This window comes from Xenopus laevis, chromosome 3S (assembly GCF_017654675.1).
Source record: "Xenopus laevis strain J_2021 chromosome 3S, Xenopus_laevis_v10.1, whole genome shotgun sequence".
Classification (NCBI taxonomy): domain Eukaryota; kingdom Metazoa; phylum Chordata; class Amphibia; order Anura; family Pipidae; genus Xenopus; species Xenopus laevis.
Window position 1 is genome coordinate 54,332,338 of NC_054376.1, and position 144,179 is coordinate 54,476,516.

General features: G+C 38.4%; 1 protein-coding gene across 2 annotated transcripts; it reads left to right on the top strand.

Moving 5' to 3' along the window:
• The first annotated feature begins 214 nt into the window (after positions 1-214).
• On the top strand, positions 215-73,597 carry LOC108712935 (myocardial zonula adherens protein). 2 transcript variants are annotated; one of them, XM_018255475.2, is made up of 16 exons: positions 264-756; positions 20,876-20,965; positions 33,995-34,081; positions 36,819-36,980; positions 37,100-37,192; positions 38,505-38,618; positions 39,665-39,817; positions 41,410-41,535; positions 42,136-42,264; positions 42,954-43,042; positions 44,601-44,706; positions 45,396-45,479; positions 46,206-46,306; positions 68,410-68,961; positions 71,110-71,320; positions 72,534-73,597. In XM_018255475.2, the coding sequence occupies exons 1-16, from the start codon at positions 694-696 to the stop codon at positions 72,660-72,662; spliced, it is 2,289 nt and encodes a 762-aa protein (XP_018110964.1). In that variant the 5' UTR covers positions 264-693; the 3' UTR covers positions 72,663-73,597. The 2 variants fall into 2 exon arrangements, with proteins under 2 accessions (XP_018110963.1, XP_018110964.1); XM_018255474.2 differs by lacking the exons at positions 68,410-68,961; positions 71,110-71,320; positions 72,534-73,597 and adding exons at positions 52,244-52,282; positions 53,468-53,786 and having other exon boundaries at positions 215-756.
• Positions 73,598-144,179: the final 70,582 nt, after the last annotated feature.

The following is a 144,179-nucleotide window of genomic DNA, read 5'->3' on the forward strand; positions in this document are numbered from 1 at the left end:
GGAAGCGATCAGGGCGCTGTTATGAGCTGTCAATCGCTCCACTATTGTATCCTTGTCATTAGCAGAGATCCTGAGGGAGAAACAACCCCCTCACCCCCACGTGAAGTGAATACTCAGGAAACCATGAGTGCTGAATATCTGCTACATTATATAGTGATATATCTATAAAACAAATAATATACAGGGCATATAGGGAGTCCATGGCGTGAGTGACAGGGTTAAGCGGAGAAGGAGTGACAGTGCAGGCCCCACCCCGGCACTAGGGAGTAGTCAGACGGCTGCAACATGCGTTAGTCCAGGTAAGCAGCAGGCGCAAGGGAAACATGAATGCTGTCTGACAAGTCAGGTAGGAATTGACTTGGGGAAGAGAACCCCTGGCTGTCTCCTAGTAACAAGCGAACAGGTGCAGAGAGCGCTCTGTGCTACACAACTCGGCCTGTCACTCACTGTCCCGGGTACAGGGCAGGCGAAGGGATTTACCTACTCGGGGCACAACAAGCGGCAGTGAGTGTGGGTGGAGAATAACCACACGGATAAACCCTCTTCCAGGCTGACTGGGGAATCCCCTGGCATAAATGTGCGCTCTGCTGCTCCCAGCACGTTGTTCACCAGTCACACATCCTCCTTCTGAAGGAGCAACAGGGATAAAGGAATAACAGGACTTGTGCCCACTCTGTGTCTCCCTGACAGAAAATGATGCGGTACAACTCCGCCGCCACTCTCACTACCTCACACTCCGGCTCTGCCCACAAACCCGTGAGTACTTTCTGCTAATCACCATAGTGTACTCAATGATTGCTTTTCATTTCTATTCTCATCTACAACCTCTGCTCCCAAACTATTTCCATGACACTTTGCTACTGTAACCATGAGCATTGTGGCTTTATATTGATATCCATTCTCTAACGGACTTTCTTTATCAGTCCATATAGCTCATATGTAATAATTCATATCTTGTGTGTATATATATAGGGCGAAGTGTCTAATGCTGGTGAAGATTCGCCAGCGTTACCATTTTCAGGGACTTCGCCGATTTACTAACGGACACAGGCTCGCTAGTGAAGGACATAGATGCTAGTGGTGATTCACACTCTATTGCCAGGCGTATTTTTGCTCTGGCGAATGGACGTTATTCCGCAAATTTACAAAGATGCGTTTTTTACTGAACGTTACTTCTTTTGCCAAAATTGCCTTTGCCACCTCAGACCAGGCGAAGTGCACTGGAGTGCATAGATCTTCCTTATTCTTCTGTTACTTACATCATATTTTTAGTGGAAAAAGTTTCCGAAAAATGCTGGCGTCTTTTCCTTTTTTCAGAGTGATAGCCTGCAAAAGTCCTTAAATTTTGTTTGGGTAACAAGGTTCCCCCATACATTTTCTAACATATGGAACATAAACTATACAGTGGGGTCATGTGTAGAGCATTATAACAACTCTATTTTATTTTATTAAGGTTCCCTGGGCTTGTGTATTGTAATGTATTTACTGCAACATATACATCCATTCAACTTTAAATTTCTCGCCATATGCAAATTAGCCTGAGCGAAGACCCCTAACAAAGTTGCGGTAGGCAGAATTGAACGCTAACGCATCTTCACTATGATTTGCTTGCATTGCCGAGGTAATGCTAGCAAAAATTCGTCAGCGTTCAGGGTCCTGGACGCAATTTTGCATTTTAGTAAATTAGCGTTTCCTGAGCAAATTTTCGTCTGGTGAAGTGTTGCGATGGCTGCAAACCCGTCGCTGGCAAATTTTCACTGCTTAGTAAATTTACCCCCTAGCCTCTGCCTCAGTTGTATGAAACACCAGCATAGATGAGTAGTACACAAAAGTGCCTATAGGCAGAGGTGGGTGCAGCGGGTGGAGACTGTGAGCACTGGATAGAGATATTGGGCATTCTAATGGCATGCTATCATTCAGAATAAAATGCAGCAGGAATAATGCCCACAATCTGTATGTGTGCAATTGCCCTCAAAGTATTGCAGAATTCATGTTAATATCTAGCCCAAATTGTAATACATACTGTAAGCAATTTCAATAAAGAAACCAGCATAAAAAGTGATCCAAGAACACGTGATTTTACACTTTGTGATTAGAAAATATGGGACCCCCCAAGCCATGCATTGGTGAGTACTTGTGATCTATGAATTTAAAACAAACAGTTTTATCCACGTGTAAGATACAGTATTCTGTGCCCCCCTACCCCTGTAAATTATAAAGATAATGAGGAGTTATTGAGGAATTCCGTGAATAAATAAAGGCACAAGGCTTATGAACTCCCCACTGACTTCTAACATCATTATATTGTACAGCAGGTTACATTGTTTCCTTAATTTTGATTAATGCTGCACGCATAAGAATATTATTGTAAGTCTCAGGTGTATGTGCCACTATTAACTGGCACAAAAAGATAAGGCAGTAATTTTAGATAGCACATTGGTTCAGTGTGTTTCACAATAGAGTATCCAGATTATTAGGATAGAGGTAAATGTAATACTTATGATGGTAACATAATGAGATGAAGCAATTATACACACAAACTGGGATCATGTGCAAACAAATGTCTACTACCTAGATCACCTCTGACCTTTGCATTTGTCAATATAGAGCTCTTGGACTATGGCACACAAGCTGTTCCTCAAGCTCATAGTAGAGATAAAAACACCAGGGTTTCCTAAGTGTTGCACATACATGTATTAAGAGGAGGCAGCCACGGAACAAGTATTACTTATGGTACTAACCAGTACAGTTACTAGGATGTGACAGTTTTTGATCCTTGGTATTTTGAGACCACGCACACATAAATGGTAGTGGTATCGGACACCAGTGTATGTACTGTATATGCTAGCCATTAGGATGAAGAAACACATAGATACTAGTTGCAGATACTTGTTGTGGCCACTTGAAGCCCAAAAAAACACCCTGCCATAGGCAATATTGAGAATTATTATGCTGTAAATAACTAAATTTGCTGAAAAAACTATGTATAAAAAGCTGTGGAAAATGAATAGCGAGTTTATTAAAGTGTGTGTAATTTTACTCCATGCAAACTCCAGATTTTATGCCAATTATATTACATTGCTTCCAGCAGAAGTCAATCTAAGAAAAAACTGTTTTTTTCATGGCAAAACCTGGCGATGTGTAGTGTATTATCCCTCTGTTTTTTACACAGCATAATAAATATGCCCACTATTGTCTATTTTGTAGCCATAACATGTAGCTGCTACCTGTAGTTGCCTCCCTTAGTTGCACCAAGAGCTTGGTACAGGTATGGGACCTATTATCCAGAATGCTAGGGACCTGGTATTTTCTGTGGATAGTGGATCTTTCCATAATTTGGATCTACTAGAAAATCATGTAAACAGTACTTAAATCCAATAGGCTGGGGTTTCTCCCAATAAAGATTAATTATATCTTAGTTTGGATCAAGTACAATGTACTGTTTTATTATTAGAGAGAAAAATGAAATCATTTTGAAAAATTCAAATTTTTTTTATTATAATGGAGTCTATGGGAGACAGCCTTTCCGTAATTTGGAACTTTCTGGATAACTGGTTTCCAGATAACAGATCCCATACCTATACTGTATTCCATTATCCTGGAAAAGTACTGAAATTAATTATTCCTCAAAGCATTTCTTATGGAAATGTCTGATTCATCTCTGTGAGATCCTAGGGGAGCCTGTGCTTGGTGCTGCAGAGCCTCACATTATACATATATAGCATGATGTCACTTGAAGTCACTCACTTGCATATGACATTTATCACACCAATAATTACTTTATTAATAGCACACAGTATTTTAATATGCATATAAATTGTATAATCACATAGATGACAAGATGTGCACTTTAAAAGGATGATTCTCTATATGTGCATTAAAAAGCATGTTTGCTACTTGTGGTGACTAAAATGAGCGTTGTTCACCAAAAAATGCTTCCCACTGGCAGAGACGAGCCCTCATGCAGGTCACTTTATACAAATAATTATCAGCTATGCAGGTTGACCTCAAAACATCCCATTCATGATAGTGGGAAACAGACAAACACATACTATGTGTCATTGCCCTGAGCCACAATTGGCTCAGGTACAGGTAGGTTGTTATGTTGCCAAGTATTATGTGAAACGACAAGTTTAACCACAAGAATGCTTGGAGGGAAATCATTATATGAAGTACTTCAAGACTAAAATTGATAAATAGTCATGCCTTTTTGTTTTTTTTACAAAAGTATATATTTTTTTGCACTTAACTGGATTTATCGTTGAAGTTGGTGCTTGTGTGTCTCTTTTTAGCCTCAACTAATAGGTTACTATGGAAGCACATTGGGTTGCGGCTTATACAGTGTTATCAAAATAACGGTGGGTCAGCAGATACCTTTAGCCTGTCTGAATGGAATATTCATTGAGACTCAGCAAAAAAAAAAGAATTAAAAGTATTTTTTATAGGGTTCTAAAGGCTGTGCATATTTTATTATATTTGTTTGCCAGTAATACTTTTCTTTGATGTTTAATATGGTATATTTTTGGCTTCCTTACCCAGAAGGTAAATAACTGCAGAGATGCTAATACACAGATACAGTTATGTGATTATTCCAGAAATGCTTTCCATATCCTTGTCTGATAAAATTCAAGGGAGCAATACAAGCAATCCTTTGTTTTGCTTCATGGATTCCTATAATTTTACTTGGCTACAAGGACAAGGTCAGATAATGTGCATTAGTAGAGAAATTTGAAAGAAGATTTTAATTTGAAGGGGAACATCACCTAGGTATAAAAAATAAAAACACGCTAAATGTTTGTTTTAACTTCTTTCTTGACATTCAGTATGTATGCTAGACATATTAACTTAAATGTCAAACCTCTTTTAGCAGAATAATCAACCCTTATCTTATGGAGATGGATGTTCTGTGTATTGATAGCCTTAAAAGAGTTGTTCAGTGTAAAAATAAAAACTGGGTAAATAGATAGGCTGTGCAAAATAAAAATGTAATGTATAAAGGCTGGAGTGACTGGATGCCTAATATAATAGCCAGAACACTACTTACTGCTTTTCAGCTCTCTTGGTTTACACTGACTGGTTACCAGCAGAGCCGGATTAAGACTAAACAGGGCCCTAGGCAAGGTAGTGCTTCTGGGGCCCCCCCATCTCGAACCACCTAAAGTTACAGTTACAAAAGAAGCACTGCTATACTAGCGCACCTTTATTATGACAGTTCTTTTAAAAGTTCAGTAGTAACACTGTTGGCAATCTGACAGAAGGTATTCCTTCTGTTCATTGTCTTAAGAATACACTCTGCATTAACCTATTTCTTCAGAAAAGACATCAATTGATTGTTGTTTATCCATTCCTATTCTTTAATAGAGTGCTACTCAAATAAAATAATAAGGTTGTAATAGACAAACCTACACAGCATTTACTTCTTCATACTCAAAGTCAGACCAAGGGTTAATTTATAAATTTAATTAGCTAACAAAAAGCAGCATGTCCAGTACTGAACACAAAAAGTATGCCCATAAAATAAATATGAAATACTGCCATTATTATTGCAGAAATAGCAGCAATATGATGAAAATATAGCCACAGTTACAAAAACACTTGAGCCACAGATAATAAGAAACATTGTAAAACAGGGTAAGCTTCCCAAATATAATAACCAATAATAAATTATTAGTTAGCTTTTAATGACTTTGTGAACTTAGATTAATGAATTCTAACAAGAATTATGTCAGGAATTGGGAATCAGTTGCATTAAAGACTTGTTCCACATTTGCATAAAAATTAATCTGCAGCCAGATGAGACAACTAGACTATTAGAAATGTTGCAGCTAATTGGGAAGACTAGAGTATTAGTATTAGAAGTGTTTTGCAGCCAGATGAAGAGATGAGAATATTAGAATTGTTTTGCAGCCAGATGAGAAGACTAGGGTAAAATAATTCTTTTGTAGCTAGATGAGAAGATTAGGATATTAGAATTGTTTTGCAGTCAGATGAGACTAGGATATTAGAATTATTCTGCAGTCGGATGAGAAGAGTAGAATATTAGAATTGTTTTGCAGCTAGATGAGACACTAGGGTATTAGAATTTTTCTGCAGCCAGATAAGAAGACTAGAGTATTAGACTTCTTTTGCAGTCAGATGAGAAGACTTGAGTATAAGAATTATTTTGCAGCCAGATGAGATGATTAGAGTTTTAGAATCATTTTCATTAGCTCTATGAACTCCTCTACTATGGAAGATGACGTAGTTGCTTACCCCTCAGTCTTACTCACCATACGTCTTTTATATGCTGCTCAAGAAATGGATCATTTTTAGCATGAAGCTCTGGTACTCACTGAAATCTCCCATTCTGTGGTGATCCAAATAGCTTATCAGTTCCCCTGAATGGTAGCCTAAGGAACTTTACAACACTGACAATCCAAGCAGATTTCTTTTCATGAGCTAGTTGTTCAAAGAAGAGCATGGTTTTGCAGTCAGGTGAGAAGACTAGGGTAAAATATTTCTTTTGTAGCGAGATGAAAAGATTAGGGTATTAGAATTAGACTTTGTGCACTTAGATTAATGAACTCTAAGAATTATGTCAGGAATTGGGAATCAGTTGCATTAAAGACTTGTTCCAAATTTGCATAAAAATTAATCTGCAGCCAGATGAGACAACTAGACTATTAGAAATGTTGCAGCTAATTGGGAAGACTAGAGTATTAGTATTAGAAGTCTTTTGCAGCCAGATGAAAAGATGAGAATATTAGAATTGTTTTGCAGTCAGATGAGAAGACGAGAATATTAGAATTGTTTTGCAGTCAGATGAGAAGACGAGAATATTAGAATTGTTTTGCAGACAGATTTCTTTTCATGAACTGGTTGTTCAAAAAAGAGCATGGTCTATTCATCATTATTTATTTTCCTTAGTTCTTTAGTCATATAACTTGTAATATCAGTATATGATTGTTTTACATACAAATACATATTTTGAACTAGATTTGTAAAACAATATTCACACACATTTTAAAACAGGGTAAGTCTCCCCAATATAATAACAAATTATGATGTAGCTTTTAATGATTTAAAATAATTCTTACAGCCAGATGAGTAGACTAGGGTACATTTTTTTGCAGCCATATCAGGTGAGTAGGGTTTTAGAAATATTTTGCAGCCATATGAGACAATGAATTAGAATTTCAACATTTAGAAATAAAGAAGCTGGTGAAGGGATTTCATGACTTGTGTACCAAGCCTTGTACTGTTTGCTGAGCAGCTAACAATTACAAATTAACTTTACGTACTTTTTGCTTAGCAAAAGAATCCACAATGTCATCAAAGTCAAGTTGTCTGACTAAAGCGGATTCCACAGCTAGCAAAGAAAGGGCTGATAACCTTTCTTGGCCCATGGTAGTTCTTCTTTCATTTTTTATCCTTTTCAAACAGGAAAATGATCTTTCTCCACTGGCATTGGTTACAGACATGCATAAAAACATACGTAGCAAGGTTTCAGTATTTGGAAATGTTTTTTGCAAGTCCCTGGCAATTATATATTGCCTCATTGCCATTGGGCACACCATGGATTCCTGGGGTATCAATGCAGAAAATTGTAAAAATTCTTCTGTAAAACAGTCTTCGAGATCCTCTGGGTAGTTTTTTTTGCAATTTGTCTGCAGAGCTGCGTAAATCTGATATTGGCAAGTTTGTATTAAAAATATCAAAACGGTTATTCAAGCATTCATAGCACTGATTCCTTCTTTTAAGCTCTGCAATAAGAGAATCTGTTAATACATAGAATGTTTCAGTGATAAATTTGTTTCTTGCTGACATATGTTGGTTAACATCATCAAATGGTGATTCATCAGCAAATGTTTTGCGTTTTTTAAGCCGTTTTCCTTCTCCTGCATATGTATGGTCTCTAGTTAGCTTTTTAGCTTCTAGTTCATATGTGTCAAATGAATCCCTAATTATTTGCACATATGCAATCAATGAGTTATAAAGTATGACTACTTCTGAAAGACAGATTTTGGTGTTTTGTAAAGTTTTACTAGTCGCATTTAGCCTTTCTAAGATGTTTCCCCACACCACAAGAAGAATGGCGGTTTCAAAGTGGTTGAGTTTTCCCAATAAGGACTTTGCCTCATGTTGGACTCTTACTTGGTGATCAGACGACTCTAATTCTCTGAGAGCATTTTTCACATACTGAAAACCGATTCTCAGTGCTTTAGTAGCATCAGAACGAGCAGCCCATCTTGTGCCAGACAGACCTTTTACAGAAAGATTTCCAGGAGCTTTGCAAAGCTCATTTTTAAGAATGTTCCATCGATGAGTGGATGAAGAAAAAAAAACATAGATGCACTCCAATAGATTAAAAAATGTAGCTGCTTTAAGACAGGATTCTGCAGCACATGTTCCAACCAAATTCAGTGAATGTGCAGAACAAGGCACATAATATGCCAACTGATTGATTGCACGAATTCTAGCTTGCAATCCATTGTATCTGCCAGACATATTGCTAGCGTTATCGTAGCTTTGGCCTCTGCAATCCTGAATATTAATTTTCAATACAGCCAGGAATGACAACACAGTATTTTCAAGATGTTCTCCTGTATGAGAATAGATTGGAACAAACCCCAGTAACCGTTCCACAGGCCCATCTTTGTTAACATAACGTAGTACAATTGCTAGCTGATCAACATGACTGAGATCTGGTGTGGAATCTACAATTAAAGAAAAATATTTGGCAGTGTATAGCTCTTGCACTATTACTTGAGCAACTTTATTTCCCATTAACTCGATGAACTCCTCTACTATGGTAGATGACATGTAGTTGCTTACCCCTCTGCCTGACCCACCATACTTCTTTATATGCTGCTCAAGAAATGGGTCATATTTAGCAATAAGCTCTAGTATTCCCAGAAATGCCCCATTCTGTGGGGATCCAAATAGCTCATCAGTTCCCCTGAATGGTAAGCCACGTTCACCAAGGAACTTTACAACATCGACAACCCTTCTTAAAACTTCCCGCCAGTACTTCTGTTCATGAACTTCTTGTTCAATAAGAGCGCGGTCTATTCGGCATTCAGGGTTTGCCCTGTCTGTGAATATGAAAACACACTTGCGATGATCAGGTGAATTCTCATGCTCCCTTAATCTTGCAGCAGCATTTTTCCAGTCATTAAAGCCCGATGTTGCAAGGGCATGAGACAAACTACTATAAAGTTTACACGGCACACAGAATATAGTTCCTGTTGAGGGTGAGTAGATCATCCAATCACGAGTAATACATTCAGCATTATTTCTTTTCCGTATGAATAGTTCTTTAGTCAGATACCTTGTAATATCAGTATATGTTCTTTTAGATGCAGAGTAGTCCACATACTTATTTTGAATTTGATTCTTAGAAAAATATTCACGCAAATCTTCAGAAATGTTACTTCCCCACTCAGCAGGATCATTAGAGTAACTCTTAATGATATTTTTGATAGCATTTGAAGTTGTTGTAATTTCTGGTATAGCAGATATGGACTGCTGGGATTGGGAAACTGGGGCATAATCTCCAGTTTCTTCATAGTCCATGGTCAATGGGCTTTGCACCATAGTAGCTACTTCTGTATCTCTAGTGCTTTTGGTGATTATAGTACAAACAGCATGACTGGATGACTGGATGACGACTTCATCATCATCATTAGGATGTAATGCACGGCTTACTATAGTTTGATCAGTGTCAGCAACTTGACTTATGGAGCAACTTGTTCCTTGTTCATCAGGCTGAGGTGTATTAGAATCTACACGGCTTTTGCTGGATTTATGATGAGCAGAAGGAATTACTCCTTGCTCCAAATTGGAGATAGAGACAGCATATGTATTTGTAGCATTAGGATGCGCTGCAGTACTATCTATACTTGTGGTGAAACTTGTTCCTTGTTCATCACCATCAGGCTGAACAAGCTGATGCTTTGGTACTAAAAAAGATTGCATATACGTCTTTTGTTTTACTGTCTCTTTTTGCTCTTTATTTTTCTTTCTCCTTTTAGCAGCCCCTGAGGCATGCCTATACAGATTCTTCGACATACCTTCTATTGTCTTTTTACAACCCTGTTTATAACTGGAAACCCTAGACAACCCTTAGAATTCTTCTGCAGCCAGATGAGATGAGTATTAGAACTATTTTGCAGCCACCAACCAGATTAGACTAGAATATTAGAACTGTTTTGCAACCAGACGAGAAGACTAGAACTGTTTTTCAGCCAGACGAGGCTAGAATATTAAAACTGTTTTGCAACCAGACGAGAAGACTAGGTTATTAGAACTGTTTTGCAGCAACCAGCCAGATTAGGCTAGAATATTAGAACTGTTTTGCAGCCAGATGAGACTAGAATATTAGAACTGTTTTGCAACCAGACAAGAAAACTAGGGTATTAGAACTGTTTTGCAGCCACCAGCCAGATTAGGCTAGAACTAGAATATTAGAACTGTTTTGTAGCCAGATGAGACTAGAATATTAGAACTGTTTTGCAACCAGACAAGGAAACTAGGGTATTAGAACTGTTTTGCAGCCACCAGCCAGATTAGGCTAGAATATTAGAACTGTTTTGCAACCAGACTATGGTGTTAGAACTGTTTTGCAGCCAGATGAGACTAGAATATTAGAACTGTTTTGCAACCAGACAAGAAAACTAGGGTATTAGAACTGTTTTGCAGCCACCAGCCAGATTAGGCTAGAACTAGAATATTAGAACTGTTTTGTAGCCAGATGAGACTAGAATATTAGAACTGTTTTGCAACCAGACAAGGAAACTAGGGTATTAGAACTGTTTTGCAGCCACCAGCCAGATTAGGCTAGAATATTAGAACTGTTTTGCAACCAGACTATGGTATTAGAACTGTTTTGCAGCCAGATGAGACTAGAATATTCTACCCGTTTTGCAACCAAATGAGAAGACTAGAATATTATAACTGTCTTGGAGCTAGATGAGGAGACTAGATGATTTTATACCAGAATAGAATTATTAATTTGCACTCAGCTCAGTTGTAGCTTTGGTTGGTCTTGCAACCTGCATGGCTGCCGGGTCCCCTCCCTCACTCCTTTCAGAGCCAGTCAGACAGTCCCACTTTCAGAGACCCTTCTCAAATTATTTTACACACCGATATTTTGTATTTTTGTTTTTTAAAAAAAAATTTCGTTTTTTTCTGTAGTTTTTAGTTTTTTTCTAGGTTTTTTTTCTCAGTTCTGATTGCCCCCTCACTCACTGCAGAATCAGTTGAACAGTTCCACCACTGCCCCACAGACCCTTTTGAATTATTTTTACCCCCAGATCACACTGTTACTTCCAAATGGCTGCAGCACAGCCTGCCCCTCCTCCACCCCACAAGCCAGTCACAGCCCCACTCCCACAGACTCTTTACAAATTATTTTGCCCCCCAATTTTTTTTTGTATTTTTGTTTTGTAGTTTTTTTGGTGTTTTTTGTAGTTTTTATTTTTTTTTAGTTTTTTTCTAGTTTTTTTTTCTCAGTTCTGTCTGCCCCCTCACTCACTGCAGAATCAGTTGAACAGTTCCACTGCCCCACAGACACTTTTGAAATATTTTGACCCCCAGATCACAGTCACACTGTTAGTTTCAAATTGCTGCAGCACAGCCTGCCCCCTCCTCCCCCTCACAAGCCAGTCACAGCCCCTTTACAAATTATTTTGCCCCCAAATTTTTTTTTGTATTTTTGTTTTGTAGTTTTTTTTGGTGTTTTTTTGTAGTTTTTATTTTTTTTGTTTTTTTCTAGGTTTTTTTTCTCAGTTCTGTCTCTGCCCCCTCACTCACTGCAGAATCAGTTGAACAGTTCCACTTTCAATTTCCCCCCTAGCGCCAGAAGCCAGATGCCCAGCCCAAGATCACGTTCAAATGGCTAGAAATTAGAAAACAGCCTGCCAGCCTGGCCTAGTAACTGCCCCCTTCCTCTTCCCTCCCTCCCTCACAAGCCAAGCCAGCAGACAGTCGGACAGTCCCAGACCAGTAGTCTTCAAAAATATATTAGGCAAGCCGCAATTTAAAAAAAACAATTCGGGCTGCAGGCAGCCAGCAGGCACTGTTTGCTGCACAGGCAGACGGACCAGCAGATAAACAATTAGTTAGGCCGCAACCTGCAAGGATTTGTGGCAAATCAGTCACACAGTGTGTAAGAGAGCTCCTCCAGTCTAAACTTTTAGGCGCCAACTGAACGCTCACTGCGCACAACCGAGCTTTTATAATGTGCGCCATGATGTCAGCGCGCAGGCGCGCCGTGACGTCAGCGCGCAGGCGCGCCGTGACTTCAGCGCGCAGGCGCGCCGTGACGTCTGGGCGCAGGCGCGCCGTGACGGCAGCGCGCACGCCGAGATCAGCGGCGACAGACTGACAGGTGACTGACAACAGCACAACTGTGGGGGGCCCGGACCCGGAAGTTTTTAGAGGTATTTTTTTCCCGGCCCGGGCCCCCTAGAGCTAGGCGGGCCCTAGGCAGCCGCCTAGGGCGCCTAGTGGGTAATCCGGCCCTGGTTACCAGGCAGTAACCAATCAGGGACTTGAGGGGACACAAGTCATAACTGTTGCTTTTGAATCTGAGCTGCATGCAAAGGATCAATTGCAAACTCACTGAACAGTTATGTCTCATGTGGCCCCCCTTCCAGTCGCTGACTAACTCAAGAGTTAGAGAGCTGAAAATCAGCAAGTTGTGTTCTGTTATGTTAGACATCCAGTTACTCCAGCCTTTCTACATTAAATCTTTGGCTAACTAACTATATTAGAAACATGTTTTTATATTGTACAGCCTATCTACTTACCCAGTTTTTATTTTTACGCTGGACTGTTCCTTTTAAGGGGGTTGTTTACCTTACAAACACTTTTTTCAGTTGAGTTATTTTCAGATTGTTCACCATAAACAAAGACTTTTTTCAATTGTTTTCCATCTTTCATTTTTTACTGTTTTCCCACAACTTAAGTTTTAAGTTTAATGTTGTGTCTGTGGGGTTTCAGTCTGTCAGCTCAGTGATCCAGGAGCATCTGAACTGTTACATTTTGCCACATTTAGTTGCTACAGTATATGTGGAATATTAGCAACTATCGTATCAAGTCTAACAGCTGCCTTTAATGAAACTCAGGGATCCTGCACAGCAGGGACAAAGATAACAAATGTATCAATTTAAAACAGTTACACAGCTGCTTTAGGGTCTGGCCACACGGTCCTATTAGTAGCCAGGCGACAAATCTCCTCTTCTTCGCGGCGACTAATCTCCCCGATGCCTTCCCATGCTTTTCGCCAGCCAAAATGTAAATCGCCTGGGGCGCACGGATCGATTCGTGTTCCAAAGTCGCCAGGCGATTTTCATTTTATCCGGCAGAAGGCAGGGGAAGGCAGATGGGGAGATTAGTCGCCACGAAGAAGAGGAGATTTGTCGCCTGGCGACTAATCTCCCCGAATCTACCCATGTGGCCAGACCCTTAGAAGGCGAGAAATTAAACTTTACACTTCAATATTAGAAAAACAGTCACAAATAGAAAATAATAAGTAATTGGAAAAAGTCTTTATTTCTGGTGAACTGTCTAAAACAAACTGAACTGAAAAAAGTGTTTGAAGGTGAACAACCCCTTTAAGAGTGACTTGTGGCCAAAATTCTATGCCCATTGTTGGAGCTCAGCAATTTCCAACTATTCTCAGAATGTAATGTAATGTTACTTACTGTTCTCAACAAAATGCAAAATAAATATAATTGAAAAATGAGCAGCTAGGCCATTGAAAAAGTTGAGAGGTGTTATCAGGACGTAATGTTTGCTAAAAAGTATTGTGCAGCCAGATACTGCCAGTCACACATTTGTAAGTGTAGCTCATGCAGAACCTTCCTGGGAACTTCCTGTTACGCTTGCCTTTGTTTTTTTTTTATCTTTTATGCTCTAAGAGATATATTTTCAGAGTTAAAAAAATGCCTGCCTGATTCATTTTGATTCCTTCTGTATCCCAGCTTAGGTAAACAAAGCCATCTGGCTAATGTTCCTGCCCTTATATGTCTGTAATGTATAGATCTCTAAGGTTACAGGAATGCTAACGCTGGTGCTTTTACTTCCAGCTCTCAGCTTACATCACAGGATGGGCTTGTATTTATAAATATTTATATATATATATATATATATATATATATATATATATATATATATATATATATATATATATATATATATATAGTCTTTTTGGACCATGCTTTATATATATATATATATATAGTCTTTTTGGACCATGCTTTTTGGACCATGCTTTTTGGACCATGCTTTTTGGACCATGCTTTTTGGACCATGCTTTTAATGGATCCACACGCATGCAGATAAATAAATTGTTATTCTTTGTGTAAGGGATTATTGTAGAATTTCCTGTAGTAACATTTTTATATTAGCATATTAGTTTAGAAAAATATAAAATATTTTAATACACTTTTTCCAACATTCTACTCGAGGCTACCACTGCTAAAAGTGAAAAAAACAACAACTTTAAAGCACTTTTTGTATCTATATATGCCATTCTATAATTGCTGAGAAAGAATGCAACAATGGAGCCTCAAAATTAACACATGCCAAAAGGAGATGTTACTGTACATGTGCTACCCAATACTTCTGCCTTGTACTTAAATGCCTGTAGGACTTGCTTTCCTTACAAGGGGTGCACTAAGGTAGCTGTAGAATTAGCATGTACCCTAAGGAGGTGTTACTTCTAGAGCACAATTTGTTTGTTGCAACAGCAAACTGCACATACAGCTGTCTTGCACCTAATGAATCAAACACTAATATTTAAAGTACTATAATCATTTCTGTAATTACCACCATGCCTGAACTATACCCACAGTAAAACCAACAAAATACAGACAAAATGTCTGTGTTGTAATGTGCATACAATTGGGTAAACAATGCATAAAGTGATGTGCTTTTGGGTGCCAGCAATACTGTTAGAGTCATGGGTAAAAACCATGGTAATTTGCATGCATTTCTGAACTTTGCATATTGCACATGCAGTAGATTGCTCATGGTGTAGGGAAGCAGAGAAGCCAACCTGGTTAGTGTAAGACAGGCTAAAAGGTACAAAAAAGCCTTCACAATGCAAGACATGCCTAGTGTAAGACTTCTGAAAACAGAAGGTATCTACATGCCTCATGCTACACATAGGGTTACCACCTGTTCTGGAAAAAAATACCGGCCTTCCTATATATTTTTCTTTTTTCCCTATTTATAATATTGGGATCAAACATAATTTTAACTGTCAGGCTGGTAAAATACCTGCCAGGTGGCAACCCTAGCTACACACAAAGCATTGCCTTAATACCAAAAATTAGATTTTAACTCTCACCTAAGGCTTTATGGGTGGAGACATGCAAATCATTCCTTTATGTCTTTATGCATCCAGAACTGCGGGTTTTATAGCACAGATAAAGTTCAGAGCCATATATCCAAATTTAGATCTCATCAGTGCTTTTTGACCCATTTTAGCCCATCTCACCCTCTGCTTCACTACTCCTACCTACTCAGAATCCATGTTCCAGTGGCTTGCATTGATGAGATCTGACATGAAAGAAACAGGCTGTCTGCATGTTTGGATATTTAGCTCTGTTACAGGGCAACCCCTTTTGAAATAAAAAAATAACAAAAGTGGTATAAAGGTGATACCTTTATTGGCTAACTAATATAATCATAGCAAGCTTTCAGAACATTTTAGCTCCTTTTTCAAGCTGATATTTGGCTCTGAACTATTAGGCTGTATCTGTGCTATAAAACCAGAGGTTCTGAATGCATGGCTGTCCACAAGGACATAAAGGAGTGATTTGCATGTTTCCACCCATAATGCCTCATATGAGAGTTAAAATATAATTTTTGGTATTAAAGGGGTTCCAAACACTTTTTTTTCAGTTCAGTTGTTTTAAGATTGTTCACCATAAACAAAGACTTTTTTCAAATGCTTTCCAACTTTTATTTTTTACCATTTTCCCAAAATGTAAATTTAAAGTTCCTGTCTCTAGTGTCTCAGTCTGGCAGCTCAGTGATCCACGAGCATCTGAACTGTTACAATTTGCCCCATTTAGTTGATACAATTAGTTGATATATTTTTTAGCAGTGGAATATTGGCAACTATTGTATCAATTTTAACAGTTGCCTTTAATGAAACTCAGCAGGGACAACTGTTTCAACTTAATGTATCAATTTAAAACAGTTAAAGAGTCGACGACCCTCCCCTCCCAGAGCTGCTTTAAAAGGTAAAACTTTATACTTCAATTATAAAATGGTCACAAATAGAAAGTAATTGGGAAAAAGTCTTTATGACCCCTTTAAGGTAGTGAAGCATGAGGCATGTAAATACCTACATGCTGTAGGCCAGTGATGCCTATAAGCAACATGTTGTTCACCAACCACTTGGACTTTGCTCTCAGTGGACACAAAGCAGATTCTAATCCTTGGATTCCTGGTTTGGAGCCAAGCTTTAGATTTATATAAACAGGAGTACTGCCAGACAGAGCCTTCTGTAGGCTGCCAGTCCACATACCAAATAGTTAATCACACCCCTTATTTGGCACCCCAGGAACATTTTTCATGCTTGTGTTGCTCCCCAACTCGTTTTACATTTGAATGTGGCTCATGGGTAAAAAAGGTTGGGGATCCCTGCTGCAGGCAAACAGATTATATTGCATGGAAACTGGCCTATATGTGACAAGCCGGTAGAACCGTGGCTTTGTAAATCCTGAGCAGTCATGCAGTGATACTAAGATTTAAAATGTGTTTAGCATATTGCTTACGTAAAATACATGCTTTGCAGGCTCTAAAACACCCATGCCTCTTATGTGGGAAGAGTTAATGGCCCGTGTTCACTAGGGAATTCCATTAAGATTATCAATAGACACGACATAATTCTGCATCATCCAATGAGTAGGTAAAAATACAATAAGATGGAAATGTGCATATGTTACTATGTTGGCCACAATTTATACAAAAGTCACAGTTTTGTAACTACATCTTGAAAATATTTTGGAAGTATCTCTGATAACAGTACAATGTATTTGTTGTGTGAATTAAAGGGGAATTCTGTTTTCTCATAGCTGTATGAAAACATTCCATGATTCAACTTCCTTCTTCCTTACTTGGCAAGGTCTGAGTTTTACATAATTTATGAGCAGCTAGACAACTTTTTATTGAGAATGTACATAGGACTTTCTGGTGCAGGATTTATAGCAGGTCATCAGAATGAAAAATCCCTGATGTAGCTTACCATACACTAGATTTACAGCAGGGCAGCCAAGTTCATCATATTGCTGTAAAAGGTCTGATTTTGCATTTTTATTTCACTATACATAACATTACTAATCATATCAAAACAATACATAAAATCTGGATGAGGCGTTGCATTTATGTTTATTACCCACTGCCATGTCACTCTGAAAATAAATATAGCATAAAACATATAACATAAAATCTGATACTGCTGAAAAGAGGAAGCCTGTGGTATATGACTACTTTATAGCCTTTTATTTGTTATATATCTAGTTCTGATCTGTATTTTGATTATTTGTTGTGGTGACATTTATAATCAGGCATACAATCAGAATTGCTTATTAGCTGGACAAAGTATCTTATGAGAATAAATACATTTCAACTTTATGTGTCAATATTACTCTTTACTAGAAAAAAAAATACTATAATATGTGTACTTTAAAGGAAAACTATACCCCTGAACATAGTAGGTCTCTATACAAACATATTGCATAAAAATGCTCATAAGGTTAAACCCTGCTTCATGTAAATAAACCATTTTCATAATAATTTACTATTATTTGTAGTATGTGTCATTGGGTAATCCTAAATAGAAAATTGCCATTTTCAGAAATAAGGGCAGCGCCCTGGCATCCTACAATTCATGGGGCACACAAACAAACCATACTTGTTAGGTTACATGACCCAATTAATGGACAAAATTTTGTCTTTTACTTCCACACTTCTTCATGTTACAGTTAGAGCTGCAGTTTTTCTGGTCAGGTGATCTCAGCACAGATACTGTCATGAACTGGTGGTTCAAGGCAAGAGATATAAAAGGGCAATATTAACTTGAAGATTCTTTAATATGCCACTTAATAATGATATAAACTATGTGTTGCTTAAGTATTCATTTTGGGAGTATAGATGTCCTTTAACCACTGAAGCAATATATTAAAAAAAAGTCTTTATTACATTATTATATCACATGGCTTTTTATCTGGAAAGGTGCAGCGTTTGAGCTTGACAAAAGGCAGCACCTTTCCAGATAAAAAGCCATGTGATGCTAATAAAGGCTTTTTAATATTTTCCTTTGGTGCTGTCTTTCACCAACAATATATATTGCTATGAACAATTTTAGGTCCAGTATACACAGATTTCTAAAAACGAAAAGGTATATTTGACTGGTCTCTCTTAGAATGCATAATGGATGATTACTAATATAGGTGTTTAATTTTGCCAGTGCAGTTGTCCATAGTAATCAATTAGCAAGTAATAATGATATTATCTGCTATGATTTAAGACAGGGCTTACTGGAGGCCCACAGACTGGCTGTGGCCCTCCAAGATATTTATGTGGCCCTCATGTAGCTGTGTGTGACAACATCATTTTAAAATAATCTGACCTACAAACATGTCAATTAAAAGGGCCAATACTTGGATAAAAAATTGGACAGGGCTTAGATATGTTTGGTTGCTATGGCCAACTGCACTGGTTTAATTTAACACCTATGCTAGTATATCAGACCCAGCAAGTTCTAATCTGGTTAAAGGTTTTATCATAGGGATGGGATGACGTTACATTACACAGTGTAGTGTACTATGTCTTTTTCTATTCTAAGATCTGTCACTGGATTGTCACTAAGAACAAATCCTTGACAATTTTAGCATCTATGTGCAACACAGTCACTGACTAATAATCCCAAGAGTATCCAGGTAATATTACATTCCTGAGCATGCATGTTGTGATTATATAACTATCATAACAACAATAATAATCATCCTCGACATGCTGCTCTTGCAACATCAAGGGATTCCTTTGAACTTACGTAACCATATTATGTACTTAACAAAACAAAATTCACACATAGCAGGCATTTATTTTCTTGTGTCTGGAAGCTAGGGCCAGGTTTAAACACAGTATCATAAGTGTGTGTCACATTAGGCTTGTTTCTGTTCTTATTAAATGTTTGTAAGCAGATTTTTTTTATTAGTATAATTATCATTGTCATTATGTCCTAACAAGCTACAAAGAGTTGTTCATTATAACAACCTAGACATGTCACCAAAAAAGTCTGAGGAAAGGGCCCTGCTTATATGAGCGTACAAAATGTTTATACCTGGGCAATTCTCAAAAGATCACTCACTATGGAGCAATGATACATGTCTCAATCTTTACCTTGGACAGATATATTCTAGTTGATACTTCTGTGTGTGTGTGTGTATAGTGTATGGATTTCAGGTAGCGGGATGTTGGTCTCCTGGGGCAGACCAGAATGTACTCTTGCTCAGACACCCACAAAATGACACAAGTCCCAAAATAGGGTACAACTGACTCGCAGGCAGTTTTATTAAAGAAAAGAAAAACAGAAAATAACAAAACCTAGGCGAACTTGGCAATATCTAATACAGAAAATAACTCTCTGTATAAAGGGTGAGGCCTAGTGCCTGGCCCCTACAAACAAAACATAGTTTTTAGAAAAAATTCACACTGTTCCCAACAGGTTCTCTGACTTGTTTGCAGCTCCTACTTCCCCAGGCATAGACAATCAGACTCTCCAACTGAAGTCCTATTTACCAGGGATCAGCCTCTTTTGCACAACTGCATGCTAATTAAGCTTAACTGCAAACTCAGGTCTGAATATAGAATGGAGGGCCGTCCTACTCTCCCTCCAGTCGCTCCATTGACCCATTATCCAGCTCTCTAAAGCCAGCAAACAAAATGTTGCATTTACCTGCTATAATAACCATACCACCCAACTGTCCTGTTTTTTCGCGGGACAGTCCTGATTTTGACAGCTCAACCCGCAGTCCCGGGTTTGTTACCAACTTTCTCTTTGATCTCCTGCACTGAAAAGTCAGGAAAAAATACAAAGTTTCTACTTAATAGGCTTTTGGCAGAGAGCTTTTGTAACAATGTAAAATAAGCAAAGAAACAATTGTAATAATCTAAGATAAGTAGGTCTCTTGGGAGAATTTAGAGAAAGATGAATTATAGGGCAATTTATCTTTATTAGCAAAACTGTAATAACACATAAAAACCACAGAAATGTGTTCAAACTTTCATAACCTGGCAAATTTTGTAAAATGGACATGGTAATTAGGGGGTGTGACCACCAAATGGGCAGGGTTAAAAATGGCATTGTTGGGAGGTATACAATAACACACATTTCCCCTGGAGCTAGTGCCTTTGATGTTTCATCATTGGTGAAATATACGCACCATCAACTATCTGCCCAGCACTTCTCTTACAATATATATATGTGTGTATATATATATATATATATATATATATATATATATATATATATATATATATATATATATATATATATATATATATATATAGTCATATGGTACACCGGCACTCACCCTCACTGGATCAAATCCCGGGTGCTCCTCAAAAGGAAATAGATAAATGTAGTCAGGAGCACTCACGGGTATAGTGATTAAGAAGTATCTTTTTATTAGAGTATTACAAACTCTCCCACATCAACGCGTTTCGGTTCTCTCTGAACCGTCGTCAGGATATATATATATATACACACACAATTCACTAAACTCCCGGTTATTGATATATAAATTCATTAAAGCATTACTACAAATATGATAACATTGTACTGAGTATTTATTGTTTTTGCTTTTCACAGGGAGGAGTTTGCCGGTTGCGTCTCACCTTGCCTTCAGAAGCAAGCTTGCAGCCAAAGCAGGATGAAATTAAGAAAAGCACTTCTATAAATGTAAGGAAAACTCATGGTATTTCTTGTGTTAAGATAAAGCACTTTCTTAAAATTGCTCTGAAAATACTGGTTGTATAAGATTTAAATAAGCATCAAGAATGCCATAATTTTCTCTTCCATTAGCATATAGTTTCAGTAGAATCTGCCCTTTAAATCCTCCTATTGGGAGAGTTTTGAACTGGTAATTCAATAAAAACCTAAATCAGTTCCGTACAAAAGCATATTAATATAAGTATATTTCTCTAATGTTGTTGGAAACTTTAGGTCAGTGGATGCACTTACGGTATATGACCACCAAGCCCTCTTGCATTCAGGGTGGGTCACTGTTGGATCTTAAAAAATGTTAGCAGAGATTATTTTTATGCTATCTACAGACAGACTTGTTTTCACATCTGATTTCAGGTCCAAGCTTGTACATAAGCCCTTGCTGGCAGGCAGTTCATATTGATCAATGCACTCTATAGGGTAAATGATGGGATTCTGTGTGTTTAAAATAGGTAAAAACTTAGATATTGAAAAAACAGGTACAGGTAGAGATTTTCCGTAGCATTGCATTTAAACATGGTGATATTTTGAAAATCTACAGCACAGCTGCAAAATTACCCAAACATCAGATAGAACACTGTAACATACAGGGACTGATCGTCCCTATTAATTCCTTTTTAATCATTGCCTATGCAGGCATCTTTTAAAAATGCCTGGATATGCAACAATTTTATTTGCCTTATTCAGGTATTTCTCTCCTTTGTTCTTTGGACTTTGGATTGCACAGCTTCCCATTTCCCCCAGAGCAAACCTCTGTGAAATGAGCACTTTTAGTACCAGGCTGGGCACACACAATCTTTTGTTTTATGTTGGCATCAAACTAAATATTTACATTTCTTTTGTGTTTTCATCCTGCTAAATATTTTGTTTTATGGAATTATTTATGATTGTTGGCATGTAGTATTGTTTGTGTAGCGATTACACAGACTTTGTAGGTAAACACAGATTTCCTTACGTGAAAAGTAAAGTAAATAACATTGTATAATACACAAAAGCTATGAATATCTTGTAAATTATATCCTTATAAACGGTGAGTTCTGATGTCATCAGTTATAAACGGTGAGTTCTGATGTCATTTCTGTCACATGACTCACTGAAATTTGTGTATTATAATAAATAAAGTACCCCCAGTTGTAAAATATGAGGATATTATAAGTTACCTCGGAGTTCCATGACCTGTATAAAAACACTCGGCCTTCGGCCTCGTTTTTATATGGTCATGAAACTCCTCTGTAACTTATAATATCCTTATATTTTACAAGAGGGGGTACTTTATTCACTATATTATATGAACATCTGTATTAGATTTGTCAGGTTTAAACTGAAATGTGCCCCTGAAGTTAAAAGGAGCCAGTGTTTTCCAGGGCTTGTGCTTGGATGTGCACTGCTTCAGTCTGCTAATTACCCGTTTATATTTGAATGTAGCACAATATTTATCCAGCACAGTGGGGTGTGTAAGAGTTATGAGATTTGTGTGATTTATGATAGCAGTTGCCATGATTTCCACCCACTGATGACTGTTAAACAGGCCTGATTTTGAGCAAAGGCCAAGTAGAACTAGATTTAGAGAGGCAACCCCTTTGGGGGTAGAAAGCGAACGCTGCTGTAAAAAAATTATATTACTGTCTGTTATCTGTTTTGTTATCTTATGTTTTCCTGTACAAAGCTAAAGTAATAATTTGTGTGTGTGTATATGCAAAAGCTTAAAACCTTTTTGCTTTACATATTTGTCTCTTGGCATCCAGGTCACATACTCTGTTTGTGGAGTGCACCTATATATATATATATACACAGTGACATTCCGATTTTAAGTATCCAGATTTTCAGTTTTCCCACATTTTTTTTGTTTGTGACCCCACCAATTTATAATACTTTACCATGGGTGCATTTTAAGTAATGTTTTCCTGGCGCTTACTTTTCTGAGCACCGGAGTGGGGCGCATCACTAGCGCAGAGAGTGCAATTGAAAATTAATTAAAAATCAATTAAAAATCTGAATTTAAGTTACCACTTATTTCTGACAGAGACAGAGACCTTGCACATGCCCCACACAGTGTAACATTAATGCTGCACTGATAAACTCCTGTTATTAACCCAGTACATGTTGTATTTCAGTAAAACAGACTTTAACAAATTTCCCTGATTTAAAATTTTGTCAGAATTTACATAATTTTTTCCTGGTCCCCTGAAAAACATAAAATGGGGGTTCTCCTGCATATGTGTATGTAGAGAGAGAGAGAGGCATAGTCCACGTATGACTAATTGTCCATAGAAAATACAAAAAAAAGCTGCAATTTCCAGTTATTGAGAGAGAGGTTTAAATCCCTTTTATAGCTTCAGCATGTTCAGTGTAGACTAAAAAGGCAAGGCTACATACATGTGGGTGATTTTAAGCACTTGAAATATACATTTACAATTCATTGCGTTTGGCAACCATTGAATGCACTCCCCAGTGACCAGTGTTGGACTCGCCCATCGGGATACCAGGAAAACTCCCGGTGGGCCCAGGGGTCAGTGGGTCTCTTCCTTCTAACCATTTGGACTATTTCATGGTCATTCCCTATTTCTTTATGAGAACAAAGAGGCTTAATAATGGAAGAATAGAGTATAGTATGTAGAGAAAAGAGACTAGGAGAATAAAGAGGTTGAGTGAGGAGAGGAGGTATAGTGGTTAGGAATGTAAGGTTTTCTGGTGGGCCCCTGGCATCCCAGTCCAACACTGGCAGTGACAGCATATATTTAATGCAGGGAATGGATTTTGGACTCGAGAAAAGATACGGCACTTGTATGAGACAGATTTGGACACAAAATGCAATGCGATTACAATTCATGTGACATATGTTGCCCATGTATTCTGCGTTTCACTGGCTGATTGGTATACTGGTTCATTCTATCCCACTTTCATGTTCATTCTGATAACTATTCATTTGAAACGTATTAATTAAATTACTAATTCACACTTATTATGAATTATTAAGCAATATTTATTAATGAGTTCATATAATTACTAACATACTAACACATTCTATTTACCTTTGCACAGCAGACAGCCATGCTTTCCTTCGAAATACCCCGTTTGACTTCATGTTTTTCTTTCTTTCCCATTCTATCATTACAATTTTTACTCATGTACAATAACAGAGAACTTCTTCTTCATCCTTTCTACCTTACGATACAGAACACACTGTATTTTATTCTAATGGTTCTAGCAGATGGATCTATCTGAAGCTTTCTGATATTGAAATACATATTGTTTGTGAAATTGTCTAGTTTCTAATCTCCTTAATCACATTTTTGTGTACTGTTGATTGGTGCCTTTTTAGGATAGTGGCCGACGGGGAGATTTGTTGCTCAGGATTATTTATGGGTGACTGTGGGTGACACATATCTCCCAAAAATGCCTCTCCATTGGAAATAACTGAAATTGCCGGAAGTAAAACTGACTGATCACTTAGTCGCCTGAAGTTTCTTCCAGAGGCAACTACAGGTGAATTTGGAATAACTTAGTGATGCGTTGATTTCACCACTGGTAATTTCAATTATTTCTAATGGAGAGGCATTTTTAGGAGATTTGTCGCTGTCATGCATTGTTATCTCAGGCGCCAAATCTGCCTGTCGACCATTGCCCTTAATGTGAGCCTAAGGTAAACTCTGTTTGCTCTTCTGCTATTATGCACAGATTCTAGCAATCAAGTGGATCCTTATAGTCCCTCTATTACAGAGTATTCCTCTTAGTAATCATTTGCAAACACTCTGCTCATTAAATATTTTTTAGGATCTCCTTTTCAGCCCTTTGCCACTAATGTGGAACACTTGTTTTATGTTTTATTCAAGCCCCCTACTTTCTCATTTGAGATCACTCCCTGGATCTTTCTGATTCCCTTAGTTATGAAAATGGGGACTAAGTGATGAAATAGAAGGAATGCCATCAAAGATTCTATTAGATTGGACTGGATTTCTAACAACAGAACAGAACACTACTTCTTGCTCTGCAGCTGGATTCCACTGATTGGTTATCAGACAGCAACCAATCAGTAACTTGAGGGGGGCTCATGGGTAATAACTGTTTGCTCATGATTCTGAGCTGCATGCTAAATTGCAAACACATTGAACAGGTATGTCCCACGTGGCCATACACAGGCAGATTAAAACTGCCAATAACGGTCTTTTAGACCAATTCAACATTTTATCTGCCAGTGTATGGGGGCTTCTGACAGGTTTCTCCAAACAATATCTGTCTGCGCCCAGTCTCTTTGTTGTAATCCATTCGTTCAGCCCTAGGGCCGAACGTTCGGATTAACCCAATATTGCCCTGCCGTTGGCGGGCATATCGGACACAGATCCGCTCATTTGGCGGCCTCGCCAAACGAGCGGATCTTATTGTTTATGGCCACCTTAACTCAGAGAAAGCGGAAAAGCAGGAAGTTATGATCTGTTATGTTAGATATCCGCTCACTCCAGCCGTTTTACATTACATTTTTGGCTAATTAACTATATTATTAACATATTTTATTTTGCACAGCCTAGCTATTTACCCAGTTTTTTATTTTTACACTGAACTGTTCTTTTAACATTCAGCTGCTGTTTCACATAACATCTTCATTATGACCTATCACTTGAGGGCAGACTCACATGATATTGTGATGATACTAAATGACTTGTGAAAATTGTTTTCTTCAGAAACTGGATTGAGGCAGTTGCTGACCATATTAAAGATTAGAGAAATCCTGAACTCATGCTCATCTGCCAGTGTAACTTGAATTTGGACCAGCTTGTTGAACCAGTGGCATCAGAGCCCTTCATTTAATTTATTATTGAATCGTATTATTGGATATATCTGAGATTGTTGGGTTCCAATTCAACTATTATGCCTTGGTTTACAAACAAATACATTGGTAAACTGCATGTTCCCATATGGCTGTGGTCCACAAAATTTGTCACCCTCTTCTTGAACAAGGGTAGAGAGAAATCAGCATTAATACATGTATAGAAGCATTCATGGAGTTATTAAATTAGTGGAGCCACCAGCTAAAAGGGGGAAAATGTTTGCACGGGAATAAGTATAGGGGAATCTTATGGGAAAGCTCTTTTTGTTGCATATGTCCTTCCTATGTCAAGAGTTACATATCTACCAAAGTTCCAGATTTGAGCTTTTAACTATTTTATGGACCTAAAGTTCCATTTAAGTTTTGAGAATCACAAAATGTTTAGCATATCGGGTTTATCTTTATACCAAACATGCAGGATCTGTATTGTAAAGTGTAAAAACCCAGGTAAATCTGTCAAAATGATATATCCCCTCAAAGCCCTTCCCTTGTATGGGTGGGGTGGTCACAGTTGACCGCTGCTGTTTTAGGATATTCCGGTTGCATGGGTTATTGCTCTAGTGAAAATTGTCCCACTAAATGGGTTGCACACCTGAACTCACTTGTACACCAGTAACAATGAGTCATAATGTTAGCAGCAGTTTTCTTATAGTTTATGGCCAATGTTATAAAAACAAAATTCAGATCACAGTGGTTTAAGATCCTATTTGAACCCCCTTATTAACCGTAGAATACTTTAGACTACGTTTTTTGGACTATAGCATGTTTGATCAACACTAAATATGACAATGCATTTTTAGAGGGAATCTTCTGTGCAGCTTGCCCATAGCAATTCTTGTTCGAATAAATCACAAGTGATCTAGCAAGCATTTTCTCTGTGGCTCCTGGTAAAGATGGTTCAATTTCCCAAAATGCCATCTCCTTAAGAGTCAAATCAAGAGTGAGTTTATCGTCATTTCATCTATATACGTTTGTACAGTACACAGTGAAACAAAACAACATCCCTCTAGGTCCATGGTGCTACATAGAACATAGATGTACCGGACAACAGACAAAGTGCAAGTGCAAAAATATGCAACTCCTGCAAGACACGACAGCACAGTACAGGGACAGGACAATACAGTGCACACTCAGCAGATGTAATATGTTAAGTAAATAATGCTGAACGTCAGACATGATGGGTGTATCATTGTGATATGACAGTTGCAAGAACATGATAAAGAACATGATGAAGTGCAGATGTGCTCATAGAGAACAATTGTATCGAATGGCTACTTATTTATACAATGGTGTACAGTGGCTGTGTAACGTTGTGGTATATAGTAAGGTCAGATGGAGTGTGTGTGAGAGAGATCTGTCCGGTCCCTGAGTATTCAGGAGCCTTATGGCTTGGAGGAAGAAACTGTTACACAGTCTTTTAGTGAGGGCCCTAATGCTCCGGTACCTTTTTCCAAATGGCAGGAGTGTGAACAGTGAGTGTGAGGGGTGTGTTGGATCAGCCACAATGCTGGTGGCTTTACGGATGCAGCGAGTGGTGTAAATGTCCATGATGGACATGATGAGACACCTATGATCTTCTCTGCTGTATTCACTATCCTCTGTAGGGTCTTGCGCTCCATGACAGTGCAGTTCCCAGCCCAAGCAGTGATATAGCTGCTCAGGATAGTCTAGAATAGAGAGTTAATGAGAGTTTAACTCTCGTTAAACAGGAGAGGAAACAACTTCTTAGCAAGTATAAATATGTAATTTCATGAAAACTGGATATTTTTTGTAACAGACAATTGCCCAGCACTAATCAAATATAATTAAGACAATGAAAGGGAATATATAGGAAACAAAAATACTACACTAGAAGAAACATTCTTCCTTTTTAAAGAATAGAATCAAGTATTACAAACAGGCTTAATACAATATTGCCATTACTTTTCATGTTGGTCGTTGTAATGTATCAAGGTTGAGGACATGTAAGGTTGGCTAAAGGTGGAGATGGAATTATTTATGCCCGATTCTTATCAGGAGTTTCAGTAACCTTAACACCCACATCAAAGAGGAAGCTGTAGATATTTCAACATACAGTATGCCATCTGTTTTACAGTAATTACTCCTTAACAATCCACAAATATAAGATTGGTTATGACCGAAAGGGGCGTCTGAACAGGGCTATGATTTGGGGCCCCATTCTATTCCACTATTAATACAGTTTCTTTCTGAGAGGTGGATAGGTTTTGCCTCACAAATGCACTACTGCTCAGTTGTAAGCTGTAACGGTGTGGCCCACCCTGCTACTTCTGTTTTTCCTAACACTGCTGGGGCCTTGGCTCTGCATGACACTTGTACGTAAATATGCTTTGCACCAAATCACAAAGTTAAAATATGCTGTCATGTATGTTGGGAGTTGTAGCTCTTGGTTTCACAAAATACTTCTTTTTTGTGAAAAGTGATTTAAAAGTATACTTTAACAACAAAATAATGTTGCTTGAAAGTGACAGCTTAAAGGGGTGGTTCACCTTTAAGTTAACTTTTAGTGTGTTATAGAGTTGCTAATTCTAAGCATTTTTTTATTTGGTCATCATTTTTTAATTTTTTTATAGCACTGACCCCATCTAAAAAACAAATGGCTACAAATTATCTATCTATCTATCTATCTATCTATCTATCTATCTATCTATCTATCTATCTATCTATCTATCTATCTCTATCAATTCTTTAGCTATACATTTGGGCAGCCCTGCTGTGTTTTGAAGTGGTGCCACAAGAGTGCCAAATGAAGTGCTGAGAAATGTTACATTCGTATCATTTAAAAAGCAGATTGTTAGGGTTAGGAACTTGAAATCTAAGTGGGAGTCATTTATAAACACTCAGCAAATTTGCCCATGAGCAGTTACCTGCAGCTGCCTGAATAAAGCCAAGCATTGATTGGTTGTTATGGATTAGTGCTGCACCTAGGGGCACATTTATCAAAAAGACCCACCGAAATTAAGTCGAAGTTTTTTTTTTGGCGGAATAGGTCCATTTTCGATCTAACAGATCCGTATTCGGCCAAATTCGAATCGTTCGGATCGAAGGAATAGCGCATTTGATCGAATCCGATTCAAAGTTTTTCCCAAAAAACTGCGATTTTTCAAAGTCCACCAATTGACTTCAAATAGATTCTAGGAAGTCCCCCCATAGATTAAAACAGCAATTCAGGCAGATTTTAGATGGCAAATGATTGAAGTCAAATTTTTAAAGAGACAATAGATGATATTGAACCGAATTTGGACTATTCCCCAGTTGAAGTACACACAAAATTCACCTCGACCTTTGATAAATCTGCCCCCTAGTATTGATAAATGAGCCCCACTGGCTTATGACATGACTGCTACTGCAGATTGTGAGTCTGGTTCTTTATGCACCATAGCTGGGAAAGGGCATCTCAGCAAATGCAGAAATAAATACATTGCGTATATCTGCTCCATAGCAGGATACAAATATCTCCAATGTGGATAAGAATTAAATCCTACTAAAGACAGTATTTATGAACAGTCTGCATTTCAACAAACATTAAAAAATGGCTGAATGAGATGGATTGTGCTGTATCTCAATTTATATTACATAAGAGCATGACATGATTTTCATACCTATACAAGCAGCTGACTGACAGTCTCATGCCTTCATACAGTCACAGAACTAACTAAACAGACTAACATCTAAATTAACAGTAGTTTGTGTGTTATCCCTTTTACATTTTAAGAAGATCATTTGCACTTCAAGGAAATTTAGCTAATGTTGTTCTGTACCCAATAAACCGTGATGAATTAGAGTAATCCCTTCGTTTGGGGTCTGGGATGCATGGAGGTATGTACAGAGTTATTTTTTGTTGTTGTTTTTCTTTACTAATGAAGTTTTACTATTATTGCATTCTTTTACAGCCCCATAACTTTATAGCATTCAGTTTGCAATTGAAACACAAAAACAGCCAGCTTTTTGTATACAAAGAATACACCAAATTCAGGATTTAGTGTGAGATTAGGCTGAATCCCAGCATTTATTCCAGGATTCAGATTTCGCCAATTTGCAAATAAAGGGTCTGATTCAGTTTGGTATTCAGTAAAATCTTGTAGTGTGTACTGTAGGGTTTTTATCGGAATCCAAATACTATGAATTTAGATTCCTTTGTGTGGTGATGCTCAATATTGAAAAGTACAGTATTACAGTTCTTGAGATATAAAAATAATGATCGAATCTACGTGTATATTTAATTTTTAGTAAAGAAATGTATCTTCGTGACATCAGTAAGTGTAGCCCCAGGAGACAAAATTAAAATATACAATATAGAACTGTGTTCTATGCTGAAGGAGTAACCCTATATCGACCATGCCAACGCCTTAGACTAACTGTGTATAAATAATAAACAAGTCAGATGTATAGTAATCATCTAAAGAATAGAATACTCAACAGTTATATTGTGGAACCATCTGTTGCCTTTTTAACATGCTTAAAGATATATATATATATATATATATATATATATATATATATATATATATATATATATATATATATATATATATATTCCTGTTTTTTCCGTATACTCAAATATTTATGAACTTGCACATGCAATTCTATATTTTTTCATATTATGCTGTCAGCAGGTAACCTTTGTCTAACAGGTGTATTATAAGAATTTTAATGGGGTTAGTCCAGATTATTAGTCTCTTAACATCTGAACAAATACTATTTATTCTTAACAAATTCCATTATATTTAAAGAGGACTCATTTATGAAGCCAGTGCTAAGTGCAAATGTGGATGACACATTGGTGCAATTTAAATTTAACAGACAGTTGCCTTCATTCAACCCAAATTAGCTGTAACTATGTGAACACAATCTTAACAGTACCTGTAAGAAACCAAGTACATTAAGCAGGTTCTTCAGCCTTGGTTATGCCTGCTGCTAGGGTTATCATACCATGTCAAAAGAGCTTTCATGACCACCAATGAGCTAATGAAAGGCTAGCTTTTGAATTACACTTGCCACAGTTAGCCCTCTCCTGTAATTTCCTGCAGGGTTTTACCATAACTGCAAGTTGCAGTGTTTACAAAAACCCCTCATTCCGTGGACAAAGTGGCAGTATGTTAAAGGGGTGGTTCACCTTTAAGTAAACTTTTAGTATGTAATAGAATGACCAATTATAACCATTGGTTTTCTTTATTTATTTTTAATAGTTTTATAATTATTTGCCTTTTTCTTCTGAATCTTTCCAGCTTTCAGATGGGCTTCGCTGACCCCATCTAAAAAGCAAATGCTCTGTAAGGCTACACCCTTATTATTACTGCTACTTTTTTTGCTCATCTTTCTAGTAAGTTCCTCTCCTATTCATATTCCAGTCTCTTGTTCAAATCAATGCATGGTTGCTAAGGTAATTTGGACCCTAGCTACCAGATTTTCATGTAATAAACGGTGAGAACTTTTTTTCTCACTGAATTGAATCTGTACCACAGTGTCAAAAATTTGCTGCACACTTTTTTTAAGTTAAATTTGCATGTTAATTATCACTTCTGGCATGAAGCATTAATAATTGCATTAGCAGATCCACTTACCACAAGTCAGCTATGGCTATGGACACAGCCACTAAAAGAACCCTGAGTCTGGCATAAATTGTCATGTCCAGAATGCACGTAATCCCAGGTGTTATGTTTTGGGTAGCCGAGGATGAGTTGATTATAACAGTGCTATATTAGCAGGCTCATGCAGCCATTACCGGGGCCGGAACTAGGGGTAGGCAGAGAAGGCACGTGCCTAGAGCGCTGCGGGGGCGCCAGGCACGTACCTGCTCTGTCGCCTACCCCGTATCCGGTCCCGTCTCTCCCCGACGTTCGGTGTCATCTCTCATGTAAATTGCGTGATGAATCCAACTTTCGTGCATGCGCGATGAATCCAACTTTCGCGCATGCGCGCTGGAGGCAAGTTTCGCGCATGCGCAGTACTGAGCCGGCGCCGTGGCCCGACAGGTTGCCTAGGGCGCCTGGCTGGGTTGGCCCGGCTCTGGCCATTACACAACAGTAACTTTCACGCTGTCAGGAAGTATGCACAGTATAAGTCTGGGCACAGTGACATCTACAGGCCATTTGTATAAACACCACACAAGGGTTTCATTGTACCCACATATGCAATTCATCAGAAAGGCTAGGACGAGTTGCAACGGAGCATGTTTGACACAAGTACCTTTATTCATAGCTTCAGTGCATTCTCAGTTTTGCAGTCATTTTTGCACTTGGGTTTGCTTTAATAATGAGCCCTTTGGGGCTATAGTACATATGGAAATCAACAGTCTTATGAGAAAATATTATTATATAAGCCATGAGAAAATGTTCCAGCAAACTTTTTAGGTTCTAGTAGATATTTAAGCTGCATTGGATGTTATTTTCTCATAATGAGAGCACTGTATGACTATACAGGTATGGGATATTTTTTCTGGAAACCTGTTATCCAGAAAGCTCTGAATTAGGGAAAGGATGTTTCCCATAGAATCCTTTTTATCTAAATAATCCAAATTTTAAAAAATGATTTCCTTTTTCTCTGAAATAATGAAACATTACCTTGTGCATAATACAAACTCAGATATACTTAATCCTTATTGAAAGCAAAACCAGCCTATTTGATTTATTTAATTTTTACATGATTTTCAGGTAGACTTAAGGTATGAAGATCCAAATTATGTAAAGATCACACACCTGTACCTTTTTTCTCCCCAAAGAGTTACAATGTAAAATGAGAATAGATCAGCAGGCAGTATATAGCGAGTGTTTATAGGGTTAATGACTTTCAGTGACTTGCCCATAATACTGTGTTTCTTCCAGGTGATAATATTTATTTCGGAAGTGAAACAGTCTCTTTGTGTCTTTTGTCAGTGTCAGTGAAAGAATTGAAAGAAAAACTAAAACACACCTTGCATTTCGCACTGGTTTAAGTCACTTCTGACTCGCAGATTTGCCTCTTTTGGTATTGCCTTTGGACCGTGATGGATTTTTTTTAGTGGGATTATCAGTTATGGTGAGCAACTATCTAGACATTTTAGCCTGGCTAGATGTTATTTGCATGCATCAGTGTGTAACAGCGAGACATAAAACGGAGCAAAGACTGTGTGATGTGATCACTGATTTACATTTCTTTTCATACGATCTATCACATCATTCTCTTTGCAGATGTCTCATGACATGATTAGTTTGCTGAAAGCAATGCACATGTAATAACAGTAGAACCCCCATTTTACGTTTTTCAGGGGACCATAAAAAAAATGGTCTAAAATCTCGAAAAATGTAAAATCAGGGAAATGTATTATATACAATGTATAGGTGAGACCACAAAAGAATGATGTACAATGAGGGAACACTAAAAACCAGGGGATATAAAATTTAGTTTTTTACATGCTCTTGTGTTCTTAATGTATGATCTAGGCCTTATTATAGCTGTATGATTAAAATTGTATGATCTAGGCCATATTGTAGCTGAACCAGAACATAGTCTTTATATAACACTGTATATTGTAAAATGTAAAGTATATAACAGTTTGGTACTGTGAATATGTGATATGTGCTGATTGATTTCCAGCAGGCTGCACTTACTCCTTTTGGTGATAAGACTGCATATTTGTATTATCAAGACACAGAGTGGGAATATCAAGGACAGCAACAAGTGGAAACTATGGCAAATATTTCAAACCCAAGCCCTCTTAAAAGCAGAATGTGACACATTGCACCATACGTTTTATAATAAATTATATACAAATATAAGGTTAATTCCACATTCAGTGATTTAATTTTGTCTCAGTGAGGTAAAACAGATAAAACACCAAAAATAGATACTGGGTGCCCCAAGCAGGTTTATTGCAGTCCCCTTCTAACTCCTGAAATAATATATTATTCATACATTAGAACTGCTTATCACTCTATCCCTCCTACCCACCCCCCACCCCTTTATCACTTTGTGCCTCCATCTACACCTCTATACCTCCAGCAGTGTCAGGGTCTGTTTCCTCTATAGTTACACCCCTGAATGGTGAAGTATGCTGTATATTTTTATTAGTATTTGTTTGTTGACATTTTTTGGAAATGCACATACTGTGCTAATTTGGGTTTCCAAAATAAAAATATATTTTACTTATCTTTCTCTTTAAGGCTGATCCTAGAAGTAAAGCAGAAAGGAGGAAAAAGAGAAATGGATATGTCTTGTCTGAAAAGAACACATCTGAGCCACCAACCCTAGTAAGACTATATTTATCTGTGAAATATGCATTTAAAAAAAATCCACTTTCTAACAGTATTCTAGAAATGGATATTTTATAGAATGGATTTTATAGAGACCTACATTGTTTGGGGCTATAGTTTTCCTTTAAAAGAATTTAAATATTGTAAAGCTAATCTGACTAGGCAGACCAAAAAGTGGTTAATTTCCAGCTAGTTGTGGGACCATGGGTTACATGCGACTCAAAACACTTCAGGCTAGGGCATTCGCTACATGGAAGATTTCACAGGAGGAGTAAAATAGTAGTTAGAGGAGGGCACTCATAGAAGCAGATACTGCTAAAACATTTTATTATTGACTACAAATCACACGACATGTTTCGGGCATGGCCCTTTCTCAAGTGTCACTTGAGAAAGGGCCATGCCTGAAACATGATGTGTGATTTATAATAATAATATGTTTTAGCAGTATCTGCTTCTATGAGTGCTCTCCTCTAACTACTATATTATGGACTAATATGGGATTGCGGTAACCCTTTATGGAGGATTGAGGCACCGGCAAATCTATTCTAGCATCGGCAGAGCAAAGGAACAATCTCCCTGTTGTTCACAGGAGGAGTAATATAACTACAACTCTCACACTACTTTGCTACACCAAAAAGAAATAATGGGCACCAGGAGATTCTTGTGATGAACCAAATGAATAACTGTTTATTTGTACCAGACAAATGAGCCCAGGGTTTACTTGCAGAGGTACAAGGCATACACAATGCGACACAGCAGGCTGAAACAGGTTACATTACACAGCAAAGAACAGTGACTTACATGGGGCAAGGTAATCAGGTAGTACATCCAGTTTCTTCTGCAATATACCTCAAAGTGGTCCAGCTTCCACCCAGTGGAGTGGTCAGGGAGAACACCTTTCTAATCCTGACACCCTATCCACTGTGGCCCCTTCACTCTAGGCAATTCAAAAGCCTTGGGAAGCTACTTCCTGCTACAATCCTCGATGGAGCTCCAACTGCTCTTACTATCTGTCCTCTCTACCTTACTCTCCTAGAGAGTCTATGACAGAACTAACCCTGTTTAGCTAACCTCATTCACGGGGTTCCCTGCTCCCTGACTTAGACACTAGAGGACCCGGTCACTCTCGGCACATGGCTTCTCTGGGCCTTGCAGTACCCAGACTCCCCTGGGCACACCCAGCGGATCAGCATCCAGCAACCACCCCTTCTCACTCACTATACCAGAGTGTGAAAGGACGTGGTCACAGCGCCTCCTGGCCAATAGCATATCTATGCAAATTACATCTAGCTACATGAGCATCTGCCCAGCAACTAGGTAGATCAGTATAGGGAATTAAAGCCATAGGGGCACATTAACCCCATGGGTCCCTGCAATATTTAAACATAAATCTTGCATCTAAAGAAAAAATCTGATAAATACATTTTACATCTATGATTGGTTAAGCATATTAAACCCTCTTTATAATGGATAGTGACAGTGTTTTTATTTTCTATAATGATCAGTACCATTTCTTCAGATTAATTGTCCCCAAGTCCTTTCTTGTAAAGATCACCTAGTTCTTGGCATGTAAGATGATACAATTTTTTTTCTGTGCCAACTTCAGGACCTAATATCCTAAAGATGACCCTTTTTAATTTCAAGTTTTCATATTTGCTGGCACAGCAGCCAAGATTACTAGTCTGTCTATAAAGTGCTATAGGTAGTTGGTGTGGAAAAAAGTGAGCAACATTAACTGCTCCACATACCTTAATGAAGAAGGAAGGCTACTGAGGCAGTTCATTGCCAATAGATTAGCCACAATAGTGCAAGCTAGAATGCTATATTGATTATGTGGAATGTTTTACCATACCTGAGTAGAGCTCTAGAAGCTCTCTCTGTTTAGAGTAGCAGCTGCTATTTTTGTATGGTGTGACTTCCTGTCTAAGTCTTTTCCTGGTCAATCATAGCTCTGGGCTCAGACAATAGCAGGGAAGGGAGGGTGGAGAGAGGGGAGAACACTGAGCATGCTCAAGCCCGTGCCCTGGAGGTTTAAGCTGAAAGAAGGAAGTCAAACTCAGAAGCCAATGTGTATACCATAGAAGGAAAGGAATACAGTATTCCTTACTGGTCTGTTTACATAGACCTTGCTGATAAAGCTTACTTAGTTTTAACCTTTCCTTCAAAATATGTTTTTTTCAATTAAAAAAGGCATCCCTAGGAAATTGTATTGGTTTTTCAATAAAATAGCAGAACTGGTGAGGGGACTTTATACATATATACATACAGTATATGTATATACATATGTATATAAACATATACACATAGATATATACATATACATACGATTGGTTTAACCTGAAAAATGTCTGGAACACAACTAAATATCAGTTATAATTAAACCTTGATACTTCCTATTAGATACCTCATGTGGCTCATTGGAACTGTACATTTGTCTATGTGGTTTGGTTTGTGGGCACCAGCGAGGTTTGGTCTGTGGCGCAGTATGGTTGGTGGCCACAATGCTTGGCCATGTCGCATGTAGTGCCAGGCTCCCTGGGCATAACCAGTAAAACGCCATGTGGTTATTATAGATTAATGTGGTTAAACATGGATTTTTAAATGCCCCCTCCCCATCTATGAGGCAAGCAGGGGGCTTGTGGTTAAAATCCATGTGGGGGTGTTTAATTTCTTAAGTAGCATGGCTAGATTGGGCTACTGCTGTGTACTTTACTGTATTTCTCCTTGTTTTTAGCATCTCTACACCATTCCGAAAAACAATTCACCAGCTGCAGTGGCTTCCCATGGAGTGGTATATGGTGTTGTGCAGAGAGCTGAAAACAACCATCAGAACGAGGTTGTTGTCTATGAGTGGTCTACTAACCAGATTAAGGAAGAGATGAACTACATCAAAGATGTAAGCAAATAATAAGATGTTCTTAATATTACTATTATGCAATTGTAACAGTGAAAATATGAAATTCCTTTGTGCTCTACCCATGGCAAAAAATAAATATGCACCTTATTATATTTCAGGTGAGAGGGACTTTGGAAAAAATCAGAGAGAAAATGTTTGGAGAGTATGATGAAATGAAACAAAAAGTTAAACAGCTCACTCATGAAATGAAGGTGTGTATACAATAACAGTTCTTATTTACTGCATAGTTATCATTTTAGTATTATTATTTTTAAACCAATATACCATTAGTAGCCCTTTATTTATTGTTATCTTTTTCCAAAGAAAAAATATGAGCAATGTCCTTCCTTCCTGTCACCCTCTGTGTCTGCCATATGCCGATGATTTCCCACGATTTGTTATAGGAAGTGGCGATAGGTGATTTCTGGCGTTTTGAGTCCCGTAGTGGTCAAAACACCCCATGTGCCATAGGCCTAAAGCAATTACCTAAAAACATCTGAATTCATTTTAATTGGACATATGAGAAGTTCCTGAAAGTGCTAGTTCAGATACTTCTCAGATCTTTTTTTGTTTCAATGGAACATTCAATTTAGTCAATTTATATGATTTATAGAATATTTTCAATTCTTGCTTTGACCTTGAGCTGTTCATGAAATTGCTGTGTCTTATGGCTTATGGCTGTGTCTTATTCTTACAGTCAATGGATATGTTAGAAGTAGGCCATATATTAGTTGTTATTGCATTTGGGAAAGATTGAGGAAGACATTTGCTAGCATTTTGCAATATGTTAGTAAGTGGTCTTTACTAACATATTTTGTTTGGCCTACTAAAATGCAGCAAAACACCTGAAATTTTGGTTTGTAGATGAAGTGTAGGTTTTGTCAATTCGACACTTACTACAAGGTATGCGTGTGACGTGTGGGTAAATCTATAAAAATGGTCCTAGAATTAGTTTAAATCTGCAAGCTCATTAACTTTTATTATTGTAAGGACTGATTTGTTGGCCACAATTGCATAGGGAACATGTATCGTGTTGATGACTCTCATGCTAAATTGTGCCCTTTTAACAATGACAATACCCAAGAAATTGTGGTATGCCTTTAAGTTAATTTTTAGTATTCAGGCCACTTCTATTTATATTCCAGTCTCTTATTTAAATCAGTGCATGGTTACTAGAGTAATTTGGACCCTAGCAACCAGACTGCTGAAACTGCAAACTGGAAAGCTGCTGAAAAAAAAGATACATAACTCCAAAAATCACAAATGATAAAAAATTAAAACCAATTGCAAATGGTCTCAGGATAACACTCTTTACATCATACTTAACTCAAAAGGTTAACTCAAAGGTGAACAACCCCTTAAGTTAAAAGCTATTTAAAATGTGAACAGGTCTCTCTTTTCTAAGTTAAGGTTCTAAAATACAATAGAATAAGTGGTCATTAAGAGCAATATTTTCCTCTGAAAAATGAACGCTCAAAACAACAGCTGTTTTCTTAATTATTGATGTCTTTGCCATGTGTTCAGGTTTCTTCAATACAAAAGGAGTTTTTGGAGAGCCACTCCCAGGTGCAATCTGCAGCACTGGACACCTTTGGAACAATCAACAGTTCCTTGAATGCAGCTTCCATAGAAATGCAGGTATGCTAGAAATATTGCTCTCATTTAGAGATATGATGAGTGGGGAGTTCATTCTTCCCTATTCCTACAAGCAATGGCATAACTAGGGTGCACCAGGCCCCTGTGCAAAAAAATTTTCAGAGGAGCCTGGCGCACTCCGATCCCCATCCTCCCGCCCACTTCCTGACCAACCCAAGTCCAACCTCTACCCTGCCTACTCCCTGCAGGGTAGAGGTGGGATATGGGTTTTTTTTATTAGCTATAGAGGAAGCAGACCCCAGAGTCCAGACCCCCCTGTTCCCCAGGCCCCCCTGCAAATGTGGGGTCTGCTTTCTCTATAGTTACACCACTGCCTACAAGGAATACACAGAACATCTGTCAAATCTGGACAAAGTGTAATGACACATACACTGTAAAGGAATTTCTATAAAACTATAATACTGGATATGCAACACGACATATGAAATTACTTTCCTTATATAGCAAAAACCATTAAGATAGTTTAAATGTCGTTACAGCAGAAAAAAAATCACCCACCTAGAAAACATTAATTGTCATACAGTTTATATCTGTATGGAATTTGTTTGTATTACAATGTGCTGGAATGTTTCATCGTAATGTGTTGGCTACTTGCTTGTGTACTTTCTGCTGTAACGACGTTTAAACTTACCCTGTTTAAGGTATTACAGATGATTTGACTTCTAGATTGTATGGAAGACACTTAACCCAAACATTCATCTCCATGAGACTGCGGGAGTGTTTTACATTGACTTTACAGTAACATTTGGAGAATGACATTTTTAATAAACAAGAGCCCCTTGGCACTACATGTAAAAAAAAAACATTAACGCTAACTACATGTTAGTAATAATAGTTTATATGTAGAAGTAAAAACACTTAGCTGCAACTTTTAAGAAAAGGCTTTCACAAATCAGTAGCCTAGCCCTAATACCATGGCTTTCTTAGCTTTCTTTCAGGGTAGCAGGTAGTAGATGTATTTTTAGTATGAAATGAAGGTGGCAATCCTTCTAGCAAAATTGTATTTGTATCATTTCTTTGTCTTTCAGAAAACTCTGGTGGATATGACCTTGGAAAGCAGCAACATTAAGGATGAAATGAAGAATTTAAAACATTCTTATGAAGAATCCTTGGACAAACTGAAAGAAAAGCAGCAGTTGTTGGAAGCTGCCCAAAATGAAAACCAGTTGTTAAAAGTCAAGGTAAACATTTCCTGAAACTCTTGGCAGCTGTGTGGTTTGTAATAAACATTGATCTACAGGAGAGACTATTGCGTACTATATTTACCAGACATCGACAATTATATTATTTTACATAATAGCTGGCAGTAAACTTTATTACTGAATATATAGAATAATATAGTATTGATCAGATTTTTTTGCACTGCAGTTACATAATTAATCACTTAATTACATTTTGAAACAGAAATGTGTATAACAGGGTTATTTCTTCTCTGTGATGTGGCATACACCTGCTGTAATACACTGCTTGGATGATTCATTCTAAAGAAGGTAATAACTGATGGGAAAATAGGAAAAGTCCTTGTAGCTATAGTTGTCCTATCCTCTGAAATAATGGCACAGTACTTACTGTATTATTATTAGTAAAAATTGGCAACATATCCCTTAGTATTGTTAACCAGAAGTGTGTATACACACACAAGACACAAGTTACTGTACATACACATTCTGATTGAAACAGGAGGTAAAGATGATTCTGCCCATTAGAGTCTAAAAGGGGAAGGTACCATAAGAGTGAAGTGTACTGTTGGGCCAAATCCGCAAAGTGAGAGATGTGGAAATAGGCATTCCACACACTAAGGGGGTTATTTATCAATGTCCGCATTTATCTCAATATCGGCTGCTACAAACTCCGATCTAACCCGCTCGGGTTTTTTAGGCTTATTTATTATTACATTTTCCCGAAAATTACCTTTGCGGGAAAAGCTCAGATTTTCAAGATTTTTTGTGAATTTTCTCAGAATCTTTTGGAGTTTTCACACGAAAGCTCCGGAAACATTGTGAAATTGCCCGAAACCCCCGACACAACCAAAAATCAATGGGATGCCGTGTTTTTATATTCTGGCTTTTTAGCCCTCGGGGTTTATTAAATTCCGAAAAATACGTGATTTTTTTTAAGCCTATTATAACACAAAAAATCACAAATTTTTCGGATTTCTGAGAATTTCGGGTATTCGGAGCTTGGTAAATAACCCCCTAAGTGACAATTTCTTGTAGTGAATCATATCATATCTTAAAGGAAAGCTAAGCTAATTGAGAATAACCTTCTCTGAATGAATATGTATAATATTTATATAAACTGAGATGGGTGACAGTCTGATAGAGCATGAGAGGTAATTCCAAAGAATGTGTGCACCGATAGCAAAGTACTGAATCTATTTATGTGAAGTGTTACTTAGCAAGGAATTTAGGAGCAGATTGTTAGTAGAGCATAATGATTTATTTGGGGGATACTTGCATCAGGGATACAGGAACAATTATCCATGTGAGGTTTAAAAAAGTTATCTGATGTGACTTTGCTGGTTGATGTGCTGCAAAGAAAAGCTACATGGGCCACTTTTCTAAAGGTCAACATGTCTCAAGACTCAACACGTCTTCCTTTTATATAAACATGTTCTGAAAGGGTAAATATTAAAAGGCTCACAAAAAAGACCAAAAAGAGGGGAACCAATGGCTCACAAACACCATCAATAATGAGTTGGAAGTGAAGCTATACTTGGCCACAAAATATGGGATAATACTTTGATTTTTGGTAAATTTTCCTGTGTATATAGATTGAGTCCTCCCAGGAAGCTAATGCTGAGGTCATGAGAGAAATGACACGAAAGCTGTACAGTCAATATGAAGAAAAGCTTCAGCAAGAGGAAATGAAATACACTGCAGAAAAAGAAGCGCTTGTGGTAAGTATAAATGATCACATTGCTGTTAAGAAACGCTTGAACATTTTCTCTGTGATTAAAGACGTGTGTAGGTGTGTACAACGTTTATAGATGCAATAGGGCAAAAACGAGTTCAACTGCATTGTTCTCAAATGGATTCAAAATTGTGTTTGCTATTAATCCATTCACAGAGGTGTTCCCTAAGCCTGCGTTTAGTGCCTGTTCAACCTTATGATCTCTACTAGGCGCAACACATGCAAGGGATCCCGAGGAGTTACACCAGCTTTTTGATCTGTGCCCAGTGAATCACATACTAATGTCATTAGCAATGCCTTGCACCAGCATGATGCTATTCAGACACAAATGCAGTAAGAGAAACATTCACTGCGAAATGCTCAAGATTAGCCAAAACATGGGTACTAATTTGTATATGCATTATGAAAGTAAGCAGATGTAGCAGAACATACATTTTAGCAGGATCCTGGAATGGCTATAGAATCTGATAAAAAAAAAAACACTGCCTTGTGGTACAAAACTTTTATTTGTGTCAGCATTTACACTTTACAGTGCCTTACTATATGTTCTGTAGTAAATGTTATTAGCTTTTTTGTTTTTTCAAAGGATCAGACAAGACACTACCTGAAAGCTATTGAAGATGCTAGTGAGAAGGTTCGCATTGCTGAGATTAAAATTGAAGAAAGAGATGCAAAAATTTCAGAACTTGACAGATTAGTGCATCGCATGGAACAGGTACATTTTCTCATGGTTATTATTCCTTCTGATTATGAAATAGAGCACAACTAAAAGAAGACTGGAAGCTAGTTTATGTGTATATACTGTATGTCAATACATTTGAGATTAAAGAAAAGCAAAGACCAGTGAAAAGCTGATACTGTATACATAGTTTGTGTATTCTTTCTGGTGTACACCATTCTTTGCAGTGTCAGTACCATTGCTCATCCCTTATGCTCTGCTTCAACGAAGTGAACCCCCTTTTCCATGTTGATTAAAGTTAGCCAGGGTTTATGGTGTGCACCTGCAAAAATAGATTTTTTTTACCATCTGCTTACTTACACCTTCAACCCTGACTGGCCCGGTGCAGCAGTTTGCAAGAATGTTATTATGGGTGAAGGACATACCACATACAGGGTGCTTTCTGCTGAGAGCACTGTTATTGCATAAAGCTGTGTGGGAATCATAGGAGGGGATCCACGGTTCTATAAAGGGAGTATTTATGTGAGAAGCAGACATACTGTATACCCCCATATTTAATAAAAGGCACTATGTTTGCCCTGTAGCAGCAGCCAATAAGATGTTTGACTGATAAATGCTACCTGCTGATTGGTTGCTATAGATTACTGGTCCTGGGCAAAATTAGTACCTTTATTGCATAACCCCAATAGACTTCAAAATGTCATAATTATATGTGTATACTTTAGGAACGAGAGCAGCTGCAAGAACAATTGACGAGACATGAAGAACGAATACAAAATCTTGATAACAGGATGCAGATGCATTCACCAGACAGGTAATTAAAAAACTAAAATGTAAATGCCATATTGTGTATACTGAACTTAAAGGAGAAGTAAAGGCTTTGTGCACTTGGGGGTGCCAAATGTTAGGCACCCCCAAGTGATTGTAGTTACTAACCTGAAACCCCGGGCCGGTGCTCCTATCAGCAGAATACTGCACCAGCCCGGGGTTATACCAGTGAGCACCACGGAGCGATCCTGTTCCGTCGTCCTCTTTCCTTTGCACGGCTGCACAGGCACAGTAGAACGAAAAGCTGAACTTTAACTAAAAAGTCGGCTATTTCATTCAACTGCGCATGCGTCTGACCCAGAAATTTGAAGAAAGAAGAAGCTGGAAGAACTTTATTGTTCTCCGAATCAATTGAATGGGTGGCAGCAGCATCGATTTTGGGTGATTTTTTGCTGGCTGAAATATGCTGATAGAAATAAACCCCAAGTTAAATAGCCTTGATGTTATCAATTTTAAGTACAGTGTATGCTGTGTCATATTTAGTGAATATGTTTTTAAGACACTTAAAGGGATACTGTTACAGGAAAACATGTTTTTTTCAAAATGCATCAGTTAATAGTGCTGCTCCAGCAAACTTTTGTACTGAAATCTGTAGATTTTTTTTTAACATTTAATTTTGAAATCTGACATGCGGCTAGTCAGTTTTCCAGGTGCCTCCAGTCATGTGACTTGTGCTCTGATAGACTTCAGTCTCTCTTTACTGCTGCACTGCAAGTTGGAGTGATATCTCCCCTCCCTTCCCTCCCCCAGCAGCCCATCAACAGAACAATGGGAAGGTAACCAGATAACAGCTCCCTAATACAAGATTACAGCTGCCTGGTAGATATAAGAACAGCACTCAATAGTAAAAATCCATGTCCCACTGCGACTCCTTCAGTTACATTGAGTAGGAGAAACAATATCATGCCAGAAAGCACATGCCTAGGCAAAATGACCTGAGATGGCTGCCTATACCCCAATATTACAACTAAAAAAATACACTTGTTGGGTTAGGAATGAAATTTTACATGGTAGAGTAAATTATTTCTAGTGTGAGCAGTGTAATTTCGAACAAAAACTAAACCATAAAAATCACGTCAGAATCCCTTTAAGGGCTACACTACACAGGAGAATTTGTAGAAAGGTATCAGATTTCATCCTATAAATTGGTGGATGTAGTTGCATATGTCAGATGCCAACACTGTATGCTATGTCTTCATCTGACAAAATAAAATCTGATGGTGTCTGACAGACTCATTGAAATACATTGATCAAAATCTCCTGTGTAGTTTAGCCCTTAAACATAGTAATTACAACGTAGTCGAAGGAGCCCATTCCTTCAGGTCTGCACAGGCAGACAGTTACCTGTCAAGGGCAGGTGGAACAGGGCAATTTTCTGTAGATCATTAAATTGCTATAACATTAATATAGATTGTTAAGTGCACTGTGGGGCAGGAAGCTAAATATTAAAGAAAAAAGGTTACAAAATAAATATAATTTAGGATGAATACAAATCTGAATGACATATTATAGAATCATGCAGTTTGCTTGGTTTGTTTCTTCAGGAACCAACGTTTAGAGGAAGTTGCAACAAGTTTAAGAGAGCGCATTAAGCACCTGGATGACATGGTTCATTGTCAACAAAAGAAGGTTAAACATATGATTGAAGAGGTGAGATTCATAACTAAAAATTAAATAATGATTATGGTTCCCTTTCATTTCATTCATTTTACAGAATAACAGTAACAAATAACTTTGTACATAGAAATTTCCCTGTTCCTCATGTGGGCCACTTCTGGGGCCATAACCAACTAAACAGGGAAGGCAGTGGTACTCTCTATTCAAGGGACAACTGCCTAGTTACTAGAAAACAAAAATCTGACCACTGGCCCTTTCATGTCTATTTAGGCTTCTAGATTGGGGGTGGAGTGAAAAGCATAAATATAAATGAGGGAATTGGTGAAATTAACAGAGATGCATTATTTGAAGTTACAGGAAACTGAATACATCTCATGCAACTTCCTTTTGGGACTTTACTTTCCCTCCTTTATACTCCGTGAGGATCAGGACAAACATAAAACACAGTGACATATTAAATATATATATATATATATATATATATATATATATATATATATATATATATATATATATATATATATATATATATATATATATGGAAACATGATTTAGCAATCATGCATTCAGTATGTAGAGTGATAGCTTCCCATCACACACAAAATTTGATAAAAATGCCAAAATACTTTGAATCAGGGTGATGGGTGATAGCAAGGTACTTCATGACCTGATTATATTCTTAATTAAAGCAGATATTTTGCTGAAAATTTAATTTTTTACAGATTGAATTGCTTAAGAAAAAGGTTCACTACAAAGACTTACTCATCCAGCAGCTGCTAGAAAGGATTTCGTTTCTGGAAGGAGAGGTAAGATGAAAATTTAAATGGCATTGGTATATTGATTAATATTGCCTATGGTGCAGCATAAACTAAGTTCCCCAGGATCCTTAGGAAGTCAATGTAGCAAAAACACCTTTTCATGCATCTGGGGACTCAGCTCAGATAAACTCAGGGCTGGGCCAAGGTAGTTCAGCACCCTAGGCAAGGGTTTTCAATCAGCGCCCCCCCGCCCTATATTAGCATTGCCCAAGCGCCGCCATTGCCACTATTCGCCATCTAAAACTGCCTGAATTGCTGTTTAAGTCAACAGAGACGTCCAGGGATAAATTTGGAGTTGTTTGACATTCGAGTTTTATTTATTTTTTTCGATTCGAGTTTTCAGGTCGATCCTATTCACTTGAGTTTAAAAATGTAAAATTTCGAGTTCATGGGAGTTTAAAAAACATAAATTCGAAATTCGACCCTTGATAAGTGTGCCTCTAAATGTTCACTAAAGCTGCAGTGTTCATTAAATATGCAGGTTTAAAACCTGCAGTTAATCTCTTTCCTAAAGTAGGGTTGGGCATTTAAACTCGAGCCCAGTTAAGTTTTATTCTCCAAGTAGCTCTTCAGACCTCGCCAAATGTCATAAATTTATCCCACATTTAGTAAGGAATGTCACAGTACTGCCTTGCACAGCTGAAGCGACCCAGTAGTTTATAGTTAAACATAAACCTGCAAATCCACAATAACTTGTTCAACTTCCCTTCACAGAACACAGAGCTACAAGATAAAGTGGACTACTTGATGGCAAACCAAACAAAAACTGACAAAGAAACCAAAGATATTGGAACATCATGTGATCTTCCAGAAAGGTATTTAACATGGAGATTCAAATAATCTTCTTGCAGTTCAAATGTTATAGAATCTTTAGGGCCCAGTCAGACAAGGGGATTTGCTGAAGAAGAAATGGATCCACAGGATCATAGAAATTAGATTTAAAGAATATTTTATTTGTACAAAGTTAAAAGTATATAAATCTGCATCTCCATCCACCCTACACGTTTCGCACCCATTCAGGGCGCTTAATCATCTGGTCCTGTGGATCCGTTGAGTGCCGGTTGGCCCTGCTGGCTTCTTTCTTCGTCATTTACAATTTATTCTGGAGACCCTTGTCCTTTCCTAACTAACAAAAGGGGATTTGTAGCCCATGGTAAATTTGCACTACTGGGGGCTAACAAATCTCCCAAAAGATTTTTACTTACATTTGAATCACCACATATAAAATACTCTACATGCAGCAATCTGGCGTTATTACTGAATATGCATTCATTCCCATTTTTTCAGCAATAAAGCTGGCTTGCTGCATGTAAGGGTAAGGGCACATGGGCAGATTGGGGGAGATTAGTTGCCCCGGCAAGCAATCTCCTCTTTTTAGGGGCGATGATCTCCCCGAATTGCCTTCACTTTGGCTACAATGAAAAATCGCCACCGGGATGGAACTTGCGGCGCTTCATTTTCCGAAGTTGCACAACTCCGGGAAACAAAGCACCGCGATTGCCATCCCGCTGGGGATTTTTCATTCTAGCCGGCGGCAGTTCGGGGAGATTGTCACCCCAAAAAAGAGGAGATTTGTCACTGGAGCGACTTATCTCCACGAATCTGCCCGTGTGTCCCTACCCTAAAGGGTTTACATGTGATGATTCAAATGTAAGTAAAGGGAAAGGCATTTTGAGGATTTGTCACCCAGGAGTAGCACAGATTTTCTGCTGTGTGCCATACCCTTAAAGGGGAACTATTGCACTATGAAAATTTTCTTTAAGCTTTATCTCACTAAAATAATATATTTTATAAATATAACCAATTAGAAATTATGTGCAGTTTCTGAAATACTCTTCACTAGCTTCCTCTCAGCATCTGTTTCTCTTCATTCTCTTTTCATACAGGAGCCAAATTTTGATTGACAGTTAGATCTAATACATTCTGTGTGGGGGCTCACTTTGCCTATAAATTGTATTAAAACTTGTTCTTTTAAAATATCCAGAAATACTGTCTCTCTCTACAATCACTATTTGTGCTGGAGTCGATTACTTGAGTTAGCTCTAAGATATCTGCTAGGAAAGGGCCCCCCAACCCATAAAGATGTTTTAGACCTGTCAATCAAAATCTGGCCCCTACTTATGCACAAAGAGAATGAAGAGATAGATATTTCTGAGGGGGGGGATAGTGAAGATTAACATTATTTTAGAAATGGGACAAAATGCATAATTGATTATATTATAAATATTATAAATATAAAAACTCTGCTTTAATATGAAGCAAGTGATTAGTGTATGTACCAAACAACTGCTGTTCAGAAACAATTCTCCTTTTACTGTTCCAACTACTGCTTCAGCAGCTACTTTCTGTGATAGAGGAGTCTGCCCGTCACTTGCTGTATGGGATGGTGCTGATAGTAAGCTGGTTCCGTTGACAGTCACAGAGTGGCCCATTCACTGTAGTGGAGGCAACAGTTCACGTAGCTATGGGTGATTCCTTTGTGCATAAGGACAACTATGTAAGGTTATCTTTAAATGCAGCTCATGTTAGCTAATTTGTCTCCTCACCAAAGTGAAGCAGAACAACATTTTTTTTCAAGGAGATTATAGATATGGAATAAATGCAGCAAGCACTGATTTAGGAGAAGCGTTAAAAAAAGCTTAGGCAGTGATCACCTTAAAGTGGGTTTTCCCTTAGTCTTGTTTGTAGTGGCTTCTGCACAATATAATCCCCCCTGAAAACAAAAATGGTTTGATGTAAGGTGAAACATCTACTGCAGGAATTTTAAAACTGGCCATACTTGTTTTTGTGTTCTTGTGACAGTTTATAGTCATATTACATTCCTTTCCAAGCTAGAATTTCAGTTTGTTTGTTTTTTTGCCATTACTAAACAGTTATATAGTGTGTCAAAAGTACATCTTTGTTTTAAAGGGCAAGTCAACCCTTAAATAAAAATCTGCCAAAGAAAAGAAAGCATAATTCTAAGCAGCTTTCCAATATATATTTATTAAAATATTCCAATGATTTTAAAGCTATTTGTTAAAATGATTGCTAGTGAAAGGAGCACTGCTTGTTACTTTTTAAACCATGTTCCAAAAGTCTTAGTTCCCCAGCAAAAACAGGTCTGTTAATCAGTGGCCTTGTCTTAGATTGTTTCAACAGTCTGAGCCACCAGGGCAGAGAATAGAAATGGACAGATACGGTTTTCTATAGCAACACATACAGTATACAAATAACTTAAAAACCATAAAAAAATTATAATGAATGTATATTGCAAAGTTACTTAGAATTATGTTTTCTTTTATTAGGCAAAAAATATTTTTTTGGGTTGATATTCCTTTTAAAGGAGAACTAAGCCATAAAAATGTAAATGGCTAAAAATGCCATATTTTATATACTGAACTTATTGCACCAGCCTAAAGTTTCAGCTTCTTAATAGCAGCAATAATCCAGGACTTCAAACTTGTCACAGGGGGTCACCATCTTGGAAAGTGTCTGTGACACTCACATGCTCAGTGGGCTCTGAGCAGCTGTTGTGAAACTAAGCTTAGGGGTCGTCACTAATTATCAAGCAGAAAATGAGGTTGGCCTGTAATATAAGCTGATGCTACAAAGCTGATTATTAAATTCTGATGCTAATTACACTGGTTTCTGAACTGCCATGTAGTAATTATCTATATTAATTACTAATCAGCCTTATATTGTGAGTGGGACCCTAAGCTCAGTAAGTGACAGCAGCACAGAGCATGTGCAGTGAATCAGCAGAAAAGAAGATGGGGAGCTACTGGGGCATCTTTGGAGGCAGAGATCTTTACTGCTAAAGGGCTGTGGTTGCCTTGGGCTGGCACAAAAGCACAAAACATAATGTACAACATTTCTAGTTACTTCTTTAGTTAGGCTTTAGTTCTCCTTTAATAGGGACGAAAATAAGTACCCTACTAGTGAATCCAAGACAGTGCTCCTTTTAGGTAAAAATTTTTTAATTTTCAATGCATATTGCATACAGTTTTCTACTAACCAAAGCATAAATAACTGATCTCCATTATAAAAACAATGGAGAGCAGTTATTATTTTGATAACCTAAAGCAGATAAATTGCTCAGTATGATCCCTGTGCAATGTATAATCTTTCTCCAAGTGGGTGCGTAGATGTATATATGTATATAATACACAAAAGCCATGAATATCTTGTAAATTATATCCTTATAAACGGTGAGTTCTGATGTCATCAGTTATAAACGGTGAGTTCTGATGTCATTTCTGTCACATGACTCACTAAAATTTGTGTATTATAATAAATAAAGTACCCCCAGTTGCAAAATATGAGGATATTAGAAGTTACCTAGGAGTTCCATGACCTGTATAAAAACACTCTGCCTTCGGCCTCGTGTTTTTATATGGTCATGAAACTCCTCGGTAACTTATAATATCCTTATATTTTACAATAGGGGGTACTTTATTCACTATATAAATCATCAGTTATAGTTGGTGTGTAGTGATGTAATATCTATTACATGACTGATGTTATGAGAATATTTAAGTCACCTCAGTTATGAGAATATTTAAGTCACCTCAGAGTTAAATGACCTGTTTAAAAGAACTCGGCCTCCGGCCTCCTGCTTTTATATGGTCATGGAACTCCTCAATATCTTTAAAACCCAAATTTTGGGGCATGTGTACATAACTTCTGCTGAGTTTTACCCACATTATCTGGACCATTTTCTTTGGTTGGATTACTTTGTAAGGACTGTAGGACAAGGACCTGCTCATCTAGGTCTCATTTGTTACATGCCACTTAAACTGTGTTGCAACTGAATGTTTTTTTTACTCACTTGCACTTCATACCTTGTCAATATAACACTTACAAAATGTTCAGCACTGCATACTTAGTACAATATAGGTAAAAATATACATTCTTTCATTATGTACAGCTCTGCATACTTGCTTGGATGCATTCTTGTATTTGTGATATGGCATACAGAAATCAATATTTTACACTGTAAGAAAAAGTAAACAATACATTGCAATGGAAAATAAAATATATTAGCGTTGAGTCATTTTAGTCACCTAACCTTTAGGCTGACAATGCCTATCCTAGTACAGCACGCTTGATTGAAAACTGTCAGGCATGGAAATGCACATGAATAGTCATTTTCTTTGTATTTCTGTGTTTAAACCTTACAGGAGATATGCAATATGCAGACACATTTCCGTCATTATAAGAATGATGATTAATTTAAAAACAACATGGCTTTTGTTAATAATAAAACAAGGGCACTCCTATTCTATGAAATATATTTTGCCAAATGGTGACTGCAAGTTACTGTGGCAACTCCAACACATTTGAACTGTTTAATAAACTTTAAAAAAGAAACTTGCTTGAATTCTTCACATATACTTATTGCTAGTATAGAAACTTGGCAGCTTTTAGTTGAAGTTTTTCATTCTAATCTTTTTAAATACTTTGTTTGATAAATGTTTTAAAAATGTAATATGTTTGTTTTTTTTTTAAATGATTCTTTTGAATCACAGCAAATTTGTAATCTTGAATACTTATAAATCTGACCCTAGCATTTTGGAATGGGGCCAATAACTTTTAGTGGCATTCATTAAGGTTTTGTGCATAAAGAATAAATAAGGTTTTCTATATGCATCACCTTAGGAAATCCTTCTTAAAACTAAACACATATCACAATCTATAAAATCATTGTAATAGGGGCTGTACCGTCCTGTATACCAAAGCAATTCAACAACTTCAGAATGTATATAAGTTATTGGAAGACTGTCAAATACTGATGGGAAAGGAACTATTCATGCTCCTCGAAATGCATTCCCATAGGAAAACATTATAAAAGGAAAAAGGCCAAATCCCATAATGGCAATGCCCCAGCACATTTTGCTTGTACATAGCTACAGTACATCGAGCCAAAATACTATAACGACCCTGTCATAGTAACGACACATGAAAAGCCAGGACCCACCCAACACTCCTTTACTCACAAAATAAGTCCACAGTGATACTTTATCTTCTTGTTCCCTCTAGTGACTACAAGTTGTCTTAACTGTAAATCCTAAATGAGTGGTGCATTGGTTTCTAATACATCCTTTAGTGTTGAGAGGGCACTGAAATGCTTACATAGAAAACTCTAGTTGTCAGCAGCACTGACGGTAAGTCAAGTAGTTATACAAACATTTTGTAGTTTCTCTTTTATAACAGATGTAACCATATTTGGGGGCACGTTTACTAACAGAGATAAATATCTCCACAAATTTCTGGAGATTTTGCCCATGGCAATCAATCCGCAATTTAAACAATTTCTACAAGTTAGAAAACAAAAGCAAAGATCTGATTGGTTGCTATGGGCAACATCTCTGGAAATTTGTGGAGAATCTCCAATGTTAGTAAACATGCCCCCAAGTAACTCAATTCATGCACCTAATATTGACACTTTTTACAAATAATTTTGTTAACACAGTGGCCCCAGCAATGTATCACCTAGGGCCTAAGCATTATATGACACACTTGACCCAACATTCAAAAGAATCTTTGTAAAGGATTGTAAAGGCATCATTATTCATTATTATTGATCTTTGTTAGCATCTGTTACATCAGTACTGTGCAGCATAATTTGTAATGACCCTGACATCATATCTGTGCATGGATTGCATGTTCTTCTATTGTACAGATACATTTAAAATGTTTTATAAAAATACTGCTTCCAAAGCTATAACTTGCTAAATGCTAAGCATTTTAAATTGTCTTATTCTTTACAGCACATCAGTTGATGGCGCTACAACACAATCCACTTCAGTGTAAGTACCTGCATGTATTCATCCACTGCTTTGTAACTCACTCATTTGTAAAAGTGAAAGTAGGAAAAATCTGTACTAACAATACTTTATACTAGATTTTACTTACTATACACAGTTATGCCAAAGTGTAGCACATGAAATAGCTGTACAGGTATTAAGTAATGTATCTGAGACGTAGTTCAGGAACAGACAGCATTCACTGGCAAGTTATAAATGCATATACTGTATCCTATGATGTGTAAATGAATAACTAAAAAGAAGTAACATACAGTCTTGGGGGTGTTATTGGTGAGCCTGGGCTAGAAAAGAATGAACATAGTCCAAAGCAGATGTGAGCTGAATGCACACCCATGCCAAAGTTACCAAGGTTAACCAAAGGGTCTAAGGGTGACAGAACGAGCCAATAGACAAAAACATTGGGAATTATGCAGCCAGTCTATTGATCTTCCCAATGAAATACTTCAGAACAACTGAAAGCAAGCAAGAACATTTACAGTATTGTTATTTCAGGTGTTATTATATCAATCACAGTCTGTAAGATAAGAATTAAAGCATCTTAAGAATTTTTGCCTCATATCTAAATAATAGTATTATATATGATGCCAACTTGACTTCTAAATTAAAGAGGATTCATGCATAGCATATGTGTAGCATATACAATTGTGTTTAAAAAAAGTGAATAAAGTTCAAAATCCTTATAATAGCTTTTATTTCCATACACACAAATGCACTGGGAACATTGCAAATTCCAAATCAAAAGTTATCAAATCTGTGCAGTGTCTGCATTTTTCTTCACAAACTCAAACATTCACTTTATAAACTGAAAAACGTTTCAAGATTTAATTTTTCCTTTGAATGAATCACTGAACTAATATTAAGTTGTATAACCACTATTTCTGAGAACTGCTGCACATCTCTGTTGCATGGAGTCGACCAAATTCTGGCACCTGTTACATTCCACAATTCTTCTGCATTTCTTGGTTGTGCCTCAGAAACAGCATTTTTGATGTCACCACACAAGTTTTCTATTGGATTAAGGTCCGGGCTGACCACTCCATAACGTAATATCTTCTCATTTGCTTGTGGATCTGTGAGTGCCTGCTGCAATAGTTTAGTATTACTTTTGTTGACCCCACAAGTAAACTATAAATTAGCTTCTTGATGCTTAGTTCTTTCTCTTAACAGAATTAATGAAGACATCACTGATGGATACAGCAGAGAAAAACATTCCAGAACTCCTGTCAAGCGATCTTACACTCCTTACATGAGAGTTCTACAAATGAGCATGAGTCACAAGGTCTCCTAAATACGGGTTCATCAACACAAGAAAATGACTGACAACTCAGCAAACAAACCAGTCCTTATATTATAATGCCATGAAAAGATTATCTCCTTGAACTCTAGCTGCAACATTTTGTTTACTGCTTCCCATTGTAAAGTGGCTACTGAAGCTACACTCGGGTTCAATCGTATTGCTTTCGTCAGGATAAAAAACCCTCAACCCTCTTCATTTCCATGCTAACAAAAAGTAAGCCATATAGGAGGTCTTTGTAAAATGAAGATTTGAGATAATCTTTATAGTAGTTTAACCGATATTTAATGTCACCTTCAATGTAACTGACATGTCCAGTATCTATTGTTCTATGCATTTAATATAGGCTAACATCTGTGGTTGTTGAGCGGATATTTAAAAGCACTGCTGGCCTCTAGCCATCCTATCAGCATCTTCTTTGTGAACAATAGGTCTCTGTGAGATAGGGGTTCTATATATATATATATATATATATATATATATATATATATATATATATATATATATATATATATATATATATATATATATATATATATATATATATATATATATATACACACACACATATATTTGCATCAGGGAATACGTATGTACTGTACTGTTTTAAATTCTTCTAAACTCAGATTACTAAACACACCCTCCAGTCTAAAAGCAATGAAGCATTGATGGTTCCTATTTAAATTCTGCTCTAGCTGTGTGATCCTATTTTTTTTCTCTGGACCATAGCAGTGCTCAACCCCAGCAGAACTTTTTATCACAGTATATTGTGCCTGTGTAAACCTTCATTCTGCATTGCATGAACTTTACAGCATACGTGTCCTGTTATCGACGTCAATGTTACTGATGATGTGTCAGAAGGAAAATGGCAGCCGGGTGAAAACTGCTATTTTTTTTAGAAAAATTTGATGGTGCTGGCAAATGGAGGGGTATATGCAGTGCAAATGATGTGGCTTGGGTGAGGAAGATATGCCCAAATTACACACATGTTAGAAAAATGTAGGCTTTACATGTCCTTTAAGTGTTCCTGTCCAAGTACCAGTTTATCACCATATACCAAAATAACTCAAATCTAAAGTTTCCTATAACCACAGATGTACAACAAATGAGAAACAATATCATGGTTTAAATTTCCTGGATTCATGGAAAATAACTACAAGAAAGACACAAAAGATGACAATTATTTAGCTAAACTGCCTTTAAATGGAAAATCACTCATGAGCTACAGAGAACTGTGATTTTAGACTGCCTAAGCCCTTTTCTACAGTCTATTTTATTGAACTGTGTTTCAGAGGATTACATGATATTCATCAATGCATGGCAATACAGTATGTACAAGCTATTAGTAATGTAACTACAGGGCGTGAGGCCTGGGTGCAGGCCATGCCCCCTACTGCCCTCCGGAATAGATCTTTTTGGCGGATTTGCGTTTGTGTGAACCACTGCTGTACCTAAGGGGGTGTTCCGCACCCCTGGTAGCTCCACCACTGTAAGCTATATTGTTTAATCTCATCTTCTATTATTTCACCCTTGCCATTGTTTTAACATAAAACTGTCACATATATCCGTTATTAACTATACACAAAATAATCAACAGGCTGCATACAGTCCTTGCAATTATCTTACCAAAGTTATATTTCTTCTGACTTTAAGTCACTACAGGTTCTTTTATTACTGAAACTGGCACTGTTAAAGGCCTTAATGACAGCTGATGTGTGGCATAACTGGGGCTGGAGAATGTGCTATGTCCTGAAAGGATATGGCGTTTACAGTATAGGCCAAAACAGACGTTCGCATGTGTGTGAGAGATCTGTACAGGCTAAAATATTCTGTAGGTGCGTCTGTGTGCATGTGTTTGTAAATACACAAAATCTTTAATTTCTCTTTATGGATTTACCAATGTCTTGGGTGCATGTATTCTTTAAGATTGTGCTTTGATTGCAATATATTTATTTGTATAAACTTTAAACCATGTGGTTTGTGTGAGAGATAGTTATATAACAGTAACAGATAAAATAATATAATTCTAATTACCATTTAAGTGCCTGGATCTAGAACCCAGAAACGGAACTAGAGGGGGGCAGGCCCTGGCGCAGGACGCGCAGCCGGGCCCCCCGACCCCCTCCGTAAATCCGGAACTGGCCGCCATATGCACGGCGAGGACTGCCGGGGGGCCCTGAGGGGGTGCGGGCCCTAGCCCGCTCGCACTCCCTGCTCCCCCGGTAGTTCCGCCCCTGCTAGAATCTACTGTACTGGCTCTCAATGGCCATAGTGGCAGCCATGTTTATATGCAGCATGGGGTCCTACCAAAATGTTAACCTGCATTTTATAGCTCATGAATACTTCTGTATTTACATAATTAAATGCCTTCACAGTGTACTTACAGGTTCATGAGCAGGGGCTATCAATGGCTGACTAGGTTAGACCACATCCATTAAGGGCAGGTTGGATTGCATTCGTATTGCATATTTTAATGGAGGACACAGTAAACAGTTCAAATAAACATAATTTTATTGGGGTTATGCCCTCTTTATAAATTGCCTTTGAAGTACCACCATGTGCCTTAATGTGTAATATGCCTTTATTTTCTTACTGTGTAGTTCTTCTGGTTATGTTTTATTACAGTGTTATATACAATTATGAAGCCAGTAAGCAAAATATAAAAGCTGTTTTGGTAGGAGACAGTACATTGTTAAAAACATGTAACATCTGTACATTTTGTAAGTGACTACTAATTGCTCAGGGCGGGCTAACAACATATACATTTCTATTTAGCAAGGATTCCATACAATTAAAGTACTTTGTGTATTACTGAGCTGTGATTTTTTTTTTTGTAAGCTTTAAAAATCAACAAGGTAATAATATCATTCTAAACAGTGTCAGACTGGCCCGGCGGGACACCGGGAAAAAACCCGGTGGGCCCCGACCCTTAATGGGCCCCTGCCGGGCCAGTCTCCTCTCAAGATCAGATTCGGGGGGGAAAAGTTTTTTCAGGCACCGCGCAGCGCCATCTGCGCTACGCGTGGCACCTATTTATTTAGGAGCACGAGTGCTGCCTTCATGCAGGCGCGCCGAGCAGCGCCTTCATCCAAGCGTGCTTGGCGCGTCATAGTAGGAGGGCAGGGGTCAGCGGGGGCCCTGAATATTAGTCCCGGTGGGCCCTGGGCCCCCCAGTCCGACCCTGATTCTAAATCATTAATCTAAGCCCCTGTTATTGGAAAAGAAACTTTATATGAGAAACTCTGTGGTTGATTTATTTTGAGCACAACCAATTCGTACCACCTGTATTAAGGGGTATATGTAACATTAGAGACAGACATCACCATAGCAACCAATCAGATCTTTGCTTTTGTTTTCTAACTTGTAGGTGACTGTTCAAATCTAATTGCTGATTGGTTGCTATGGGAAACATCACATGTGATGTTTGTCTCCAATGTTAATAAATATGCCGCTTTATGTTTTCCTGTTAAGGTGGCCATACATACAGATCTCTCCCTGATATGCAAACTTTGAGGTGGGCAATATTGTGTTGATTCGATTGTAGCCAATCGGATCATAACAAGCAGAATACAGGTGGTCGGATTGAGGACCACATCAACGAACTGATGCGGTCTTCGATTCGATGGCATCTTAAACCTGCCCAATTGACATCTGCCCGACTTTCAGCCAGATATTGGTTGGGGAAGCCTGTCGGAAGGGCCCCATATACTGCCCAATAAGCTGCCGACTTAATCTGTCGGCAGCTTATATCAGCAACCTGAATGGCCACCTTTACACAGTTCATAATTATTCAAGTCTTTATCCCACATAAGGATTTGGATAGGTGAGCAATTCTAAGCAATAACACACAATCTTTTTGACTGCCCAAAGCATAGCTCACACAGCTGTCAGTTCTTGACTGTCAGTCAAAGTATTGCTAAATAAAATTAAACTGTTGGGAATTCCTTACCTTCCTTGTTAATTCCTTAGCTCCGTTGTTAATAAATCTACCTCTGTGTGGGTGTATGTGAAAGTTAGAGGAGGGGAAGGCAACTGTAAGTGCAGGTGCTCTAAAATGGACATGATGGGAAGTGCATATTGATACAGTTCATTAAGGTACTGGCATCCAAAAATGTGCCTGCATTTGCCAATGTGGCCATCCTGTCTCTTTTGATAAATGGTGCTCAACTGCCCTTATTAGCCCTGAACCCAGGAAACTAAAGCTACCATGGATTGGGTGGTAGCTCTAGAGTTTCCACAGCTGGTTGCATCAATGGGCATCAGACATGCGCCTACTGACAATGCAAACACAGTTTTAAATGCACATAACATTTCCTTGAGCAATATGAACACCTGGCACAAGATAGCAGCACAATACTCCATAAGTGTTTTTATTTTTCATTGGCCAGTGCAGTGTTTTCATAAAAGGACTACCAGGCAGAGAAGAATCTTAATAATTCAATTAACTGGGGATGTCAAATGTACTGCCTCCCCCCCCCCCATCGAATCCACCTTTCCTTGTCCTTTAATGAAATCTGCAATGAAATCTGCAGGTAGGGTTGCCACCTGGCCGGTATTTTACCGGCCTAGCCGGTAAAACACCCGCCAAGGCCGGGCCTGTATAACAAATGTACTGGCAATGTAGCTGCCCCATATTACCGCCTCCAGCACCGGCCACTGCAAATTTTATTGAAAGATGACAACCCTACTGACAGGGTATTCATGCTGTAGAACCATTTGTGTTGCTTCAGATGAATATTGTGCTACTCAAGCAGGCCTGGACTGGCAATGTAATTTTTCGGGCAAATGCCCGAGGGGCCGCACTATATCTTGTTTAATTGGGCCGGTCCAGAGAGATAGTACTAATTTAGAACTTCCGCATCCGGCGGGCTCCCGACCCAGCTCCTAGCTCCAACTGTGGCCCCGCCCCTCCCAGTCGTCTCTGCTCTCTGCTGCTGTCGCTGCCGTGCACGAGTGTTGTGGAAGCCGAATGTACAGGGCCTCTCAGTCTCCTGCATCAGCTCAGTGAGTACAGACAGGCTGTAGCACACACTACTGTAGAGCAGCAGTCAACAGATCCACATCTGCCCAGTAGTTACTGAGGCTGTGGACAGGTGTGGATTATATTGTGTGTGCTGACTGCTGGTCTGCCTGTGCTGAGCCTGAAGCCCTGAATGTAATGTTCCCTGCCACAGAAAGATGCAATTATCCATTTTTTAAAATACAATTGGGAAAAAAAAAATAGGAGCAAAAGGAGAAGAGGCTGATCGAATAAAAAATATAGGGCCAAACTAAATAGGAGTGAAGATGGGGAAGCGTAATAAGGAATGAACGGAGAGAAAGCTGGAATAAAGAAAAGCTTAATGCTGAAGAGTGGAAAAATGAAGGGGTATGAGAGAGAATTTGAAAAAAATAAAGCAGAAAGGATCCATCCTCTTTCCTTTTCTTTCTGTAATTCTTGCGACAGTGGGCTGTCAGAGTATGAAATAGTTGGTGGCCACTATGTGCCACAAGTGCTGGGGCTAATGGAACAAGGAAGAGATAGATACATTACAAAGGCAGGGTTACAGCAACAGTTAGCAGGAGAGAGACAGGCACTGGAGTCCCTGTGGTATGCCAGTTACAACTCTAGAACTGCTGTAGGCTGAGTTATACAGGGAACTCTGAGTATCACTCATGTATTATAAGGGATAATGTACCCCCTACTGTAAATGATAAGGATATTAGAAGTCACTGAGGGGTTGTTCTGTGACCATATAAAGGCACAAGGCTGCAGGCTGAGTTATACAGGGAACTCTGAGTATCACTCATGTATTATAAGGGATAATGTACCCCCTACTGTAAATGATAAGCAAACATAAATTTAAATGCCCATTGGTATGTATCTTATAGGATGCATTATTAGTTCTCCTTTAGCGCAAGCCCAGAAACTAAAATGTACTCCTTTTGCATTTGTTTATGACATAATATAATATAAAAAAAAAAAAAAAAAAAAGAATATATATATATATATATATATATTCGTGTGTAAATAAAAGACCAGCATGCATTTCTATGTGGGCTGCTTTGATTTTTTTTGCCAGGGCTGCTTTTTACTCCCAGTCCGGCCCTGTACTCAAGTTTAAAAGAGTGGCCTCTTGTTCTTTTCTGTGTGAAAAAATATTTCAGCTGTCTGTGTTTAATGTTACATTTTTACATTGATGTGTTATCAAATCCAAATGAAAATTACTCTAGGGGTGGCTAGGCTCTATCAAAAGGCAAAAGTATACTTTGAACCTTTAAAGGGGTTGTTCACCTTCCAAACACTTTTTTCAGTTCAGTTGTTTTCAGCTAGTTCCCCAGAAATAAACTTTGTTTCAATTACTTTCCATTATTTATTTTTTTTACTGTTTTCCCAAAATCAAAGTTGAATGTCCCTGGCTCTGGTGTTGAGTCTGGCAGCTGAGTAATTCAGGTTGATACATTTCTCAGGAGCTTCTCTAGTATTAGCAACTATTGTATCAAGTCTAACAGCTGCCTGTAATGAAACCCAGAGATTCTGCTCAGCAGGGACAAGATAAGAAATGTATCGCTAAATGTATCAAATTTTGGGGACCCCCCCCTCCTAGAGCTGCTTTAAAAGGTGAAAAATTACACTATGACACATAGAAAATAGAAAGTAATTGGAAAAAGTCGTTATTTCTGGTGATCTATCTGGAAACAACTAGTTGTTTGAAGGTGAACAACCCCTTTAAATAAATAAAGTTCTTCTTCTAAAGGGGTTTAGAAGAGAGCTAAAAGAAGGAAGTTGGGTTCTGTTCTGTTAGACATCTGTTCGCTCCAGCCTTTATAGGTTACATTTTTGGCCAACTAACTATAATGAAAACATTTCTTATTTTGCACATTCTATGTAATTACCTAGTGCCTGGTAGACCACAACCGTTACTTTAAATGTGCACATAGGCACAGATCTCCCTCTCACTCCCTTGTCATTCGCACTCAGGGCAGCCATCAGGGGGGGACAGGGGGGAGAGTTGTAGGGGGCCCCGAGGGTAAGGGGGGCCTGGCCACACCGCACTTACTTGATTAGCTGGGCCCCCCATCTTTCTGAGAGCTGCTGACTTCGGGAAGGCATGGACGTTTAAGGGGCCCTGGCCACCAATTTTGGCCACCAATTTTTTTTCCTCATGTGGGGTTCTAGCCACCAATATTTTTTAATGGGGGGGCCCTGGCCACAAATGTTTTTTTATGTGGGGCCCTGACCACCAATATCTTTTTATTTTTTAATAACATGTGGGAACCCCAGCAAACAATTTTTTTACTGTGTGGTGGGGGGCGGACCAGTGGGGTGGAGAGGGCAGACCTGTAGGTGGGGCTTGCGGTGGGTGCAGCCCAGGGGGCTCAGGAAATTTTGTCGTATGGGGCCCTGTGATTTCTGATGGCGGTCCTGTTCGCACTGCAGGCAACCGGGTCAAGCTCACAAACTAGCTATCTCATTGGTGAGCAGTGACAAGACCTGCTTCCTGTTCTCAGTGCTGGAATACGGTTGGGTGATAAAAAAGGAAGAAAGGAAGGACTATACCATTATTCACTCTCCTGATAAAGCCCACAGCCTGCAGACTACTCACTACCTTCTCATCCTCCCACATGGGCAGTCAGTGCATCAGGTTTTGTTTTATTCTGAGTTGTGGCTGGATGATTAGTTTAGTTCCAGTCTGGGGTCCCACAGCTACTCTAGAGTTATTAATACACTGAATTGTCACTGCTGTGAGTTCTGGGGGTATTATACGTGAAACTGTCTCCTGTAACCCTGCTAAGAGTTTTGGTGGCATTAATACATTGAATTGCTACTTTTCCATTCTGCTATGAGTTCTGGGGCTATTTATACATGGAAATGCCACTGTGTCATCCTACTATCAGTTATGGGGGTAATATACATAAAACTGCCACTTTGCCATCCTCCTATGAGTTATGTGGTACTTATACATGGAATTGCCACTGTGCCATCCTGCTATGAGTTCTGGGGTTATTTATACATGGAATTGTCGCTGTGCCATCCTGCTATGAGTTCAGTGGTCAAGGCCTTTTTAATAAGCAGGCAAATGGGGCATCTGCCCAGTGCCCACTTGTTTTGGGGGCCCACTGACTTACAACTTTTTTTCCCAGTTTTTTTTTTTGCTGGAATAAAGGTAATTTATTTGACCTTTTCTTCTGACCTGGCTTTCAAATGGGGGTCACATAGTAGACCCCCAGCATCCCATAACTATTGTGCTATGGGCTGTATTGTTAAGAGACTACATTTTGTTGTTATTGGTATTTATAACTTACTTATCTTCTACTTAGGTCTCTCCTACTCATACTCCAGCTTCTCATTGAAAATACTACCTGGTTGGTAGGGTAATTTGGACCCTAGCAACCATATAGGTGTTAAAGGGATTCTGTCATGATTTTTATGGTGTAGTTTTTATTCCTAAATTGCACTGTTTACACTGCAAATAATTCACTCTGCAATATAAAATTAAATTCCTAATAAAGTGTATATTTTTAGTTGTAATATTGGTATGTAGGCAGCCATCTCAGGTAATTTTGCCTGGTCATGTGCTTTCAGAAAGAGCCAGTGCTGCACTATGGAACTGCTTTCTGATAGACTATTGTTTTTCCTACTAAATGTAACTGAAAGAGTCGCAATGGGACATGCTGTTCTAATATCTACCAGGGAGCTGTTATCTGGTCACCTTTCAATTGTTCTGCTAAAGGGCTGCTGGGGGAAAGGGAGGGGGTAATATCACTCCAACTTGCAGTACAGCAGTAAAATGTGACTGAAGTTTATCAAAGCAAAGGTCACATGACTGAGGGCACCCTGGAAACTGACAATATGTCTAGCCCCATGTCAGATTTCAAAATTAAATATAAAAAAAACAGTTTGCTCTTTTGAAAAACAGATTTAAGTGCAGAAGTCTGCTGTAGCAGCACTATTAACTGATGCATTTAAAAAAACAAAAAAAAAACATGTTTTCCCATGACAGTATCCCTTTAAAATTTCAAGAGAGCTGCTGAATAAAAAGCTAAATAACCACAAATAATAAAAAAAATGAAAACCAATTGCTAATTGTCTCTGAATAACCCTTTCAAATTTACTAACCTCCGAAAATGTTAGCATTGCCTAATTTGCATACAGCGGGAAGTTAAAGTTGAATGGACGTATATGTTGCAGCAAATACATTACATTACACAAGCCTGGGAAACCTTAATAAAAGGAAATAGAATTGTCATATTGCCCTACACGAGCCCAGTGTATAGTTTATGTGCCATATGTTAGGAAATGTAGGGGGGAAGCCGGTTACCCCCCAAAAAAATTACGCTCTTTTGCATCACGCTGAAAAAAAGAAAATACACTAGCGATTTTTGGGACTATTTTTTGAGGAACTCCTATCAACTCTATTGCACTTCGCCTGGTCTGAGGAGGTGAAGGCAAGTCTGGCGCAAGAGGTAACGTTCAGTAAAATCCGTATCTTAGTGAATTTGCGCAGTTACGTCCATTTGCCAGAGCGAAAATTCGCCTGGCGTTAAGGAGTGAAGTGCCGCTAGAGTCTATCACCTTCGCTAGCGAAGTTACGCCAGTGACCGTTAGTAAATCGGCGAAGTTCCGAAATTACGTCACGCTGGCGAATTTTCACCAGCTTTAGTCACTTCGCCCTTTAGTAAATTTGCCCCTAAAATTTATTTTAAAGGTGCACAACCACTTTAATGAACAGGGAGCTCCACTTGCACAGTTTCATGACTTAATCAGATTTATATTTTCTCAGCCTTACTGCCAACCTGCCGCAAGCACAGAGACTTTCTGTTCATTGGCCATGTTTTAGTGATCTTCCTTGTCTGGGATCATTGGAGTGCTCATTGGCTATTTCTACAGTGATTATACTGGCACAGCTAGGGATTTGCCAATGATCCATTTTTGTAGTATATGTAGTATACTGTCAGATCTGTGGTTAATATACTCATTATCCATTTAATACTGGCTTGACTTTGTTATGTTTTGTTAAAATGGTGTGGCCAAAATGGGAGTGGCTTTACCAAATTCTGTGCCATGCTACACAAGTAAAAAGGTCCCACCAGTTAGCTATTTGTCCAGGGCCCACCAAGACCTTAAAGGGGTTGTTCATCTTTGAGATAACTTTTAGTATGATGTTGTGAGTGATTTTCTGAGATGATTTGCAATTGGTTTTCATTTTTTATTATTGAAGTTTTTTGAGTTATTTTGCTTTTTATTCAGCAGCTCTACAATTTGCATCTTAAAGAAGTTGAGTAGAAGTTTAGTATGATGTAGAAAGGGATATTCTGATTCAATTTGTAATTGGTTTTCATTTTTTATTTTTGAAGGTTTCTGAGTTATTTAGTTTTTTATTTGGCAGCTCTACAGTTTGCAATTTTAGCAATCTGGTTGCTATGGTCCAAATTTCCCTAGCAACCATGCACTGATTTGAATAAGAGACTGGAATATGAATAAGGAGAGGACCTGAATAGCATGATGAGTAATACAAAGTAGCAATGACAATAAATGTTTAGCTTTCCAGAGCATTTGGTTTTAGATGAGGTCAGTGACCCCCATTTGAAAGCGGCAAAGAATCCAAAGAAAAAGGCAAATAACTAAAAGCATATAAAAAATAAATAATGAAGACCGATTGAAAAGTTGCTCAGAATTGGCCAATCTATAACATACTAAAAGTTAATTTAAAGGTGAACCACCCCTTTAAGCAATCTGGTAACTAGGGTCTAAATTACCCTAGCAACCATGCATTTAGTTTGAATAAGAGACTGGAATATGAATAGGAGAGGGTCTGAATAGAAGGTAATCAGTAATAAAAAGTAACAATGACAATACATTTGTTGCCTTACAGAGCATTTAAAGGGTGTCAGTGATGCTTATTTGAAAGCTGCAAACTATAAAAATAAATAATAAAAACCAATTGAAAAGATGCTTAGAATTTCCCGTTCTATAATATAATAAAAGTTATCTTAAAAGTGAACCACCCCTTCGTACTATAATATAATAAAAGTTATCTTAAAAGTGAACCACCCCTTCAAAACGGCGGTGTCTGGGATATACATATGGAAAACACAGCAGCACCTGACACACCGACTCTAAACACAACTTTGGTTGGTCAGCTGTAAGTTTACGCCCGAGCACGTACTGACGTCACGCGCAGCCGCGTTGACAACGAACATGGCGGCGCCCTGTAGAGTTAGTGTTTTGAGTCAGCAGTTCTAAAAATTTAACTCCTGGACAGCCCCTTTAACACGGGGATTGTCCCGGGAAGCCCTGGGTATCTGATCAGCGTATTATTGCTGGGGGGATATGGAGGGGTCGGTTGGCAGTGATCTGAAGGGGAAGAGTGTGGAACAGCTGCTGGAGACCCTAGAGAGACAAGAGAAGCTCGTGAGTAACAGGTAATTGTCAGTGTCTGCGTCATGTCTATTCCCAGTCGTACTGTGCGCTCTCACGGCTACACCCGAGCTTCTTGTAACCAGTTATCTTTCCAAGCTGTGCTGCTGTCATTTGTTTATTCTAATTCCTACTTTAACAGAAGTGATGCCTTAGTAGCTGCAGCGTTCAACACGCTTTACATGGCGAAATTTCATTGGCTCCATAAGGAAAGTGAGGCCAAAATGCTGTAAAGTGACATGTGCTGACTGTATGTGATATCACTGGATACATTTTATGCTATGGAACTTTACTGGCACTAGTCCAATGAAATCTGGACCCCTGCCCTCCATAATCCCTCCTCTGTTGCTTGCAGCATTGTAAAGCACTTTCTGGCTTGTACTTGTCTTTTAATGTCATCATTTGCCTCTCTTTATGCCTGTGCTGGATCCTGCTAGCCTTTTACCTCTTGGCTCTGGTACTGAGACTTAAACTCTGATACCAGCCCTAGGAGTGGTGCAAAGACCCACTGGAGCAATGATTTAAACGTGTCAATAGCCCTCATGTCTTTGCCTAAAACCATTGCCACCAAATGTTCTTTTCCTTTAGCTACAGCTCTATCCATGTATTCCATCTCACATTTTACTGAATGTGCTATGGATCTGTAACTAGGGTTGCCACCAAAAAATACCTTCCTATTATTTATAATTTTTCCCTATTAATAACATTGGGATCAACCATCATTTTTACCGGCCAGGCCAGTAAAATACCAGCCAGGTGTATCTGTAACGGAGTACCTGGCAGAATCAAGAACAGATGTAAACATGTCCTATAACTCCTGAAAGGCTTTTTTTTTTTTACAAAAAAAGTGCCCACAATGCTCTCTTATTCTGCACCTGTAGAAAAATCTGAACAGGTGTATTCATTTTTTTGTACTTACCAGTCAAAAGGTGAACATAACCAGTACAGATACAGCTTTCTCATCAGTATTGTGCTGATTGGTCTAGGACAATCACATGTCCGTCATTGTGTTCCCTGGCAGTGGAACTTCCTCACGGCATCAATAATACAAAGTTGATCGGACTAATGATGATGAATTAAAGCTGTATTATTTACCAAATATTAAAAGTGCGTAATGTCCATTACTACTGCCGCGTTTCGTGCCCTTCGGCACTTCCTCAGAGTATTCATCATCATTAGTCCGATCAACTTTGTATTATTGATAACCAGTACAGACCCTAAATGCTAAATTATACTTATTAAGCAAGTGACTAGCACTAGAGAATAAAAAAAATAGAATAGATTTGGCAGAGTACCAAACTGAATCTGAATTCTAAATCGCATATGCGCAGGAAAGATGAAAAATGACCACGCACTGTGCACACGGTTAAAAAAAATGATTTCCCTCTTTGTGTGACGAAAAGTTGCATGATTTTAAAGGAACTGTAATACTAACAAATGAAATTGTATTTAATTATTTAAAATATAATCTACAGACTGGTCATTTCCCTATGGGACCAGACTGTAAATTATATAGTGGATAATGTACCCCCTACTGTAATTTATAAAGATATTATGTCACTGAAAAGTTATGTGACCATATATGTGACCATATTCTGACGCAAGAACGCGCTGTTTATAAGGATATAATACACAAACGCTATGAATATCTTGTAAATTATATCCTTCTAAACGGTGAGTTCTGATGTCATCAGTTATGAGTTCTGATGTCATTTCTGTCACATGACTCACTGAAATGTATGTATTATAATAAATAAAGTACCCCCAGTTGCAAAATATGAGGATATTAGAAGTTACCTCGGAGTTCCATGACCTCGTGTTTTTATATGGTCATGAAACTCCTCTGTAACTTATAATATCTTTATAATTTAAAAGAGGGGGTACTTTATTCACTATATAATGCACTGTTGGCCTGCAGTGGTAAAACTGGTGTGTTTGCTTCAGAAGCTATTCTATAGTTTATATGAAAAAGCTGCTGTGTAGCCATAGAGGCAGCTATTCAAAGCTGTAAAAGGAGAAAAGGCACAGGATACACAGCTGATAACAGATACACTCTCTAGTATACAATGCAATTCTACATAGCTTATCTGTTATCTACTATTTGTCTTGTGCTTGAAAGGGGTTGTTCACCTTCTAAACACTTTTTTTCAGTTCAGTTGTTTTCAGATTGGTCCCCAGAAATAAAGACTTTTTTCAATTACTTTCCACTATTTATTTTTTACTGTTTTTCCAAAATCTAAGTTAAAGTTGAATGTTTCTGTCTGTGGTGTTTGAGTCTGGCAGCTCAGTAATTCAGACTCTATATTGTTACAATTTTGCAACATTTGCATTTCTCAGCAGCATCTCTGTAATATTAGCAACTATTGGTTTTATTCTAACAGCTGCCTGTAATGAAACTCAGAGATTCTGCTCAGCAGGGACAAAGATAAGAAATGTGTCAACTAAATGTATCAATTTAGAACAGTTTGCAGGGTTGGCGACCCCCCCCCCCCGAGCTGCTTTAGAAGGTGAAAAAAGACACTTTACACTTCAATGTTAGAAAAACGCTGACACATAAAAAATAGAAAGTAATTGGAAAAGGTAGTTTTTTCTTGCGATCGATCGGAAAACAACTAGTTGTTTGAAGGTGAATAATCCCTTGAATAGCTGCCCTCGTGGTTACACAACAGCTTGTTTATATAAACTAATAGTCTTTCTGAAAACAACACACCAGTTTTACCTGTGCAAGGCAACAGTACATTATTTTATCATTACTTAAAAACACTTTAATGTTTTGATCTTCTTGTTTGCCAGACACATGGATTTGGCTGAATCTTGCTGAAACATACAGAATACCAAACCATAGCCTTAATTCAGTGCATCCCTAAATCATACCAAGGCCCCTAGAGCAGTAGGCAGCAATCCTAACTACTGTGCAATTATGGAAAGTTTGTACCTGCTATTGGGCAGAACATAGCATTCCTTGAAAGTGAAAAGTAATTTTGAAAACTCACTGAGCAGACCTATGCTGTGCTAGTTCAAGCATTTTCTTTTTGGAGTTCTGCAGCCTAATGTATCCTGAGCCAGTGGCTCTCTCAGTTGACTTGGATTTGCCAACTGTTTGTATTCAATCTTATTGTTGAACTAGATAACTATTCTCTATTCCTTTTAGCATTCCTTTAGCTTTCACATGCCTTCTTATGATGAAGCCTGCTGGTTTTCCATTCTTACAGCATTTTTTATGTCCAGACTTTTTATCCTAAGTAACCGTTATTCTGTTTTCACTTCTAGGCCCTGTTTTAATAACCATGGCCCATATCCCAATAAGCCACCCTATACTTCATGCTCTGTGCAACAACCAAAATTGTTTATAAATCCTATGTTGATTATAAATAACTGTTTAGCACTAATAAATATTGTCTATCTTTAATTTAGGAAGTTTCTTGCTCGACTGCCTGACAGAGGAAAAAAAATTTTGGAGTTCACTGAAAAAGTACGACTTGCTATTGCAGAGAGTGAGGAGTTGAAAAGAACAGGAGATCTTTTAGCTGCATTCAAAGGGGACTTCCAAGCAGCTCAAGGCAAGAAAAATAAGACCAATAAAAGAGTGGAAGTGGATTTACCATTAGCACCTAACACTTATTTAGCTGAAGAAAAGTCCAGCTCTCCTCAAAATATAAATGGTGTTGCAGGTCCATCAAATTCCACTGAAGAACCTTCAAGATGTCACTCTAGTAAGACTGAAATAACTGCTGACCACAAAGATGATCATAGCTTCAATGCTGACACATTGGCTAATGATTTAGAGAACATTCATATTAAAGATGGTGTGGAGGAAACAAACCAGAGAGCACAGACGACCTCCTCTTTGCAGAGAATAAATCTGCCGTTTTTAAATGCAGCAAAGACAAAACCTCACTATATTGCAGTAATAGAAAACAGAGCACACAGCCCAGTTAAAAAAAAGGAAAAATACAAGCCCAGCAAGTAAGTAAAAAAAAAATGCACACAGATTATAACAACATTTAATTCATTTCTCCATGGGATGTGTGTGTTGGTAAAACATGACTGACATTAAAGGGATCCTGTCATCGGAAAACATGTTTTTTTCCAAACGCATCAGTTAATAGTGCTACTCCAGCAGAATTCTGCACTGAAATCCATTTCTCAAAAGAGCAAACAGATTATTTTATATTCAATTTTGAAATCTGACATGGGGCTAGACATTTTGTTGATTCATTTTTTTCCCCATGACAGTATCCCTTTAAAACTTATGGGGCATATTGATTCTGATGAAACCTGTTTCCCAATGGTTGGAATTGTTTTCACATTTATTATTAAAGCAGGTCAAGTAGCCAATCATGGTAGCTGCTTACCCCCCCCCCCCTCCAGAGAAGTTTTACTTTTTCAGCATCAGTGCAGTGGAGCAGGGCAATTGTGGTGTTAGAGCTCAGCAATACAATTGAGCTTTATCACCTCTCTAAATAATAATTATTCTGACAACTCTGTATGCGATGGAATGAATCCTTGCTGTATGAAAATCAATTACATTTGACATTGGTCAGTACCAATTGCTAGGTTTGTTCCCAGGGACGGTGTTCCTGTTGGGAAAAACTATACTTGCCAGCTTGAATTGTAGTAAGGCAGTGCCAGATTACCTTGCTTACTTGTTACTTATTTTTACTTCTTCCTTATTTTAAAGGAGAACTATCATGAACTATAAACCATACTATTTCTCTCACTTATATATAACATTAATTAGTACAATGAAGTCTATACCCAACTGCATCAAATTTGTGTTATAAACACACTTTCTTATACATTTTCTAACAGCTCTCCAGATCAAGCATTTTCAGAATCTAAAAGTAGGAGTGTCCATTCAATTCAGCAACATTCACTTAGGCCCACCCATGTTCCCTGAGTCATATTTCCCCTCCATCATCCCCTAGTAACAGGATATCTGTGTGCAACACTTCTCTGTTTGCAGAAAGGCAGATTATTGAAGAACTGCATTTGTGCCTGTAGTTTGGTTGACACAGAAAATAACTTTTTAAACGGATTGTAGAGGATCATTTCAGCAGCGCTGCTCCTTGTTCGGGCGGGGACCATGTATTGTTCACACCTCTAATCTCCCCCAGTATTGATCATGTCTATAATCTCCCCCCAGTATTGTAAAACCATGTACTGTTCACACCTCAGACCCAGACTGTAAGTGACTGCATTGTTCACCTGATCAAACCTCAGACAAACTGCTTTGCTAGGAACATAACAATATATATATATATATATATATATATATATATATATATATATATATATAGAGATATATAGAGATATATATATATATATAGAGATATATATATATAGAGATATATATATATATATATATATATATATATATATATATATAGAGATATATATATATATAGAGATATATAGAGATATATATATATATAGAGATATATATATAGAGATATATATATAGAGATATATAGATATATACAGTAGATATATAGATATATAGATATATAGATGCAGAGGTGAGATAAGGCAAATGGTGAATGAGCTGGCACAAACCAGATCACACTACAAAAATAGATGTAGTAAAAAAAGTATTTTATTAGAACAAAAAGATCACAACAGAGGCCTTATGCGTTTCATGCCATGGGGGCACTTTGTCATAGGCTATGACTAAGTGCCCCCATGGCACGAATCGCGTAAGGCCTCTGTCGGTTTGTGCCAGCCCATTCACCACTTATTATTTGTTATATTTCCTTCCTGAGCTCCACATACATGTCCTTTGCAATTTTTGACAGATCTTTACATTTACTTTGCTGATATCTTAACAGAGTGCTATTCTGCTGATTTTTTTTGCAATTGATGATGCAAGGGAATAAAAACATTAACACATAGCAACCATTAAGATTTTTTTTTAAACATGTGACCAGTAAATGCTTCCTGTTTGGTTGCTATAGGTGACTGTTCCTGGGCAAACTTAGTGCCTTTTATTATATAACCACATATGTATGGTTATGTAAATAAAAACAAGGTGGGTTGTTAAAAGCTATTTTATATGTGGAAGCATCCTTGTTTTGTTGCCCCAAATAAGACATCTTTGTACCTTTAATGTTATAGGTTTCCATCAGGTTCAAATAATTCCTCGCCTAGCCAGTCACCAGGAGGAAGGGAACTTACAATTTCTGCGGAGGAGAGAAGAGCACAGGATAAGAAACACTTGGATGATATCACAGCTGCAAGGCTTCCACCTCTTCATCATGCCCCTTCCCAGTTACTCCCATTAGAGGAGTCCATAGCTCTCCAGTTAGCACACAAGAAGACTTTTGAGGTGATTTTTGGTTACTGTTTGCTATATGATTTGACTTTTTTCCCAACATAGAAATGATAAATTATAGAGGCTTCTAAACTTGGTTTGAGAACTGGGGGCAAAGAAACTGAATAACACAGAGCAGAAACAAAAAGGAGAATACGTGAAATGTTCTGATGCATTGACAAATCAGCTACTTGATAGTGGTACAGTTTTAGACAACAAATCTAACTGCATTAGTAGAATCAAGCAACCCGTTAAAACAATGTATTTAAAAGACCCCTAATGAGGGATATCTGTAAACTGAATGAATATAAAGTTGCTGAGGGACAGTGCCGGGTCAGCGGAGAACCAGCACTGCTACTGCAGAGTGAGTACACCCCAGGTGTATGGTCTATCTATTACATTACATTGAAAGCTGAATGAGCCACATTCGAGTTTAAAGATTTAGTTTGTGCAGTGCATTGACACTGTTTAATATTTTAGTTTAAAACCTTTTATCAGCAAATTATTTTCGGCAGTGGCCCTTCTTCTGGAAGCCACTGCAGTAATCACAGATAATTTCACTGTGCAGTAGGCTTCTCCAGTCACAGCCAAAATCTATACTGGGTCCCTGTATGCAAATGAGGCCTTTCCAGAAAACATCTGTCATTTAAAGGGCACCGGTTGGCAAAATATAGTATCTCCAACCAAAGGTGCAGGCTAATAGAGTGCCCACTCTAGTTGGGGGTAACAGATTTTTTTTTTAAATGCCCCCTGCCAGCGCTAGGCCATCTGCATCGGGAGGGAGTTCACAGTTTGAGCAGCCATGTTGGGACACACGCATAATGAAGATTGTTGCAACTTGCTCATTATGACTCCAGAAGCATGGTATAAGCATTCGCTCTGACTGACATGGCTGCTCGCATTTTGAGCTACCTCCTGTTGTGAGTGTCCTAGTGCTGGCGGATGGGGGGGAAACTATTTAAAAAAAAAAAAAAAAAAAAAAACTATTGTTGCCCCCAACTGCTTTATTTGCCCGCACCTTTGGATGGGAATAATATATTTTGGCCAACAGGTGCCCTTTAAAACAAATCAAGGTGGCCACCCATTTCAGTGCCATTTACATACATATATTCTGTACTGATGTGCACATTCTAGGGGCAACCCCAGGCCTCTTAAGTGTTGGGTGGTATGATCTGAAGAAAATGTCAATTTAGAGAAATGTGATGCATTGTGTGTTTTTCATTTTTAGGAACAACAAGCCAAGCTAGCAGCAGGGAAACTTCTGGAAAAGCTGAACATAAAACTGGTAAAATTTAACCCTGAAGGGGATTCCTACATGAAATACAGGCATGTGAAAGATGGAGAAGAAGAGGCATGACCGAAACACTTGCTCATTGGAACACCATTCTTTATCACTGTGTAGGAAGATGTATTACTGGCAAGGCCTGTAATGTAATATAAGTATTACTGAAACCTAATAGGATGCAAAATATGCAGTTTGTTTTGACAAATCAACTATTAAGGCTTAGATTGAAACCTGTTTTAGTATTTACTTGTTACTTCTCTCTCTCTCTATCGTCTTTTATTGAGAATGTTTCAGTGTGGCTTTTTAAGTACAGGTATGGCACCTGTTATCCAGAAAGCGTGGGACCTAGGAGAGATCTTTCTGTTATTTGGATCACCATATTGCTAAAACAACAGCATAGTACTAGTCTACTTAAAAGTCACTTTAAATACATTAAAATAAAGCCAATACATTATTTTGCCACCAGTAAAGATTACTTTATATTTTAGTTGGGATGTAATGCAAGGTACTGTTTTTTTTTTAATTACAGATAAAAAGGAAAATATTTTCTGAAATTAAAATGGGTTCTATGTGAGATGGCTTTTCTGTAATTCAGAGCTTTCTGGATAATGGGTTTCTGGATAAGGGATCCCATATCTGTTCAATACACCATAAAGCGAAAGCGAAGATTCCCAGTTTCTTTCTTTTGTTCCTTTATTCTATCCATTCATTCATATTATTACTCTCCTTTTTATTTAAATACATTTGAACTCCCTTATAGTTGTAGTAGTCAGGCTCACTGATTTGCACTAATAGTGGATGTCTGTGCATTTAGTTGCAATGTTATGCAGTGGTGATATGCCATGTATATGTAATGATACAACCTACTGATAACATCCTTCTACCAGCAGATTACATAAAGCTTGGAGTATGGAGATTTCTCCTATGTCTTCCTTGGTTTGTACTTGTTTCTCTTGAAACTTGCAACTTGTTTAATATTACAATAAATCATTTTATTTTTCTACCTATCACTACTAGGACTGCATTTAATTGACCTGTTCCATGGATAGCATGATTATATTGTAGGACTTTCTGTTACATTGCAAATTTTGGTGAAAGCTTTTGATTTAGGTTAGGAGAACAGAAGTGACTTGAATCCTTCAAGGCTTATCGCCACTGCATGAAGGATTCTACTCAAAGTAATTTTGGTAGTACTGTTTTAAAGGAACAGTGCAGTGTAAAAATCAAAACTTGTTAAATAGATAGGCTGTGCAAAATAAAAAATGTTTTTAATATAGTTAGTTAGCCAAAAATGTAATGTATAAAGGCTGGAGTGACTGGATATCTAATATAATAGCCAGAACACTACTTCCTGCTTTTCAGCTCTCTAACTCTGGGTTAGTCAGCGACTTGAAGTGGGCCACATTGGACATATCTGTTAAGTGAGTTGATCCTCGGCATGAAGCTCAGATTCAAAAGCAACAGTTATGACCCATGTGCTCCCCTCCTCAAGTCACTGATTACTGCCTGGTAACCAATCAGTGGAAACCAAGAGAGCTGCAAAGCAGTAAGTAGTGTTCTGTTCTCCAGCCTTTATAGATTACATTTTTGACTATATCAGAAACATTTTTTATTTTGCACAGCCTATCTATTTACCCAGTTTTTATTTGTATACTGAGCATTTCCTTTCAGTTACATACATTATTTTTGCAGCTAATTTTGCCTCCATTTTGCACTTAATTTGATCATAGGACATCTATTTAAAAAAGTAAGTTTAAAGTGTTTGCTCTAAGGCCATTGGCCACCTTTTTCTTGTCCTTGAGTCCCCAACAAAGCGGAGGCAGTATCTCCCCAACATGTTTTATTATTACACTTTATTTATATACCACTGTGTTCCTCAATGATTTGGCTAAATTGTTCATCATTCATATTTGACTCTGCACCAGTGAAGATTCAAATCCAAGAATGACATTCACACATACTATGGTCAATGCTATCAGGAGCCAGTTAACATACCAGTATGTTTTAGGAGTACATGGGGAACCCAGCAACATGTGAAGAACATACAATCTTAAGCCCACTGGGTATTCTGCATGTGGCAATTTATTGCCATTGCAGGCTCCCAATGCATCAAATATGACAGTATATATACATATATTATCACTTTATTGCACTTAAAGGACCAGTAACATCTAATTTTTTAAAAAAAAATTCATTAGCGTACATAGGAAAAAAAACATCAGCTGCTCCCATATGCATGTCCCTTCACTGGCTCCCAATCTCCTCTAGAATCAAATTCAAATTACTAACACTCACTTTCAAGACCCTTAATAATGAAGCCCCTCCCTATATTTCATCTCTGATCTCCAAATACACTCCTTCACGAAACCTTCGCTCTGCTTCTGATCTTCGCCTCGCTTCTCCTCTGATCACTTCTGCCCATTCTCGTATACAAGACTTCTCTCGGGCTTCTGCTTTTCTCTGGAACTCTCTGCCTCGAGCTGTCAGACTTTCTTTCCAAACATTCAAACGCTCCTTAGAGACCCACCCGTTTAAAGAAGCTTATTCAATGTACCTTAATTGATCAATCATTGCTGTATCATAAATCACAAAATTGTTTCTAAAACCCTAATGTCTCAATTGTACCCTAACCTTTACTTTGTAAACTCTAATTTGTAGGGTCCTCTAATCCAATTGTAGTCTGTAACCCTTATCCACCATTTATTCCCTGTTTGTTATAACTAAGGTAAAGCACTGAGTATCTTGTCGGCGCTATATAAATAAATGATGTTAGAAAAAAAAAAACCAAGACAAATTAAACTTTAAAATCGCAAAGCCTTTATTAAGAAATAAGTTACCGAAACTCGGCTTCCGCTACACTTCAGAAAAGGCGACAGGGCGACAATCTATTGTGCGGCACTCCATTTCTCCTCCCTGGCTATCTTCCCCCCTCGCCTGAGGCTATAGTGTTTTTTTCCCTTACACATCTGATCTGGCTCCAGAGCGACATCACTTCCAGTCTATGATGATGTCCTGATTTTGCAGGTCCTGTCAGAAGGTAAGTTACCTATCTGCAGGCTGGGTTGGGTATCGGGTCTTGCTGACTGGACCCATTCAGGACCTTCTGTATCTTCTGACTAAATCCAAACCCAAATTGGGTTAATTTACCAATAATGAATTTCTAAAAAATTGGTGTGACAAAAAGTTGCGTCAAAGTCGAGCAGCAATTCCAGTCGATGCTCTTTTTTGATCTGACGCCTGGAAAACAAGAATTTATTTATTGTCAATGAAAACCAGTGCAAACAGCTTGAGAATCCTGAAGGTTAAAAACATTTTCCAGTTGTTAAAGGGATACTGTAATGGGAAAACATGTTTTTTTCAAAACACATCAGTTAATAGTGCTGCTCCAGCAGAATTCTGCACTGAAATCCATTTTTCAAAAGAGCAAACAGATTTTGTTATATTCAATTTTGAAGTCTGACATGGGGCTAGACATTTTGTCAATTTCCCAGCTGCCTCCAGTAACTAAACTTAGGTTACAGTAATTTCATCATGCCTCTGTTTACTTGTCTTGCTCTAAATTAGTTTTCTCTTTTTTTTTTGGGGGGGGGGGGGGGGTAGCAGTTAGTCAGGTCAGATGAAGGTGCCACAATAAAGTTCTTTCTTTTCCAATTATGTTTATTGGTATTTTAAAGTAAACAGTAAATTTCCCAGCTGCCCCATGTCATGTGACTTGTGCCTGCACTTTAGGAGAGAAATGCTTTCTGGCAGGCTGCTGTTTTTCCTTCTCAATGTAACTGGATGTGTCTCAGTGGGACATGGGTCTTTACTATTGAGTGTTGTTCTTAGATCTACCAGGCAGCAGTTATCTTGTGTTAGGAAGCTGCTATCTGGTTACCTTCCCATTGTTCTTTTGTTTGGCTGCTGGGGGGGGAGGGAGGGGGTGATATCACTCCAACTTGCAGTAAAGAGTGATTGAAGTTTATCAGAGCACAAGTCACATGACTTGGGGCAGCTGGGAAATTGACAATATGTCTAGCCCCATGTCAGATTTCAAAATTGAATATAAAAAAATCTGATTGCTCTTTTGAGAAATGGATTTCAGTGCAGAATTCTGGATTCATTTTGAAAATTTTTTTTTTCCCATGACAGTATCCCTTTAATAGCTTACGTGAATCAATCTGAAATGCTGAACTCACCTGCTTCCACACTGAATACGGTTGTTGAAATTGAAGTTCTATGACTGTGTACATTTCTAAACAAGCAGAAAGATCAGTACATTAAGGTGGGTCAATCCAAATTTGGGGGCTGTAATTCAGCAAGGTTGGTGGGGCACAGTTTCTTGTTGATATTATGGATAATTACTTTTTTGATCTTTATAGACCGTTTTAAGAAGTATGATGTGATGGCAGCTTTCTGTTGTGTCTTTGTTTTTATTCTAATATTAATTGGATGTTCCTCTTTCCAGTTAAAGAGGAAGGAAACCTAGTTGGCGCAAAAACCCTCCCCCCCTCCCATGTGTTGCCCACTCTCCCTCCTGCCCCCTGGCCTACCCGTCCCGCTGGGCAAATGCCCCTAACTTGTTACTTACCCTTCTGCGCTGGTCCAGTCCAGGGAGTTCACAGACGACATCTTCTTCCACGCGATCTTCTTCCTGCTGTGAACGGCGTTTTGGCCATGCGCAGTAGGAGCATTTCGCCGGTACGGATCTACTGCGCATGCGCCAAAAGTCACGAAGTACTTTTGGCGCATGCGCAGTAGATCGTACCGGCGAAATGCTCCTACTGCGCATGCGCCGTTCAAAGCAGGAAGAAGATCGCGTGGAAGAAGATGTCGACTGTGAACTCCCTGGACTGGACCTGCGCAGAAGGGTAAGTAACAAGTTAGGGGCATTTGCCCAGCGGGACGGGTAGGCCAGGGGGGAGGAGGGAGGGTGGGCAACACACGGGAGGGGGGGAGGGTTTTTGCGCCAACTAGGTTTCCTTCCCCTTTAAATGCATCTACTCCAGAGCAGAAACCCAGAGCCACCAGTCAGATATTTGTTTTGATTACTTGCAGCAACATAATCAAAGCCAGTTGCTGATTGGTAAGTATGTTGACTGAAATCTGCTTCCTTGGTTCCCACTGTGCAGAGGTATAGACAGCTGGGAGCAAATCAGAATGACTTTTGTTTTGAATACCATGGAAAACAACGTGTGGATACAATTCAAGAGGCACAGTTATTAAATTAAAAGCCAAGCATTGCTGTTAATTGGCCTTCTATAAAGATATCTTTCAACAAGTCATACAAAGGCTCATAAGAATTGGAAAGATACATTGAGGTGATTATTTTTCAGTTATATTAGCCTGTGTTTATTTAGCTTAGCTTTGTGTGAAATTGAGTGTAATTTAAAGAAGGCTGTCTCACGGGCTCTTACTGGACCACCAAGATTGCCAGGGCCAAAAACTTCCCATATCTTGCTTTTGTAGTCATTTATGTCATGTCAGTGTCACTTCAAATATTTCCCTAATTATGAGGCTCAGTAGAATATTACCCAGATGGCTCCATATGGCTGCCCTCAATCATCTGCCATGACTGGCTCTCTGCGCTACTGAATGGAGAGCTACTGGCTTTTTAAAGGGCAGTGTCTTTAAAGGAACAGTCACTTTTTAAAGAAGTTTCACTCTTGTGAAGAAGCATGATAGAAAAAATCACTTATTTGTATATTAAAAATAAAACATGTAGGATATTGTTACATAACAATGGGGGTATAAGGCAGTACAGGTATATACAGTTACTGTTGAATAGACAGTTGTTGGTTACTAGTGGAGGCTGATTTATTAAAGGAAGGATGTTAGTGGTTTTAGAGCTTTTTGGAAACCAGGGATAAACTCACAAATTCTAAAACCACGATTGTCATTAAATTTATTAAAAGATCCTTCAAGAAAGTGTGAACGAAAAAACAAGTGCTGAACGATGCACAAAGAAACACAAATACCTCTAAAACCTCAAGTTGTTTTGGGACACTTCCTAGCAAAAAAAAAAATCCGAAAACGTCTAAAAGTCCGAATTGATTGAAAGTGGTCCCATCAGATAAACACAGCTCCCATTGACTTCTATAACACCTAGACAACTTTCACTTCATGAAGTTTTGCGTTAGCGGTTTTTGTGGTTTCTACACTTACTGAATCTCAAATTTTTAGAGTGACTAATGTGACTCCAATGTCACATTCAGTGCGGGAAATCAGTCCGAGACTAGTGTAAAGGTGGCCATACACAGATCCGCTCATTTGGCGATGTCGCCAAATGAGCGGATCTCTCTCCAATATGCCCACCTTGAGGTGGGCAATATCGGGCTAGGGCCCAACGATCGGATCCTAACGAATGGGAACGGGCGGTCAGATCGCATCAACAAACAGATGCAGCCGCGCTCCGACGGGATTTTTTGTCCCATCCGATCGAGATCTGGCTGACTTTCGGCCAGATCTCGATCGGGGAAGACCGTTGGGGGAGGGGGGCCCCATACACGGCACTCCCCACATCCCTCCTCACCATCTATTTGTGCGGCCAGTGCACGGGCAGGGAAATCAGGTCCCTCATTCTGGTGAATATAATGCAAAACTTGCCGTAATAACAAAATTGCGCCGTTCTACTTTCTGTGAATATGTAATTTCAAGACTGAAGCAAACAAGATTTAAATGATTTATATAGTGCAAATGAAGTTTATTATGCTTGACATACACAATAGAAAATAATTTTGAATTATTTCTTAAGGTAACAGTTCCCTTTTAAATACTATAATGATTGTGCCGAGTTGCAGTTTTCTGAGGTTTTGTAGGTTTTTCTTTTTCTGGTTAAAAAATCTGAACAAAAATGTAAATTCTTCCCTAAAGAAGGTCGTCATACCACATCTAATAGTAGTCTTTTTGGATCCCACAGAAATTAGCGGAAAGATAATTGCTCCATGGAACAGCTGATGGATGACTTGGATTTGCTATGATGAAATCTTAAGTCTCTAAACACTGGAAATGAACACTGTATGGAGATAATTACATGAATAACAAAACATTGTAGAACAAAGTTGAAATAAGGCGAGTGCTTGCAGCTGACGGGAAGATGCGACACATGGGCAGAGTTTCTTAAACCTGGAAAAAAAACTAAAAATGTACAAATTTCTACAATGTATTTCCATTTTATTGCCAATTATTTATTAGTATTTAAAATAAAACATTTATTTTATTACAGTTTAAATTTATATTGCTTAGTAGTATTTAAATTAAAAATACTATGAAGTATTTTACGTTGTATTATTAATATTTGTTTCTTCTTTTTCTCCCTCTCATCCATCTCAGAAAGTAAATTATTTGATTCTTTGGGCACCTGCAAATCCACACAAGAGACTGAAGCTTTGATTGATATTTATTCTGAGCTATATGAGCTATATGAAGCCTCTAGATTAGACAAGAGACAGTCTCATAGTGGAACTTCTTCTATAGACTGTTTCCTTCCTGCTGTGAAATGTGCTGGCTTCTGCCCTGACAAAATAAACATAAAAAGAGTGCATTGAACCTACCTAACCTACTCATTGTTTGCTCTGCTAATCTGTGATTGCAGGCAAATTAATCAAAATGATTAAATCACTGATGGCTAGGATTGTTCTTGGATATATTATTCCTGTATTCTGTCCCAGTAAAGGTGGCCATAGACTCAAAGATCCGCTCGTTTGGCGACATCGCCGTATGGCTGAACGATCGAATTACGATGCGCCAAGGGGCCCCCATACACGGGCAGATAAGCTGTCAAATCGGTCCAAACGGCCGATATCGGCAGCTTTATCTGCCCGTGTATGGCCACCTTAAGACACAGCTTGAAGGGCAGTTTACCCCCTTGTTTGAACATAAAGTCAATGGATACCATGCCTGAAGAAGGGACCTAACTAGTCCCAAAAGCTCACATTTTTTAATCTACTCAGCCAATAAAAGGTATCACTTACTCTTATTTTCTCTTATATACTTACAATATTTTCTAGTTCATGAATTCAATAGTAGGGTTTGCCACTTTGGGCGACTTCGGAAAACGAAGTGCCGTGAGTGCCACGCCGCAGCTGATTTTTCATTCTAGCAGGCGAAGACGGGGAAGCAGTTTGGGGAGATTAGTCTCCCCAAAGAAGAGGCGATTAGTCACCGGGTGACTAAATCTCCCCGAATCTCCCAGTGTGATTTAGGCATCCTTCCTCCATATAGAGTAGTTTACACAAGCTTGTTAAATTTATACTGCAAGCCATGATTCCTAGATTGTGCAACGGATTGCATGCATTTTGTAGCGTTTATAAAGCAGGGCCATAATCACCATGGGTTTTAGTTAGCTAATAAAACGGATACTATCAACTGCCACAAGTGCCATGCCGCAGGCGATTTTTCATTCTAGCAGGCGGAAAACAGGGGTAAGCAGTTTGGGAAGATTAGTCGCACAAAAGAGGAGGCGACTAAATCTCGCCCAATCTCCCAGTGTGACCTTACCCTAAGGGTAAGGTTACACCCTAAGGGTAAGGTCACACTGGGAGATTTAATCAGGACAAACAGGAAGATTGATTGGTCCTTGTTTTGCAAGACTGGTAGATTACCAGCATATAATCTTTCCCGCCTCCCTTTGTTGTCACTGTTATATCAACAGGAGTAAATTATGAAGGGGGATAATTTGTGCACTGGCTATCTAATTATCTACCTCGCCAGTACCAAAACTGAAGTAGTTCCCTGTTTAGCTCAAGAAACAACCCTATATTTGATGTGATTAAAACAGTATATTGAGAACAAGCTCTATTCTTTGAAGTCATTTGAAACAAGGGGATATACTGCCCCTTAAAGAGAATATGTGTGTGTGCTATGGTTGTATGTATTTATATCTCTACTGTATATAGCAGTACTACATGTGCACAGAGTACTTGTACATTGGATATGTGGACATATTCTGCCTTCTGGGTAAGGCACTTTCTTCAGCCTCTCCTGTTCTTAGTCAGATCCTTCTAACTCGACTCAAATGCCATCCTACTAGCAAATGTACATTGTAAAGATGCTGTTCCTGTGCCAGTAAATATGTAAACTAATTTAATTACAAAATGTACAAAATATGTATATGTCTTACTGTAGGGCAACTTCTCATACTGCATAGCAGTCTTCTAGGCCTAATGTAAGACTCCCATGATGCCCATAGACTCCAATGGGTGAAAAAAATGCATTTCAGCTAATTTTCACCATTTCACAAAGTGAAGCAGGTCAGATTTGGCCATCACTAGAATCAGTAATAATCATGGCTTCATGGTTTTGTACGGTCATGACTTTTAATACCCTAATAATTACAAGAGGGTTACATCATTCCCTATAGAATCATACCTCTATGTCATGTATAGAAAGGGAGGTGCATTATGCACTTGTTTAGAGCATGTTATATTATGTATGAGGCACCAGCCCACTGGCAAAATAGAAACTTTTCGTATGCGATAGAATGGCCATTTCTAGAAGCTTTTAAATTGGTCTTCATTATTTCTTTTTTTATAGTTTTTGAATTATTTGTCATCTTCTAACTCTTTCCAGCTTTCAACTGAGGATCACTGACCCCATCTAAAAACAAATGCATTGTAAAGCTACAAATGCATTGTTATTGCTATTCCTCATCTTTCTATTCAGGCCATCTCCAATTCATATTCCAGTATCTTATTCAAATTAGTGTATGGTTGCCGATGTTAATTGGACCCTAGCAACCAGATTGCTGAAATTGCAAACTGAAGAGCCACTGAATAAAAAGCGAAAAAACTGTAAAACCACTGATAATAAAAAATGAAAACCAATTGCAAATTGTCTCAGAATATCACTCTATGTCATATTAAAAGTTAAACCATATTGCTGCTGAAAAATTTCTGTGGACATCTATGGGAAAAATTCCTTTGTTAAGAATTGCGAATTACGGCTTTCATAAACCAAGTTTTAAGCTCCTTAACAACTAACAGAAAAGTGAACTGCCAGTTGTAGGTCAGGCTTCAGAGCTGTATCATTCTATAATATCGACTCTCTTTTAATGAGAAGGACCTTTTGTGTTTACAATATCTGACATACAATTCAAAAGTGAATAAACGTAACGTCTCTGGGGACACCTCTTCAGTTGTTTGGCTGACATGAAATAATAAAGTTGCCGTTACAAAGTTAACTACAACAGCGTGTCTCATAATTTATCACACACAATCACATTGGGATAAGGGTTATTAAAGTGCCTTTTAGGGTAAGTTTTCATAAAGTTACATATACAAAATGTTACTTTAAATGTGCATCACAGGGTTTCCTTAAATGACATGTAGAGCCTACATTTTCCTACCATTTATATAAGTTGGGCATATCTTCCCCACCCAAGCCACATCATTTGTACAGCATATACCCCTTCTATTTGCCAGCGCCATCACATTTTCCTAAAACAAATAGCAGCTTTCACCTCTGACACATCAATAGTAACACTGACATCTGCAAACAGGACATGTATGCTGTAAGTTACATCCAATGCAGAATGGAGGTTTACACAAGCACAACATACTTTGATAAAAAGTCCTGCTGGGGTTAAGCACTGTAATGGTTAAAGGAGAAGGAAACCCTGTAGAAAATAAACCCCATACCCACCACCCCACGTAGACCCCCCTCCCTTCAGGCTAACTTCCCCCCCCTCGGGGGAAATGCCACATATTTTATACTTACCCCTTGTCGCAGATTGTGGCAACGGATTTCACGGCATCTATCTTCTGGGTCCTCGGTAAGCTGACGGGGAGATCGGCAATCTCCATCAATTTCGGCCCATGTGCAGTTGTTGAAAACCGGCAAATTGCTCCGACTGTGCATGCGCCGACATACTGATCTCCCAGTCTTTCCCACTTATGCTGGCAATGGATTAAAAGCACAAGTCAAGTACTTAATTTTTGCACCTATTATACCAGAGCCAGATCAAAAAAAAACCATAGATCCCATTAGTGCATCGTATATAATATGATAAGTGATTTAGGGGACAGACAAATGAGCATTGGTCTGTATTGGGGAGTGTGGTTAATGGTGTGTGAATCCAAACTGTTCATTGATCTATTCATGTGCATTGAGCTATATTCCCCTGGCCTACAGTCTGGACTAATGGTAAAAAAAAAAACTCTTTTAAATCAAATTTTAAATCAGACATAACATGAATCCTTTAGAAAGTGAACTCTTTATAAATAGTTAAATATATTTAAAATAAATTGCAAAATAAACCTTAGTCATTTGTATGTTATGTGACATGCCACAGGTCTGCATGTGCACTTTTATGGGGGAATTAACATTTGGTAGGCAGGTAGCGTAGGATTTGGAGCTTAGAGACAGGACACCAAGGCTTCGGACAAAACACAGGTTTATTAAGCACTGGGCATTCCCAACAAAACTCCAGTTCAGCAACTTCAATGTAGAACATGGAGGGTACAGTTCAACAACTGCAAAACAAAAAACCTTCAGGGTTCTCTCCCCTCTGGTCGCTCACCATCAAGGGAAACTCGCACCCTCTGGAATATCAGAGCCTTTGGGCTTTTCATTCAGCCTTGCTGGCTTCCCCTCCTGGGACTTCAGTCCCTTCTCCTCTCTGGGGTTTTAGGCTCAACAGCCTCTGCCACACTCTTGTTGGCAGCAAGACACCTTTTTTTCAGGCACTGTCTCTCCCAGCAGCAGCACCACATTTCCCTCCACTTTAGAAGGTGTCAGGAGTGTTAACACAGGCCTTTTACCTTTCCTAGGCAGCTCCTCTCTCATCTGCCACTTAATTTCATTGCTGAGAGGGAATATTAACCCTACCCGAGCTGAGTATTCCTTTGCCACACATATAATGCAGTTTAAATGCACTCTTTTCAATGCATTTTCTTCTAACAGAGTGTTGTTTCCCAAACACCCTGTCACAGTTAGTATATTAATAGGTATCATATAGCCTCCCATAATGGGAAACTTGAAACCTCAGCGTCCAACTGCATTTCACTACCTAATCCCACATATCAGCACTGCAAAATCTGTTGCCATTTCATTAATACTTGATACCTATTCAAAGAATAAGTTAAAAGATATAATGCCATTTGGGACCACCCAGCTAGTATGTGCTAGTAATAAACTGTCCAAAACATATTCTCTGTGTCAAGATTTTACAAAATGTAGAGAATAACAACGAGTGGTATTATAACCACTGCACCAGTTCGCAAACCTGTAACTGTATGTTTATATGGAGTTATGGGGATATGAAAAATAATAGTCATATTATTTAAAGGGATAGAGAATTTCAATGAAGATGCCTTCATAGCATTTCTGTTTTAAATACTGGAACACAATACTTCATGTAAAGTGTATTTTAACAAGACATGTACTAGTACTGTGTAATAATATAAACTTCGTTACAATAAACTTAGAGAAGAGAAATTCACTCAGCTCACTTGACTTCTGTTTATTTTTTCTACTCTACTATATATTTTCAGCCAAGTTCAGTCGTTCTTTTAACTGATAAGAATGGCAACACAGTTGACAAAGGGTGAAGGAACTCAAAAACCATCCCATTGTACCCAAAAAAGTTATTGTTCAATTGGCTTTTTTTTTTTTTTAAATAATTTTCCAATAATAATATAATATGCTGTTAATCATTGAACTATAACTCACACGCTAGGTAATCCGTGCACCCAAACATATGAGCAACAAACAGATCTTACACTGAAGTATTTTGGATATTGATACAAGAGCCATGAAGGGAGCTGTTTTACTAAAAGGAGACCAATTTTGGTATACAACAAGACATTATTTGTGACTTAGGGTTCTTAATGACGAGCGGTTGAAGCTGCGCTCCCCTGCGTTCCGTTTTTCTGTGTTCAGCCGCAGGGGAGTGCAGGAATAGACGCATTAAGCTTTTTCCAATGGGGCTGTACTCACACAGGCAAGTGTAGGCGCCGAACGCAGGAAAAATGCAGCATGTTGCGTCTCAACCTGCGTTCGGCACCTACACGCGCCTGTGTGAGTACAGCCCCATTGAAAAAAGCTTAATGCGTCTATTCCTGTGCTCCCCTGCGGCTGAACGCAGAAAAACGGAACGCAGGGGAGCGCAGCTTCAACCGCTCGTCAGTAAGAGCCCTTATACTGAACACTCGCTCTCGAGGAAGCAAGCTTAATAACAATAGTACATGCATAATTAGTCTGCACCTGATGCATCTCTCCTTGAAATCTTTTCAATATAAATATATAAAGCTTATATATAGGAGTGACAATATTTTGCAAACATCGTATTCATTTTTGGTGAAGCTTTTAGTTCAATATTAACAGCAGTTATTATTTACAGTATTGTGATAACATTTTTACTTTGCAATATAATCGTTTGTGTCACAGGAGGGAGGGGCTACTCCTCTTACTGGAGTCTTTTAGGTTATTTTATGTGTTTTTAATATGTATGTGCTGGCATGGTTCACTAATGATTATTAGTTCAGTATAATTTATTATCTGGCTTTTGGGGGATAAAGTCCTATTGTATTTTTTGTTTTATAATATATAAGGATCTCACAGAAGGTCTAAAAGATCACTTTTTTAATATATAATTGTTATTTTCTTCCTATCTCTTTTAGACATTTTTACGGGACATTCCAGTTAGCAGTGATGATTCATATCATTTGTTATTCTGCCCCACACATTTACATCAATGTAAGACTAATATTCTGTGAATGTCGGCAATACATTTAATGAAAAACATCTTCAAAGTTTCAGGAGTAATCAGAATATTATCCAAGGAAGATACACCGAGATGATCTCTGATAACCTTTACTAATTGACATCGGAACGAGGTGGGAGCAACTTAAACAAACATCTGGACATTGAGTTTAGACATTTCCACTGAGAAACACCAGGCAAATCCTCTGGACTTGCAATAATAAATATCTCAGCACAATCTAAATTAGCTGATCTCAAATCCTGTTTTCAATTATTTAAGTTTTAAAAACACAACATGGTTAATCGTGCTCAGCAAGAATCCCTTTTGAAGATATTTTGATTTTAGTTCTATATGTCCCCTTTTTTAATGACTTCATTCTCTATTCGTAATATGGGAATCCTCTTGGAAGCAAAGCAGCATGTTTTACAATCTGCCGTTTACCAATTTTCAGTTTGATTTATTTCTCTCTGCAATGGTTACATTCTTGAATTACGTTTTTTTTAATTTGGCAAAAACAGATGATCTTCTGCTGCAATACATTGAATTGTGATAAAAAATATCTCCGCACAAACAGATCAAGTCACAAAATATACAAAGAAATGATGCTTGTTATTTAACTTCAAGACCTAATGCATTATAAAAGAAAGAATGAGACCTTCCTTTTTTATAAAGCAGTGTTATCTCAATTGTAAGTGCTTGTGTAGTCCCGTGTAACTGCTGCCTGGCTGAGAAGAAAATAGTTGTGACTATGATCTGATCTTCCAGCACCAGCATCTCTTTGAGGAAACTGATATTTTAATGATTTCCCACTTCCCCCTGCTTTTATGCCTATATTGTTTGGTTAATATTTCAGATCCATTCAAATGCTATCAGCTGCTACAGGAACAGAAGTATAAGTGATTTGTTCTAGAATAGCATTCAGTTATGATTATCATCTGTTATTTATAAATCACTGTTTGCTCACGCGTTTTGCATCATTCCATGACCCAGTGGAGCTTACAATGTAACACCCCTGTCACCATTATGGTTAATTTTATCAGGAGCTAATTAATCTGCCTCTATGTTTTTGGAGTGTGGGATGAAACCAATGCAAGCACATACTAATGCCTTGCACATAGTGGCCAGGTAGGAATAAACTCAGGGCCCCAGCACTGCAAGGCACAAGTACTACTTATATTCTCGCATCTCATATTTTCTTCTCCATTCTTTTTAGACCTCATTAATTCCCCTTGCCTCTATTCAACCATTGCTTACTTTCATTTCATGTACTATTATCACCTTACATTACTTATGCATATATTAATCTTTACACTGTTGGAACACTGCAATTCTCAGCATTACTAGCACCTCACAAACCTGTATAATTATCACCTTTCATTAACTCTGAACCCCCTTATTCCTCTCACCATTAAACTATTGAGCCCAAACTTTGCACATCAGCTGACTTCTGTACCTCCAAAGATGCTGATCAGCCAAATGGAGACAAATGATAACTGATTTACGTGTTCCACTTTGCTGCATTCACTGTAACTCATGGGCACCTCTTCCATTTACAAATGTTACCAATTACTTTAAAGATTGTTGATTTTGTTTTCTTATGTTCTTATGTTTTTCTGTACATTTCAATAAATAGAATTGTTAAAAAAAAGGTGGGAATAGACTCAATAGTCCATAACAAGACAAAGTCAAAATTTCAAATTCAGTAATTCCAAGTTGCACCCTCTAACCCTTCTGTTTTTCAGTTTTGCAACCCTTTTTAAAAAATATATTCAATGTCCCCTGATTGTTATAATATTATTTGAAGGTACTTTGTAGCTTACTGTCACTATATAAATAAATGATGACAATGAAACAGTGATGATAAGAAGTTGGTACTGGTATATGTTATGATTATGGTATATCTAGGGGCAGACTCAAGGCACAGGCCACTTCTAGGATTATTCTACTTAAAACACAAATATTTTATTCCTCAATTTGTTTTTTAGATTGTAAATATTTATTCCCATGATTTGGTCACTCCCTTAAAAAATGCTTTAAAAAGCAACATATGCTGGGAGGGACGTGTATCTCATACTCTTACAATAATGTTATTTCTGCTTTTTGTCAAAGGCAGCAATGTCAAACTAGTGGTCCAGTAACTCTGACTCACAGCATTCTCTTTCAGATGCGGAGGTTCTGGAATCTGTAGCTCACAACAGGGGGAGGACTACTAATGAGTGTTCTGCAAACTAAATGCTGTCCCAGAGGTAACTGTAAGGAGATTATGAAACAATTTTAATAACAATTGACATCATAACATAGTATCTCTCTGGGATACACAGGATAGGAGGTATCACTGGATTATCATTTTCTTTACTGCCTTTCATTTAAGTTTATACTATGTAATGTAATGTCTTCATTTTAGAAATGTTTTTTAAATAATATTCTTGTTTGTTTGACTGTGTGCTTTTTCCTTGTGAGGCAACTTAGTTCGCTAGAGGATATTAATCGTGGGATGACTAATCTCCTCGTGTTTCAGTGGCCTTAGCAATAATCCTGGGGGCAAAGTTGGGTTTAACCTCTCAGCTTGTTGAATGTATTTTCCTCTACTTCCGTGATAAGCGGGTTGTCCTACAAGAGTTCAGTATCATAACAGTCTTTGTTTTAAAAAGAGTAAATTGTAAGCTATTTTATTGATCTAGGCAGAGAGGCTATGTAACTGGATCAATGTGCAAAGAATTTGGCTGTGTTTGCTCTGTATGTATCATGGTTTCCAACCAGTCCATATAGAAATATGGTGCAACTTTTCTGTTGTCAGACCTAAAAAGATGGTAGTTCTGTTATGAGCCATTGGTTTTCCTGTTATTTGTGTCATTAACCTATGTCCAAAAATACTTTATTACTAGACACGTCCAAAGACAATCCTCAAGGTCTGCGAGGTCTTTGTTATCTTAAACAGTTGTATAAAGCCAAGATGCCTATTTTATGTTGTTTGATAGGGGTTAGAAAAGAGTTATGTAAAAACTGTACATTTCCTGCTATTTGCTAGGCGTGAGAAGTTGCACAGTATGTCTATAAAGTCGGAATATGTCATGTGTTGTCATTTGTGAGGACATATTTGTCCATTGAACTAAAGATGGTGGTTCCAAATACTTGATATATTTCAGAAGCAAATTTTGAGAGCTTTAAGAGGATTGTCTTTGTCATCTGATGGTCAGCACAACTTGCTTATTTGAATAACAAAATATATAATTGTTACGCTTTCAACTATAATAAGACACATAGATAAGCTGCTTAATAAATTGCGTTATGGAAAATGTAAAGGTTTCAGACAAACAAGACCACAAAATTCTAGTGCTGAACTTTAACAGAGAAGCTACATCATTTTCACAGCTTGGTAAAGTTCATTACCCTCTTAATTATCCACTGCAAGATTCACTGTTGATTAGCTAACAACTAATTAGAACTATAGGCCCAGAACTCCCAACCCTTGCGTTATGTATTTAGTTATTATTTTGGAAACTAAAAAGAGGGGCATATAAATACCCCCCACTGTTCTAATATGGGAAGCCTTTTGTGAAGGACATTTCCTAGTCTTGCAGAAGAAATTTTTAGTGATGGGCGAATTTGGGACGAAACGGCGAAAAATTTGCAAAATGGCGTCGGCGTCTCGTTTTTGATGCCCAAAAAAACGAATGCCGGCGTCCATTTTTTTTGACGCTGGCAAATTTTCGTGGGCGAATTTTCTCTGCGGTTTCGCATATTTATTTGCCGGCGGGAATTTGCCTTGAATTCGCCCATCACTAGAAATTTTAAGACAAACCCTATTTTCCAGTTCTAGGCAAAGAAACATGTTATTAATTATACCTTTTGTAACTAGCAAATAAATTATTCAAAGAAGGACCCAGCAGTGCTTCATAAAATGATACAGTGTTCTGTCTGGAGATAATTTATGAGGTGAAGAGATGAGAAAGGAACAACATCATTATATCAAGGGGCCTCGTCTCTAGATTGACATCGTAGATTTAAGTATTGCATTCTGCATTCATCAAAAGATTTTCCTACAAGAACGAAAGTACCCAAATTAAACGCAAATAATTACTCAAAGTAAACTTTTTATTTCCAGCCTAGAAGTGTTATTGTATTCTGCCTAATCTTCCCATGGTGTATGTATTACTTTTCTCATATACTAGGCATCTGGCGCACCCATGGAACTGTTCTATTTCCAGAAACTGTATAAGCTGCAGATCTTAAAAGGAAAAAAAAAACACTTGTTTTAATGTTTGAATAGAATCTGAACATCAATGAATAGGCAGTGTTACCATGCATTGTTTTGAAAGGCTTTGTGACCCAGAATATTATGCAAATGTGTAAATGCAAAAAAAAATCAGAGAGCCTCCATACTATAGCTTCAGTTACTTCCAGCATTATTTTTAGAGTAGAATGATCTCGTAGTCTGAAAAGACCACAGTTGTTTCTGACAAGAGCAGAGAAGATGATAAAATGTTATCAGGGCACTGCCATAATATGTTTACGGTAAGTTGTTATTGTGCAGGACATCAATTTTATGATTTCTCTCTTCTCAATGACCATCACATTTTGCACGCTATAAAAGATACTCTAATGTACATTAAAATTGTAAGTACAACTGTATGAGCTTTGTTTAAGATAGCTATGTAGGCACTTGTCCATCATATTACACCCTTCAGTATAACACATGCAGGGGAATTGCTTAGCCTACAAATACCACAGCCACATACATGATTTAGGCCTCATTATCCACTAGCAACTAAAATTTCCATTTTTTAAAGCTCTTCTGGAAGGTTGGGCCAGGGCCCGCACCCCCTCAGGGCCCCCCGGCAGCTCGTGCCACTCTGTTCTAATGCGGCCGTTTCCGGCCGTGCGGAGGGGGCGGGGCCCGACTGCACGTCCTGCGCCAGGGCCCGCCCCCCTCTAGTTACGTCTCTGCATGTCATGCTCTCAACTTTATTATTACTGACCAACAGGGCAACATCACTTGTTCAGGGACTTTAAAATCCTTAAAACCAGCATGCTTCCAGCAGATAAGGTCTGTCATCAGTTGTTAGCACTAGAAAGAAAAACACATGGCTTATACCAAATATTGTATATGTACATACAGTAGGTTTTAGTTTGTTTAACCAGTAGATGGCAGAAGAACATCAGATTCTCTAGCAGGTTAGCTCTTTACCATGAAAACATTTACTCCAAAAGTAAAGTAACATGCCTCTAGTATGATTTTTAGTATAGACATTGTACTGTCTATACTCTTATACTAAGTAGGCAGCAGGTCTTCCTGTGCTTCTTGTGCACTCTTCATCCTGCATGATGCTGCAGGGCTGATTATTCAATTCTAAGCAGCAGGGTTTTAGATCATGCATTGTTTATTGCATTTTAAAAAGAAAATCTTCTACAGGTATGGGACCTGTTATCTAGAATGTTCAGGACCTGGGGTTTTCCAGATAACAGATCTTTCTGTAATCTGGATCTTCATATGTTACATCTACTAGAAAACCATGTAAAAATTAAATAAACCGAATAGGCTGGTGTTGCTTCCAATAAGGATTAATTACATTTTAGTTTGGAATACAGTACAAGGTACTGCGTTTTTATTACAGAGAAAAAGGAAATCATTTTTGAAAATTTGGGTTATTTGGATAAGTGGAGTCTATGGGAGACAGCCTTTCTGTAATTTGGAGCTTTCAGGATAACAGGTTCGGGACTTAAAAGTACAATACCGGGACAGTGGGTTTTGCTGTCAAAAGCGGACTGTCCCACTGAAAACAGGACAGTTGGGAGGTATGAGGTTTCCGGATAACGGATTACATATTACATGTTAAAGTGTACTTTGTGATACTCCGCAAACTAGGACAATGCTTTTGCTACTTCATACGAGTTTCAGAACCATATGACTTTTGGAGGATCAGTCACAGTCTGGAGGAAAATAAAATTATTTGCAAATAAAAATAAATAATTAAAAAAGCAAGATATTAGTAACCAGTATTTTAATATCAGTGTGCTGAGAGGCAGTCGGAGCCAGATTGAAATCACACACACACTATCTGATGGTTTGTCAAATGCACAAGAACATGAATGAAATTAATAATGTACTAATTCAGAATTCTGTTGTAATTCATAGTATTCATGGCTAAGGCAAGTAATGAAAACATTATCACACAGTCTTTGTTGGTCTAGGCTACTAATTAAGGCTGTAATAAAGAGGCTCATTTGATTGTTATGGACGTAGGACTCCCGTTGTGAGCACTGTACGGCTGCTTAAGTAAGATGCATTGAAACATAACCTTTACATTTCTATAGCATGTCATTCTTTCTCAAGGCTCAAGATAGAGTCCTACATCGGGTTGGGTACCTGGGAGTACCTGCAGAATACCTACCAAGTGGTCGGGATTCAGGCAAAAAGTACCTGATTCCTTGGCTGTGCAGGCAGTTTGCAGGTAACCCCGCTTGGTACCCAACAAGGGTGCAGACTTTGTTGGGTACTCAACCAACTCAGTTTTTCAATTTTTTTGCAAAGATTCTACCCCGGGTGACATTTGCACTTCTGGGCAAATGTAACATCGCTTACAGTTTTGTATGTCCCCCTGGTTGGAAGGTTGGTTGGCCTATAGCTGGTCAGGTGGGGTAGCGGAAACATGCGTCAAAATTGCTGGTCAAATTGCGGGTACAGGGTAAAATGGACCCGCACTTGTTACATAGTTACATAGTTAAATTGGGTTGAAAAAAGACAAAGTCCATCAAGTTCAACCCCTCCAAATGAAAACCCAGCATCCATACACACACCTCTCCATACTTTCACATAAATTCTATATACCCATACCTATACTAACTATAGAGTTTAGTATCACAATAGCCTTTAATATTATGTCTGTCCAAAAAATCATCCAAGCCATTCTTAAAGGCATTAACTGAATCAGCCATCACAACATCACCCGGCAGTGCATTCCACAACCTCACTGTCCTGACTGTGAAGAACCCCTACGTTGCTTCAAATGAAAGTTCTCTTCTTCTAGTCTAAAGGAGTGGCCTCTGGTACGGTGATCCACTTTATGGGTAAAAAGATCTTCTGTTATCTGTCTATAATGTCCTCTAATGTACTTGTAAAGTGTAATCATGTCCCCTCGCAAGCGCCTTTTTTCCACAGAAAACAACCCCAACCTTGACAGTCTACCCTCATAATTAAAGTCTTTCATCCCTCTAACCAGTTTAGTTGCACGTCTCTGCACTCTCTCCAGCTCATTTATATCCCTCTTAAAGTAGAATGAAACCCAGTCGGCACAAAAACCCTCCCCCCACCCCTGTGTTGCTTCCCCCTGCGCAGTAGGAGCATTTCGGCGGTACGGATCTACTACGCATGCGCCAAAAGTCACAAAGTTTTTCTCCGTGACTTTTGGCGCATGCGCAGTAGATCCGTACCGGTGAAATGCTCCTACTGCGCATGCGCCGGTCAAGCAGGAAGAAGATCGCTTGGAAGAAGATGGCGTTGGTGAACTCCGTAGACTGGACCTGTGCAGAAGGGTAAGTAACAAGTTAGGGGCATTTGCCCAGCGAGACAGGTAGGCCAGGGGGGAGCAGGGAGGGGAAGCAACACAGGGGAGGGGGGGAGGGTTTTTGCGCCGACTGGGTTTCCTTCTCCTTTAAGGACTGGAGTCCAAAACTGCACTGCATACTCCAGATGAGGTCTCACCAGGGACCTATAAAGAGGAATAATTATGTTTTCATCCCTTGAGTTAATGCCCTTTTTTATGCAAGACAGAACTTTATTTGCTTTAGTAGCCACAGAATGACACTGCCCAGAATTAGACAACGTGTTATCTACAAAGACCCCTAGATCCTTCTCATTTAAGGAAACTCCCAACACAATGCCATTTAGTGTATAACTTGCATTTATATTATTTTTGCCAAAGTGCATAACCTTGCATTTATCAACATTGAACCTCATTTTCCAGTTTTGCCCAGTTTTCCAGTTTAGACAAATCACTCTGCAAAGTGGCAGCATCCTGCATGGAACCTATAGTTCTGCACAATTTAGTATCATCTGCAAAAATAGAAACAGTACTTTCAATGCCCACCTCCAGGTCATTAATAAACAAGTTGAAAAGCAAGGGGCCTAGTACAGAGCAGGAATACTGATGGTACCTCTGGGCTGGGTTAAAACACCATTCATGTGCCATACCCTGAAAGATATCAAGAAGGAGGACCATAACAGATCAATGGGGAATGTAACATTTTTTTCTACTTTTTTAGCACTTTAATTGCCTTGAAATATATGTGGTTCAGACCTGGTACACCAGTTTTGCTGACCCAGATGTCAGTGTTCTGCTGCTGCTCTATTTACAGAAATATTTTTTTTCCATAAATACTTATGTAAACAGTTGTATAATATCATATCTGATGATATAATCAGAGGACACATAGTAAAATAACGTATAACAGAGAGAGAGGTATTGGCAGAGTGCTAAACAGCATTACTCAGAAAGAAACAATAAATATTATGAACATTGTTATTTAATCTCCAATCTCCAAAAGTCCATCAAAGCACTAGGCAGACTCTGGTGGGAATGGTATGAGCACTCAGACAGGCTTTACCCACCAGTTCTGGTCTGAGGAAAAACATTTCTTCATATTGCAGACATCTGGTCCTAATATTTCATAGTCCTCCCTCTTGTACTTTAGAGACAATATATTTCTAGAAGTGTTTTCTTATAAATATTGCTTCACATTGGTATTCAAGCTGACAAACGGACTTTTCCAATAAAGCTCTGCACTTCCTGGAAAAGCCAAGCTCAGGCTAATCTGCAGGATCAGCTATTTCTAACCAAGTTTTCATACAAGTTTAGGATGGGTGCATCCCGATGACCATGTAACAAACATATTTAGAAATACAGCTGCCCCCCTCCCCGCAAGATGCCACCACACAGTTGGAGGCGCAAGTAGTGGGCTCATTTGAGGGACTTAAGAACCTCCTGTATAGGGGCATAAAAGACTCTCCGCATATCACCCCTCTTATGAAGGCTACAGTGGGGGCTTGGCAAGTGGCTCTAAATTTTTTACCCTCTATCCCTGCACACTGCTCTAAATTTACCCCCCTCTGGTGCAACCCTAAGTTGAAACACCTTGCTATGATTCCTGACCCTCAGTTATGGGCGAGATTTGGCATTAAGTATGTTATGGATATTCTTATTGATGGCAAATTACCCCCCTTCCAAATTCTGAAAGACAAATTTACCTTGCCTAATGTTATGCTTTTTCGCTTTTTTCAAGTGAGACATGCCATAGGTTTGCAATTTCCGGGTGGGCAGGTGGACACCACTCCCAGGAGGCTAGAGACCTATATCCACAACCCTGACCTCCGGAAACCTTTATCAGTATTTTATAATCATTTAATGTCAATAGGTAACTCTAACCTTAAAAAAACCCATCTGAAATGGCAAAAAGATATACCCTCGCTAGATGAGGAAAAGTGGAATGATGCTCTGGAGTCCTACTCAGATGGGATGATATGCAGTAGGGACAAACTAACTCAACTTAAATACCTACACAGGACTTATCTCACCCCTCAAAGATTGCTTAGGATGAATCCCACTTTAACACCGGCCTGTCCCAGGTGTTCTGAACCGGTGGCCGATTATTATCATATGGTGTGGACCTGTCCTGTGATACGTCTTTTTTGGCAGCGAGTGGTGCAGAATATTAGTGGGAAAACAAATTGGTTACTCCCTGTGGATCCACTAATACTCTTATTGAACAGGGTAGAGGAAGTATCTGTTAAAAGTGCTGAGAGTACTCTCCTTTCTATTTTACTAAGGCTTGCAAAAAAAGCTATAGCCCTCAAATGGAAAGATTCCTCTGGCCCAACTGTCCCCTTTTGGTTGGACCTCATTAGGAAAGCAATGCCCATGTACAAACTGACGTACATGAGAAGGAACTGCCCGGAAAAATTTCATAAAATATGGGGGATCTGGCTTGATGAGGTGGAGGATGGATGATTATGGTCCCACACTGGTGTAGACACATTGTCAACTTAGTAGTGGTTTGGTGGCTCCTGTACCCCATACCCTCCCCCCCCCGTACGCAAGTATATTACACATGTATATCCCTTATATGTCTGTTCTTTTTGTATAACCTTCTGACTTAGGTCACGGTCTAGTGTTCTGATTACTGGTTGGACCTCATGGCCACACCGGCAGTTATATGGTCATAGGTTCGCTGCTTGCACTACCAGAGATACAATTGTAGCAACAATTTTTTAATGTCAATTCTTTGTTTTGTATTTTACATGCCACTGTACGTTCATGCCTCTGTTATACTTTCAATAAAGCAGTATTTGTTAAAAAAAAAAAAGAAATACAGCTGCAGTCCTGGTGCTGCACCTTCCATTCAACAAGCTTTTCTAAAGTTGATTATAGGATTTAACTGCACCTGTGTAAAGGAAAATAACCAAGAAGAAAATAGTAGTAGTAGTTGTATATGACACCAGGTGCTAGAGACCTGCATGGGTCTGTATTTTAAAACCCACACCCAACCCGTACCCACTTTCCCCAGGCCTGACCGGACCTGATTACCTGCCTTGGCAACTCCACAAATTTTGACCCAATCCTCTCCCTGAAGTGTTCATTGTGCTGACCAGAAGTGACGCTACATTGACCGGAAGTGATGTCACACCAAATATTTTAAAGGAGAAGGAAACCCTTTTGCAAAAAAAACCGTACCCCCCACCCCAGGCTAACTACCCCATACTCCATACTTACCCCTCTGTGCAGATTCTTCCACGCATCCATCTTCCGCGTCCTCTGCAGTTGGAGCAGTTTGCCGGTTTGCGACCACTGCGCATGCACAGAATTACACAGAAATTGACGATCTCCCAGTCAGTTTACAAGAAAGGACAAGAAAAATGGATGCGTGGAACTCCGCTGGAAGAATCTGCGCCGAGGGGTAAGTATGGAGTATGGGGCATTTCCCTGGGGGGGGGGTAGTTAGCCTGGGGGGAGGAGGGAGGGGGGGTCTACCTGGAGTGGGGGGTACGGTTTTCTTTGCAAAAGGGTTTCCTTCTCCTTTAACCATTAGGAGGCTTGGATTTTTCACTGTTTCCCCTGCATTGTCCATCTGTAGGCCCCACTGCAGAGTCAGATACTGTGGAGCCGGTACCTGACCAGATGCAAGACTCTACTAGGTGCAACAATTTTCAAAGCAGTGTGCTGAATTATGGATTTTTGACAGTGGAATTAAACTGCTTATTATGTACCTGCCATATATAAACAGGCAAGAACATGGCTTTTGCCGCAGTAATTGTTGCATAATAAATTGTGTTGAAAATTCACATGATGCATAAAAGCAACAGTATTAAAATGATTCTGAAAACCTGATTCAGGTTAATGAGGCAGGAAGCAGAATAACCAGTAACAAGTTGGCAGTGGCTCTGGCATACTGACGAAGATCAACTATAACCCTTCAGCTATGATCACTGCAAATATATGCTACGAATATGACAATTTTTCCTGAAAAAACCCACTTAGGGACCTATTTATGAAGCCTGAAAATTTTCTGGTTGAGTTTTAAGGGGTAACAAAAATCAGAATTTTTATAGGGAAAAAAAACCTTGAATTTTTCAAGATTTATTATCCTCCAAAGCTGCTAAAAATCCGTATCTGAAAATACTCCAGCTAAAACCTGTCACAGTCGTGTAGAAATCAATGGCACTTGGTCCCTTTAACAATTGGAACATGTTTTTTGCCTTCAGGTTTCTCAATAGTTTCTGGCTGTTTGTGCAGGTTTTCGTTCGATAATCCAAATTATTTGGCTTTTTTTGGGAACAACTAGAAAAAGTAGAGTTTGCGGAGTGTCAATTCGAAAAGTTGCACGTTTCGAATTGACACACGATTTTGTCACAACGGTTTTTACCACAGATTTTTTTTATAGCAAACTATGGACATTCAGATTAGAGAGTTTGGTTGGATTTGTTTTTAACCTCAATAGAGTGTACATCATGGGATTTTGATTACTATAGATACAGAATAACCGCATATACAGTAACATAGTAACATGTAGGGATGCACTGAATTCACTATTTTGGATTCGGCTGAACCCCCGAATCCTATGCGAGAGATTCAACTGAATACCGAACCCGAATCCTAATTTGCATATGCAAAGGGGGTGGGAAGGGGATATCATTTTTTACTTCCTTGTTTTTGTGACAAAAAGTCACATGATTTCCCTCCCCACCAATAATTTGCATATGCATATGCAAATTAGGATTCGAATTCGGTTTGGCTGGGCAGAAGGCTGAAAAAAGCCCGAATCCTGGCCGAATCCCGAACCAAATCCTGGATTCGGTGCATCCCCATTATTTATCAAAATGTTCTCATTATTTTCTGAAAATCACTTCGACCAAATCTGCAAATTTCTTGTGTGGGGAAGAGACTCGATAAAATCATGAAAAAATCCTAATTGTACAAATTTTTCAGATTTGTCGCCAAAAACTGCGATTCGACATGTGAAACCACGAAATCTTCGGATTATTGAACGAAACCCAGTGCAGATCAGGATATCTTCAAAATGTCAACTGCACATCTGTCATTGACTTCTACATGAACTCTGCAGCTCTGAGTTGGAGTACTGTTTTATTTGGACTTTTAACACCATGGGGGTTTAACAAATCTTGAAAAATTTCCTACAGAAAAATTGTGTTTTTTCCCTTTAAAAGTCGAATTTTAATAATTAACCCCTGAAGCATCTCAGAGCGGAACCAATAAATCATAGGGCCTTACAGCAAGTTTGACTCTTCCCTGCTAACATTCTAAAAACACTACTGCTTATAGTAAGAATCATTTACTGAGACAAAAGAAGATTTTTAGCAACAAACTGAAATGCAGTGATTAACCCCCTTCTACTAATGAACCTTTTTTTACAGTATAAATCATTTGCTGCAGCAGTCTTTAGCCTAATGCAGTCAGGAAGCAGTTAAGGAAAGCCAGGAAATGTGAAAGGTAAGTCGATTTGTTATTTCCTTATACTCCCCCTGTAAAGCTTATCCATTTATTTCCCAGGATTTGGCAGCTGAAAGCTTTCTGTTTTCTTTTCTCTTTTTCCCCTTTCTTTATTATTGTTTATAATTATTACTGTTTTAATGGAGCTTACTTCATAATAAATGTTTTACTGCTTAGCTGATACTAATACAAGACAGCCTGTTCTTTTTATTGCAGTTTTATAATACCTGCTTTTACATAATTTCCTTTTTTTATCTGTCTAAATCCAAGAACAGTATTTAAAGCAGAGTAAAGTAGAGTAATCTTTTGGACAGGGAATTCAACTCATATTGCTTTCATTTACGTCTGGCTCCAGTTTAATATACGTATTAAACGAATAATATTTCTCAGGATTAAAAAGAAAAGGACATTCCATGTTATATTTTCCTGTACACAGAACTCTTCCATGCTCCTAACGTTACCTTTAAAGGGACACTAACGTCTCATAGGGGATGTAAATCTCCCCCCCCAACAAATCTGTCTAATCTCAAATTAAAAATACACTTGCACCCCCATTCTGAAAAAAACCCCTCTCTTCAATCTTAATAACCTCCTACCTATCTCTCTCTGCTACCTTTTATATTATTTAGACTTGGGAGCCTTGTCTATAACTAACTTACCTCTAAACTGCTTGAGAGCCTAGTCTATAACTATAACTAACGCTATTGCTCTCTGACGATAACCTGCTGGTCCCCCCTACAATCTGGTTTTAGGCAACAACACTCCACTGAAACTGTCCTAACTTGACTAACTAATGACCTTTTAACAGCTAAAACCAACAATCACTTCTCACTACTAATACTGCTTGATCTCTCAGCTGCATTTGACACTGTGGATCTTCCTCTCCTCCTCCAGTCCCTCCATTCGCTTGGCCTTCCCAACTCATCCCTGTCCTAGTTCTCCTGATCTCAACCCAGAGCTCTTAATTCAGGGTCTCTTCCTGCTTACCTGCTATCACTACTCTACTCTCTAAAATAGAAATTGTTCTCTTTCACCCAACTAACACCCGTATCTTCCCAGAAGTATCTATCATAGTTAACAATTCCACTATCACCCCCTCTCCCCAGGCTCAGTGCCTTGGGGTTCTCCTAGATTCTACCCTTTTCTTTTGCTCCTCATATCCAGTCACTTTATATCATGTCACTCACTTCCACCTAAGGAACATATCCAAAATATGATCAAGATGCCGCCAACATTCTTATTCACTCTCTCATCATATCATCTCTGGACTACTGTAACTCTCTATTAATTGGCTTTCCCCGCCAGAGGCTTTCACCTCTCCAGTCCATAATGAATACTGCTGCCAGGCTTATACATCTCAGCAACCGCTTCTCCTCTGCCATGCCACTCTGCCAATCCCTGCACTAACTTCCGCTACCTTTCAGAATAAAATTCAAATTAATGACCCTGACATTCAAAGCAGTTCACAACTCCTCTACTAACCTGCTCCTCAACTCATCTCTCATTGCCTCTTCACTTGCTCGCATTCAAGACTTTGCAAGGGCTGCACCCCTCCTCTGGAATTCGCTCCCACGTTTTGACTTTCTGCCAACCATTCTGCTTTCAAAACATCTCTTAAAACACACTTATTTAGAGAAGCCTCCCCTCATTCTGCTTAACTACCAAATAAAAAACCTGATGCTACACCTCTCACCTTGCTTAATTCTGGTCTTGTCCACTCCCACGCCTTGTCTCAATTGCTTCCCCTTTTAAATTGTAAGCCTTTTTGACAGGGCCTTCTACACCCTTTGTATTGGTTACTGGTTTGCTATGTACTGTATGGTCTTTTCTGTATGCTGTATATATGTAAATCTGTATGTTCTTTGTATAAACACATTTATTTTATAGCACTATGAAATATGATGGTGCGCTAAAAATACATGGAAATTATAATAATAATAAAATGTAATTCCATTTGCAACATACATTTCAAAATGTTAGTATTTTACTGTCTTTCTTTACATGAACAAAGCGCTGAGGTCACCCCTCTGGTGACATGTGATGTGTTAAATATGGCAAAAAAAAAATTAAAGATAAAAAATATAGTAATTTAAATTAATGGATTATGTATTCTGAAGACTTTTTTGCTGCAGGTATAAAGATCTAATCTATAATGATCTAATAACGTCAAACAAGCTGGGGATGCTTGATAGAAAGGATTATAAATTCCTTTCTTTTTTGACTTTTTCCTTTTTATTTATACAGCACTGACAAATTTCCGCAGATTTGCTATTACTGACAAGAGTCTCTGCTCAGTGGAGCTTACAGTCTAATATCCCCATCACATTCACCCACACTATGGTCAGGTATCACCATTCTGTTTATTCCTATGTGTAGCAGGTATGTACTCATTTTTTTTTAACTTTTACATAATTGTTTGCTGTTTTTTCTTTAAAATATCTGGAAAATTGATGTTCACTTTGAATAAAAGATAAACTCGTACAAAATTATATTGACAGAGAAATAGCCAAATATTATTTTACAGATCATAGGTTTCATGTACAGTATCGTAATGGCTACCTTAACTTTGGTTAAGTTTTATGCTGGTAACTTTATATTTCAGTCCTCAAGCAACCCTAACCCTAGTTGTAATCTTCTAAAATGTACTCCCTGCGTGGCATTAATCTGCTGGAACTCAGGAAAACCAGTAGAACTCTATGATATTGGGGGATGCACTAAGACTGGGATCTTGGATCAGTGAAGCGATCCATCCAAAATTGAACTCAGTAAGGTACTAATCATGGGCGGGTGTTGAGGGTTTGGATTGCAAGTTAATGTTGCCTCTGATAGATTCAGACTGCACTATGACCGTGTGTGCACTACTTTGAAAATGTCTCTTTCCCCTTGAACTTTTAACTCTATTGCCCACCCTTTTATGATATCTTTGGTGAGTTCATATTGGGTTTGGGTCAGAACACTGACCAAGTGTTAGTCCTGGTTGTAAATACAGGGGTTATGGTTGAGTTAAAGTATTTATTTTTTGTCCTGCTTAGATGTGGGATTGGTCATATAATGAAAAATAATCATCATTCATAACCTCATACTCATACAATGAAAACAATATCTGGATGTAATTTCCAGGGACCTCAAACATTAGAAGTAATCACCTTATTTGCCTTAAATTCATGTTTTGTGTCAAATTTATAATCCATTATAACACTTCAGACTGGCTCTCCTCTTCTTCCAAAAATGCACCACCTTGAGGTACAGTTTGCTTAGTGCCATTCCAGACTGCAACTTTTTTCCAATCTAGTGCATTTTTTGAAGAGGAATGGCAGTCCAACGTAGCATGTATTCATCTATAATTACTTTGCCTAATGCCTTGACACTGTCATGATTTTCCTTCTTTTAAAGGCTTTAGGAGATGTCTGGGTGCTTCTCCTGTTACAGCCAGTGGTGTAACTATAGAGGAAGCAGACCCAGCAGTCACAAGGGGGCCCAGGGAACAGGTGGGCTGAGACTGTGGGGTCTGCTTCCTCTATAGCTAATAAAAAAAACCTCCTCCCCAGCTGCTCTCTTATCTGCGGCAAGGGAGTGGGCAAAATTGAGTCTGGAGTGAGACTGGGCGTGGGCGCAGCACTGCAGTTAGGCCACTGGTTACAGTCCTGTAGTATGCCATTCTGTCAAACATTGCCAGCCAGAGCTTTGTTTAAAGGAGAACTATACCCACAAAATGAATACTTAAGCAACAGATAGTTTATATCAAATTGAATGACATATTAAAGAATCTTACCAAACTGGAATATATATTTACATAAATATTGCCCTTTTACATCTCTTGCCTTGAACCACCATTTCGTGATGGTCTGTGTGCTGTCTCAGAGATCACCTGACCAGAAATACTACAACTCTGACTGTAACAGGAAGAAGTGAGGAAGCAAAAGGCAGAACTCTGTCTGTTAATTGGCTCATGTGACCTTACATGTGGTTTGTATGTGTACACAGTGAATCTTACGATCTCAGGGGGCGGCCCTTATTTTTTAAAAAGGCAATTTTCTATTTATGATTACCCAATGGCACATACTACAAAAAAAGTATATTATTATGATAATGGTTCATTTACATGAAGCAGGGTTTTACACATGAGCTGTTTTACTCAGTATCTTTTAATAGAGACCTACATTGTTTGGGGGGTATAGTTTTCCTTTAACTCCATTTTGAGTAAAGAGTTGGCTGGTGGACACTACTTCCAAGGTGTAAGGTGTACTTTTATGTTTGCCCTTCCAATGTAAATGAGCACCTATACTGGTACTGTCCGTTCTAATAGCTCTCATATTGTACAGGATGTTTAATAATTGTTTTCACAAATTGGCATTCATTATATTCATTATTATGTTCTTGTATTGGAATGATTTGTTAGTATGCTTTCTCAATTTAACATTGTTTCCTGCTAAAACATGCTCAAGCATGCTGTGTGTCAGTTATGATTTGCTAATCGATGACTCTGGAATCAACCAATCAGGGCGGGTGTAATCTTTCAGCTACTTACAGCATGTGTGTGTTGTTTGCAATTGAGAAGAAAAATGTTTGGTTGAGGAGCTTACGAATAAATCATTATATATCTAAACAACTTTAAGAAAAAAACATACTGAACACTATTTGTGAAACATATTTATTAAACACCCACTACAGTACAATTTTTTTTTATAATAATGACAGTTGCCCATTAAGTATAACTTGGCCCAAAATAAATATCACGCGTATTGTTCTACCCTTGGGAGCTAAACTTGGAAAACCTGGTGAGCAATTCATGCAATTCCAATTTCCTTTCCTGTAGTTGCCTTTGTATACACTTATCTGTCAGTACACTACTTTGGTATTTGATATTAATTTCAGTGATTTTGTTTTTCAAATTTGATTGAGATTTAAATGTATAATTTGCTACTGAGTTGTAGCAGCTGTGTCAAAACAACAGAAAATGGAATTTCATGTCTTGTTCGTTATCCTCTAATTTTCACACAATATGCCGGTTTTTCAAATTTGGACTGGAACACTTTGGGGGGACTGAGGAAAAACAAGTGCCCTTTCACACATATTAGAAAATATGCATTGTTTGATCTTGCACATACAAGGCTTCTTCATTTTGATTGATATTTCCTAACTTATGTTGATACTTCTTGGGACTTAAAGGGGTTGTTCACCTTTGAGATAACTTTTAGTATGATGTAGAGAGTGATATTCTGAGATAATTTGCAATTTGTTTTAATTTTTTATTATTGAAGGTTTTTTTTTATTCAGCAGCTCTTCAATTTGCATTTTAAGCAATCTGGTAACTAGGGTCCAAATTGCCCTAGCAACCATGTATTGATTTAAATAGGAGACTGGAATATGAATAGGAAAGGGCCTGAATAGAAAGATGATTAATAAAAAATAGTAATAACAATACATTTGTAGCTTTACAAGGCATTTTTTGATGGAGTCAGTGACCCCAATTTGAAAAAAAAAAAAACCCAATAAAAAATAAATAATAAAGGCCAATTAAAAAGCTTAGAATTGGGCATTCTATAATATATTAAAAGTTTACTTAGAGGAGACATGTAAAGAACAATAATGTACCAGTGCATTTAAACATTTTAGATATAGAAGAAATATGCTTGAAAAAGTTGTGTTTCTGGTTACTTTATTGAAAATTTCAGGTAAAATTTTACTAGTCCCACCCATCTGTTCCACTTCCTGCCAGCTAAATTGTTTGGTTGTGCAGAGGAGCCAGCGACACTCAGCGCACTGCACTGTAAGATAAGAACCAAGCAGCTAGGCTGACCTGATATGGAACTGAAGCCGGTCTTTGCTTATTTGAATGCCGGGCTGTGATTGGCTTCCCCCCTCCTACTGTGCTTCTGGCCGGGACCATTAGGACACACCCACCCCTCATTTCAAACACTAACAGGGACCAGAGAACATCTATGGGGAGCTCCAATAAAGGGACTATTTTTGAAGATAATGATAGTTTTTAGCCCAAAGTAAAACAAACACCATATAGTACTCATTATTGCCTACAAAATGTGGGCTTTTTCATTTATCCTATACGTCTCCTTTAAAGGTGAACCACCCCTTTAACAGATATTGAATGGAATTGACAGCAAACCTCTCTGCCGATCTGGGAAAATGGCATTTGCCAACAGCTACTTGTGTGTTGTTGTCTATAGATATTTCCAGCTTGGTAGGCCCAGATTTGTGGGCAGGCCACAAAGGGCCGGGTCTTGGGCGGCAAATTGCTGGGGGCGGCATGCCACCTACTAGCTGCATCTGAACTGGTGCGAGAGTTTTTGACAGTTGTTTAAATCTCCTGCCCACCTGGTCCCCAGTTCTGGCAATCTAGGGAATTGTTTGTGAAGTAGGTGAGTGGTGGGGCTCTGGGGAAGGGAGTTGCAAGTGGTGAACAGCATGTGTCAGGGAACAGGGAAGTGTGCGAATGGGTAGGGGACAGGGGGTGTAAACGAATTGGGAGCAGGCCGGGGGGGGGGAACCAACAGGTCAGGAACAGGGACAGGGGTATATGCAAACAGGTCAGGAACAGGTGGGGGTTGAGAAGGTCAGGAACAGGCAAGCAGGTTGGGAACAGGTGGGTAGGGGGCAGGGAGGTGTGCAAATGGGTTGGGGATGGGGGTGTGTACAAGCAGGTTGGGTCGGGTCAAGCAAGTTGAGGGGAAAGCAGGGAGGGGGGGAGCAGCCTTGGGGCGCACCACTTTAAAATCTGGCCTTGTACCTTTGCATGCAGTACCAGCTCTACCCACACCATATCTTCTCTAAAAACCATACTGTAAATCTGTCAAGTGTGAATAAAATGCCTTGGGACATAGTTAGACATCATTTGGAGAAATACCAGGTTTTATTGCTGGCATAACCAGTCAAACATACATGAACATATAAATAGACTGAATAGAGAGAGTAGAGTCCAACATCTAAAGCAGGGAACCAGCCATGAACACTGTCAGCAATACCAGCTTTGTATGATTTTCTTTCTGGCTAGAAGCCTCACATTTATATCCAGGTAGAAAATCCTTAAACTGTAACACCACAAAAACCTGAGACCTCCCAGAATATGGACTATTACGGTCGCCATAGGAAGAGCCCAATTTAATAAAACAAAAGTTAAAAAGTGAGCAGCACGGACTGACATTTTCTACATAAAAATCAGAGCCAGCCTTACCATGGTGATTTTCTCTGGCCTACATCAGTGAAATCCTAAATGGAGATAACCGCAGGATGTTGGCTAGCAGCCACTCCATTGTAACCCTTTATATGCCAGTGGTGACAACAATCTACAGCTGGAATCTGAGCTTGTTTCTGTTTCTTAAATATAGTCAGTAGGTTGCTTGATGTCATGTTTCATAAATGTGCAGTGTTCTCTCCAAAACAATGTAAGCAAGCTAATCCCACACAGTGATGCCCATAGCTGCCCAGAACTCAACAAATACAATTACTAAGGGGTTAATACCATCACAGGGAAGTGTTATTGGTGCTGCCAGTACACAAAACAAAAGGCCTTCTTTCCAGCATCAGGCCTCCCAAACCACAATTACCGCAGAAAGCATATCTTAAGTAATGCATCTTAAATTTTGCAAGCAATGTTATAAACACAGCTGTGCAAAGGTTAGCATATAAAAAAAAAGAATTCTGTCCAATTAGCACGCAGCAAGCTGTTTAAAAGCCCCTTTGGCACTTTTACTTGTTTTGGTCAAGAACATTTAAATGTCATTTTTCTTTTTTCCATTTAAAAAACAAAAAACTGATTTAGATGTTATGCTTTCGTGAAAAATGGATTTTCCGTAACATGAATGAATTGCATTTCCATTTCAACTGAAATTTTAAAATTTTTTTCCACTGAAATGCCCTAGATAATATTACATTATCACACTATGTAGCATGAACAATTAGCACAGCAGCTAAATTAAATAAATAATTAGCATGGAATAGTGGTAAACACTACAACAATGGGTTTCCTAAAGTTTCAGATCTGTATATTATGTATACATTTTTGCCACTAACAATAATTTTTAATTACATTAGAGAGGGAGGCTGTACTTTGCTAGCCTCTGCTGAGACTTTTTCTATTGGAGCAGCTGCCCCCAACCTTTTTTTTTTTACCTGTGAGCCACATTCAAATGTAAAATGTTGGGGAGCAACACAAGCATGCGCAATGATCCTGTGGGTGCCAAATATGAGCTGTAATTGGCTATTTGTAAACCAATATGTGGACTGTCCTCCTACAGGAGCCTCTATTTGATGTGCACATGTTTTTTTATGTAATTAAAACTTGCCTTTAAGCCAGGAATTAAAGCACCTGCTTTAAAGGAATTGTTCAGTGTAAAAATAAAAACTGGGTAAATAGATAGGCTGTGCAAAATAAAAAATGTTTCTAATATAGTTAGTTAGCCAAAAATGTAATGTATAAAGGCTGGAGTGATTTGATGTATAACTTGTCAGTCTGATCACTACTTCCTGCTTTTCAGCTCTCTTGGTTTACATTGACTGGTTACCCTGGCTACCAGGCAGTAACCAATCAGAGACTTGAGGGGGGGCCACATGGGTCATATCTGTTGCTTTTGAATCTGAGCTGAATGCTGAGGGTCAATTACAAACTCACTGAACAGAAATGTACCATGTGGCCCCCCTTCAAGTCGCTGACTAGCTCAGAGTTATAGAGCTGAAAAGCAGGAAGTTGGATTCTGGCTGTTTTATTAGACATCTGTTCACTCCAGCCTTTATATATTATATATTTGGCTAACTAACTATATTAGAAACATTTTTTATTTTCCACAGCCTATCTATTTACCCAGTTTTTATTTTCACACTGAACTATTCCTTTAAGGGTCACTGGGAGCAACATCCAATGGGATTGTGAGCAACATGTTGCTTGCGAGCCACTGGTTGGGGATTACTGACCTAAAGGAACAATTAGTTATGATATTCTATTTAGAGGATCCAAGTAGAAGTGACTGCACAGGGCCCAGGGTCTGCTGAGAAGTATTTGTAAGCCAGAAAAGTGGAAAATATAGTAGAGCAAGATGCTGACAGTAGGACAAGAAGTTTTTTTTTTGGATACTTCGACCATTGAATTGGCTACTTCGACCTTCGACTACGACTTCGAATCGAATGATTCTAACTAAAAATCATTTGACTATTCGACCATTAGATAGTCGAAGTACTGTCTCTTTAAAAAAACTTCGACCCCCTACTTCGCCAAGTAAAACCTACCGAACATCAATGTCCCCATAGGCTTTCTAACAAATTTCTGGTTGAAGGAAAATCGTTCGATCGATGGATTAAAAACCTTCGAATCGTTCGATTCGAAGGATTTAATTATTCGATCAAACGATTTTTCCTTCGATCGCACGAATTGCGGTAAATCATTCGACTTCGATATTCGAAGATGAAGGATTTAACTTCGACAGTCGAATATCGAGGGTTAATTAACCCTCGATATTCGACCCTAAGTAAATGTGCCCCTTGGTGTTGTGCAGCCTGGGGCCCATCTACCACCAATAGGTTGGACTGTCCATCTATATAGTAATTTGATGGCTCTGCAATGTGTGTTTTGCCCTTGCCCAGCAAAGACAGCCCTGTTCTAACCATAGAATGCATCAGAAATAGAAAACAGAGAAACTTTAACTAATACACTTAAATGTGTTTATGCAGCGAACAGTGTGTCCATTGATTGGTTTCTCATATACCAACAATTTTCCACTCCCTTGGGCCTATCTACTTGTACTTGTGCCTGTTGAATGCGTTGTGCAATATGCACTTTGCACCCTGCGCTATATTAAAAACCCAATATAAGGTCTACAGTGCAGTACTATTGGTTGTTAGGAAGCCCTGTACATACCTGCTGGGCAGGTGGTAAGTAAAGAGCTCCCCAGAGCCATGTGACTCCTGGTGCTCCCGAGTCCCTAGAATGCACAAGTGAAATGTGAAAGAAAAACATGTTGTTTTTTTTGTTTTTTCTCAGGTTGCCCCTTCTTTTAGATATGAAGTTGCATGTCCCATAATTTAATTACAATTCAATGTTCAATAAAACTTTTGTGTATTGAACTTATCTCCCTGTGTTTTACATTTAAAGCTGCAGACCTCATGGTTGCATCTACTTTTTGAACATCTTCAAACAGCATTTACTCCCTACACCATTAAAATGATAGTGTTTTTAGTTCCAGAGGTTGACATCGCTGCTACTGAGAAACCTTGCACCAGCTAAAGTGGAAATTAATCGAGTTCTGTATTCCCACAATTTATCAAAACCTCTCACTCTTCTCAGTGTTTAGCTTTAGCTGACCAGTATTAATAGAGATGTTAGCAGAGAAACTAATACAAATGAAGTGATATATGTGTCCCAAATGACTGACTCCCCTATAGGAATTGTCCAACAAAAATAATCAGCAACTTAAATGTATTCAATTTGTTTCTTTGTTCTGCATCCAAAGAAAATGCAGAGAGACAGTGAGGGTAACAGATATCCCCTGCCTCTCCATATGGCACTTTGCTTTAGTTTCTGAAGTAACAGCCCAGGCCACACACCCACGTAATCCCAGCTTACCTTAAACTGTATAATAAAATACACATGTTGGCAACATCATGTTTTATTTGTTTACCCTTACATATTTCATTGCTGGATCATCCGCAAACCACAGGTTGTCACAAAAGACACAGAGCTTGGGGAAACATTTTTTTTAAGGCATGAACATTATCTGAATATCAATTGTTGGCTTTAGTTGGTAGTGATGGAAAATAAGAAAAGAGAGCCAATTGTTTTTTTTTTTTCACTAGGAATTACCTGTTCTTCTGAGTTTTATCTTGATTGTCCAGAAGTTTTGAGTTTAGGACAAATGATGTCAAGGGGTATTAAGAATTGTCCCAATATGTTGTGTTTATTGTGTTTTTCCAAATCAAGCCTTTTAGGTCTTAATATGAAAATCTATTAAACACTCCATTATAGAGAGAATAATGATGATAACTAAGCGAACATAATTCCATATTGATGGGAATTTTTACATCCAAATTACAAAAAAATAAACTATTTTTCTAAGCATTACATATAATAGTTCACATGCTGGACCTCAATATTAGGGGGGTCAGCTCTTATCAACTTTTAAACTATATCTCAATGGACTTTAACTTTGAAACATAATTACAACAGACTCACAGTAGTTTAACTACAAATATAGATGTTATTTCACAGTTTTTGGGAGTTATTTACTTTTAATTTTTTCTGGTTGGAGTTTTAAAGGGGAAAACACAATGTTTTCATAGGAAAAAAATATCTTTTTTTTTCTTTTTCAAATAAAAGTGCATGCCGCTGCTTACTGCTGCAGTGCTGCAGCTTATGTTTCTAGACTAGAACAAACATTTTTGATTCTACAAATGTAGAGGTATGTCCTTGTGAAAAGGTGTGTCTTCTATGGATAGAAATGTTCATATAAAATTGGGGAAAAATCTGATGGTGGTCGCAGCCCCAGTAAACTGGGAAGGTCCTTGGGATCTTATAATATCTCTGTGGAAATGTATGTATATTGGTTATTTAGTTAGCCTTGTTTCTCACTACCATAAAGGAGAAGGAAAGCTACGGAGGCAAACTGAGAAGGGAGGGGGGAAGAGGAGCAAACTGAGCATGCTCACGCCCGGGGCAAGGAGGTTTAAGCTGAAAACATTACTTTGAGGGTTTAATGGTATATATAGGTGGACCTTTCTGATAAGGCTTACTTAGTTGTAACCTTTCCTTCTCCTTTAATGCCATTGGGATATTCAATTACCCTGCCCCTAAAACACAGAATATAAATGTTCACCTGCAAATAATAATGCCTAGATTCCAAAATAGCACCAGAAAAAAAGGTTTTAAACAATCCTAAATGCACAGATCAAACTACTGGAAATCTTTAAGGATACCCCAGTTTGATCCATAAATTTGCCTAGACGAGGTAAAGGCTAACTGGATTTAAACCAGTTATCAACATTTTTCTCAATGCAGCTCGCATGTCCTGCAACATTTTTCACATGTGAGATTGCAGCATTTAAACCCACTGAAAGTTAGGGGGGTATTTATCAAAATCCGAATTTATCTGATATTTTAAAATAAAAAAGTCTAAACTAGACAAATAAACTAGAACTGGTTGGGTTAACAATGAGCCACATCTATGTCACAGGTATATAATATTAAAATTAATGAGACATTGTTGTGTTAGATTTAACCTTATTTTTATTAAAAATGCATGAATTAATTGGATCGGGGAAAATTCGATAAAACAAAGTGAAAATTCCGAATTGAACAATTTGTTTGATTTTTTTTGGATTCTTGCCCAAAAAGCCTGAATTAGTTGGATTTTTGGACTTATTCCAGCGCAGCCCACAGAAACTTTCAAATTGGATAGGGCCCTCGGCTGGTCCATGACGCCGGATTTTTGGATTTGAACTTGAGGTATAATAAGAGTGAAATTCCGCCTCTCTCCATTCATTTCTATGGGATTTTTAAAAGAGTATTTATCAATGGGTGAAAGTTCATCCTTTGATAAATACGCCTTTTAAATGCTGGTAAACCTTGCAATATCATTAAGTTTAAAACGTTTTCCAGAAAGTATGTATAATTACATGATTCTAAAAGGTTATTACAATGTTCTTACCCTAATACAAATCATTTTGAATTTTCTTTGTTGCTTGCAACAACAGAAAGCAAAATCAGATACTAAATGCTAATGCTATCCAAGTAGATTAAACTTATATAAAATTAGACTTACTGCACAGCCCCCATATAGCAAGGTTTCTACATTCCTGATTCAAAAAAACACCAGTATCTTGATTCTAGGTGAAGTAACTTAAAAATAATGCTCAAACTCTTTCTTCTTCTGGAAATGATAGTATCTTAGTAGATCATTGTGCCCTTTAGCTATTGGAAAACCTTCATTAAACTGAGCACATTTTTATGATAAAATAAATCAAAAGCATATTAATTTGATTTTCAGAATGGGAAATCATACAAAGAATTGTAATGAGCAACGTAATCATATAACAGCGTTACAACCACCTACAATAACAAATATGGAAACCGTTTCTATGAAACAGGGAATAACATTCATCTTAATCACTATAATTTTAGTTTTTTCTTATCCTAGAAGACTTGGCAGTTACCTTGTATAAAGTGCCATAACAATAAGACCATATTTATAGTACCAAGACAAGCTTTCATATACACCAATTTATGAATAGATTATCGGACATAAAGACATTTCCTGAAATGGTGTTGCAGATGGTTGCAATCTGCACGCTAATGTAGATATGATATACAAATGAGTGCAACTGAGTATTCTGCACAGACCGTTATCCAGAATAAGCTTAAATATCACTTACGATAAATTGATATCATGCACAGGAATTATTCAAACTAAGTAGGCAAAACGAAGAGTATAACTAGGCTTAAAATAGTGGGTACTGGTTTTAAAGGTATCTGGAAACTTGCTAATATTACTGATTGGTGTGTAGCATGCAACAATGCACCATAAGTAATACTGAACTACAGGTTGCTCTCAAATCATCAATTAAAAGAACATAGTTTCAGGCAGTAGTTGAACTGCAACAATCTTTAATAGGCTAGTGGTGAACAACATGTTCGGGGTTAAGCCCAGGTGATTACCTGCCTCTTTTCAGCCACCAGTCATTTGTTCTCAACACACTATAATGATTTCAGTGCTGAGTAACCAGTGGCATTATGGGCACATAGGCTGTATAGTCAGAAGTAAACACTGGCATACACTGGAGTGCTCATTATATAGAATATATGTAATATGTAAGGAGACTTACAAGACATCTCTCGCTCCAACGGTGACAATAAATCTTCCACATATCACATTCACCCCAAATGTATATCCGGAAGTGCAGGCCCAATACAACTCCTAACTGTACAAAAATAACAAGTTAGGCTGTACCTCTGGATCCATAAAACGTCATTTTTATTTTGGGTTTGAGTTTGCATCCACATTCTTCAGTGTAGCCTCGCCCGCAGCCCTTGTGTGTACTGTATGTGCCATTCCCCAGTCTGTACTGTACCTTGTTTCCAATCTAAATTCGCGCTGTGCCCTCAATTTTTTTTCCGCTGAAAGCAGTCCTTGGCCAATTTGCTCCATTTTTTCAGTTCTCCCCACCTTAAAACATATTTTCACCAACCCTTCTGTACTTGCTGTTGTGCCCGCAGTGGCAGCGATTCCCCTGCTGGAGAGACTTCCTTCTCGCAGCTGGGTTACCCCCAGTACCTGACCGCTAGCCAGGCAGCAGTCTATGGAGGCGAACGGCCGGTAATTTTAGCTGCCGCAGCAGCCGGATCCGGAGGGCCGGCAGGAGCTGAGCTGGGCAGCAGTCCTACCACGGCAGTCACGTCAGTGCTGGGCATGTATGCCACGCCGTACAGCTCTCCCAACTAAAATTTAAGGGATAAGATACTGGACTTCATTGCAAATCATAATACTATAAGTTTGTGCCAGCATGGTTTATGCGTAATAGATCTTGCCAGACTTTTTAATTTCCTTTAATGAGAAGGTGAGCAGGGACCTGGATTCTGGGAAGGCAGTGGATGTTATCTACTTATACTTTGCTGAAGTATTTGATACAGTGCCACACAGAAGGTCACTGGTTAAATTAAGAAATGTTGGCCTGGAACATAGTATTTGTACCTAGATAGAGAACTGGCCATTTTCTAATTGGACCAGTGTTGTTAGGGCTCTGTACTTGGCAAATAATGTACTCAGGGCATAAACTCAAGGGATGAAAAGATAATTTTGCCTCTTTATAGGTCCCTGTTAAGGCGTCATCTGGAGTATGCAGTGCAGTTTTGAGCTCCAGTCCTTAAGAGAGATATAAATGTGCGACTGCAGAGATGTGCAACTAAACTGGTTAGAGGGATGGAAGACTTAATTTATTAGGGTAGACTGTCATGGTTGAGGTTGTTTTCTCTGGAAAAAAAGACGCTTGATATTTTTGCATGATTTATTGGCTTCCTTGTACATGATAAACGTTTCAGCTATCCCAGCTGACTTGAAAGCCTTAAAAGCACATCTTTTCTTACCCACCTCAACCACAACGGTTTTGTTTTGCAACAACGCTTCTTGCTTACAAGGGGAATATACTAACATGTATATTTATTAAGCAGCATTTTAAAAACATCCCATTTTTTTTCTGTGTTTAACCCTGTGAAAAGCATTTCCCACTTAATATGTTGCAGAGATGCCCTTTTACTGTCAAAGTTTGCACTGTCTAAAATTTTGTGTTTTAGTTGCTCATTTATAACGTTGTTTCTGCATCATAATCTCAAAGGAGACCATGTTATGATCACTATTACCTAAATGCTCACCCACACAAAAGATATAGATTCAGTATTATTACTAATTACAAGATCCAAAAGAGATTTCTAGTGGGTTCTTGAACGAGCTGAAATAAAAAGTTGTCATTCAGCATATTTACAAACCATCTAGCTTTTTCTGTCTTGGCAACCCCATTATCCCAGTCAATGTCTGGATAATCAAAATCACCTATAGTAATAGTTCCGAAGTAAGTCAAAGTCAAAGTAAACGTTGTCATCTCAGCAGTATACGAACACACAGTGAGACGAGACGACATGGCTCCAGCTAGAACATATCACAAAAAGGCACTTAGAATACACAATAAATATGTAAACATTTGAAATGTGCAATATATTGGCAGATATTCATGTGTAAACCTTTAGAATTGTGCAAATAAATTAACAGTTCACAAAGTTAAGTTCACAGTTCAGGTGTGTCTGGAATGTAGTGGGAGGACAGGCAGTGAGTTGAGGAGTCTGATCGCTTGTGGAAAAAAGCTTTCGCGCAGCCTGGTTGTTTGGGCTTTAATGCTGCGAAAGCGTCTGCCAGATGGGAGCAGCGTGAACAGTCCGTGTGAGGGGTGTGTGGAGTCCAGTGCAATGCAGGAGGCCTTTCTTGCACAGCGCTTGTGGAATATGTCCTGCAGTGATGGAAGAGCCACTCCAATGATGTTGCCAGCTGCTCTGACAGTCCGCTGTAGACTTTTCCGGTCAGCAGAGCTGGCACTACTGTACCAGATGGAGATGCAGCTCGTCAGGACGCTCTCTCTATGGTGCCCCTGTAGAACACTATGAGGGTGGGAGGCGGAAGGCTGGCCCGTTTCAATCGTCTTAGGAAGTGAAGACGCTGCTGAGCCTTTTTGGTGATGGAGGCGGTCTTGGTGGTCCAGATGAGGTCATCAGAGATGTGGACTCCCAGGAATTTGGTGTTCTTTACTGTCTCTACTGTGGAGCCAGTAAGCTGGGCTTCATTCTTGCCACTTATACGAGGTGGTTTATAGCATACACCAATAATTATTTTATTTGTAAATTTTTGCCCAGTTAAAATCTCTACCCCTAGAGATTCCACCCCCACCAGTGCCATCCATGGTCATTTCTTGAGTGCATGGCTTTCATTCATGTTGTTTTTCTTAAATCTTGCACCAGCTGCACAGATTATCCAGTTTTTAAAGTTGCTGATATTGCTATTCAGCACATAGGCTAATAACAACTAATACAGTGGGAAACTCTGACAAGTTAGGGCAGTTTTAGATATTATGATTAAGCGCCCTGTGGGGGCACGAAACACGTCAGGCTATTATTTTTTATACAAGATGTGAATTAAGATTTTTGTATTACTTTACTAAGATTTTGAGACTCCTGGATTCTACTTAACTTATCTATTTTGTTTGGGATGACGGAATGGGGCCAGCTTCCTTTTTTAGGTTTTTATAGATGTTACAATGACATGTGGTCTGTAAGAATAACCCAGAGAGAGAGAGAGAGAGAGAGAATATGTTCAACAAAGGCCTTGGATATAAAGGATAATATTCTTGGTATAATGAAAATATGAAACGTCTTGCATCAATCCTTCTCAAAGCCTAAAGTGTACTTATTTCATTGGTAGCCCACTGGATCATGTTCAATACTTTCCTATATTTTAGAGTGGCTAAATGTTCCAATGATTTATTTCTAATTGATTTGGCATCTGTTCAGACTGTCCATAAAGCATAATGGAAGCCATCTCCCTGTTGAAGGGATAGCCACACTTTATTTAATGAATGATACTTTTAGCAAGGTCACACTTTTTGAATTGTATCAGTCCTGGAAAATGGTTCAACTTGAAATACTTGCAGCAAATATTATTAGTAAAACTCTGTGATTAATATTTCCAGTAGGAGCTATTAACAGTATCTGTACATCTGTTTGTGGTATAATGTTTAAATCAAAACCATTCATGAAATAACTGTTCAAATATCCCTTCCCAACTTCTCATTGCAAATAACAGCATGATATATTAGCAACCTGGGGAAGATTTAACTATTTTTCATCTGATAATTATGGAACAAAACATCAGTAATCCTCTTGGGTCTACTTAATGTCCAACAAACATTGCCATGATATTGGTTGCTAAAATTCTGTGGTCATTTTTACACTTGATTTAGGTGACAAGTTGACATTCCCAGAAATAAAGCTGATATCTTTATTGCATGCACATAAATTTAAGTAGACATTAAAAAGCACTATTTTACATGATAACTGTTTCACACAACATTGCCAAAGGTTTCATATCACACTAGAACAAGGGGTTTACAGATCCATATATAATACACAAAAGCCATAAATATCATGTAAATTATATCCTTATAAACGGTGAGTTCTGATGTCATCAGTTATAAACGGTGAGTTCTGATGTCATTTCTGTCACATGACTCACTGAAACTTGTTTATTATAATAAATAAAGTACCCCAGTTGCAAAATATGAGGATATTAGAAGTTACCTTGGAGTTCCATGACCTGTATAAAAACATTCGGCCTTCGGACCTCTTGTTTTTATATGGTCATGAAACTCCTCAGTAACTTATAGTATCCTTATATTTTACAAGAGGGGGTACTTTATTCACTATATATTACTGTGGACTTTCATGGGATTTCCAAATGCTAAATTAATCTTTTATTTTTCAGGGTCTGTATATTCGACAGAGTTGTACAGGGGATCAATAAAACACAACCATTGTGATTTCCATGACACACTTATACTGTAACATTATATATACTATACATATAAAAATACAGCAGTCATAAAAAAGGGTAACTGTTGATTTTTTTCAACAAATTTTACAATTTTACAAATACTTTTTTTCAAATATGTGTTGAGACATTTCTTGCCAAATTCATTAGAGGTCAAGACAAAAATGTTTCATTACGACAATAATATCGACAGTCTGTGATTTCTAAGCATTTGCAATTTTTCTCCCCATAACCATTTGCGAGCATAAAGAATAGAAACACTCTACTTACTTAGAGGCTTCTTTATTAAAGGTCGGATTTTAGTGGTTTTAGTTTTTTTTTTTTAAATCACGACTAAACTCACAAACTCTAAAACCACGATTTCTAAAAAGCTGTTAAAATTATTTACATATAAATAATATAAAAGATTTATTAAGTGTAAAAACCACAAAAAACTCTAAGACAAAACTTCAAGTAAAAGTTGTTGAGGTGCTATAGAAGTCAATGGGAGCTGCACTGATATTATTGGAACGCTTTAAATCAATAGGGACTGCAGAGGGTTTTGGGGGTTTTTTTCACTAGGAATTGTCAGAAAAACTTGAATTTTTAGAGTTTTTCAAGGTATTCTTTTGATAAGACATCGTGCAGCACTTTTTTTCATTCGCACTCTATATAAACTGAACTTTTAAATCCAATGACAGTCATGGTCGAGTTTTTGAGTTTAGCATTTCAAAGGGAGCTATTCCGAGGAAATTGATAAGTTAAACTACTCTCTAAAACTATTTTCGCTTGTCATTCATCACAGTTTACCACTAATTACAAATAGCAAAATATACTAAATTAAAAGATATCTGAATAATAATAGTTGTTTTGTAAACCCATAACACACATTAACAGAAACTCTGCATTACTACTATACTGTATGATACTTTACTATAAGTACTATAAAATATAAGGGTAGAAGGTATCACCTTGGAGTGGAGAAAGGTATATTTCCCCAACTGCTCCACAACTTGGTAAACTGCTATCTTAGATTTCATGGCTATCCACTGCTAAGTAACTGATTTAACATTATTCAGATTGATACAGAAGGTTAAAAAAACAAAATATATATATACATCATGAGTTTGATGTTGAGTGGTTTTGTTATTATAATATTTTATATCATAATATTTTCAGGAGGGAGGTAGGGAAGGAAAAGGCACAGAGTGAAGCATTGAGTGGATAAGTGAGCACTGCCAACTGCAAACAAGCAACGCTCAATCAAACAAATACTGCACAATTTATTAAATTGACATTTCAATGAAATAGTAGAGTACAGTAAAACAAATATTACATTGACAATAATACATGATTAAGTGAATATATTATTAGCACATGTTTATATGACATATTTAAGTGCCAGCATATTCTGCAGCGTTGTACAATAAATGGATGTATACACTGAGCATACAGATGAACATACAAAAACAACCAATAAAGAGGTAAAGAGGACCCTGCTTTACATGTATATTTCACTGTAAAGCCTAAGAGAGCATTATCCCCTTTAACTCCATTCTGGCTAACTCCTGTGCCAGAGAACCACACTCCTATACTCAATTATGCAAGTAGGGTTGCCATCTTTCCCCTTTCTGGACGGGGCATGAGAGCTGACACCACAGGGGCCGTGTGCGTGAAGTTGTGAGGCAGAGTAATGATGTTGGGGGCGGCACAATTGTGCACTATATTATGCATCATACCAGCTTGTGTATTAATGAAAATGGAAAACCCCATGGTTGACTTCATGGTCTGGACTTCATGGACTTCTAATCTGTAAGGGGCCGATTCACAAAGGGTCGAATATCGAGGGTTAATTAACCCTCGATATTCGACTGGGAATTAAAATCCTTCGACTTCGAATATCGCGCAAATAGTGCGATCGAACGATCGAAGGATTATTCCTTTGATCGAACGATAAAATCCTTCGAATCGAACGATTCGAAGGATTTTAATCCAACGATTGAAGGAATATCCTTTGATCAAAAAAAGTTAGCCAAGCCTATGGGGACCTTCCCCATAGGCTAACATTGAGTTCGGTAGCTTTTAGATGGCGAACTAGGGGGTCGAAGTTTTTTCTTAAAGAGACAGTACTTCGACTATCGAATGGTCGAACGCTTTTTAGTTCGAATAGTTCGATTCGAAGTCGTAGTCATAGTCGAAGGTCGTAGTAGCCCATTCGATGGCCGAAGTAGCCCAAGAAAAAATTCGAAATTCAAAGTTTTTTTACTTCGAATCCTTCACTCGAAGTTAGTGAATCGGCCCCCAAGTGTCAAACAAATCAAGTGAACACAATATGGTCATAAAACAACTGATGTTTTTTCTTCCCTCTGGTTTTCTTTGTCAAAATCACCAATCCATTTATCAGAACATAGTGGATATGCAATAAAATGTTGATTGTATTTTTAACATTTGCATCATAATTCAGCGCATGCTTAAAAGCTACTCCTTGTGACACTGTGCCAGACAGAGGGGAATATTTCATGTAAATGGCCTTCACAATGATGCACATTTATAACCAAAGAACATTTAGAATTGCCCTGCTCATGAGATACAGGGAAGAATTAGTATGAGTTCATTTCATTACGTTGAGCCATTTGCTAAAACCAAGCTACAAATTGTGCCAAAGTAGAAATGTAGAGATTTTAATGTAGTGCCTGTCTGTTTGCTTTACCGTGGAAGGAGGTTTTATTTTTATCAAGTCATAGCTGAAAAGACGTAAATGTTTTGGATTTTGGAATGTACATTATTTAAGGAAGGATGTCCTATAAATCAAAAAAGGCAGGTAGAGTAAACAAAGAAAAATAACTACAGCTGCTCGGTTACTCATTCTGCTTGTTATTCAACTCGGCTTGTACCCAGAGGAATATTTTTAGTTGTACTGTCAACAGTTACAAAACAAAGAAGCAACTTCAACTGGCAAACGAGGAACCCAGCTGGTTCTATGTTTCAGCTCCCAAAGAATAAAATCCTGACACCTGCAAGCTATTTAATCAACTGGACATGTCGCACAAGTGTCCCTGAGAGCCAGCAAATTATTTATTGTACAATAACGTTGTTTTTGGATGTTGTCACTATTTGAAGTTCCGTGCCCTCCAGGTCTCACTTGGCTTTCTCTCAGCAAGAAGTTCATCTCATTCCACAACAAACCACGTGAAATGTTGTATGTATTTACTAGTTTGCACTTCCCCTTTTTTTCTTGCAAACATTGAAGCAGCTTTGAGATGATCAGATTGAGAAAAAAAAATACTAAGTTTTCCTAAGGAGATTTTTCTCTTTTAGGTGCTTAGCAATGTTGGCTCATTCCCTGTCAGTTAAGGTACTCAGTATAAAGAATGTACCAAGCAAAGATGTCAAAATCTAATGATGAGGATCAATCAATTAATGCAATAGAACAGTTTATTGGAGGTCAGAGACAAGGCAGTAAAGATAGAAAATAAGGTTATATAACATTTTGCAGGTCTGCATTGCTGCCTTTCTTTCTCAACTTAACATATTGGATACATACCAAAACAAATTTAAAAAAACTCCTCTTGTACCGCAATATGTATAACATGGGTAGGGGTGCCCACAAAGGTAATGGCCTTGCCAAATAGTCTAGGATTCTAGACTCCATGAAGGTGGCATTTTTCTGACAAAGCAGTAGTTATGCTATACCCTATGGTTTTAGCCATCTTTTTAACATTGACTTTTATGTACAGTGGTGTTAGATCCAAGCTGAAACCTGGTTTTTATAGCACTGCAGGATTTTGAGCTCTTATTAGTATTAAACAGCAAAGGGGGTGACTGGAATATAAAAAGCCTACAAGGGCAAATAAAGCATGAAAAAATAGGATATGCTATTGAAAAAATTAAACATATTTAGTAACAAAACACTTGCACTAATTAATGTTTTAAAAAGGGTAAGGAAAGCATAAATTCCCTGTAACTGGATAATGTGATATGCCAGTAGTATGCTATCATTCCTGGCAGAATTTGCAGTTTGAGCAGAGCAAACCAGTTGTAGAACAAAATAAGATATCAGTCCTCTACCAATAAAAATAATTCTGCATGCTGAGTCCTTTTTTACACTGTGCCTTAAATTAACTCCAAGCACTAAACCTTAAGTGCAGCTATATTAAAGGCAACCAGCGATGACTGGCAGCTCTGATGTCTGCACAATTGTTATCTTACTGGGGATTCTGTGTAGGATCCCTATTGTGGGTTGCTTTTTGTCTCCCCATCTTCAGCCCTCCTGGAAACATGGTGGCCCACATTTCCCTATAAATTTGCACCAGAGGAACCAATCAGCAATTAATAAAGCTTATGTTTGGTGGTGTATAATTGTATGATGCTGTGTAATTTCAAACAGAACTAAACATACATAATAAACTTGACATTTTTAAATACTTTCACCTTAAAGCTCTTATGAAAGCTCTGAAATAACCATGAGAATGTTGTTTTTAACCTGAAAACTATAGGCTTAAGATTTACAACAGCCTTTCTTCACCTCATAATGAGAAATTGTTATATATTGTAGTGCCATTTTGTGGTTTGTATATTTTACTTTGCAATTTCCACCTGGTATCCAGTATAAAAGTGGGGAGCTAAACTAATCTATCTGCATTACTATTTTTTTTTTCTGAAAGCTGTGAGCATTTTGAAAGAGAACATGTAACACTTTTGATGCATCCGCTTCAAACTAAACTCCTGTTACTATTCAACATCATTTCAGTTCATTTGGTGCTGGCATTCCAGATTTGATATGCAAAGAAAACAAAAATTGCAGATGGCGCTATAGGGTTTAAGCACAGAAATGGGCTTGCAAGATGTGTAATTTTGGAGTCTAAATGCTCAGATATCATGGTTGTGTAATAAAAGCACATATATGCTTTTTAGAAGTGTCAGGGAAGGCCAAGATCAGTGCAAAGGGTAGAGGCAGCATCAACTATACATTTGAGAATTTGCAGAATAACAGCAGTGCCTATTTGTCTATAAATAGGCAGAAAGTATACACTCTAAATTTTGTCCTCATTCTATATCCCAGCTTAAATGGCCTCTAAAATGCAGCAAACATACTCTTGGAGGGCAGAGAAATATTTATATTTGGAAAGCACTCTTACCATATACATTAGATACAAAAATAGAAATATTGAAATGTATCTGTCTGTTGACTAGGCATAAAAGAGAAGCATGGGATGTTATATCTGAATCATGTGATGAGTAACGAGCCATTGCCAGCGGAATTACTATGTTCTGGCAGAGGTACCTTGTTAAAAATCCATCTTGTTACATTTTGGAATTTTTTTCTTAAAATAACATTCTAACTATGTGGCGTTAAATTACAAAGAAATAAACGATGGGAACAACAAAGTACAGCGACCTCAAGGAAAATGCTGTTAAATGTAATTGTATTGCTACTGTGGTAAATATTTTACTATGATACTAACTGATACCTCACTTAAAGTCAAGAAAAAATGCAGTATATATATTCTTGCACCTAATTATTGCCTTGTTTGCTAGGCAATGGCATATGATTTATTTAAAATAATAATGATACAAACATGCTGCTTTTGCAATCTAAATTGAGGAGCCAAGCCAACAGAATTACAGACATTAGCCAATAGAGAGGAGGGTACAGCAGAACAACATATAAAAGTGCTGCCAAGGCTTCATTCAGGCATCTACTCACATCTTGTTTTTTTATCACTTGACCTCACAAATTACAAATCTCAAGTAGTTTTCTTCCAGCTTCCGCTCTTGAACATTTATAATTTCTCACATCAATTTTCTCAGGGGCAAAAGTGCCTTCAAAAATTCTTCTCAAGTTGTTCAAGGATCACCTAGGATTCTAGTGAATGGATTTACTACTCAACAATTCTCGAGTACGTGCCCTGATTTCATAACTGAAATGCTGGTGTGGCCATTGGTTGTATGTATGTATGTATGTACAACTTTATTTACAAAGTGCTACTAGAATACGGAGTGCTGTACAATTCTTTGATTGAATCTCATTACCTATGACCTCCTGAGATGTTTAGACCAGAAGCTGTCAGCAGAAAACTGATAAATCACAGAAGAACTTAAACCTGCACAAAAAAGACCTTTATTGACAAGATTTAACGATGTAAGTAGCTAGCAAGACAATTTTCTTCTTTTTAACCAAGAATGTTAACATGTCTGCAGCTGATATTAAAATGCAGATGCACAATGTATCAGGTACATTTGATTGCTTAATACTACATGTGAGTTAAGGAACTTGCACAGAGTTTTGTGAAAAAAACCTTGTTAGTTGATTTATTTTTTCTAGATCAAAAAGAGAAAGTTCCCTAGCTTGTCGCGAAAGGCTTGAGCAATTATTCCTGTAAATTGTCTTGTTACTCTCTAGTTCTATTTAATTAAAAATATTCTATTCATACAGCCAGGGCATCATGTTTGGAGGGTACTAGGCATAGCAAAGTAACTGCACACTTCTGTACCTGCTATACCGGCTTACCATGTATGGTGCTGTTGTACTGTCCCTTCTGTTTCCCTCAGCACTGACAAATGTCTACCATAGTATAAGAGTAGCGCTCTGTGTTGTGAGTTTTCCAGGAGTTTTTGAATACAGAGTTAGCTACAAGTCTACTGGCCACACAAATGCTCAATATATTTTAAACTGAGTGCTTCAAGCCTAAGTAAGGGTCAGTATGGCTAATTTCCAAATGCAAGCGCAAGTGCAAAGTGCTAGTTTGGATGCAAAATTGAGTGGACATTTAAGCTATTCAGAAAGATACTTGTGTTCATACTTCCGTCAGCCATAACCTGCCAGTAATTCTAGAGTTCCCTTAGCAGACTCTGTCGATAGCTGCAACTGACTTGTTTCAAGTGAATCAGACATTCAGAATCAGATTTGCTGGAATATAAACCAGAGGAGGGCAGTGCTGCAAAAGTCATCAGTTGCCTGGAGATCTTTCTGGATTTTCTAATGTGTCACCATGCAAGGTACTAGGAGGAGTAACTCCGATATATGAGCAGAGGATTATGATTTCATTTGCCATTAGTTTAACACTAATTTAGCTTTCTTTTGACAAAACACATAATTGGCACTGCATTAATTTGCAAAGTTAACTACAGTAACCACAACAAGTACAATAAGTTTGTTCTCAAAGGAAGTAAGAACCTCTCCATAGGAACATGGGTTAACAAATCAATTTTCAACATTACTGAAATCTTTCCAAATTCATTATCATTCCACGGAGTCTACTTTTTAAGCAGCATGATTTTCTTTGCTCTTTAACAATTCGGGGTCACAATCTTGGAAGAATTTTAAAGCAGGTCTTGCATATGTATGTCCCCGCTTGTTCTTATGTCATAAGATTTAAACTACTTTATCATCACATTATTTCTTATTTCTCTTTTAAGAAGCCCTAAGTAGCTCACATTACACTGTGTAACTACAGCTTTTCTTAACATTTTATAATAACATTGATATTGTGAAGATTACTTAAAATGAATGCTTAACTGTTTAGATTTTCTTTAGAACTGTGCTTAGTACAGGTAAGATAATCATCAGTTTTATGGTATTTCAACCGGCCATGCCCTCAGTGTCTTTAGACCATGTCCCCTGATTTGCAAAGCCATAACCTTCAAGATTATTATAGAGGCAGGACAGTCAGTATTGTGGGTTTCAAGGTAAATTCTTATTGCTAAGCACGATGGGTCCAGGTGCACTTGCCCCAGACCTTCAGCAGAGGGAGTTTGTAGAGGAAAACATAAATGCAGGCAGGCACACACTGGACAAAATTTAGTTGAAAACCCGGAGCCAAAATGTTAACATTTAAAAGAGTACAAGTTTATTTTCCAGAATGATTAAAACAAAAAGCCTGACAAGTTTTGCGTCACCAAGGGACACTTTCATTCATTGATTTTTGAAAGTTTTGGGCTGATTGGTCTGAACTGGACCAGTCCCTAGAAAAAACACTGTATTGTATCTGTCAACACCAATAACCTTGCATTATAGACCTTTCCTAAAAGTATGCAACATTTTCTGCACCTGAAGTTAATACCTGCTTTCTGCCTCAGCAGAGTCTGCTTTATGGGGCTCTTAGTCTAGTGTTTCCTTTTAACATAGCACAGAAGTTGGAATCGCTGACTTGCAGCATTTGGGGAGTGAATTCAGTCCTGACAGGGAACTTAAGTTTGCATGTTCTGCCTGTGTGGGTGTCACGTTGGGTGGCCTGAATCCCCCACACTCCAGAGATGTTTGCTGTACTAAATATTCATTATCTGAGTACATATCTGTAGCATTTTACAGTGATTATTCATCATGTCCCTATCACACTGGCACACACTATGGTCAGCAGGCCCAGATTTGTGGCACGGCCACAAAGGCGAGGGCCTAGGATGGCACATATTAAGGGGTGGCATGACGCCCAGCTGCAAATTTGCACAGGGCACTCAGGTTTGGGCGCAGGAGATCTCCTGCACATCTTGTCCCGCATCAAATCAATGGACGCGCATCAGTGGGGGGCAGCCTCTGGCCTCTTTAACACGCAATCCGGCCCTGATGGTCAGTTTTATCAGGAGAAAATATACAACCTCCTTACAGATTGTGCCCAGGCTGGAACTGACCTCAGGACCCTAGCACTACACTGTAGCACTGTTAATCACTGGGCCACCATACATATTCTACACATGGCTTTGCTATTGGTTTAGTGTCACAATAAAATGCAGGGCTGGAACTAGGGGTGGGCAGAAGAGGCACATGTCTGGCATGCAATGCTGGAGGGGCACCAAGCACATAACTCTTCTGTCATCTACCCTTAGTCTGAGCCCATGTCTCTGAATGGCCGCTGGTGTTCTGGTGTGCTTCCTGTAGTCAAATCATGTGCTCCTGTTCACACATGTGCCCTCGTTTGTGCAGGGGAGGGAGGCGTTGTGGCTAGTCAGGTTGCCTCGGGCACTTGGCTGGACCAGTCCAGCACTGACAAAATGCTTCTACTATGATCGTATAAACAAAAGGAACACCAAGAGCCCCAATAGTGTAATATGTATTGGTAAGGGATAATGAAATAAGAGTAGATAACATATACTCACAAACCAAGGTTACCAATAGGCAACCACTGTAAAGGCAGGTGGGGAGATTGTCTTGACCCCACTCAGGATTAAGAAGTCGCTCTCTGTAGATAGAAAAAGGGTATCAACCCTCCACCCAGGGTGGACTTAGTATTGTATAAAAAGAACAGAGGCGCCCGCTTCTTCAGGCAATAAACATAGGAGTTACAGCATCTGGCAGTAGTATACACACTTAGCGCCTCTGCCTGAAGAAGCGGGTCTGAGCCCGTGAAACGCGTTGCACTGATTGGAGTTCGTTAATAAATTTTGACTGCTTAATTACAGTCGTTTTGTGTCTGCTTGGAGGAGGTAAGTCCACTACTGCCTCCTCTGATTACCAAGTTTTGGTTTTTAAACTCGTTTATATCCTTTTATTCTTTTGGCGCCTCTGTTCTTTTTATACTCTACTATGATCTATACACTTTTAATAAAGTACACTATTTGGCTGGCTCTAGCTCCACTGATTACTGCATATAAGCGTTTAATATTCATATATATATATATTATATAAATATTCATGTGTCCCTCTACATCAAGGATTCATTTAACAAAGTCCTGTTAGTAAGGGTATAAGACCGCACATTATTTATACCCTAGACCTGTATGCCACACAGAAGTCCAAACTGCCATCTAGATTAGCTCCTCTTGCACATATGACACAATTACATGACTTCTATTCTTCTATACAATTTTCATTACCAAACACACAGACTATGCTGTGCCTGCTGCTGCGCTATTATTAAACATATCAAACAATATTGGACACAACTAAAAACAATCTACAGTTCTTTTATTTTAATAATGGTTTAACAATGGTTTCCAGACAAAGCGTAACAAAGGGTAGAACATAATGTCTCTCTGATATAACACTTTCATGGTGCCCTTGGATTTAAAACAAAAATGTTTAAAGACTAATGTTATTCTAACGTTGTGTCACAACTTATTTAAATCCGGAGTGACAGAATTCACAGGGCTATTTGATGCACATATGTGATAAGGGGACAAAGATTTGCCAGTTGTACAAAATCCAAGTGCGGAAATGATGGATTGCGTTGTGGCAAGCATTCAGAGACAAAATCCAATCAGCCACATAAATACAGTAAATACAAACCAAACTGTTTTTGTTGCAAGGCACCATTTGCCCATGCAACATTTAAGATTTATGATGCTGTATTCTCCAGCTGATAAAGCTACTACCCAGAAAACAGTTTGCTTGGAAGGAATTTGGGGGCATGTTTACTAACATTGGAGATAAATATCTGGAGAGATTTCTGGAGATGTTGCCCAGGGCAACCAATCAGCAATCAGATTTAAACAGCCACCTATCAGTTAGAATACAAAATCAAAGATGTGATTGGTTGCTATGGGCAACATCTCCATAAATCTCTCCAGATATTTATCTCCAATGTTAGTAAACATTAAACTCTATTAGAGTCATATTTTTCAGTCAGTACAATGACATTTTGTTATTTTCAGTTGGTTTAATCTATGGAAAAATACAAATAAAAGTACTGTTTGCCTTAATATGAGCCATGCCATGCAAAACAAATGACATATAATAACATAGCACATCTATAGAATAAAACATATCAGGTTAAAAAGGGCTGCCAATATTATTCTGTTTGCCAGTAATATATCTGAAGCAGGAGAAAGGGTTTGCCTGTTGAAGTAAAAATAGCGGGCAATTTACTACAATTGACATTTTTTTCATTAATCATATTTTTTCTCTAAAAATGTGTGGGTGTTTTTAATCCTTAAAACTCTAAAACGCTGAGTATTATTTAGGGGCAGATTTATCAAGGTCAAGGTGAATTTTTTGGATTCAATAAATTTGAATTTCTAGCTATTTTTTGTGTACTTCGACTAGGGAATAGTCCAAATTCTATTTGAATTTGAAAAAAATTAAAAAAATTCGACCATTCACCATCAAAAACCTGCCAAATTGCTGTTTTAGCCTATGGGAGACCTCCTAGAACCTATCTGGAGTCAATTGGTGGAAAACCTTTTTATTTGAATTCGGTCAAGTACAATGTTACTTCGATTCGTATGATTCGAATTCGGACAAATACAGACGAAAAACTTGTTCTGACCTTTTAATAACATTCATGGCATTTGGGATTTTAAAGAAGTAGAGTTTAATCATGGTCACTAAAATTCATCCTTCAATAAATAGGCTTCTAAATAAAAGACACTTGAGACAAGGAAAAGAGTTTATTGACTAGAAGTTGGGGTTGGCCAAAGTAATGATTCTTGAGAATGACAATGGTGGTATGTTCAATGGAACTAATGTTTGCTATAACCCTAAAAAATGGAATAGAAGTTTTGGGGCAATGACATCATGCCCAGTTGGCAAACTCTTACACACAAACATTGCAGTGACAGGTTGGATAGATCCATGCAAGTAGGCATATGGGGACTAGAAATAGGTTTCTTCACACTTTGGGGTAGGATATTTTAGGAATTATGGTCACTCAGTGATTATATACTGTGTATACCCTTACATGCTTTCACAATCAGGGCCACTTAGTGTTTACATACTGTGTATAGCCTTACATGCTCTCACAATCAGGGACACTTAGTAGTTACATACTGGGGAAACTCTTCAGGCTCCTTTTACATCCAGGGCCACTCAGCAATACCATACTGGGTATGGCAATACTTGTTATTATCCAGGCTACTCAATGACTTCATACTGTGTATAGCGTTACAAGCATTTGGGGCCACACAGTAACTGTGTTTTGTGCCTTTCACTATAGGCCTTCACATTGAGTGTCACTCAGTGATTCTATACGGTGTTCATAATTATAGGCCCATTTTTGCAATTAGAGGCCACCCAGTAATTGCATACTGTGTATATCTCCATCCGCCCTGTATATTAAGGGCCTGGTCCGGCAAAATGGGAATAACACTGGAGCGGTTTGGTCTTTGCCTAAAGCAGGGGTGTCCAAACTTTTTTCACCAGGGCCATATGCGGTAAAATACACAAACAACCTGGCCACTCACTCGAGGGGAAGTACGTATTGCCTCACCTCGGGCCTAGGGTCCTAGAGTTAAAGTACATAAATACACACAGATACACACATATATACACACACACAATGGTGACACAATACAATATAAGTCCTATGAAGGGACAAAAGCAGCAGCTAATAATAAGTCCAGTCTGTATCACTTGTCTCTCACCTCAAAGCTCCGGGACACCGGCAGGAGACAGTCACATGACAGATTTCTGGCTCTTCATGAAATGGGAAGGTCGGGTCACTTCTATCAACCCCCAATCCCGGCAAAATGCACGGAAATTCGGGTGCAGGCTACACCCATATAAACGCCTGTTCAACGTTATCACTCGCCTCCACCTCCCCCACTGTAGCCCGGTCACCGGCCTCGCTCCCCTCTCCCCATCACTGCAGCAGCAGCACAGATGTCACACGGATACTTTTGCAACACAACCGGCAACCTAGCTTGCTAGACCAAACCACTCCTCTCATTCTAGGCAATCAAGTCCCACGATACGGGTTCCCAACCTGTGATTGGTCAATGGCAAGGCATTCAGCGAAACTACTGTTGGATGAAACGTCAATAAAGACTCAGTGGGCGTTACCTAAATATGGCCCACCCCGCACCAATCCTTGCAAATTAAAGAGGTTTGGCTGGTTTGGAATTTGCTGCGGGCCAATTAAAAATGGATCGCAGGCAGCAGTTTGGACACCCCTGTCAGTGAACAATCTTATTATGATATCACTGCAGCAGGCCATGGATTATCGTTAATATTGGAATCAATTCAATATATGGACTTTCAGGGTTATGAATTATTTAAACATTTTATGTTTGTGCGGGCCACTGCATAGGGTTATTACCTGCCCTTAGATGATATCCCTTTTATATAACAATAATACTGTATATTGCAGTATTAGCCTTCCAACCATCAAGGGTTATAGACCAATTGGGCAAGTTGTTTGCTTCAGGCCAAGTCATCTGTCTGTAAGGCCATTCATTATGTTCATTATTTCCACAGCAATGATTATTAATCAGCAGTTTAGATAAGCCATATGCAATAAGGTTTACGTAATTGTAAAAGGGAACAATGGTTCTCTATGTTCTAGAGCCTTTTACTCTAGGCCACATTAAGACAGCTGCTCATTATGGCAATACTTGTTTATAACCAGGTAATAGGTGGAACCTTACAGGATTTTCCACAGTTTAGTATAATAGTAGAAGCAAGGGAGCAGCTGCTACTTCATCTTCATTCCGTTAATCTAATTCAGATAAAGTTTATGCAGTTTATAAGAAATGGGGTTTTGCTACATTTAACCATTATTTTGGTAATGCATATCAGTAGTTTCTCAATACCAGCATTACTGCATCTAACCATGATGCCTTAGGGCTATTTGGAATATTATGCAGTCGTATTCTGAATTTTAGAAGGGAATATTCTGCAGTTGATTGTTGGGTAGAATTAACATGACATTGCAGGCTGCAGCTGGGTTGTTCTACAGCTAATCTTAAGTAATACTGACACTAAAAGATGACTTTTTAAATATGAATGTACATTAAAAAGTACCTATGGGTGATGTTGATCAAATTTTGCTAAAAGGTTGTTTGTAAGTAATTGTTAGATGAAGTTCCTAAACCTGACTGTTTTGTCACCTGACTTTTCCATCTCAGCCTGTCAGTTAGAGTTTCTAGTGCTAACGGACTCCTGTTGCACAAATATGGCAGCCCCTCATACAGAAACATGGGGCATCAGACAGGTAATGTAAAAGTATTGTGCAAATAATTATGGCAAAATTATAAGTAGCAAACAAAGCCAATGCTATGATAGATGCAAAATGGTAAAATCTGGTCTCAGTATCTCTTTAGGCTGTTGCTACTCAACTGCATAGGACATTAGCTACTGTTTCAGGAGTTCCATAAGTTAAATAGACCTGTTACACATTCTATGTAATTGCCCAACATTACTTTACCTTCCCTCACACACAGACACTCCATTTACCCCTCCTCCCTCTATATGGATCAGTCACAGATCACTTGTCCCTTCACACAGCAGCTCCCTCCTCCCTCCTTCAACCCCACACAAGCCTGTGCCCCCCGCACCCTCCTCTTCCCCCCTGTGAATATGACACACTGTCCTCCCAACACACACACACAAAGCTAAACATTCACCTCCTTCAAGTCAGCCCCTTTACATAAGAAACTTCTCTGTGCATACATGCTGCCTGTCACGAACGCTGCCCAAAGCAGTTCCAGGAGCTCCTGGCGGCGCATCTATTCCTTCCGGTGTCGCTCCCAAAATGGCGGTGCCCATGGCCGCCACGTGGGTAGCGGCGCCGGCGCAAACACGCCAGCGCATCGACGCCGGTGTCAGAACGTCAATGACGTCACTATGGCGCCAAATTCAAATGTAAAAGCGCAACCCAGATGCCAGAATGGCGCCCAAGTATAGGAAACATTTACTGAGTGTATCCCTTTGAGCTGCTATTGTTTAATCTTGTTCCTGATTGTTATCCTGACCCTTTGCCTGGACTTTGGACTTTGCTATTACCTGCCTGACCGTGAACTCTTGCCTGGATTCTGACTACTCCTTCGATTAACCCTTTGGACACCGCAACCTTGCTCCCTCAAGAGGGCTTCCTCCTCGATCCTGACTACCTCCCTGGAGGGAGCTCCCGGCTCCCTGACACTGCCACACCAAGTCCCACCAGAAGAGTTCTCCTCTCCTCACATGCTGGTCCAGCCCGCCCTACAGAGCAGTGTGTATGCAAATTAACCACACTGACTAGGGATGAGAAGGAGACTGACAGGAGAATCAGCCAATCAGAGTTAAGCTTCAGAAACTGCTGCATGTGTGCACTTCCTGCTTCTGCCAGGAGTGTGTATGATATAAAATAAGGAAGTACAACAGTCACTGTAGCATTTTTGGGGGTCGGCGACCCCCCCAACAGGGGGCCCATGATGAAAGGGCCCCATCTGCAGAGGGATCCATCTGAGGTGAATATCTCATCAACTGAACATTTTTTGTTAAACATTTAAATGGCAAAGCTTGTTTTTTTGATTTTTACACGAACTGTTACATTTTTGAATGTTATATGAAGGTGAACAACCCCTTTAAGTTGAGACCAGATGTAAAACCAGTGCCATTCCCTGATTCAGCATGGGAAAGACTTGCTATTGATATTGTGGGCCCTTTTACAGATGCTCCTATAGACTGTAGATTTGCTATAACATTGATAGACTATTACAGTAAATGGCCTGAAATTGTATTTGTCTTCAGCAGAGAAGGTAATCGATAGGAGTTAATATCAGACAATGGACCACAGTTTGTCTCATCTAAGTTTGAATTCTTTCTGAGAGAGAAGAATATTGTGCATAGGAAATCTTCAGTGTATTACCCACAAGCAAATGGAGAAATTGAGCGATTCAACAGAAGTCTGAAAGAAGCACTACAGACAGCAAATCTTACTGGGAAATCTTCGAAAGTATTTACAACAGAGTTCCTACATAACTACAGAGCAACATGCCATGCAACAACCCAATCATCTCCAGCTGAATTATTACATGGCAGACAGATGCGCACTAACTTACATGTTCAAGACATCAAACTTCCACAAAATACTGTGCCTACAAAATCATCTACTGCTGACATTGTTAAACGTCAACAAGCCAAATGCAAGACTTATACTGACAGAAAACATGGTGCAAGAGAAGTACGCTTTCAACCTGGATCTTTAGTCAGAATTAAGAAACCAGGAATACTGAAACAAGGACAAATTACAAGGATCTAAATTTACTACACCACTTGAAGTCAGATGCCAGTGAGGACCATACACATATGAACTGTCTGATGGACACATATGGAATGCAAGTCGTCTTGCTCCTGTTAGATATGACTTTGGAGAAGCTCCATTTGATGAAGGACTTTTCCTATTCCTGATGTCAACTGCAATAGGCCTGAAGAAAGTGAACCTATAAGGCGTACTGAGAGAATCAGAAAACTACCTGCATGGACCAAGGACTATGTGATGTGAATAATGTATATTATTGCTTTAAAATGCATACTGTTTAATGTTGCTGTTTATTATAGTTGTCCAAATGCTTTCCTACTATAGGGGGAATATGCATTGTTTATACAAATGGCCTGTAGATGTCACTGTGCTCATACTTATACTGTGCATACTTCCTGGTATCTTAAAAGTGAAAGTTACTGTTGTGTAATGTCTGCAGGACTCTGCTAATAAAGCACTGTTATACTCTACTCTTCCTCGGCTACCCAAAACATAACACCAGGGGAAATGATGGCAGTGAAATGTTTAAATGAGACAAGAGGGTGGTGGTAGTATGGTGAGGACAATTAGGTCCTGCTACTATTATAAAAGGAAAGAAGCTTTAATCATTTCTGGGGATCATAAAATGGTCCCATTTTATCATTGCGATCATAGGATGGACTCCATTATGATTATACGAAGAGATAAGTGCATGTCTGCATCATATTAAATGATACAGTTCACATGGTATAACACAAAAGGTAAATGTAATGCTACGAAATTTCTGTTAAATACAATGGCACAAGACAAAGAAAAAAACTTTATTGTTTAACTAAAAAGATATTCAATAATCATATTGACATTGATTTAAAAAAAAAAAAAGACCAAAATTGCTGGAGAATCTCAAACTTTTATTGAAAAATAAATTGTTTATTAATGTGCTTACTTAACCAAACAGTTATTTCCTGGTGAAAACAACTCAACCGTGCTGTTTGTAAGTAGAGCATTATGTGACATATGCAGTGGCGTAACTTCAGATGCCAGGGCCCCCCTGCAAAAAAATCTTCAGGGCCCCCTCTGCACAAAATAGTGTGTGAATTTCATGTATAATATCGCCAGAACTCATAGAAGTATGGCACAGTAGCAATTCCATGAATCCCAGTACTATAGAAGGATGGCACAGTCACAATTTCACATGATTTGGAAATCCAATATTAGCAAGTCCATAGCCCAGTTTACAGAGCCAGTGTGGGTGGGAAATTCAAATCATGAGTCTGTCACCGCTTGGCTCTTCTGCTGCTCCTTATATTTAACAAGAGGAGGTGGGGGGAATGTAGCCTGCAATCAGCCTGAGTACCCAAGCAGGGTATCTGAGGACATCCCGCATTGTCAGGGGACATCAGGTTTTCTGCCCGAAACCCGACACCCTTGCGGGTACCAGACCCAATGCAGGACTCTAGGATAAGGTCCAGCATAATTTCTTCACTCCCTACCCACCCTCTGCAGCCAGCTATAGAACTGATCCCTGTAGTATCAATATGAATGTTCAAATTAGGTAAATTGTTAAATTAAGTAGCTGCTATTAGCAGCTCCACGTGCCTTCACCAGGTCACTGGATGGAGTAATGTTTGCTGACCTTAACACAATAAACCTACTTGATTTTTTCTGCCTGACCAACAGTATTAGTATGACTAATACTAATTCATACTAAACAGACACAACTATGCATACAAACAAACACACATTCTGACTCCAAAAAGCTCACACATACAGGTATTCACACATACATGCAAAATCACACGCATAAATGTGCACTCAAACACTCACCCTCAAACACTTTTTACACGCTGCTATTTTCTCATTTTTAACGGGTCCTTTTACTTGGCCTTAAAAAGATTTATATTACAAATATTACAAATACACCTTTTTACTAAGAAATACCCAATGTGTTGACAACTGTCCGCTTTGACCTTGAAGTAAAACTAACATTTTGGGTATACTAAACCTATTTGCAGGCTTCATTAAGGGGGTGGTTCACCTTTAAGGTAACTTTTAGTATGTTATAGAACAGTCGATTCTAAGCAACTTTTCAATTGGTTTTCATTATTTATTTTTTTATAGTTTTACAATTATTTGCCTTTTTCTTCTGACTCTTTACAGCTTTAAAATGGGTGTCGCTGACTCCCTTATAAAAAGCAAATGCTCTGTAAGGCTACAAATGTATTGTTATTGCTAATTTTAATTACTGATCCTTCTATTCAGGCCTCTCCTATTCATATCCCAGTTTCTTATGCAAATCAATGTATGGTTGCTAGGGTAATTTGGACACTAGCAACCAGATTCCCTAACATGCAAATTAAAGAGTTGCTGAATAAAAAGCTAAATAACTCAAAAACCTCAACTAATAAAAATGAAAACTAATTGCAAATTGTCTCAGAATATCACTCTCTACATCATACTAAAAGTTATCTCAAAGGTGAACAACCCATTTAATGCTTTGTGAATTGGGGGGGGTTATCATTCTGCTGATAATAACACATTCCTGTGCGTTTGTGTCACACACAATTGGATCGGCCAATGTAGGCAGGTGAGTGCGGAAGTTGTATGAAATACCATCCTTTCGCTGAGGTATTAGTTGCAATTGGTCTGTCTTTATCGAGCTACTAAACGAACTAATGATTTAACACCCGAGTAGCCAAATGCAGTGTCGGACTGGCCCACCAGGATACCAGGAAAACTCCCGGTGGGCCAAGGTGTCAGTGGGCCCTCCTGCTTCTAAACATTTGGCCTATTTCATGGTCATTCTCTATTTATTTATGGGAATAGACGCTTGATAAAAAAAGTATAGAGAATAGTTTGTAGAGAAAAGAGACTAGGAGAATAAAGAGGGTGAGGGAGGAGAGGAGGAATAATATTTTGGAAAGTGGGCTCTCAACCTAAGGTTTTCTGGTGGGCCCCTGGTATCCCAGTCCGACACTGGCCAAATGAATTGAAAGTAGCCATCTGAGTATGTGCTATGCAATGTATCAAATCAATGCAGGCGCGGCTTTGTCATTATTTGTGTGTATACATCAGAATTCCTAAGTCTCAGGACTTGTAGCACTTGTGTGTATGTGACCAGTAAGGGGACTAAAGGCAGGTAACAGCTGCTCACTAGCACTCCAGGTGATGCAGCAGCAAATTATAACCTATTTCTACAGTAACTATCCAACTTTTCTACTAACTAAATGTGAGCAGTCACACTGGTAAATACAAGCAGCTGGAATGTAATTTATTAGACACAGGGGACTCGTGTGTATATATATATATATATATATAGTTATCATATAAGGATTAATGACTGGGACTGTAAGGCACATGTATGATACTGTCAGGCTAGTGACTCCCAGGCAGAAGTGTAAGCTCTTTGACCAAGGAATCCTTTCACCACATATATTATATTCTACCCAGTCCCCCGGGTTCTGTCAACAGTAAGCCCAATAGTCAGGGAATTTCAGGATATCCGTTGCGATTATGTGGGATACAGCCAGACACTTTCATTCTGATTCTTGATTAATAGAAACAATCACTCGTTAAATACATGAAGTTTGCTCCAGGGATTTCCTTGCAATAAGATAAAGGGCAAGTAATATACACAGTATAAGAAATACAGGGGAAGGCACATTAGTGTTGGGCAGGTATAACAAGGCTTCTTTCAGTGACCCCCCCTGCTAATTTGTGGTGCCAGGGGTCACAGTCCAGCCCAGACACAATATATAAATGTATAAACCAATTGAGGTTTGTCAGTGCAGCTGCCCGGCCGCCACAGAGACCTTTCTACAGCTGTGTCGTCATTTGCTCCTGAATAGAGCTCGGGGTCCCCACTTGGCGCTGGGAAGAACTGTGTCCTGCTACCCACCTGCCCTGTATGTGACTATCTCTGTACTACCCACTTGCCCTGTGTGTGTGTGTGTGTATATATATATATATATATATATATATATATATATATATATATATATATACACACACACACACACACCCACACACTGTGGGAGATGTCCGAATCTGTACTTACCTTTCCTTCCACATCTTGTCCTCGCGCCGTGTAGCTCCGCCCCCTTTACGACGCGACTCCGCCCCTTTCATGACGCGACTCCGCCCCTTTTGCGGCGCAGCCCGCCCCCCGCTGGCCGGTAAAAAAAAAATTCAAAGGTGGCAACCCTATTGGACAAAATTAGCCTAAGGCCGGCACTGTTTGCAGAGGTCTGGATTGGCCGCACAATGCTCTAAAATGCTCCCTGACAGTTGTGCATACTACTGAAGAAGCAGGCCCCGCCGGGCCCCCTGAACCTCGGCCCCCGGTCTGCTTCCTCGGTAGTTACGCCACTGGACATATGTCTGAATCAGCTGAGCAGGTGAATTCTGCCAGTGATTCACAGCGCTCATGCAAGAACAAGGAAAGTCCAGATGTACTGGAAAATAACTTAAATTCACCAGGAGAAATGTTAGGTGTGAGTGCCAAGCCCCAAACCCTAAGCCAAAGGAAGTGGATCACTGTAAACTGCAAAACTTGACTGGTACCCCAAAAAATCCAACTTACTGGACATAAGTATAAAAGTACAACTTACAAAATACAAAAGTACAAGTATACAAGAGTAAAACACAGATACAAGTTGCATGTTTTTTTGCACTTAACACCCTATTCCACCAGAGATATACTGTAGGTCCAGAAGCACAAGGACCTGTGCTTTCCCCATGAAAAGAGCGCTGCTTTCAGCACTTAATTCATGTGGGCAAAGAGTATTTTGCCTTCAACAGTTCAGGTGCCAATAAACCATTGCTTGAGCATGAAGTGTTTATATGGGGAGAAAATATTTACAGTTAATGATCACAAAATACATTCAACTTGAATGCATTTTCACCATTAATAAATGCATTTGGTTTAAGTACAGATAACTTCCTGGATCCAGTTTTTCTACCATATGATAGCTATTAGGCAAAAAGAATGAAAATTAATGTAAGCATGCCTTTATGACCTATCTAAATTAAGTGTAAAGACCCAGTAAGGTATATGATACTTTTACGCTTTTATAAGTGTCACAGTTCTGTTTATAAAAAGGGGAGTGCAGGTACTGTAGATCTGACGGATGGGGAACAAACACATGGGAATTGAACAAATGCTTAAGGAGCCAACATTAATGTGATTAAAGGTTTGTTAAACATTTAATTGACTTATTTGTGTTTATATAATAGATGTAGAGTTTCTTTTACATCCTATTTCCTAAGCCCTGAAGGCTGTGTTCCTTGGCAGCCTGGTAAATAGCGCTGCCATATAAAGTTTAGCTGATGTACTAGGTATTTCTTTTCTGTTTATAAATAAAAAAGGTTTTAATTTTTGGCAGTGATCCCTACAAAGCAGAATAACAAGAGCCACAAAATAGTTTCATGGGGTAGAAAATATCAATTGTTTTAAAAAGTTTTAAAAGCAGGTTTAAAAGCAAGGGAAAGTGGAATCATTGTCACATCACAGGGGGATCTTGGAGAAAGTTCCAAGTCATTTGCAGAGATGCAATGGTTCATTCTAATTATTATCATATTATTTAGCTATAAATAGCTGAGTTGACAAACTATCCCTTGAATGACTGTGGCGTGATTGGAGTTTTAGTTCAACCCCATTTTGAAGGTCGCCAGTTGTGTTGAGTCTCTGGTCAAGTCCCTAAATCCCTCTAACCCTCAAACACCCTATTTTAAGATCTAAAGAATATGGACCTGCCACCATGGCAGTTATCTACTTCACAAACCAATCTCAGTGTGGGAGGCCCAGGAACACACAAATGGCATCTCATTGGCCACCAAGCAGCTGCTTTTCATTATGGCTCTCACAAGCAGCTACACAACCTGCATTGTTTAGAGCTTAACATTGTGAATGTTACATAAAAAATTCAACTATGTGGTAAGTTTTGTTTTAAGCACATTCTTTTTCAACCCTACCATATTGTAGTTATTTAGTATAGGAGTCCTATACCTTACCTTTAAGCGCTGAGTCAGTGACATTGGCAGCAGACTGGAAGAAGATGACAAGCAAACAAGACTCACCCGTCAGGAAAAGGTGAAGAAACAAAAATAAATAATTGTTCTAAAGCTTTCACCCATAATGTGTGTTGACATATTGATGCATATTGTTAATGTTATTGCCAAGGCAAAAGAGTTGGGGCTTTGGGGGGTATCACTCCATGCGTGGCTAATTATAGTGCCTACAATAATAAAAAAATAAAACAGATGCTTCTAAATGAGACTTCTCAACATTGCAGCTTTCAAAGCTGTTTGATACTGGGCATGTACTGGAATGTAGCTTTAATTTTTCTTCCAAAAAAATAAAGGGTAAACATGTTATTTTAACCTCGGAGTAATTAGTTTTCACTAATAAGTTAAACATGTTATTTACATCTTGCATTTATCAAAGCCTAAAAACACTTGTTTTAAATTTAGAGGCCATGAATGAGAAAGAAATTTGTGCAATAAGATCGCTTGACTTTGTTGAAAGCTGATCTGGGAGCAGTGGGCTTTCATTTCAGCCTAATTTAGAACACAAAGGATGAGGCTGCCTACAGTAATTTTTTAGAGAATGAATGACGGAATAATTACAACTTTGTGTGCAAAAAATGCAATCAACATGTGTTAGCACAATAGTGTCTGTAAATGCAAAAATCTATCAAACATGTGTTGAATGGAACTTAAAGTAGCCTAATTGGGTTAATTAGCATGTTTGTGAATAGCATCTCTTGAGATTCATTTTTGCAATTCACCGTGAAAAGCACAACTGGGATCTTTGATGAAGGGTGGAAATGCCTTTCTCGGCAAGTTTAACCTTGGCTGTAAAGCTGGCCATAGATGTTGAGATTTTTAAAAGATCAGATCCTGATCGTGAGACCACGATCTTCTCAGAACGATCGTACGAATTTACCATCAACTAAAAAGACCAATTTACCAGGAAAACAAAGGGGAGCTGCCTGCTTGGCCCTGCAAACATAGATAGATTGCACTGGGACCGACAAAGATTTTTTGACCTGGCCGATCAATTTCCCGACAGATGTCGGCCGAAAAATCGTAAGATGTACGATCGTTCGAATACCACTAACCACACGATAATTTCGAAGGATTGGTCGGGCTTCCCTAAAATCGGTCGTTCGGCAAGAAGTATCGTCGCGTCTATGGGGAGCTTAACAATAATTATTTTAGCTTTGTGAATTGAAAGCTACTCATTTAATAAAGCATGGACTATCTCATGAAGGGAGGGTGAGCAGAGAAGTCCAACCTTGAGGTTTGATTATTGCCAAGGAATGCTACAAAAGTTTAACAAAAGCTGAAGCTTTGCAGGCTAAGGGGCAGATTTACTAAAGAGCGAAGTGGTCGTCTCTTGTGAAAATTCATCAGAAATCTGGAGGCACATCGCTAATTTACTAACAGGCGTAGAGGACAATTCACTAGCGAAATAGACCATTGCTAGCATAGTTTTGCGCCCTATCGCCAGGTGAATTTTCATCTGGCAAAAGATCATCACTAAATTGCGAATTTTACAGAACGTGACCTCTTTCACCAGAGTTTGCTTGGCCACCTTAGACCTGGTGAACTGATAAAATTAAGCTACATCCACCTCAATCTTATGTCAGTGACATCATACTGGAAAGTCATAAAAGTTCTATAAAATGCTGGAGTTTTTTTAATTTTTTAAAGCGGGATTGCCGTCGAAAGTTTTAACTATTAAAGATTTTTGTGTTAACAATTTTTTAACCAAGGGGCATGCCACATTTGTTTTAGGGTGGGCTCATGTCTAGGGCATTAGAGAATCTCTTTTGTCTTTATTTTGCTTTCTTGGACATTTGTAATAATAAGTGGCCACTTCAAGCATTTTGCATCTCTAATAAAGACATATATGTGACCTATTCAGGCAGAATTGAACGCTAGCAAAAGATCGCTATGAAATGCTCGCGCTGATGAATTAACGCTAGCAAAACTTTAGAAGTGTTCAGCTGCTGAGACACAACTTAGCATTTTAGTGAATTAGCGTAGTGGTAACGAATTTGCACCTGGCCGAAGCAGCACAGACTGTGGAGGATTGTTCGCTGGCGAAAATTCGCCTTTTAGTGAATTTGTCCTAAGCGTGGACCCAGGGCTTGATTTACATAGCGGGCAACACTAGGCCTGCTGCCATTCGTCGCATCCCCTCCCTTTTATTCATTCAAATTTTCATCATCGGGATTGGCACATGGGAAATTTAAAAAAATTACGTATCTCTTGCGCATCCTCAGTGTTTCTGAATCAATGGGGGTGTGGTTGGGCAGCATTCCTCCCCCTAAAGTCCTGCCGCCCTAGGCCCGGGCCTTGGTGGCCTCTCCACACATCCGAGCGTGAAACTTATGTCTAATATGACTTCAACCACCTTATTTTTCTGTATATACTTTCTATTGTGAAAGAAAAGTAGATTCTGAACAAATTGTGGGGGTTCCTTTACATAAGTTTATTTGGCCCTTGTTTAAACCAACCACAGCCATATTTAATATTTAATTTAAGAGCACTAGTCAAGCCATTTAAGTAAGATGTCTGACCACACTGAAAGCAGTCTCTTTGTAAAGTGCTGAAATCTACACAGTTTGCTAGATTATCAGTTGACAGCTCTAGGATGTGAAAAGTTTAGAGAATCTGGTTCAAGCAAAGCCCTCAGAGCCATTTGTTTTGTTAAGCGTCTGTGAATGTCATGAAGTAGTAACACAGCCATGCATGCTCAGATTCACAATTTTCTTGAATAAACATTATCCACCTCTGCAATTAAAGTCTCAGAGTACACATCAAAAGAAGAGGCCAGATTTAGTTTCAGAGAGGAGGTTTGTGAAAATGAACGATTTATCTCCATTTTCTAAGCAGCCTCTTAAAACTCTAATAAAGAAGATGATTGTTGCTTTAGTTAAATTCAAGTTATAAAATAATAGTCAATAATGCTATGTTTGCTTGATTCTGGCTGCCTTTTGGATTTTATTTATAATAATTACAAAAATACATTGGTTTTATACTGAAATATGTCCTGAAAGCATACAATGGGGCCCATTTAATAAACATTTAATTGCATTTTTTCTACAAATCTCAAAGAGATTGTGGTTTTCTTTTATTTCTAAAAAGCTCTAAAAATTTGAGATTTATGAAGTGTAAAAACCACAAAAACCTCTAAGACAAACTTTGCCAAGTAAAAGTTGGCACAGTGCTATAGAAGTCAGTGGGATCTACGCTGATCTTATTGGACCCCTTTAAATCAATTTAAGAAGTTTGTAGATTTTTTTTCTTAATTGTACAAAAATACTAAAATTTTTCGAGGTTTTCAAGGTATTCGTATTTTTAGCTCACTTTTTTTGGTTCACTTATTTTGTATTCAGATCTTTTAATAAATCCAGTGATAGTTGTGGTTTTGTTTGTGAGTTTAGTTGTGGTTTTACAAATCCGACCTCTAATAAATAAGCCTCCGCTTGTGTTTGATTCACTCTAAGTCTGATTTGATTTAAAGTGGTCCAATAAGACCAATGGAGCTCTTATTGACTTCTATAGCACTTGGCAAAGTTTGGTATCAAAAGTTTTCTTGGTTTTTTTATTTTAAGAGCTTTTTAATAAAGAAAAAAAACACACATTTTTCAAGATTCGTGGAAAAAAAAATCTAACTTTGATTGTTAGTAAACAATGGTCAGAATAAAATTTAGTAAGTGTGTAAATGTTCACACTTAAGGGACTTAACACTCTCAGATTGAATGTTGCGCATTCGGAACATATTCAAGTGGAACAAATGAGATGGTAATTATTTGCTTAGTCAGTAGTTAGTAAAGGATATCCTTTAATCCTGGCTAATTACATTACCTGGAGGTAGGAGCCTACACAAAAGTCATTCAGACGCACAATTATATTGATTAACTTGCCTTCCCAAATCCTTGCCATGGCTGTGTTTTGTTGGAATAGGCCATATAGGATGGCATTCAATAGTTTTATAGTAAAGTGTAGGGAATAGTAAAGGACTACAAGACATCATAGCAGAACACATTATCCACAAATACTATAATTAATAGGGAGAATGCTGAACTTAAATATGTGGTAAGCACCTCTCCTTTAACTTATGGCTCAGGATGGAACATTATATCTGATGAAAGCATATGGCTGCCAGCTAGTTGCATGAAGGATACAATGCACTCAACATCTTAAAAAGGTGTTCAGCTTTTTTCAACTGAATCATTTTGGCAAATCATAAGAAAAGAATGCTTGTGTTTGAAGGCAGGGCAGTGGATGCAGAGAAGCAAATAAGTAAGTTATTCAGTAACAAGGGCAAACAAATTACTCTGGTCTTGTAATCTAGAGCATGCAATCAGCAGTTAACTTTTTTGTGTTTGAGTTATACAATGGGAGCAAGTATTGTATCACTATTAATGCCTTATGTTCATTAACCCATAGCAACCAATAAGATGTTTCCTTTATCAGACTGATCAAAGTTAATTGCTGATTAGTTGCTATGGGTTACTACACAGAGGCCATTTTGTCAGTATTAATACACACAAATAGTTGGATTAATATGTTGTAGTAGCACAACTTGTTGCATCTGATGATGAATCATGGTCTTGCTAGTGGCACAGATATTCAAGCTCATAGCACAAGTGCAACCTTGTCCTTTCATGCTATTGAACCTTATTTTTTATCCAGATTTTTGCTACTGTTTACCAGAACTCACAGCATATTATTCCCTGGTTTATTCTTCTCTTACCCAACTTCATCCTTATTTATTTCAGTGGCTGATTGCAGTTGTTCAGAATTCTCTTGGCAATAACTTTCAGGTGTACTGACTGCCTATTCAGTTGCCTGTTTCCAAAGATTCAGGTTCAGGTACCTTGATGTGGCCATACATGCATATGATATTGACATTTATGCTCTTTTATTATGTTGTAATGAGAAAACTCCATAGAGAT

Coding starts and splice junctions, on each gene's coding strand:
- LOC108712935 (XM_018255475.2), top strand. CDS start 694: ATGATGCGGTACAACTCCGCCGCCACTCTCACTACCTCACACTCCGGC. Junction 757..20,875: donor CCGGCTCTGCCCACAAACCC/GTGAGTACTTTC, acceptor TGCTTTTCACAG/GGAGGAGTTTGCCGGTTGCG. Junction 45,480..46,205: donor TTTCGTTTCTGGAAGGAGAG/GTAAGATGAAAA, acceptor TTCCCTTCACAG/AACACAGAGCTACAAGATAA.